This window comes from Saccostrea echinata, unplaced genomic scaffold, assembly GCF_033153115.1.
Source record: "Saccostrea echinata isolate AGI-Se365-2 ecotype Australia unplaced genomic scaffold, CSIRO_AGI_Sech_v1 ptg000054l, whole genome shotgun sequence".
NCBI lineage: Eukaryota > Metazoa > Mollusca > Bivalvia > Ostreida > Ostreidae > Saccostrea > Saccostrea echinata.
The window spans coordinates 38,964,916-39,088,744 of NW_026889803.1; the positions used below are offsets into that span (position 1 = coordinate 38,964,916).

General features: G+C 33.4%; 7 protein-coding genes and 1 non-coding gene across 10 annotated transcripts; 3 read left to right on the forward strand and 5 right to left on the reverse strand.

The window, feature by feature from the left end:
- Positions 1–1,480: 1,480 nt before the first annotated feature.
- Positions 1,481–2,352, reverse strand: LOC133204868 (uncharacterized). Its single transcript, XM_061340611.1, has 3 exons — positions 2,274–2,352; positions 2,092–2,145; positions 1,481–1,977 (listed from the first exon to the last, which is right to left on the reverse strand). Exons 1-3 carry the CDS (start codon positions 2,350–2,352, stop codon positions 1,595–1,597), a joined length of 516 nt encoding a protein of 171 aa, XP_061196595.1. The 3' UTR covers positions 1,481–1,594.
- Positions 2,353–6,008: 3,656 nt separating this feature from the next.
- On the forward strand, positions 6,009–45,731 carry LOC133206302 (stalled ribosome sensor GCN1-like). The gene is made up of 52 exons (XM_061342254.1): positions 6,009–6,059; positions 6,155–6,257; positions 7,456–7,654; positions 7,835–7,943; positions 8,445–8,543; positions 8,883–9,017; positions 9,257–9,325; positions 10,471–10,579; positions 10,675–10,749; positions 12,860–12,988; positions 14,550–14,702; positions 14,825–14,922; positions 15,037–15,112; positions 15,209–15,364; positions 17,407–17,499; positions 17,704–17,779; positions 17,929–18,088; positions 18,295–18,475; positions 18,785–18,909; positions 19,016–19,194; positions 20,408–20,504; positions 20,595–20,714; positions 22,521–22,713; positions 22,914–23,233; positions 23,586–23,813; positions 24,122–24,249; positions 24,602–24,794; positions 25,035–25,271; positions 25,672–25,866; positions 26,021–26,267; positions 27,059–27,180; positions 27,347–27,461; positions 27,736–27,915; positions 28,151–28,371; positions 28,966–29,173; positions 29,816–30,012; positions 30,310–30,499; positions 30,621–30,691; positions 30,808–31,023; positions 31,474–31,638; positions 31,875–32,036; positions 32,174–32,266; positions 34,273–34,416; positions 34,607–34,876; positions 37,674–37,787; positions 39,240–39,470; positions 42,250–42,443; positions 42,821–43,032; positions 43,393–43,544; positions 43,692–43,793; positions 44,092–44,307; positions 44,750–45,731. Exons 1-52 carry the CDS (start codon positions 6,036–6,038, stop codon positions 44,876–44,878), a joined length of 8,010 nt encoding a protein of 2,669 aa, XP_061198238.1. The 5' UTR covers positions 6,009–6,035; the 3' UTR covers positions 44,879–45,731.
- A 1,700-nt stretch (positions 45,732–47,431) lies between these two features.
- LOC133172531 (ribosomal protein S6 kinase beta-1-like) lies at positions 47,432–66,896 on the forward strand. The gene is made up of 16 exons (XM_061307439.1): positions 47,432–47,642; positions 52,431–52,456; positions 53,536–53,656; positions 55,315–55,383; positions 56,447–56,518; positions 56,832–56,965; positions 58,148–58,248; positions 58,885–58,975; positions 60,539–60,629; positions 60,744–60,785; positions 61,929–61,994; positions 62,103–62,165; positions 62,418–62,495; positions 62,769–62,876; positions 63,339–63,451; positions 63,769–66,896. The coding sequence occupies exons 1-16, from the start codon at positions 47,553–47,555 to the stop codon at positions 63,968–63,970; spliced, it is 1,467 nt and encodes a 488-aa protein (XP_061163423.1). The 5' UTR covers positions 47,432–47,552; the 3' UTR covers positions 63,971–66,896.
- A 1,800-nt stretch (positions 66,897–68,696) lies between these two features.
- LOC133172728 (U6atac minor spliceosomal RNA) lies at positions 68,697–68,817 on the reverse strand. Its single transcript, XR_009718964.1, has one exon. It is a non-coding gene; the product is annotated as a U6atac minor spliceosomal RNA (small nuclear RNA).
- Positions 68,818–70,735: 1,918 nt separating this feature from the next.
- Positions 70,736–75,526, reverse strand: LOC133205796 (RPA-interacting protein B-like). 2 transcript variants are annotated; one of them, XM_061341674.1, is made up of 8 exons: positions 75,441–75,526; positions 74,993–75,091; positions 74,117–74,284; positions 73,762–73,846; positions 73,531–73,651; positions 72,528–72,591; positions 71,235–71,372; positions 70,736–71,043 (listed from the first exon to the last, which is right to left on the reverse strand). In XM_061341674.1, the coding sequence occupies exons 2-8, from the start codon at positions 75,074–75,076 to the stop codon at positions 71,014–71,016; spliced, it is 690 nt and encodes a 229-aa protein (XP_061197658.1). In that variant the 5' UTR covers positions 75,077–75,091; positions 75,441–75,526; the 3' UTR covers positions 70,736–71,013. The 2 variants fall into 2 exon arrangements, with proteins under 2 accessions (XP_061197658.1, XP_061197659.1); XM_061341675.1 differs by having other exon boundaries at positions 74,993–75,085; positions 75,437–75,451.
- Positions 75,527–75,610: 84 nt separating this feature from the next.
- Positions 75,611–85,833, forward strand: LOC133205795 (inositol polyphosphate 5-phosphatase K-like). The gene is made up of 12 exons (XM_061341673.1): positions 75,611–75,810; positions 76,552–76,656; positions 78,748–78,841; positions 79,119–79,235; positions 80,018–80,125; positions 80,270–80,337; positions 81,163–81,274; positions 82,015–82,124; positions 82,205–82,367; positions 82,683–82,829; positions 83,333–83,518; positions 83,918–85,833. The coding sequence occupies exons 1-12, from the start codon at positions 75,785–75,787 to the stop codon at positions 83,927–83,929; spliced, it is 1,248 nt and encodes a 415-aa protein (XP_061197657.1). The 5' UTR covers positions 75,611–75,784; the 3' UTR covers positions 83,930–85,833.
- Positions 85,834–90,124: 4,291 nt separating this feature from the next.
- LOC133205529 (metabotropic glutamate receptor 6-like) lies at positions 90,125–96,541 on the reverse strand. The gene is made up of 5 exons (XM_061341360.1): positions 96,345–96,541; positions 92,864–94,309; positions 91,362–92,634; positions 91,053–91,268; positions 90,125–90,934 (listed from the first exon to the last, which is right to left on the reverse strand). Exons 2-5 carry the CDS (start codon positions 94,301–94,303, stop codon positions 90,900–90,902), a joined length of 2,964 nt encoding a protein of 987 aa, XP_061197344.1. The 5' UTR covers positions 94,304–94,309; positions 96,345–96,541; the 3' UTR covers positions 90,125–90,899.
- A 6,331-nt stretch (positions 96,542–102,872) lies between these two features.
- On the reverse strand, positions 102,873–117,692 carry LOC133172311 (uncharacterized). 2 transcript variants are annotated; one of them, XM_061307175.1, is made up of 15 exons: positions 117,497–117,638; positions 117,207–117,320; positions 116,807–116,929; positions 113,417–113,583; positions 111,974–112,882; positions 110,399–111,847; positions 109,103–110,267; positions 108,884–109,010; positions 108,496–108,649; positions 108,224–108,386; positions 106,618–107,915; positions 104,951–106,435; positions 103,711–104,776; positions 103,510–103,617; positions 102,873–103,421 (listed from the first exon to the last, which is right to left on the reverse strand). In XM_061307175.1, exons 1-15 carry the CDS (start codon positions 117,564–117,566, stop codon positions 103,411–103,413), a joined length of 8,409 nt encoding a protein of 2,802 aa, XP_061163159.1. In that variant the 5' UTR covers positions 117,567–117,638; the 3' UTR covers positions 102,873–103,410. The 2 variants fall into 2 exon arrangements, with proteins under 2 accessions (XP_061163159.1, XP_061163158.1); XM_061307174.1 differs by lacking the exon at positions 102,873–103,421 and having other exon boundaries at positions 103,502–103,617; positions 117,497–117,692.
- Between the last annotated feature and the right edge of the window lie 6,137 nt (positions 117,693–123,829).

The window sequence follows — 123,829 nt, forward strand, 5'->3', positions numbered from 1 at the left end:
ATATAGAGATATGTTTTTTAGTTAATTGTAGATTAAATAAAACTGTCAAAAGTAGATGTCGTCTTTTAATTTAACAATTATATGTATGTTGTTACATCAGTCTATGAAGTTGGAAAGTTGTTATTCTTCTCCCCAAAAGGAAATAGTAGCTTTCCATGAGAAAAAGATCCTTTATTGGGAGACAAAGAAATAGTGTTACAGTTTTGATGAGAATCTAAAGAAGATGTGGATTTAATATGAAACATTCCTTAAGGTGACATGTTCCTCAGTAATATGTATTTAATCCCAAGAATTTGTCATTGAAGCACTGATACTTTAACAAGTATCCTCACAAAATTGAGGCTCCTTACCAGGCATTTGTGCAAGATACCAGAGGATGGTGTTTCCTATATAATCCTATTAGATATCGCTTGAATTACCAATATCGCAATTTTTGGTGTACTTGTTTTCCAAGACATTTTGAAAATAGTTTATAATTCACAAGAGAATGACGATTATGAATAATTTTTCATACATTACAAATAGATACAAATTAGATATTTGAGGAACGTGTCGTCAGACCTAAAAGAAAGGTACTACTTGAAATGCATATCCTTGGCAACTTGACATGACTTTTAATAGATTAGCCTCGCAGCTTTTGGCAGAAGTCCACACTTTCTTACTGCCATTTGGTATCTGCTCAATCAGGTTTTGCTCTAACAGTTGAAGGAAAAAAAAATATTGCTAAAAACTAACAATTTATTAACACTTTGTATATACAGTATTTATATTCATCACAATTATCCAAACTCCAATACTACAATCAAAGAAATGGATATACTGTTCAAAACATTTAAAACACAATATGATAAAAAGAAAACAAAAAAGAAAAACTGGACACGCAGAGTAAATAAAAGCAGTACTAAGTATGTCCAGCATACTGATAGTGTACCCGTGGAAAAAGGACTCGCTTGCGAGTTGTGCGATTTTTGAATGGTGAAAATGTCATTTGAAATTCTTTATAAACCTGCCAATGAAATGAAAATCATAGCCCTAGGAACCAATATGCCCGAATGTTTTTGTAAACCTTATGTGGCAAACACTGAACATAAATAATTAACTTAAAATGTGTTAACACCCCCCCCCCCTTTTCGACCATCGAGCTTTGGTATTTCAATTACTGGCTTTCCTTTGTGCATTTATTATCCTTATCTAAACAATTTGGTATTGTGTCAACCCTCTCCCACAATTCTAGCTCTGCTCCTTCCAAGCTGAACATTGCCCCCCCCCCCCCCCCCTCCCCAAAAGGCTCGAGAATGGAAAATGTTGCTATTTACATACGTACAATACAATACAGTATGTTCAATATGAGAGAGAACGAGATGTATTTATTGTGTGTATCGGGTATATAAATGATATGTTATTTTCTTAATTTACACAGGGACGATGTTGAGTAAGATTTAATTGACAAATTTGCAATAAATATGAAACACCGAGAACATTAAAAATTGTCACTACAGTATGTATTGTACCACGCTCGCTTAAGCACCACTCAATAGCTAGCTGCTCGTTTGAAATGAAAGTTTTAATTTCAGTGGTTGATTGAATAACCAGGTTAAGTTTCGACGTTTTCTCCTTCTATTTCTTCGTCTCCTTCTATTTCTTGGCCCTCTAATTCTGGAGGATCGGCCACTTCCGGACCCTCCAGTTCAGGAGCGTCTGGAACATCCGGAGTATCTGGCGCATCCGGTGCCTCTGGAGGTTCATTTGCCGTTGCCATAGCCATTTGAATAGACGACAATGGAGTAAGCATTGGCCATCCCATTGGAAAGAAAGGACCGGGTCCAATAAAGGATGGACAGTAAACGCATCCACAACAGTTGCTGGAATAAATATGTGGGAGATTTGTATAGGGAGGGAGTCTCCGTGGGGAGGTATGATCAGGACAGCAGCGAATTTGGCAGGAACAGGCCCCCAAACTCCGCACAGTCTGCATACCTGTCAAAAAAATTATTATCAAGTTTTTTCAACGTCTGCTATACAAATAGGATACTGCAGGAAACAATTTACCGGGGTAAATGCAAAAATGAATTTAGTAAAGATGAAAAATACCTGTCGATGCTTGTCGGTTCATCTGTCCAGATGAAGTGTGAGGGAACTGCATTCCTGTTGGAAGAGAGAATCGTGATGATTTTTCGACAAATACATGTATAATACTTTTCTGGTATTTTACGGCTAGTCCTTACAAATAAATTTAATAATCTTTTATTACCCGAGAATAAGAGACGACATACCTGGTCTTTGGGAGTGCATCTGTCCCGTAACTGTATGCAGGAGAAGCACCAAACTTGATACGGCTACCAGACTAAACATTTCTCAGTTCGAAAAGACGAATGAAATTAAACCTGAAATCAAAGTTGTCAGTTTAGATCCAAGTTTACTAGAAACACCCTGGGTACCAAACATTAAATCGAGAAACGGAATACCTTTCTCTCTCTCTCTCTCTCTCTCTCTCTCTCTCTCAAATTCGTTCCTTTAGTATTTTTTTTTTATCAAAAAGGAAAAAATTAAACAAAAACTTTCAGTTTATTACAAATCGCATTTTACTTGTACACTTTAAAAAGGCCTATGATGATAAACAACTGACCTTTGTTTTTGGTCTGGAAATCCAGGAGCTATCTATCCAACCCTCTCATTTGTAAGTGTGGTGAAATAAGCCTCTCCGGACTTTTTACTTCACGGTTTCTGTTCTCCTTTGATGAATTGTTTGTACATAAATTCTTCAACAAGATTTTCATGATATATTTTTTAACACTTGTAGATGAATACAAGGAAATAGTGGGAGAAAGTGGGTTCTGTTGGGGGTTATAAGTTGAATTCAAAACTACAGAAAAGTTTGTTTAAAACACAAAATGAATCCGCAAATGTGAATACATTTTTTAAAAATAATTATATTTTCTCTTATTAGAAATGAGCAATTATTCCTGTGATATTGAAAAATTCAATTCCTATCCTGGACCCCCATTTCAGTTTCACACCGATACAGGTGTGATAAATAATTAGAAATTGACAGCAGGAAACACGTGTTTTATACTTCCACAACATCAACTCACAAGTTGAACCATGTTGCAATCTGACGAAATAACACGATACTAAAACTGTCTGTCACCAATGCAACGTGATTCACATGCAATGTTGGATGAAATTGCCCTAGACCCATTATTTCGTTTCTCTGTGTAAGTAAACTACAAATTAGCATTGGGAAAATGCGCAAATGTGTAATGTCCTGTAAAATCAAATGTGTACAGCAATAAACAAGCATCCCAAAAACATTGAAAATCGGTGCACTAAAACACAATGACATTGAAATTAGGTTAATTGGTTTATTGAACTCTACATTACAATTATTTGAAGTTTTGTGGTTCCAGTTTACCTTCTTTTTCACTATACTATCAACCACAGGTCAATACTTCAACCTGAAAAGAATATGTTTCAACTTCCTAGTTTGTTTTCTTTTAGCAGCTATAGTACTCATGTCCTTAAAGCTGGTGATGAATGTCCTTTTATCTTATAATTTTGAATTTTGTTTAGTATCTGTAAATACAAAGACATGAAAGGGTAGTCGGGGCAGTGTTATTCATTTTTTATTTCTTAAAAAAAAAATGAGCAGATAAATTTTACACCGCTACAATTTTGTAAACCGCATCTGTATATTTAATAAAAGAATATATTGATACCGACTTACTGAATGGATAGAGGAGGAGAGATCAGAAAGAAGAATATTTTACTGTCTTATCCTTGAATCAGAGCATCCACAAATATTCATATGGAGTCAATATCAGAAGCAAAAAAGATGCATTGGCTTATTCATGATATTCTTGGTTATGTTATCGAGTGACTGACATTTGCTCAACTTGTATATAGTAATTTTAAAATGAATGTAACATTTTTACAAAAAAATATGTATTTCATAATAGTGAACATCTCTCTGCAAAGGCATACGTAAAGTATGTGATTGGTACATATGAATTTCAAAACATTAGATTTATTTTAAAAATGTATTCTTTTTACGGTAAATATGAGAAAATACTGAAACACCCAGTACTTCTGGGGAAAAACTCTTATCCAAAGTAAGGGAGGATAATGGCTTTTCGATAGATATGACAATTTCCTAACAGATGATGGAAATAATATTGAAATTCAAACTACGGTAATTTATTACTAGCATCCCTTATAGTGTGGGGACGAAAGATCATTGAAGATGAAATAAAGGTAGCATAGTGATTTATCAATGTTTGAGTTATCTGTCTTAGCAAAGGGTCACTCCTCCTTAAACAAGATTGTACATGTAGATCACAACATTTTTTGCGACACCTTATTTTCGCGAGATTTTTTTTTTTAATTTATCAGGGAACCCCCCCCCCCCCCATAAATTTTGGTTACTGTTGTATATCATCTTTGATAATACAAATATACATTCGAAAATTAAATTTTCGCGAACAGATTGTCTCTCGTAATTATGCAAAAATAAAGGACTCGTGAATAAAACGTGAAATTAACATTATAATTAAATCATTATGCTTATAGGCCCTGAAATAATACAACTCAGTCATATCTATGTGTGCTGAGACATCGGAACAGACCCCCTCTTCCCCTCCCCTTCACATTATCAATAGATTGTGTTAGGTATCAAAATAAGATATAGGGATAATCAATAACTAAAGCAACATTAAAAATGCTCAAACCTGGTTGAAATTTGATGAGTAAATTAAAACGTATAACAATATAAACATGTTTGTTAGGGAAGTGAATGCTTACTAGACACATCATTCTGCTACATGTTTTCATCCAAGTCGGTCAAGTACTGTAGTGGTCAAAACTGATGAAGAATTCTTACCTTCAAATGTTCAAATATTGGACTATTCATCACAACCACCATCATGTTCCTTTATGATGATTATTATTGCATGTATTGTTGAGTTATTATTTTGCTAGTTATTATCAGTTTGATTTCTAATAACATATAAAAAATGATTCAGGCCCGTAGAACGTGGAAGGGGGGGGGGGACCGCCCACACATTTTTCTGAGTATAGTATTTTGCTATAGTAAATTTTCCTTAAGATACTTGCCCCCCCCCCTTTTTTTTGATGTTGTAAGGTTGAGCACTGGCAAATTCCAGGATCTGGATTTGGATTTTGCTTGTCAGAAAATTTTGGGAAGTCCCTCCCCCAATTTTGGTCAGTTTAGGGTTTTTTATTTATTTTTTTTATTTATTTTTTTTTTTATTGTTTCCTTGTCAGATTTTTTTGGGAAGTTGCCCCCCCCCCCCCAACCCCCACACCTTTGAATCCGCCTGTGATAATATCAAAATCACAAGCATATACGTATATCCCCGCTAAACAAGTCCTAATGCTCCCTTTAAAAAATTAATTGGACATTCAGAATATGAAGAGATGGAGATGAAGCAAGAAAATGCCGAACTTAAAACAAACACATCCCCCCCCCTTTCAAAGAAAAAAAGAAGAAAGAAATGGGGGAGATGTGAAGTAACAGAATGAGTGAAAGGAAAATACAACAGTTGTAAATGTTAGAGTGTCACAGTTATTATTTTCATCAATGCCATCGTTAAAAGTACTATCATTTGGGTCTAGAACCCTTCACAAGCCCATTGAATGGCTAATATTCAGCTTTCGAGAATATGAGCAAAAAATAATGTGCACTGAGAATATTTCATCAAATATTGTTTTCCCCAAGTTTATGAAAACATGGAAAACAAACTTTTAATCTGCATATTGTAATGTGATGGGATATTTTTTGGATCCGTGCCTGTTCAATATTCCCGAAGTATTCCGAAATGCTGTAAGTCGGGTATACGTGATGGTCTGATTTTCTAAATCGATAAAAATAGGTAGTACAAATAATATAGATATAAAGGTGTAAATCTTTATTTTCAAAATGGAGTTGGAAGATAAAAATACTAAATAACATATTTCTAGCACTTAAAGAATTTTTAGAACTTACATGAGTGCATCACGAAACACATTGCACAACCAGCATGGCGGAAAAAGAAGAAATTTCGGTATGGGCCATTTATTATTTTTGCTGTTTTGTGTACTTTGATAGATTTTGTCACATAAAATGCTTATTAAAATATATGTTAATGTTTATTCATAGAGCGCTGAGACTTTGAAGAGGTTTGCTCAGCGGGTTACGACATCAAGCACGAAAGAACGAATCAGTCTGCTTCAAAACGTGACAGTATGTGTTGGCAAACCCGGTGAGTGATGTCCCTTTACTAGATATGAACCGAAAATATTATTCTATTTGTCATATACAATAAAGTTATTGTTAAGGAACATATATGAAAGTTAAGTCTTTAATATTGAAAACGTGTCAAGAGATAGTGTGCGTTCGAATTCTCTCTGTTCATAATGTCAATGATCAAGATAACTCTTGAGAAAAGTGGACAGGCAAAACGTTCATCCACGTCCACTCTCAAACTTTTATGTTTTAATTCTAGAAAACATGAAAATACTGACCCTGTGGCAGTCTATACTCAAATTTGTCAAAATATACACAATACTAATAGACCTGTTGTTTCCCAATTTAACATTAATACATGCATCTGTCATGAGGAAATCAAAAAGTACTTTTACCATACCATACTAATGCATGGTATTTACTTTGCCAGTACAGCCAGGTGCTGCTATACGACCAAGGACATCCAAAAATAATAATTGGTTAATTCAGTGCTTAAATGTCGCAGAAGATGACTTGTCAGAATATTCTGACACCAATTAAATCACTATGACTTGATCTGACTTTAGTATCTGTTGTTTCTGTGGCCAATCTAAAGCTCAGAAAGTCCCCAAAAAATGGGATGGGCAACACTTTGTCCTCCATCCCAATTCTTCAGAGATATTCATATCTTCCTGGTACCAGTAATCCACCACATATTTTTCAGACTAGTGAGTTACAGGTGTGCAGATTCGATACTCTTGGTCAGTTAGACATGCCATAATGCTAAACGCTATGTATACCTGCTATATGATAGTCATATAAATTGGACTATCATATAAATCAGACTATCATATGATTTTTTTTGGGTCACTCTTTTCAAATTACTCTTTAAGAAATTAAAGTTCTTGTAATATTAATTAGAATACTCAGTATCCTTATAGGGACCTTTCAGTGAATTTAATTTCCAACATAAAGCACATAAAGAATATCTTAAATCATCATAAGTAATAAAGTAAGGTAATGCCTTTTATTTTTTTCAGAGTATGACTTGTTGCTTTAAAATATTACATTTACTTGCTCATGTTATCTGCTTAAAATTTGTACTGTGAAACATTTAAATTTCATTTTATCAACTACTGTTGTTGTAGTTAGTAATCTATCTGTTATTTGTTTTCAACTGAGGACTTTCTTTTGATATGAATATTTTATACATTATTCAATGACTCAATTATTAGATTTCCCAGAAAACGCTGTGAAAGGTGTATTCAAGTTCCTTTCTCTTGCCATTGGTCGTTATGAAGACAACAGGTCCAGGCAGGCTGTAAGAAACCTTGTGCGGGAACTAGCTAAAGTGCATCCTGTTGCCACCCTTAAGAATGTTTCATTGGCTCTTAATTCGGAATCTGAAGCACAGAAAAAAAGAGTTCATGCAAGGTACATGTATTTGATAGCAATAATTTATAAAACCTCACTTTGTAAAATTATGGTCTAGAAGGCAAAATACATATTTATCAATACATACGTGTAAATAGCTTTTGCGTAATTCAGCTTATCTTTAAGCTTGGCGAATTGATAGAGTAACATATTAATAATTGAGGAAAATGTGAATTATAGTCGCAGTTCATCAGGTGATGCTTTGTTTGCCCTAACCTGGACATGTATTGTACTGCAAGAAGTTTGGATGGCAAATGTCAAATGTGACAAAAATGACGTAAAAAGCTTGGTATGTCAGATTTTGTAATTCATCTTGCTTTATTGTCATATCACACAATAAAATTATTAATTGCCATTTATTTTCAAATTTTCAAAATGTTGATGCTGTTTGAAAATTTAAATGTTTCATTAACATGTACTTTGTTCTATACACTATTTCCATCGTACATGCTAAGTTATTATCATTAATTTTTCTATCAAGTTTCATTCAGAAGCATCATAACAAAATGAAAGAGTTTATTGTGCTAAAGTTACATGTACTGTAAACTAACTTTTGTTAGACTGTGAGAAATATCTGCATGTTTTGCCAACCTTCATTTATTCATGAATATTTCTTACCACAAATCATGCATTGAATTTCATATTTATGTATGATGTTTTCACATTTGCATAAATTAGTAGTCACAGATCGATTTCAAACAAAGAATACAAATAAAAGTTGTCGCAAAGAAATACTGGTTTACTATATTTCACATACATACCATACTACACTGTATTATGTGATTTGTAGGTCAGCGTCCAATGTGGACTGATATATGGAGCCCTAGCTGCTGGATGGAAATCAGTTTCAGAATCAACATTCAGGAAAATGTCGAGACTGTTCTCATTGGTAAACATGCTTGTAATGATTTTGAATTTTTAATTTCTTTAGAAAAAATACATGGACACCAGTGCATGCTCAGGAAAATGCTTGTTTTAGCTTCTAATAAAGATACATGTAAAATTCAGAATTTGTGAATTCAAAATGATTCCCTTTCTGAATTTCCTTTTGTTTTTAATAATTGCACACAACCATTGGCTTTCTGCTGAGTGTATTTAGTTTGACAGCTACTATTGTTTGTACAACAACAAATCATATAGACCTTACACATTAAGTTTAGATTACATGTATCTCTTACTTTCATTACTTCGTGCTGAGTGAAAAGAGGAGAATGTTCTTTTGTTTTAGAATAAGGAGAAGACAATTATGTATGCAGAACTTCTTCAAGAGGTAGAGCCATCAATGTTCAACTTAAGTGCTGTTTCCATGTTACTGAAACATCTAGCCAAAACCAAAGACCAAGATTTACTTTCAAAATTAAAGGTAAAGTTATATTTATTATTGATGTTTATGTAATAGGTTTATCACTTCAGAGAAATAAAGATTCAAAATAAAGATTACATGTTTATAATATTTGATGTGTATACTTGTATGTATAAATATAATAGGTATATCCACATATTTGATATGTACATGTATAAGATATATTGTTTTGATATACATTAAATATTGATATTTCAAGATGTTTTATTATAAGAAATGTATATTCATATAATTTTCAGGGTCCTTTTGTGGAGATGTATGTAAAACAGATTCTTGGTACTCGTAATAAACCATCCAAGATGTTATTGGTAAAGTTTTTTATTATGAAGATTTTTACAGCTTATTAGGAATAGCTGATCGAAATTGCATATTAGAGTAAGAATGTGGCAAAGAAATTTTGCCAAATTCAGTTAACTTGAGATTAATTTTTACTTGACATACGTTACAATAGATTCCTAAATATACGTGAGAAATTAATTATCAAATAATTTTATGAGAAGGACGAATCAAGGAATAAAATTCCTCGCTTTTATTGTTATGGTGCTTGAAATCCATGTGATATCTCTTGATCAACTGTCCACTCACAAATTATTGTTCTTGCGATTTGACATCTAAGGGCCATTTCAAGACTTGTTACTTGTTAGTGATGGAACAATTGTGGCCGACAATCGATTGTCGATCGTTAGGAGCTCTTCGATGCAACTAATCAATTAAGAAATAAATGTCGCCGTCATCGCTGACAAAAAATAAAATTGTCATACTTTAATTTTATTACCAAATCCAAGTGCAAAGAGTTTAAAAGTAGTGAAGAATGTTTAAAATATCGAAGGAATCCATGCAATGTTGATATTTTTACCGCCATGATTGAATGCAGGGTCAGACTAATAACAGAAAATGGACAATATTAGAAGGTTTTACTATACACAGGAAAACATTTTTAATACAGACAATCTGTAAACGTAATTATTATCAGGAATACAAGTCCAGTTTCTGGATAACTACTTTTAAAACTTGTAATTCCATGAAATAAATGTATGTAATGAAATATCAGTAATATACCCATTCAATATATTTAATGAGATATTTGTTAAAAATAAATTCCCATTCTAACTCAATATAGAACTTTTTTTAAAGTAAAGAAATATTATTTTCCATTTATTTTTGAATATTATATGTAATTGAATGATTTTTTTTTTGTAAAGGTCTGTCTGAAATGTGAATAAGTTTAACTTTTTTATATTTATTTCATTTAAATTAAAAATTTTGATTATAATCAATTATAAATCGATTATACCCAGCCGATTATTACCGATAATCGATTTTAATTTTTTTCCAATTTTCCATCACTAGTACTTGTGTAGAATAAGGTAGCTACAGTATGTTGAAGATTATTATCCAGATTTGTTTTTATAAAGTAGAAATACATGTGTATTAATGAATAAATTTGTTACAGGAGAGTTGTAATGAGCTGCTGCGACACCTGAATCATGCAGAATTCAAAGAAAATGTACTTCCAGCATTACAGAAAGCCATGTTAAGAAGTCCAGAAATCATTTTGGAGGGTAAATTCCTGTGTTCATTTTATCACTGAATAATTTTAATTGACAATTGTGTATGCACAGTACATATTGGTCTGATTTGATTTATGCAATTTCAGCTGTTGCAAGTCTCTTGCTTGGGGTGACCATTGATCTCGGACAGTATGTTCAAGACTTGTCTAAGCCTCTTGGAAGTAAGTGAACATTTATCTTTTAGAGGATAAGTTCTTTGGAGGAGTAGCATCAACATTAAAGAAAGTACATGTATAATACTCCTGCAATTGAAATATTGGGGGCAGGTAAAGGAATCCCCAGTTTTTGTCTGTTTGTCTGTGTACATGTAATTGTGTCCAGCCCATTAAAATGATACTTGAAACTGGACTATTGAACAAACTTATTGTAAATGTTTAGAAAATTACACAATGCTGATATTGTAGAGAAGCACATATTGTGAGAAAAGATCATGATCACCATGGTTTCCTATGACCTGATTGACCTAAGGGCTATTCCAGGAAAAAATGTATGGGGGGGTTGGAAGGCACTTTTATTTTTACCCCACCGCCCATACATTTTTAATTACCTTCTCCCCCACCCCCCATGAAATTAATAATGCTTTTGATACAACCACCCATCTATTTTTTTTTAAAAATTGTCTTATAGTCAAATATATATAAAATAAAATTTTATGTACTCTTTTCATATACTGTAAATTATCTGACTTTGGATGAGTTGTTGGCTTTTGGCCTCTATCCGAAGCAGGTTCCTGCTACAGCTTAATAAAATGTGCTCCTTTAGGTCTATGATGCACAACACTAAAAGCCTTAATTATAGTAATTTGTATATCTGTTTCTAGATGATGCATGACATTGTAATCTGTAAAGTTCAAGTAGCGGTAAAACTAATATACTAGACATGACATTCCTACAATTAATCAAAATATATATTGTGAATTATAACATATCATTGGTAGTTTTTCTTTCACCTTGTTCATGACAATTAACAAAATGATTCCGATTTCTTTTCTTTTTTTTTGTGGGGGGGGGGGGGTTGAAGGGATGAACTCATTACATTTGACACTTACAGGTTAAGGACTAGTATGTAACTAACATAATACTTTGTTTTAACACATATCTCATCTTCCTTTTACACTGCAGTTGGTGTACAGTAAACTATTTGACTTGCAAACTCCGTAGCCATGCTCTAAAATGTTCATTATCAGATACGGTTTTTTTTTCTACTTTCGGTTTAGAATAAAACGATCTTTCTGATTGTTTCAAATATCATTTAATTTACCAATTTAATCATGTTTGATTAAACTGGCGAAAATAAACTGAAGCATGGAGTCCAAAGCACAAGGAATCCGTATCCTAATCCTCCACTGTCAGTGCAGTCATACTGTCACATGCTTTATATTTATCTGCCTTTGTTTCCGGTTTGTTCGCTACTACTTTCACTTTCAATGTAAACACACTTTTTTACCACTGTTTAGGGCGAGTGTTTGATTAAAAAAAAATAATCGGTATTTACTGATTTATAAATACAAATGAAAAGGACAGAAGTACTTAACAGTTGATTATTTGTGAGAATAAATACAACCACCCATCGAAATATACATCGGATGAGGACAACCACCCATGCAAATTTAATTGCTATAGCCCCCACTACCAATAAAAAAAAATATATGAAGTGCCGTCCAACCCTCCCATACATTTTTTCCTGGAATAGCCCAAGGTCATTTCATCAGGTTTTAAGGTCATTTGTAAAAAAGATGTTTAATTGTAAACAGTAATTAAGTTTATTTTAACACAAAGATTTGTGTCATATAGGTCAATTTTACAAGTTCAAAATTGCTAGCATTGTGAAGTTTGATACAAAAAAAAATGTCAGCTTATAACATGATGCATAAATATTGCAATGTTGAAAATTTTCACAAGGAAACCATTGTCAATGGAGGTGCAGTCAAGTTTGACAATGGTTTTCAAAAGGGTGAAATTATGTTGACTGTTACTTTGTTCAGTGCAAGCTGAAAAAAGTTGTTGCATCATTTCATCATTCAGAGAGAAACAGTATTTATTATGATATGTTTCTTGATGAATCAGATTCAACTAATTCACATGAAAGTCTGATATATTGAAATATTGATTGAAATATAATTTATAACCTGTGAAAGTGTGATGAACCTGATCCAGGGTTATTTACATATGGTGAAGTCACTGGTACAGGGTTTGGGGTATGATTTTATGTGTTTGTTCTCAGTATCTGCATTGAATGGTTTCTAAATCAATGGTATATTTATTTCACTAGTACAACTTTGTTCCAAAGAAGATGTTTCTCGCCAGGAGGCAACTGTAGCATTTACCAATCTTGCTAAACAGTGTAGTGACTCGGGAGCTGTGGAAAAACTGGTCTCCCATTTGTTTGGAGTCCTGAATGGTTAGTACAATGGTTATATACATTATCACAATGTTATGAAGGTTAAATATGCCATTTTGATGCTTGAAGTTGATAAGAATAATGACTCTAGAAGTTACTGGAATTCAACAAAATACATGTACTAATACAGTAAAACACGCTTACAGCGAACATGCTTATAATGACTTTATGCTTATAGCAAAGTGATTTTCATTCCCCATAGTTTTAAAAAGTATTGTGAACATAACGAATGTAATGAATAACGTTTATAATGAAGCATAATTGTCCATCCCTGGCAATTAGCTCTAAGTGTGTTCAACTGTACCTATAAAAGTTATGGGACTTACTGGTATTCATATTTTACATGTATATGCCTGAATTAACATACATATACAAGGGCTGTTTGGAAATTCTTTAGACATTATGTATATTATTCTTTCTAATGAACGTTTTTTGGTGAAAATTTGCATATACATTTGACAAACACTAACAATTAATAAAAGCAAGAAATATTTTAAAAACATTTATTTCTTCTTTTCAATGGTATATTTATGTGTCAATGGTAGGGGTAGCTGGCGCAGTCACGAAATCAGATATTGAATATATGTAACACCCATCGTTAAAACTTCAGTGGACCCAAAGTAAGAGCGAAAATAATTCCAATTATGTATATAATTTTTCAATTTAATTTTGATATCATTTTGTGCAAGTTTGTTAGAATTTCGATCAGAAATACGGAGATCATTAAAAAATTTAAGCATGGTATAGCAATCTGATAACGACGAGAAAACGTATTTTGACATCAAGGCGGAGCAGCAAGCATACCTAAGATTTTGTTTAGCGATATTGAGAACTCTTGTCCAGACTAAATGACCTGCTAAAACAATAACAATGCAATAAAACATGTCTAAGGGTTTATTTTTCATTGGTATATTTTTTCTTACAAATAATTCAACCAGAGTAAAAACGACCATCAATTATTACGGACTAAATAACTTTGACTCGCGTTGCATAACTCGGTACTGCATGATACTTAGTCAACCTGTATATGACATTTCGTGTATATTTTACACTGGGGTAGCAACAGCACACGTTTTATTTTAATTATTTTAAAGAATCATTTAAGAGACAGTTTGAATTTTGGAATGCTATATGTAATGACAGAGAAAGTAGATTGAATGCTTCCCGATCATTTCACAATGAGAAAATATCAGCTGACGTGACGTGACATTAAAATGACGTAGCGATGCTGCTCCAGGTCAATAGACATATGCTTGTTTATAATTTCACCAGAACTTATTTAGTTATCCTATAAATTAGAAATGATGCACAATAGTTTTATTTGTTCTTTATAAAATGTTGACGAATTTTTATGAATTTATCTCTGTCCTTTGTGGAGTAAAAGTAATTGTCTCAATAATTTTCTAACAGCCCTCGTACATTTAGATGTATATTTAAATGGTTTTCCTTAAGTTGAATCCCTTTAACATTTACAAGTATATGCTTGGCCTGATACAGGTTAAGTGCTTATAGGTTTTACATGATATCCTTTATTGGTAAGATTATAATCTGTGTTTTGCAGGTTCTGAGGGGAAACTGACTATTGCTGACCAGAGAATCAGTGTCCTTCAGGCGATAGGAAGTGTCAGTCAGAATTCTGTCAGCGGCGCAAACACACTGGAAAGTCTAAGTACCACAGTGGCTGAGAAGTTCCTGCCCCTACTACAGAGTGAGAGTAAGGGAGACAACTCATAGCATCTGTATGATTGAATAGTATTTTCTACACTGAACAGATGTAAATTATACAAAAGTTATTATACATCAATAATTCATTGAATATTTTTTTTTGATTTTCAGTTCATGAAGCCACTCTTGTCACTGCATTGAACATGATGTCACTTTGGTGTGAGAAATTCTACATAAATGTTCCAGACAAAGTGATAGAGTGGTTCAAGGTGATGTAATGTTTTTTAAATAGATGTGCATATTTGCATTGTAAAGGAACAGAAAAAAGAGTATCTTATGTATATTGATAGTCTGACTAATTGCTATTGCGACTAAATTTACAGAAAGGAATAACTTTAAAAACGTCTACATCAGCTGTCAGGAATGCTTATCTTCAGTGTATGAATGCCTCCTTTCATGGTAGGTACACTGTGAGTTTTGATCTATTCATGTTTTTTGCCACTTTTCAGTACAGCTCAACACACGTAAAATGATTTTGAATTCTAAATATTTTAGGTGATACCTTGACACAGACCTCCAAAGTACTGGACATTCTGACACAAACTATCAATAAAGCAGTCAATCAGTCTAGCCAATCACAGCTGGTGACAGAAGCTCTCACTGCTTGTTGTTTGTTAGCTAAATTTTCAGTGGTGGATGATATCCAATCAGGTTGGTAAAAGGAGCTTGAAGTTCAACTGATCATAAACATTCATATGTAAGACCTATGTTTGCCTTGAGTTCTTTAGCAAAATATTGATAACCTACCCCTGCAGTTTTTGTCTAAATCAAATAAAAAAGAGAACATAAGTGTACCACCTTCAATTAAATGAGTATGTACATGTATTGATTCATAGATACATGTAGTGACCTGACAGGTAGTAGCAAAGAGTAAGGTTCACTTAGGGCCTTATTTGAAAAACTGTAAACATATTTCAGTATTTTGAATAAAGAACAACTTCTGATCCAGAAGTTACAAAAATATACTGGCAGTACTGTTACTAAAGTTTGTTATTGACATTTTATATTTTGGATTGAGGGATGTGCTCATTTTCAAATTCCTTGTTGTATGTACTCAAACTTTAAAAAGAAAAGAAAAGAAACTGTAATTTTATTATGCCCATTTTCCAATACTTGGTCTTACCGAAGGAACTTTTTTATGGATAATGAAAGTATGAAGTCTATGTTTAATATTAATGCATAAAGTGAACCTTTCTCTTTAAAGTTAATTTTTTTGTACATTTTTTTTTTTTGGCTGTAGTCACATTTATAAAAACTTTTGAATATTATTGATTCTTCATTTAGGGTGGTGGAATGTTGAAGATTGAAATCTATTAACACTGTTTACATTAGTCACAATATTAGAAGATGACTATCCTCACAACATCAGGGGGTCCTGAATCCACTCATGGCCATGGGACCCCCGACAAACTTCTTGTATTTTTTAGGTCAGACTGCAGTGATGTTCTTTTTGGGAAATTACAAATCCTGATTTTTTTTTCTCTCGACCAATTACATTAAGCTTTTCAATGACAAGCAACTTGTAACACATGCATTGAGGTGTTAATTGCTTCCCTTCAATTTACATTTTATGTCAATTCATGAAAGCCCCAGAAGTTTGTCTGGGGTACCACAGCCATGAGGACCCGAAGTTTTGAAGATGAAGGATGACTTGATCTGTCACAATTAAGGAACTCCCCCCCCCAAAAAAAAATAATAATAATAATAAATTTAAAAAAAACACATGCTTGCATTATCAGACATTTCTTTATGGAGTAGAAATTAGGTTTAGTCAATTTAACACCCCAAAACATGGCCATCCAGCAAGGCACACCAGTTTGTTTTTTTCAAAGTCATTATATAATAGATATTCTGGAACTAAATTAAAATGTTGCTACAAAACACTGAAATCACTATAAAATCAAGGGTTAAAATTACAGTCACCAGGGCTAGACAAATAGCATTGCCCGACGCCCGGGACAACCAATTTTGTTTGGCGGGCAAGTTATTTGATAAGTGGTACCTGCCCGCGGACAAGTGCTTCTCCAGTTAACAAAAAATCAAATGTTGTTTGTTTTATCACTGTTGAAATGTAATGAATCACAGTAGAGCACCTGTTTTTCGGTCGGAACTCCTCTAGAATTTACCCATTTATGTGTAGTTAAAATACACACAGGACGTAAAACATAGCAGCTATCGATTCCATGTCAAAAAAGTTGAAGAGGATTTTGGGATGTTAAAGTAATACAGAGAAAAGTTTAAATTATGCGCACTGCACAAGCTAAGAAATCTCCCTGGAACAAGACTTACCCCTAAATTTTTCCGTGCAAAAAATTAAGCTATTTTATTTCTAGTTTCGTCCCCATGTAGTGTACGTATCAGTTGAGAAATAATTTAATGTTTAACGATAATGCTTTAATTTTATGTTAATTAAGAAAAAAGTGGGACAAGCATATTTTTTGGTAGGACAAGTAATTTTACGATGGTAACCTGTCCGAGGGCAAGTACTGAAAAATTCTATTCGTCTACCCCTGAGTCACAATTTTTTATTAAATGTTTTTGTCATATCTTTTTCACCTTAGTGATTCATTTATTTTAGGAAGACATGAATTACATGTACTTCAAATATCATACACGTTTCTTGTCTGTCATTAATTAATTAAAGAGAACTCTTTTGCTCCATAGTTATAGAAATGAGCATTATTCAATTGCAGAATCCAAGATGGGACCATTTTGGTCCATCACCATGGAAAACAACAAGCAGTATTTCCTACAGGAAAAGTTTTTGTCTTCAGTTAGTGATGATGGTATGTTTCCTCTTAAAGAGTGTTCTTGAATTGTTATTGGCATCATGGAATAACTTTTAATTTGGCCTAAGCATTGACATTTTGAAGAAAGAAACTTTTGATGTCTGTTTTGAGAGCATGTTTGTACAACAAAACTGAGCTCATGTTTTTTTGTATTTTTTGGAAAAAATCATGTATTCATTCATTTCATTCATTTCTTTTCAGTCTTGAACAATGTTGTTTTCCTAGCAGAAAAAATGATTTTGGAATATCCCCAAAAAATGACTGAAAAAATATCAAAGTAAGTTATGTAGTTTAAAGACATTAAAATAGCCAGAGAAAAATGAAATACTTTGTATATCCAGATTTTAATTGTGTTATTTAGCAGTAAAACACAATGGCAGTATTACAAGCTAAGCCTTGACATGGCAGTTTTTGCTTCGTTTGTAGACCATATTACAAAGCCTTAGTTTTCTGTGTTACACACAAATCTCGAGCTGTGAGGAAACAAGCAATAGAAGTAGTGAAGCGATTAGTTTCCTTACTTGGTGGAACAGCCATCTGTCTAAGTCTTGTGAAAGAATACGAAGAAATGCTGGAATTGCAGAAGGTAAGTTTCATTTGTTTCTTGAAAAATTTCCGAGTAATTTTTTATTGAGTATGTTTTGTGGTAATGTGGAAAATGCACTTGTCAGAATTTCAAGTCATAGCACAAGTCTCCAGTGAAAAGCTTTAATTATTCAAAAGTCTTTGAGATGATTAGATATGCATTCTAAAAGTACTGAAGTAGGATTCCACAGAAAAGTTCCTTTACAGTTAATTGACCCAGAAACACTGGACAGTGAAAAAGAAAATTCCCCAGAGGTCACCAAGTACATTACTCCAGTCGTCTTAGTGAGAGGTCTCATAGCTGTAACCTCTGTAGACAAGGCTGACCCCAAGGACGCAGAGACCATTGCCATGGCAACTGTCAAATCAGCTCATCACCCCTGTATAGGTATGTCATTATATGTTTTCATAAAGATGAATACAATAGAATTGAGATTTTTCAATAAAAAAAAAAAAAACTTCTAAAAAAATACAGTCAGACCTTGTTATCTTGAACTTGACAGGACCAAGATAAAATGAGATATCCAAGGGTTCAAGATAATGATGTTAAAAAAGATAAAGAAAAGGGAGTTGGGACTGCCAAATCACTTTGACATACCCTAGATATTTGAGATATCAGTGTTCAGGATAACAAAGTACAACTGTATCAGCAGAAATTCAACTGATTGACTACAATGTTGTATTTTCTTGTTTTCAGTGTTTTATAATGCTTCAACCTGGACAGATATTCTGTATCAGTTAAAACTTGATGCTAGACAATTTTTAATGAAGAATGTAGACAAATGTTTAGGATTTGTGGAAACAGGCACAGCATTAGATGAGGTAAATAGATGTATATTCATTTAGTAGTATTGTGACATTGACATAAATTAATGTCCCTGAAGAAAATTCAAGAGAAGCATTAAAATAATCCTGCTTCATGTTTCAGTGCACACAGAATGCCCTGTCAACATTTGTGAGGATAGCACCTGACCTGGTCCTGCCCAAGGTGATAGCCTACAGTACAGAGTTACTTGGTAAGAGTGAACTGTTACTGGTGACACAGGCAGAGTATGGAACCTTCTGTTGTCCTGAGGGAGAACTGTATGACAAATCTCTACTGCAGCAGTAAGTCTGAGTAGTCATAGAATTACATGTATGATAAAGATTTTTATATTAATAAATTTAAGGGATAGGTAAAAAAAGGCCCCTGAATCAAGATGTGGGTTCCTTAAGTAATCACTAAGTCAATCCTTCTGCCTCTTTGCCTATCAAAGTTTTTATTTGACAGAATGTACTTCTAACCTACAGACTTTATATTATCTACTGTAAATCACTTATTTGTGAAAACTTTATTTTCATGTAATTACATATGATGGTATGCTCCCCAAAATTTCATTCTTGCGTATATATTTATTAGTATGGACTATATACACAACAATAACCAGAATTCGTAAAAAATTTTGCCTCACTTATACATGTATATACCAAATATCTTATTCCGCAAAAATTTGGTGATCTACAGTCTATAGGGTGAAAATGATTAGAAGAACATACAGTACCATCAAGTTTTTGTAGATGACACAAAGGTCAAGAGTCAAAATAGTCACCATTATCATAACACATCATTATGATGCATTATCTTGTGTATTTTTTATTTTACAGACTTCATTCTCACTGCTTATCTAGGCGAAAAATGTTTACAAAAGACACCTGCAGTTTTGGGGGTCACTTGGTCAAAGGTCATGGTCAGGGGTCAAGATTATTAACATTACGATTGTGATGCACTTGGACATTTTATAGAATACAGACTTCTTAATGTAGTGTTTAAGTGGGTAATCATAAGAGAAAAAGATCTAAAGAGCTTAGAATCAATTGGTCAAGTATCTTTCACTGACCATTGGGATCTTTTTACGTCGATATTTTATTTTGAAATAAAATCTTGAAGAAGTCTTATAAGTTAAAGTCAAGGCCAATGGTTCAAGACTTTTTATATGGTTATTACTTATTTAAGTGATGCATCACAGTAAATGTGCTATATTTTAAACTAGAAAGAAAATTTTCACTGAATAGGTAAAGAATGGTAAGAAGAATACTCCTAAACATTTTGGAGTCATTCATTCCAAAGTCAAGGTCAGAATCATTTCAACATGGTACTGAATTTCTGTATATTTCATCATGCAGACTTTTTATTTACTACAGAGTTAAAAGGGATCCCTATAGATTCTGAGGCCACTTGCTCAAAGGTCAAGGTCTTGTTTATGCGGAAGCATACTACTGAGTCCTAAATGACTTTATCGTTTTCTGGTTAATAAAAGATACATTTAATGAATGATTTTAGGTTTGAAAATTCAGGAGATGGGAAGGGAGCCAACATAAAAAGAGAGAACAAATTATACTCATATGAAGAACAAATGGCTGAAATAGAGCTCAAGAAGGTCAGGAAAATTCAGTTACCTTGAAATAATTTTCTTTAAAAAATAATCCAAAGATTTCAAGAAGTAAGCATTTTAGAAATGTTTTTGTAGGAGTTGGAAAAGAAGAAAGGGAAAAAAGTCAAGGAACCCGTAAAGCTAACTAAGAAACAAGAGGAGATGCTGCAGGCCCAGAAAGACAAGGAAACAGAGATCAGAAAGAGGCTAGCTAAGGTGGGGCTTCTTACGGGGTTTGTGTTGTTCTTAGTGCATATTTGAGACATGCATGTATACAGATATCATGATGTCAGATGTCTCTGTCTAGATGGCTTATAGCATTGTGTCTTTTTTTTTTTTTTTTTTTTTTTTTTTTACAAATGGTCAGAAGGATTCTAGCTCACCTGAGCCAAAGGCTCAAGTGAGCTTTTCTGATCAAAGAGTGTCTGGCATCTGTTAGTCAGGTTTTCAGTCATCTGTAAACTTTTCACCTTTTCACTTCTTCTCCAGAACAACTGGGCCAATTCCAACCAAACTTGCCACTAAGCATCCTTGGGTGAAGGGGATGCAAGTTTATTCAAAAGAAGGTCCATGTCCTTTTTTAAGGGGAAATAATGAAGAAATAGTGAAAATTTGAAAAGCTCATTTAAAAATCTCCTCCAAAACCACTGGACCCGAAAAGGTGAAACTTACTTGAAATCGATAGGGTGGGGCCACACTTTGGGATAAAGTTTTACATTGAAATATATTGGGAAACTGTTTTAAAATTTTCTCAATAACAGCAGGGGCATGATGAGTGATATTAATATGCAAACATCAGCAAGTACATGTAGTACACATTCAAGTTTATTTAAATCATGGCCCCAGGGATACAGTGGGGCACCAATAGAGGATCAAAGGCTTACAAGGGAATAAATAGGATTTTTTTTTTTTTTTTGAAAAGTCTTCTTCTCAAAAACAGCAGGGCTATGATTAGTGATATTACCTGTTATATGCAAAGTGTCTTTGGAAAGTGTAGACTCAGATTTGTTCAAATGATTATTCCAGGGATAGGGTGGGCAACATGAGGGGATCAGATTTTTATTTGTGTTTGCAATGGAAATAAAAAGAAAATCTTAAATTTTTAGAGTATCAAGGCCACACTAAATTACATTGTTATGTAGTTATTATAAGAATACAATTTTTTTTTTTTCAAATTATGGACAAAGCAGTTATGGTAGGTGAAAATCGAGTAAAAAATTATATACAATGCATGTATTAATTAATAAAATCTTTTCAAATTCTCTTCTCAAGAAAAGTTTGCAGCAAGGCCATTTACGTCATATTGATAATAAAGCATCCCCACACTGTGGATTCAAGTTCAGTTGAATTATAAACACTTGGGGCTAAGTTGGGGCCCAAATATGGGGTCTACATTTTTCATTGGAATGAAAAAAGGATTTTTTTTAAAATAAATTCTCCAGTCCACTAGGACTAAGATGACTCATGTAAGCAGTGAGGCCCATTGGCCTCTTGTTTTTGTTTTTTGTTCTTCTTTTTTTTTTTTAAGTTACGACTCTGGGGTTAGGGTTGGGCTGAAATCAGGGAACCAAATTTTACACAATGCATGTATACAGGGAAAAAATTTCTTCAAAACAGCAGGGCAGTGTTGATCATATTGATATTGAAGAATCCCAATGTTGTGTAGATTAAGCTTTAATTAAATCATAGCTTTCTTATTGCTAGATTTTGGTCCAAAAAATTGAAATTTTAAGGAACCAAACCAGCTTTGTCATTCATTTTATGAAAAGGGAAATACTTGACTTAGATTAAAACTATGAAATATCATATGTCAAACTCCATAATTAATTTGTCAAACTAATGCATGCAAAGGATATTAAACATGCATGAAGACAAACGTGCATACAACTACTTTCTGTATATTTTCCTTAGAACATTATAAGGATTTTTTAAAAAAATTCTTTATTATTCTTTACAAACATGCTCATGATATTAATTTAGAAATGAAGACGGCTGGATATATGTGTAGATGTTGTATTACAGATGAATGAATCCTTGTGCTGTGGCTGTCAGATCGTTCAGGCCTGTCTCCGTGGTAACAGTCAAGCTACCTGTGATTATATGAAGGCACTCTGTGGGTGTCTTGTACCACTACTGAAGTCTCCCCTTGGAGCCCCAGAAGCCAGCAAAGTGTACCTAAGCTTAGGTCAAGCAGTGTTTGAGGAAAGAATGCTGGGTTGGTATCGAATATATATTTTGGTACAATAGAGTGTGATGAATGAAGAGAGTAGATAAAGAAAATTACTAAACTGATGCATGTATCTTGTATTATGAAAAGTAAAAGACATTTTTCTTACAGAGCAGTATTTTTAATTGTCAGGATTCAAGGGCAAATAAGTTTCTTGTCAGCAGTTAAACCTTCTGTTTGTATTATAGGCGTGAAAGTCAGCAATACTGGTCTCCGGCTTTTAGAACCTGCTTGTCCCATGAGTGAAGAATGGACCCGGGTTTCAGTCAGAGAACAAGCCACACACATTGTACAGGTTCTGTGTGAGAGATCAGTGCCTGATGCATCTGATCCAGACAGAGAGACTGAATTGTTTGAAGCCTCCACTTTTGTGTTTATTTATTACCTTCTGGCTGTCATTTTACGTAATGGGGGAGAAATAGTGGGCAGTGATGAATTAACAATGTGTCAGAGCCTGAAGATGATTATTGCCCATGCTCAGATGAGAAAATCCAAGTCTGGAAATTTTGTTAGTGTTTGTTGTTAAAATACTTGTTCTTTAAAGTGTATATGAATGGTTTTAAGTTTTCTATCCTGATAATAATGAGCCACCATATGATATATACATGTAGATGAATATTATACCTAACTTAGCATGAAAAGAAAAGTCTTGAATACTAATGAAAATAAACAATGTAGATATTTGATTTTATTTTTTTTAAAAAAAACATGCATGTATCATACATAATTATAATTTATAGCAAATTTGTGTATAATTGCATATCTTATTTTCCAAGTTAAAAGTTGACAGATGATTCTAACAACTCTACAATACCATGTATTTGTCCATTTCATCTATACAAGTACTCTTCACTTTTCAGTCCAACCCTGAATTACTTCCTCACCATGATATCCTGAGAACCCTACTCCAAGTGATTGGAACAACCTCTTCCTCTAGGATTCAACAATTGGCCAGTACTGCCTTGGTGGAGGTGGCAGATTCCATTTCAGGAAAAGAGGGGTGTGCAAAAGCTGATGAGAAAGACATTGTGGTTCTGTTAGAAGCTCTGAAGTTACCATCTGCTACATCAAGAGATTCTGCTTTACAGGTGAAATCTTGTTGAATTCTGTCATATGTTTAAGATCATTAATCAGGTAATTGTATTATCAAAGTTAGTTGGTAAAGGTATATGTCATTTATTTGTCATGGATAGAGTGATACACACTACTGAAAAAAACTTTTTAATTTCCCGATGACAGTTCTTGTAGCAAACCTAGGCCTCTGATTATATATTCTTTTTTTTTTTTTTTTGAAACACTGATGGATGAATCTCAGAACATTTATAAGTTGAAGATAAAATTTATAATTTGCATATTTTGAACATTGATTTTATTTGCAATTATCTGGCCATCACAGGGACTGATAAGGCTGTCAGATGTCCTGCCGAATATTGATGATGACCTTGACCTTGGGCTACAAATAGCTCAGAGGGTGTGGGTTGTTAGTTATGATGATGATGACAACATTAAACAACTAGCTGAAATGTAAGTCTCACATTGAACTGAAGTTAAATCACCTCTTGTTGATGTTTCTAAAATGTAATCAGAATGAATACTTTGGAATCATTTTAATTTGCGGGGTCATTATTCATGGGCAATCAAAATTTTACTGATTGGTGATGACATACTTGTGATTTTGTGGGTAACTCATTTATAGAGAAGATTTATTGAAAGGATACATTTGCAAACTTATTGTTTTTGGGGATGAAAACTTGTGGGTGAGGGTGACCCATGGAATCTATGAACAAGAAACAAATATGATTCACAGTAATAAATAAACTCTGCACTTTAGTCTTGTTTGTATATATATCTTATAATTTGTAATGGTTCCTCATAGCTTACGGGAGAGACTCCAGCTTGATGAACCATATGAAGATCTGTGTCTTCCTTTGATTGATGACATCATACACCCAGAAGAAATTGTGAGGAAGGCTGCAGCCAAGGCCCTGGAAAAAACAATTAGTTGTCACCCTGAACTGATCACCACCACCATCCAACAACTCAAGGAAAAATACCAGGAGAAGCTCTATGTAAAGTTATTTGTTCACTTTATTTAACTGTTTTATTAAAAAGACAAGAATTTTAAAAAAATGTCAAGCAAACAGGTGATCTCTGTAGTTTAACATTATGCACTGTCTTTTATAGATTGTACATGTAAAGATGTTAGACTTGACTTCCTTCTTTATAGAATCTATGTTTTTCTATGTGTAACTTAATTCTGTTGTTACAAGTAGCAAGAGTTTAAAAAAAGTTTTCATCTCTGCATTCAGATGCCTCCCCCAGTTCTGGACTCATTTGGACGACAGATAGGGGAACCTCCATTGGATGAATGGGAGGGCCGCAGTGGGGTAGCCCTGGCATTAGAGAAGATTTCTCCACTTCTTCCTACAGACCAGATACAGGATCTATTCTCCTTTTATGTACCTCAAGCCCTGGGTGATAGGTCACCTGAGGTCAGGACGCATATGAGAGATGCTGCGTTAGCAACTGTTACTGCCCATGGAAAGGTGAGACTGAAGAATAAAGAGTGATTCTAAAAGAGTGATTCTAAGCTATAATACATTTAAATGTGGGCTGATGTTATTTAAACACATGTGCTGAGGCTATTGAAATTCTTGAGAAATAATACAGTATTGTATATTGTAAACAGGGATATTTACAACTGTTGTTAATTGTGTAAATATTTTTAAGAAAAACCATAGGTGTGTGGGTTATTTCTGCAATACCAGCATAATAAACTGTTAATGCTGAATAGAAAATAATTTCATAAAAGCATTAATCTATGAGGGAATATTTACATGAAAGTTAGTTTTTCCTTGCATTCATAGTGTAAATTAGCTCCAATGCTAAATACAATGTATTTCCACGTTTACAGCACTGAGTCATTTGACAATTTGCATTTTGTAGGAGAATGTAAACATCCTTCTGCCTGTGTTTGAGGACTGTTTGAGTAATGCGCCAGACACCGCCAGCTTTGATGCTGTACGACAAAGTATTGTCATCCTAATGGGATCTCTGGCCAAACATTTAGATAAAGACAATCCCAAAATTAAACCCATTGTGGCTCAGTTGATTGGAGCATTGTCCACTCCCTCTCAGGAGGTACCATATCTAACATTTATACATGCATATAATATGCTTATGTTAGTTGAAGATAAAAATGATACATGTGCATATGCAAGCCAGGTTTTTTTGTGATGAGTTAAGGTTCAGTGTTAGCTGGTTTTCAACATTATTTCTTATCTTTAATGTGTAGGTTCAAGAAGCTGTAGCTAACTGCTTACCTCCCTTGGTGCCAGGGATCAAGCAGAATGCCCCTGAATTAGTACAGAAGCTCCTCCATCTCCTCTTGGAGTCTGACAACTATGGAGAAAGGAGGGGTGCAGCCTATGGCCTGGCTGGCTTAGTGAGGGGCCTGGGAATCACCGCACTCAAACAGCTGGAGATCATGTCTACCCTGGAGGAGGCAGTCAAAGACAAGAAAAACCCACGCAGGAAAGAAGGTGATTTATGTAGGGATCTTACAATATTAACACAATATAAACAGTGAGAGATTTAAACACGGCAGTATTTCACAAGAGATCATGGTAGTTCAATAGCACAGAGATATTTCACCATTGCTTATGTTGACACTTAGAGGGGTACAATGTAATATGGAAATATAGGGGGACCTTGAAAAAATGCATATTTGGCGAGGTGCAAGTTGAGCCCAATATGCATTTTTTTAAGGACCCAATATATTCATGTGAAGCTTAAGAAATGAAGGAAAACGGCTCAACACCCACTCCCCCTATTGATCCGCTCCTGCTTAGTGTCTACATAACAAATTTATCCTGTCATTGATTTTCAACAAAGTTCATTTCTTCTAAGTGAAAAAATAAAATCATACAATAGTCCTTGTTTACATTGTATTATTGTCTGATGCTCATGTGACATCAGTTGTAAGGGTCCTTGCGATGTTAAGTGAAAACGGTATATGGAATTGATATCTGGTTAGTAGGTCATGTGGAGGGGAGATATGGATTTGATATCTGGTCAGTAAGTCATCTAGGGGAGGAATATGTAAACAATATCCTGTCAGTAGGCAGCATGATATGTTTTTATACAGTACTCTTTTCAACCAATGAAATTTTAGGATTTTTATCAGAGGCAAGATATTATGAAGAATGGTACATGAAAGCACTCTAAGATACACATAGACTCAAAATATTCTTGTATCATTTATCTACAGTATAATTTGCAATTTTTCTGTCCATTCTGTATATCTCATTATGTGTTCCTGTGATTGTAACAGGTGCTCTGTTTGCCTATGAGATGCTTTGTACGATGCTGGGTAAGCTGTTTGAGCCCTATGTTGTCCACATTCTCCCACATTTACTTCTATGTTTTGGAGACAACAGTCCTTATGTTAGACAGGTTGGTAAAATTTTAAAAATGTTTGCTTAAAATTGATATATATAGTTTTGAAATACTGCAAATAAACATTTTATTTTTTCAGTTTCTTTATTATCATAGAACATTAGTCACATTAACAGGTGAATCTTGAAATAAGTTATATACATGTACTTATATATATTTCCAGGCAGCAGATGATACAGCTAAAGCAGTGATGAGTATGCTTACTGCTCATGGAGTCAAACTTGTGTTGCCGTCATTGTTAAAAGGATTGGAAGAAGATTCATGGAGGACTAAAACAGGTCAGTTTTACCATTTTCACATGTTGAAATGAGTTTATTTCAAGCAATTTAAATTGAGTTTACTTCTGTAACGAGAAATAAGTTTTCATTTCGTACACTGTTGTTAGCAATAATGATGTGTTAACTGGATAAAATGAGACATAGATTGTAACAAAGCAATTTTGACTGCCCTAGGAGGGTTGGTATAACTTTATTATATTGTAGGGCTAGTTAATATTCATGATATTAATTTTAATGAAAGACTACCGGTAAGTGTATATCTCTTTATTACCAGGAGCTGTGGAATTGTTGGGAGCAATGGCATTCTGTGCCCCCAAACAGCTGTCAGCTTGTCTACCAAGTATTGTACCCAAGATCTCTGAAGTTCTCACTGACTCTCACGCCAAAGTACAGAAAGCTGGAGCACAGGCTCTCAAACAGATCGGGAAGGTCATAAAAAATCCGGAAATTCAAGGTAGGTCTGAATTTACTGTATGTATATGAATAAAGGCAATTTTGGAATCTGAGAATATTTAGTACATGTAATTGCAAAAAAGAGCTTATAATGTATGTGTATGTATTTAAAAATTGTCCTGCACATTGTTGTTAGTATGCAGAAACCGACCATCTTGTTGAAAACACAAGTACCAGACAATGAAAATTGTGTTAGTTGGCACTATAAAGTATAAATACTCTGTGATTTTTTTCAGCCATTGTACCAGTATTACTGGACGCTCTACAGGAACCAGCCAAGAAGACATTAGTCTGTCTACAGACTCTGCTGGAGACTAAGTTTGTCCACTTTATTGATGCCCCCTCCCTCGCCCTGATCATGCCTGTTGTGGAGAGGGCTTTTCAAGACAGAAATACAGAGACCAGAAAAATGGCAGCTCAGATTATAGGAAATATGTATTCTCTGACAGACCAAAAGGTAGCACTAGAATTTTTTATATAAACTGTGTGTAGTAGACTATGTAACTATATAAAAGCAAAAGATTTATAAATCTCTACACTGATCTGTGAGTGTTTATAAGAAGACAATATGTTGAAGCAGTGACATCACAACCAGCATTTCAAATAATGTTTTTATCAGTGGCATGGCACTCGAAGCCAGCTGTGCTTCTAATCAGGAAAAATGTTTTTCAATGTTTTCTAAAAATTACTTGAGGAAAAAGATGACATGCATCTGTATATACACTAAAATGGATGCTGCAAACTCACTGAAGAAAATTTTGATGCTTTGTATTTACTGCCCATGTCAATTTTGTTATTTCCCTTGTCAATACTAAAATTTTCTGATTAAACTAAACCATGTTTGATCCTGTATCTATTAAGTTGCCTTCTATATGTACTTTATATGCACATTTATTTACTCTTTGAAATGATGTTAGTAACATCTATTTAAAAACATGATCAATTGTACAAAGTTTTTTTTTTCAAATCTGTTGAAAATTGAATTCATTGAATGTGTAAGATACAGGATTATACATGCATATTTCCTCAAATGCATCAAAATCCATTACAGGACTTGGATCCTTACATAGAGAAGGTTATACCTGGCCTGAAGCAGTCCTTACTTGACCCTGTACCAGAGGTCAGGACAGTGTCGTCTCGTGCCCTCGGTGCTATGGTGAAGGGAATGGGCGGAGCTAAGTTTGATGAACTGCTGAATTGGCTGATGGAGACGTTGAAGTGTGAACAAAGTTCTGTGGATAGATCTGGAGCTGCCCAAGGTGACTTTATCTTAAAATTTGTACAATATGTGTAAATTGCAATGTGTAAATCACTGCGTTTCAGATCTTATATTCAGACACAATATTTTAAAAAAGCATGGAAATTTGTGACAGATTGATAAAACTTTGAAGAGAGTTTGAGAAAAAAAAATATTTTGGATTAATTTTAACATTTACTGCTGCACCTACTGTACATTTCAACTAAAACTGGGCCAAGTTTACAAATATAATATTAGTTTTAACAATATTTAGCTGCATCTTTAATAAATGATAAACTTTTTTTGTCACATGTCAAATTTTCATTCACATTTTCCATGCATGTGCAGTGTAAAAACTTTTCAAGATTTTCAGGAAGAGTGTGTTAGGGTTGAGGGGTCATTTCCATGTGATGATCTTTCAGAGAGTACAAATGTAAACAGCTTTTTCCATAAAAATTTTGTTTTTAGTTTGACTGAGTATTCATGCTTTAATGTTTTCCTGGGTTTTTCTCAGTGTTTGAGCCAATAAATTATTCTGTAAATTGAACACCATGAAATATCATTTGTATGTACTTTGAGGAATTTTTCAATTTTTCCTGAATTCAAAAGAAAAATATATGAAGTAATAAAGTTAAAGTAACAAAATGCTTTAATATCATTGAAGGATTAAGTGAGGTGATAGGAGGATTGGGTGTCCAGGAGCTCCATCGTCTGATGCCAGGAATTATCCAAACAGCCGAGAGAAATGACATTCCCTCCCACGTCAGGGACGGTTATATTATGCTGTATATTTATCTCCCAGCTGTGTTTGAGAAAGATTTCTTGGACTACATTGGACCTATTATTCCTTCAATTTTAAAGGTACATTTGTGATAATAAGTAAAAAAAAAGAAATTGTTTTTCAAATATGAATGAATATAGCTAGAGTATTTAAATATGTTGTCAATTTGGTCTATGTGTAGTTAATGGAAGTTGGTTTCATCTTCTGACTTTCACACTATCTTTCACTATTTGCAGCTTTTTCCAATATTTATATAAAACTTTTTATGTTAGTATGTCAGAACAAATATTTTATGCTTGTATTTTTTACCAGAAGTATCAAAGTTTTATGGCTATAACAGATTTAACTATGAAAGTCATGTAATATACAAATTTCAGGCTTTAGCTGATGAGTCTGAGTACGTAAGGGATACATCTCTCAGGGCAGGCCAGAGAATCATTAATCTGTATGCTGACACGGCCATTGAGTTACTGTTACCGGAATTAGAGAAAGGCTTGTTTGATGACAATTGGAGAATCAGATTTAGCTCTGTTCAGCTGCTGGGAGACCTCCTCTACAAAATTTCAGGTAGGCCTCAGATGAAGATTGATAGAGAACCTGCAAATCTAGGTTAATTGAATGTTTTTATGTCTGAGGATTTATGTGGATTATTCATTAATGGTGATGTGTTGATTATTTCTCCTGTCAGGTGTGTCGGGTAAGATGTCTACAGAGACAGCTCATGATGATGATAACTTTGGAACTGAAAACTCTCAGAAGGTTAGTATAGATAAACTAATCTGTTACAGCAAAAAATCTGTGTAGACTAATTTCTTGGGGATTTTTTCAATAATCTGTTATAGATAAGTCTTGAATACTTTTTTTTTAATGTGTAGGTCATCCTTAGAGCCTTGGGTCGTGAGAGACGTGACAGAGTATTGGCAGGGCTGTATATGGGACGTTCTGACACAGCCCTTCTGGTTCGTCAGTCTGCCCTTCACGTGTGGAAGATAATTGTGGCACACACTCCCATGACTCTCAAGGAGATCCTCCCCACACTCTTCTCTCTACTCCTTGGCTGTCTGGCCAGCACTAGTCATGACAAAAGACAGGTACAAGGGGTTAAGATTTATTTGAATTGATGTATAACATCTGGGCCATATTTTACTAAAGAAGTTATGACTAAGACCAATACTTACATTAGCAATTTATTTTATTCTTTACTGTGATTAAATTGTGATTAAATTTACTGATATATAGGACTTCAGTTATGCAATTTTACAAAAGTATAATCTTACAAAATTATAATTTAGAGAGGTTTTAGAGTTATGAATTTTTTTTTAATTAAGACAGTCATAAGTTCTTTTTTAAAACAGCCCTCTGGCAATGGAAAATTCTTGAATTAATCAAATACAGTGAAATATATATAGGAAATACAGAAAATGATTAGCATGTGAAATTTTTTTTTATAGATCTTGGAGTATACACAAATTAAAATCTGCAAAGGCAGAGTCAGATTTCTGTGTTTGTATCCTAATTTGGATAATTTATTTGCATATTAGGTGGCAGCCAGGACTCTAGGGGACCTGGTGAAGAAGTTAGGGGAGCGAGTTCTTCCAGAGATAATCCCGATCCTGGAGAAAGGTCTGGACTCGGACCGAGCTGACCAGAGACAGGGTGTGTGTATTGGACTGTCAGAAATCATGAAGGCCACCAGCAGAGAGCATGTACGTACAAATGCTAGTATAACCAAATGGTTAAACAATAAAATAATTGCTCATTCATGCATCTGAAATTAATGTCTTGCAAAGGACTGTAATAAGTAGATCATCATTCTGGAAAGATTTTACTAATTGGAAACGGATTTTAATTTAAAAAGGATTTTGTATTACAGTTGAAACTCTGGACTAGGAGACAGATAATGAATTATATTAATAACTAATTCTATTATTTATTATGATAGGTGTCAGTGTATGCTGATAGCCTGGTGCCAACAGTCAGGAGAGCATTGACTGATGATTTACCAGAAGTCAGGGAGGCAGCAGCAGAAACATTCGATAATCTCCACTCCAACATAGGCCAGAGGGCTTTGGATGAAATCCTACCTGTCCTTCTTAAACAGTTGGTATGTTGTTTTACTCCAATTTGATTTGTTCAGCATATGCTGGTGATAGCATCTTGTGTCAACTTTTATAGCACTGAAAAATAATCTTGTCTTTTAAACATGGACCAGAGAAATATTTGTAATGATTTTTTTTACAGGATGATGAAGAAAAGTCAGATTCAGCTTTAGATGGGTTGAAACAAGTGATGACTGTGAAGAGTAGAGTAGTCCTGCCATATCTTGTTCCACAGGTAATAGCCACAAGTTTAAACAAGATGTGTTTGTGAAACACTGATGCCCCCGTATGGCAGCTTATGTTGAAGGTTAAAGTTTCTCAAATGCAAGTCAAAATCCAGGCCAAAAGATAAAAAATGTTAAATTTGAAAGCCCTAGCTGCAACTGTTCAAAAGTTATGTTGAAGGTTAAAGGTTTTTTTAAAGTAAGTAAAACATCAAGGTCAAGGTCAAAGTTGTTGGTATCCAAAGGAAGGTCTTGTCACAAGGATTACATATGTAAAGTATGAAAGCCCTAGCACCAATCATTCAAAAGTTATGGCCAAGGTTGAAGTTTTTCGAAAGTAGGTCAAACTCCTATGTCAAGGTCAAAGGGTCAAAGTGGTTGGTATTCAAAGGAAGGTGATGTCACAAGGACTACATATGTGAAGTATGAAAGCCCTAGCATCAACCATTCAAAAGTTATGGCCAAGGTTAAAGTTTTTCAAAAGTAGGTCAAACTCCTAGGTCAAGGTCAAAGGGTCAAAGTGGTTGGTATCCAAAGGAAGGTCTTGTCACAAGGATTACAGATGTGCAGTATGAAAGCCCTAGCTCTAACCATTCAAAAGTTATGGCCAAGGTTAAAGTTTTTCAAAAGTAGGTCAAACTCCTAGGTTGATATCCAGAGGAAGGTCTTGTCACAAGGAATACAAATGTGAAGTTTGAAACCCCAAGCACCAACTGTTCAAAAGTTATGACCAAGGTTAAAGTTTTTCAAAAGTAGGTCAAACTCCTAGGTCAAGGTCAAAAGGTCAAAGTGGTTGATATCCAGAGAAGATCTTGTCACAAGGAATACACATGTGAAGTTTGAAACCCCAAGCACCAACTGTTCAAAAGTTATGGCCAAGGTTAAAGTTTTTCAAAAGTAGGTCAAACTCTAAGGTCAAGGTCAAAAGGTCAAAGTTGTTGGTATCCAAAGGAAGGCCTTGTCACAAAGAATACACATGTGAGGTTTGAAACCCCAAGCACCAACTGTTCAGAAGTTATGGCCAAGGTTAAAGTCTCATAAAATTTTGCAAAAGTGGGTCAAACTCCAAGGTCAAGGTCAAAAGGTCAAATATGATGGTACTCAAAGAAAGGTCTTGTCACAAGGAATACACATGTGAAATATGAAAGTCATAGCTCCAACCAATCAAAAGTTATGGGCAAGGTTAAAGTTGACAACAGACAGACAGACAAACAGATAAACAGACAAACAGACAGACAGGACAAAAACAATATACTCCCGTTATCTTTCGATCCATGGGCATAAAAATAGTAAGATAATACTATTTATTAGTAACGTGTAAGAAGTGTTAAAGGTATAGTAAATAAAAAGTTTGTGTGGAAATAGAGTAGTCTGAATTGAGTTATGGCCCATGCCACCTTGCTAATCATACTTATATAGCTGACCATGGGAATTTCCAATCCTCCACCAGACACTATAGCATCCACTTTAAAGTTTCTTATGCAGTGACTGGGAGGAACTTTTTCTGGTTTCCCCACCCCTCCTTTACGAGGGCCTCCTGCTAGGAGGTTGTATGGCCTTAGTCTCAGACCTTCCCCTGGGTGTTGATGAGTGAGAGAACCACTCTTGTATGTAACCCAGTAAGCAAGCATTACCACCACACATGATATCAGTAGAGCAGCATGCCAATTTATAGTGGGATTTGTAAAATCTCTTTGAAGGAACTGTTTTTATATACTTTTGCAGATAAAACTTTCATTTTTCAGCATACTAACAAAATAATAGCAGTACAAGTTTTCATCTCATAGAAATTTTTATCTTGATTTTGATTCAAATTAATTGCTACAAAATACACTTCAAATTGTGAACATCTTTTGTTAGTGTGAGGCATTTTAAAGAAAGACAACTCTAGCAAACATTTACTCACAAACAGCTTCTATCAGGATTATTTCCCTTTGAATGGTCACCCAGATCATGCATATCCAGGAAAAATCAACATACCAAGTCACTTTAAAAAAATATTTTCTATCCATTTCAGTTAACAGCCCCTCCAGTGAATACTCGAGCATTGTCGTTCTTGTCCTCTGTGGCTGGCGATGCCTTGACCAGACATCTGTCCAAAATCCTGCCAGCTCTTTTGTCAGCTCTTAGTGGTAAAATGGACACCCCAGAGGAGGCAGAGGTAATTAATGGTTTCTTCTTGAATATTTTGTTTCTCCAGAATGTGGTGTCAATATGTTTTATATGGATGCATGAAAATTCTTTCAAAATATATTACTTGATTTTTTGGACACATACATGTAATTAAGGTTACCATATTTAAATTTCCCTCAATTTGAGAAGGATATTTTTGATTTTAACTGTTTTTACAGGAAATAGGATACTGTCGTACCGTAGTACTATCTGTGACTGACGACGTGGGAGTAAGGACGGTAATGCAGGAACTGCTGAGTGCCTCCCAGTCCCCCACAAACAGTGAGTGCTGGAGTGCAGTAGTGATCCTCCATACGTTTTGTGAGAAGTCAAGTGCCGATTACTCGGATTATCTCCCTCAGTTGTTCCGCGGACTGATTGCTCTGTTTACAAGGTCCTCAGACAAAGTGTTACATGCTGCCTGGGATTGTCTTAATGCTGTCACTAAGGTAAGCATTATTATGTGACCCAGCATTATTATGCTCTTCTTTCATGAAAATTTCCTGGACTGAAAAAATAAAAGATTTTAACCTTCATACAGAGGAAAAGGAAATTCGAGTTGATAAATTTTTCAGTTCTGAATGATTTCTTTTCTTGCTGTTTGAGCTATTAGCATATTTATTTACATAATAAAAAAATCCTCTGTACAAAGTACATGTTTGCAAATAAAGAAATGTACTATTTTCAATATTTTAATTAAAAGATAAAATTTTTTTTTTAAAAAGTGAATGGTACTTACGAGTGTTGTTCGGAAAGTTCGTAGACTAGTGCCATAAAATTAAAATCACATCATCTTTTTTATTTATATGATAAACTATACATCATTACTTATATTTTTTAATAAGTTGTTAATGTTTTTGAAACCAATGGTATGTCCAGGCGGCGCAACCTCAAAGATTATGTTTTTTCTACCTAAGTGTAACTGAGAAAAACTCTTTTTTTTGATATGAGCATTTGTCATCCAAAAATGCCGTTAATTCACTTATGTGGTATGACATAATTGTACCATAAAATTTGCAATTTTTACCTCATTCTGTAAGTTCTTTAAAATTTTAAAGAATAAAGGGGATGTAATGACCCCCCCCCCCCCCTCGGAGAAACTGGCATAGACCTTTGAACTATTTAAATGTTCTACTGAAAAATAAAATGCTAAAATGCATTCAGAGTACTTGTTTTTAAATGCCAAAAAAGAATAGAGAGACGAGAGATGTAAAAGTTAATGTCGATTTGTAGTAAGGGTATTCAAAGTTTGTCACATCGAAAAGTTACGTTTATCATGTGTGATAGATGTTGACCTCTGACAAGCAAATATGCTGTTATAATCAAGTTAGGATCTTTCACTATGTATAGATCTATTAACAATATTATATGCATTTAAATCAGATGTTCATGACATTGTAAAATCATATAAACAAGGCAGGATTAAATCTTTACTTAACTCCAAGGAATCTTATCAAGATAAGTGTATGAGGTAGAGAATGCTGACATTGAGGAACAATGACGTCATGAAACTAAATGGTGGCAGCGCCGGTTGATCATATATTGTCTTTTTTATTTTATGATAATTTGGTAAATATTCAAGGTATCAAGCTAAAATTTTCAACATTTCCAGAGCTCCAGATAATATTTTGACCAAAAGTGTATTTACTCCCTGATTTTCAAATCAATGCAGATTTTGCTTTTCAGCAAAATGATTTAAGAGTACATGTATTTTGTTAATATATCAATGTTTTGATATCTATTGTGATTTTGAGCTTGTTATCGAAATAAAAGTATGTTAGAAGAAGAACAAAAAAAAAACTACAAAAGACAGTTCCTGCATTTATTCAAGGACCTATATACTTGTTAATGTATGGGTCCTAATTTATTTAAATAAAATTTTAAAAAATGCCAACAAGACTTTTTGCAAAAACTGCGAAACATTTTTTTTTGACAATGAACATCATACAGTGGCTAAATTTATCATAGGCACTTGAAACTTTTTCTCCATTTAAGATGATATCGTAGCAAGAGTAAACCGTAAAAAAATAACCTTTATTAATATGACAAGTTGAGAGAAATCAGAAATTGGCAGTGAACCCTTCATAAAAAAACTGAGAAACATTTTTTTTTGACAAGGAACATCATACAGTGGCTAAATTTATCATAGGCACTTGAAACTTTTTCTCCATTTAAGATGATATCGTAGCAAGAGTAAACCGTAAAAAAATAACCTTTATTAATATGACAAGTTGAGAGAAATCAGAAATTGGCAGTGAACCCTTCATAAAAACTTAATGTACAAACCGTGTGTAACCGTCCTACTAAACAGAGAACTCTACAGAATCTAAGAGAACTCTAATTGGTAAATTCAAATACGTTATGCTTAATGTCTCTCTTCAGCAATTTATTTATTTATTTGATCTTAAATTACACGGAGCTCGTTTGTTCGATATGGTTTTAATATGGTCTCCAATGATTTTTTTACCATCATCATTACTCTATGATAAATTGCAGTATTAACTTTTTTTCTCCAGCTTAGTCTTTTTTCTCCAAGTATCCATTGTTTTCTAGTACTTATGTATTACACTTGTTATAGTATCATCTTATATAGACAACACAAGCTTTTGAGTGCTTAAAAGTAACTATGCATAGACTTCCTATTTAAAGAAATCAATTTTAATCTAAATCTTTGGATTCTTTTTCCCGAACTGGAAATCGTCGTCGCCATTACTAGAATATTCCTGGTTATTAAAACACTTTTAAATCAATATTTCATTTTGAAAAAAATTAAACACTTGAGCTAACCTCAATTTATATCATTAGCTAAATCGTACTTGATTATTCAATCCATTATACGCAGTACTTTCATAGTGTAATGCTTATCTATGATTGCTATTGCGTAACTATATGCCCAATTTTAATTTTCAATGCGTATTTTTTAAAATTCAATGCGTATTTCTGCATATACGCACCTTATCTGGAGCTCTGATTTCTTTATCTTTTGTTGATTTATGTTCCTTAAAAATTTTGTGAGCATAAACTACATAGTATAATTAATTTTATTGCATCAGTCCATGAACTTTCCGAACAACCCTCATATTACTGATAGTTAGATTTCATAATTATTGTATAAATATTAAAGTAATAAAGTTAGAAAAAAAATTGTCAATATATTCTACTTTGTCTCTCAAAATATATTTTTGTCATTATTTGGCAAACTGATCTGATTTTTTTGTTTTGGTAATTATTCTATTTTCTTTCTAGAAAATTGATCCCACAGAAATGTTTCAACACATCGCAGATGTCAGACAAGCTGTAAGATATGCTATGTCAGACTACAAAGGAAAAGAATTACCTGGATTTAGCTTGCCAAAGAAGGTATTAGTGTAGTTAGAGTTATCCTTCTTTGCAATGAATTGTATTAGGATTGACGTTCTGTTGGAGGAGTATTCTCCCTTTGACGGAAAAAATATTGTTATGTTATTTATGTATTATTTTTTTCTTCAAATTTTCTTTTTTTCATGATAAATTTTATACTAGAATGTTTATTATGTGTTATAGTTTTCATATGTGCTAAATATTTTCTTCATTCTGGAAAATTTCTTAAGAAAATCTAATTATATTTATAAGTCACTATAACATTTTGTCAACTGGAAATTTTAAGTGTGAGAAGGCATGTTAAGCAGCTTATGACCTTGACAGCCCGAATTGACCTTGTTCGGGCAATTCTTTGCAGACCTGTAACAACCTTGGTTTACGCAGGTTTATTACTAAAACTTGAAAGTGGAAGAATTTATTTTAGATGGTTATGCATCAGGGTAATATGTAGATGTAGAGATATACTTAGCAGCTTCATAGTAGACACAATCAAAAAGTGTGAATAGGAATACATTTATCACGATGGGACCAGTACAGACAAGCAATATGCTGAATAAAAGTTTTCATTATACACCGCAGGAGCAGCCAATCCATTTGTGGTTGTGTTAGAAAGTACACATGGGGAAATGAGATGTTATTTTTTCATTGGTTCTGTAAAATAATTCATTAATGATAACAGGCTTAAGAATTATGAGTAAAATATTTTTTAAAACTTGTTTAAACTCTTAAATGTTGTTATTATGTTTCAGTTAAATTTTCATTTCTCATCAGATAATAATTAATGTTTACAATAAAATATGAATGGAAATTGTTATGATTTTCCTGATGATAATAGCAGTACTTGCTAAAAGTGATGAATAAAAATTGAAAAGTTTGTAAAACTAGTAAAAATTGTTTTGAATATGCTGCAGCTGTGAAGGATAATTTTTTCTACACTTTGCATTTATTGCGTTGTTCATCACTGTTCCCTGCAGCATTGTCTGCAGATATCAGCAGCATCAAGTGTCAAAGTTCATGGTATCAGCACGTGGTTCATCTGGAGATCTGAATGTCTTCATTTTGATGATAATATATTTTTATAATTTATTCATATCGATAAATCAATTTGATGAACAAATACACTGAAAGTATTATTTATCTTGCATTTTGTGCCCCCTCCCCTTTCTTTGGAAGACAGTTTGAAATAAAAAATGTTCACTCTTTCAGCCTTGAATATCTTGTGCTTTTCGTGAATGTTTACTTGGGAAAGTACTTTTTAAAATGCTTAATTTTGTTTGCGGCCACTTTGATGCTTTGCATCAGTTTTACTTGACTGTTAATTTTGTATTAATCATTTACTTGGTATATGAACATACTTCAGCAATTCTGAGCCAAAGTCTTATATTCTGACTTTACTTATAAGAAATTCTTATGCTGATTAGTGATTTCTTTAATTTAAATGATTTCTTTTAGGGAATTGCACCAGTGTTACCAATCTTTAGAGAGGGCATTTTAAATGGCTCTCAGGAAATGAAGGCCCAAGCAGCTGATGGATTAGGAGAATTGATAAATATCACCAGTGCAGAAGCACTTAAACCATCTGTTGTCAACATCACAGGTCCTCTCATCCGTATTCTTGGAGACAGGTTTACCTGGCAGGTCAAGGTTGCAGTTCTAGAAACTCTGACTCTACTCCTGGCTAAGGTTTGCGAATTTCCTTTTTAGCTAATTTACTTTATAAGCCATTAATCAGGTGACCTATTGCTATCTGTTTTTTGCCATCGTATCGTGTTGGTCATAAACTTTTGAACATTTTCAGCTTCTTGAACCGCTTAACCAATTTCAAACAATTTTAGCAGATAGCTTCAATGGGTGAAGGGTACAAAAATTGCGAGTTTCATGAACCTGTCCCCTGGGGCCTTAGGGGTAGGACTAAAATCATAAGAATTAGTGCTATCTTGAAAAATCTTCTTTACTCCTGGACATCATGCAATCAAACTGTTGGCATGATTGTAATAAGCATTGAGCCCTCTACAGTGTTTGAAATAACCGTGCGCCCGCCCGCCCGAGACGCACAAATTTTGCAGCGGACGAACAAATTTGCATGTATTGATGCCCGGCTGGACCTGTTAAAATTTTTGATAATTAAAATTCATATATTTGATAAATCTCTTTCATATCAACTTATAGTATCGGTAGCAAAGTGTAACAAGCCAAGAGGAAGAATTCATCAGTTTATAAATTCTGGTTTGAAGTTATGGTGACCTGGTTCCAGTCACATAATCATTAAAAACAAATTTATAAAAGACAATTATTTTCTCGGGTGAGTAGATCTTTGGCAGGGCTGACAACTTTTACTATGAACTTTTGCAATGAATTTCAAACACTGGCCCTCTACCAAAATAGTGAAATTCATGGCCCAAGGGTAGGGGGTTCTGGAGGTAGGGCAGGGCTCTAATGATCATAAAGTGAAAAATGCTTAAATTCCTTAAAAAGCTTCTTCTCTATCCCTGCATATTAAGCAGATAAACTAGGTACATGGTTATGATGATCAAGGGTGCCTCTTTCAAAATTGTGAAATTTGTGGCCCCAGGGTCAGGGGTTCTGATGTGTGTGTGTGTGTGGGGGGGGGGGGGGCTCTTCACTATATAGTAACGGTGCATTATTTCTTTGAAAATCTTCCTCTCTTTTCCTGGTTATTTAGCAAACAAATTAAGTGCTTAGTTATGATGAACAAGGGTGCATCTTCCAAAAATGTGAATTTTATGGTCCTGGGTCAGGGGTTTTGTTAGGGCAGAATTCTATATATAGTGGAAATGCTAATTTCTTTGACAATTTTCTTCTCTGCTCCAGGGTATTTAGAATCTAATTGCATAGTTATAATGAGTAATTATGTGAAAAATTGTGAATTTCATGACCTCTGGGACAGGGGTTCTGGTTTTAAGGTAGGGCTCTATAGATCAGATATTGAAAATGCATAAATTCTTTAAATTTCTTCTTCTCTGACCCTTGGTACTTCACAGACACACTAACTGCAAGGATGCCTTTTCCAAAATTATGAAATTCATAGGCCCTGGGTTAGGGGGTTTGGTGTTAGAGCAGGGCTCTGTTGAATATATCATGAAAATACATTTAAAAATCTTTTTCTATGTCCCTGGGTGTTTAGCAAACATACTTAGTGCATGATTATGATGAGCAAGGGTGCCTTTTCAAAAATTGTAAATTTCTCCACCCCTGGGTCTAGGGCCTCTGGTACTAGGGTGGGGCTCTATTGATTATACAGTGAAAATACATTCATACTTTGAAAATCTTCTTCTCTGTTTCTGGGTATTAATCAAACAAACGAAGTGCACAGTTATGATGAGCAAGTGTGCCTCTTCCAAAATTGTGAATTTAATGGCCCCTGGGTAAGTTCTGGTGTTAGTGAGGGGTTGTGTTGAATCTATAGTGAAAATGCATTATTCTTTTAAAATCTCCTTCTCTGCTCATGGGCATCAAGGACAAAAAGAGGACAAAGTTGTAGTAAGCAAGGGTATTTTTACCAGATTTGTGAAATTCTTGACCACTTGGTCAAGTATTCTGGTGCTGGGTAGGCCTCAATTAATTTGTAGTCTACGGAGAGAAGTTATCCCCCTTTGCTATTCTTCTATGATAATTAATCACTCTCTGCACAATAATGTAATTGAAAGGTCAATTGAATAAGAGAACCATACATAAAATTTTATAATATTTAATACAAAAAGCACTTTCATAGTTTTTAAGGTCAGATAAAGTGTAATTAATAGATAAACAAAGACAAAAAGACCTTATTTCTGTAAATTAAATGTTCAAAAAACAAGGGAGGCCATTGTGAGAGGGAATGAAATTGACTTTCTAATAGTGCTCAAGCGCTATTGTTTTGTTTAGTCAGAATGGTGATAGTGACAAATGGGGGCAAGTACAGGCAAGTAAATTAAGATTAACTTTAAGAATTGTTACTGATCACTAGATTAATTATTTTGCTGATCCCTGATAATCCTTTTTTCTAGTTTTTGGGCAACATAGCTTCATCTATCAGTTTATTCTGTTTTAGCTTATACTTCTATGAACCCTTTGTAATGTTGTATTATACTCAGGTGACCAATAAGGCTCTTGGGCCTCTTGTTTTATATATGGTAGAACACCATATTTTTGCAATACTTTTTCTGTGAGAAAACTGTTTGGTATTTATAAGTGGGACAAAATTTTCACAATTTTTTTTTTGGGGGGGGGGGTGTATACATGTATAGTTTTTATTAATAAATGTTGTTTGTGAGAATGAAATTTTCAAAAGAAGACGGTCTTGCATAATTACGCAAAAATAAAATTCTCATGAAAAGAAAGTGATTTACAAGTAGTTTTTTTTATTGTGAAAATTTACAGATGACATGAATTTTTATTAAATTTCTAAATATTTCATCAACAGACATATGTTTGTATACCTTCCAATGTTTGTGTTTTTTAGGTTGGAGTTCAGCTGAAGCCATTTTTACCACAGCTACAAACTACATTCTTAAAAGCACTGAATGACCCCCAGCGACAAGTGCGCCTCAAGTCAGCGTCTGCCTTGGGGAAGTTGACGGTTATTCATACGAGGGTGGACCCACTGTTTACAGAACTTCACTCAGCTGTAAAGAATGCTTCAGACCAGAGTGTCAAGTAAGTGGAAGTTTGTACTTACTATTATCTGTAATTTATAATGTCAGATAAGTGGTGACATATAATAATTTATGAATTTCACAACATAGATATTCGATAACTGTTATATGGAAACTGTCCAGCCCTCCTTAGAGACAGTGTTAGAAAATTTTAAATACAAATCACTTCTATTAAAAGTTTTGTTGAACAACACAGCATTAATCAGGTCTACAACAAAGTATTACAAAAAAATATACATCATCTAAATCATGCAATGTTGGATTCAGCAGATTTGACACATTTGAAATACCAGCGAATGAGAGAATTTCACTTGCAAGATTTTAAAGCAGATTGGAAAGATGCATTTCAGTGACTTCAGAGTTATTTTTATTTTCTAGGGACACCATGCTCCAGGCCCTGAGGTTTTGTATCTGTGGAGCAGGAGAGAAAATGTCTGATGCTTCCAGAAAGGGAATCATGGGAACTTTAGTTGGAATGCTGGGAGTACAGGAGGAATCCACTCGCACTGCAACCTCAGGCTGTGTGGGATCTATGTGCAAAATCTTGCCGGAGGAAGAATTGACTGAACTCATGATTCAACAGTTATTAGGTTAAACCCTTTACAAAATAAAAGATAAACTTTGATGTCTTGAACTCAGTGAGTCTGACAAAAACTTCCAGATACATGTATCTAATGATTATGGATAATACTTAATTTGTAGTTATAACCATGGACTTAATGTGACTTATCCTTGGTATTCAACATATTGGCAGTATGAAGTTCAAGTGTGAAGCATTGATAGAGCTTAAAATAAACCATGTAGTTCTGGTGTCTAAACCAGATTTACATTTCTTAATTTCTCAATAAGCAAAACTTTTCTTGACATTGTGGTTGAAGATATCATTATGAGAACCTGTTTTGAACATGATTTTGGCCTGTTATGATGAGTTGTATTTTTTCTTTTATTAGATACCGCGGAGAGTGGTGCCGACTGGACACTGAGACATGGGAGAAGTCAGGCATTAGCGGTGGCCCTCAAAGAAGCAGCACCAAAAATCTGGATCTCCTCCTTCCAATCCAACATTGTCAAGTGTCTTTCTGGACTTGTTGACTCAGACAAGGTCTCTTTTACTCATTTATAAACAGTACCTTTGTTCGTTTCAATTTTGAATACAAAGATAAGAGAGAAAAAAAGAAAGAAAGAAATTACATGGGGTTGGCCAGTCAGATTTGTTGATATGACTAGCTTACTGTACATTGTTTTGCAGGTGCCACTGTGTCAGAGTGGATTGAGAGGGTTGGGATATGCCTTGCTGTATCAAACCAAATCATCTGATGTTGACACTGAACTAGTCAGTCTACTCATCAAGGTAAACTTTTAGATATGCATTATGAAGCAGTGATTTTTATGGGCAAAAAGATATTTTTTGAAATGTATTCTGTATATATTGAGGTTCAGAGGAAACGTAATTGATGATGAAATATTTTGAAATACAACTGAAGTTATTACTAAACTTGAAGATTTTTAGAAATCAATTTATTTTAACTTGATGCTTTCAAGTTTTGATTTTAGTTTTACATGAACTGGTTTCATGGATTGAAAAGTCGAGTGTGGTATATGTTCTACAAATTAAACACCTCAAGTTTAAAACTTTGCTTTATTTGTAGGGATTAAAGAAAGACTCCAATGACATTAAACTGTTAGTGACTCAGGTATCCTCCCTGATAGCCAGCTGTGACAAACCCCTCACTATGTCAGCCATTAAAGTTCTTGTCCCCGCTCTTGTAATGGGCACTAAAGAGAAGAACACTATGGTCAAATCTAGCAGTGAATATGCCCTCATCTCAGTTCTGAAACTTAGAGAGGGGGATACCCTGCTGAATGTAAGCAAGTTTAGTTTAAGACTTTGGAATTAAATTTTGTTTTCTTTACATAGATGGAAGTCAGTTTTATTTCGAAGATATAATACAATTATAGTCACTCCTCAAAGCGCATCTTTTAATTGGTTATTATTGTTAAACAATTTTTTTTTTTTTAATTTTGGTTCACTCTCTGTGGTTGGCTCTTGTATATCACAGTGATAAGCACGAGAGATAGTGCATTTGTTTTAATTCATTTTAATTAAATGCCGGAGCTAATGTTTGTCCTTTAAGGTAGATATCTACTAACCAGACCTAGAACTATTATTTTAATTTGAAATAATCCTTGAAATATCATGTTTTTATTTGATGTCAAAAGTCTTGTCAAAAATATTGTTATTGATTCTGCAGCAAATTCCATTATTATTTTCTTTTTCGAATTCAACCTTTCTTGTACTTCTTGCAGCAAACACTTGCAGAACTGGATGTTGGAATGAGAGAGTCTCTAAGTGATGTTGTTACAAAATCTCTAAACAAACTCTGTAAACAACCTGAGCCACCATTGGATGAAATAGATGACACAATTCTGAAGTGAAATCACATGACTCAGAGCTTTCCAATCAAGTGTGTAGCTACTGTATGGCTGATGTCATTTTCATCTTTAAATTATCAGCTTGAAAACAATTCTGGAGTTACTTATTTTATGAATTCACTTTTTCACATACATACAATGCAGGACTGAGGAGTTTCATCATTTTGTTCATCCAAGTTTTTTTTTTAATTCCTATTTTGTCATGAGACACTAGGTTTAAATCATGCAAACACATTTGTCCTTTTTTTTGTGATTTTTGAAAGATTTTAAATTTATAGATATTAATTTCAAGACATTTAAAAAGCATTATCCCGAGATTTTACAGCATACAGGCCTAATGTAACTCTTGTGTGTTTTTGTTATTTTTACATGTATAGGACATTTCCAATTGCTTTGGTCTATATTTGTTTTAGATTTCTACAGTATAGTTACATTTGCTTGTATTAAAACACTACAGAATAAATCACTATGAAAAAGAATATAGTCTGATGACAAGGTATTTATTTAATTATAGACCTTTGAGGCCCTCTTTTTTGGTTTTTGTTGTTAAACAAATGCAGTAAAGAGACTTTGATTGATTTGTATATCTTGGATGTTTATGATATTTTTGATGTCAGAAGTACATGTAAATCCTGTCAACCAGTCTGAAAAAAAGAGAAAGATTTTAAAGTTTTGCTTTGTGTTGATTTTGTTTTCCCATTTTCAATTATATTTGTTTATTTTCAAAGTTGTTCTCCAGTATGTACATAGGGTACTCAAGAAAATGATGAACACAATGTGTGAAATGCATGTACAAAAAATGATAGTGCTATATGTGCATACCATGCTCATTATTGAAATAAATCTATTGATTCAATCACTTATCTACTTTCTTTTTAGCTCACCTCAACAAAGTTGGGGGAGCTATTGTAACACCCTCGGCGTTGGAGTTGGCGTCCCAGGTTAAAGTTTTTGGTGCAGTTTTCTTGTCAAGTACTTCTGTGCCCTATATTAATCAGAGATGCATGGTAGATGCTTCTAGTATGTTTCATTGTACCAGTCAAAGTTTCAGATGCTGCAATTTCAGCTGAAGAATGACCAGGTTAATGTTTTTGGAGCAGGTTAAAGTTTTTGGAGCAGGTCTCATTTCCAAATAACTATAGGCCCTATATTGACCAAACTTGTATGGATGATACATCGAAGGATGCACACTACCATGCTTGCTTCGGATGCTGGATCTGACCTACATTTTTCGGATTAGTGATCAGGTTAAAGTTTTTAGAGCAGGTTTCATTTCCAAGTAACTAAAAGCCCTATATTGACCAAACTTGCAAGGATGATACATCTAAGGATGCACACTACTGGACTTGCTTCGGATGCTGGATCTGACCTACATTTTTCGGATGAGTGACCAGGTTAAAGTTTTTGGAGCAGGTCTCATTTCCAAGTAACTAAATTTGGTCTAACACTTGCAATTAACTGGATAAAACGGATACATTTGTACTTTTAAATTATGAAAAGAAAATAAAAAAGAATATTACAACAAAATGGGCACAGAAGTAAATTTAATTAGATGAATTGATTGGACCTCAGAGACTCTGTTAGTTGTTCTTACAATTTTAAGATGGATTTTTAGTTCAGTGTGTTTTTTCACCAATCATGGGCCCTCATGTGTGGGGGATATACACTGTATAGTATTTACACTATGAATAGTTTTACATGGGCATTAGAATGGGAAGGCCATGATATGGGGATTAGTCCCACCCCATCCCCTTTATTCACAAAACATACATTAACAACTTGGCCCGAATCTCACTTTTTTCCCCACAAAAAGTACATCTATTAACAAAAAAAAATAATATTAACCATGCAGTTGCCTTCCACTTCTAATTTTGCATGTATGCAACTTTTTGTTTTCTTTCCCCCTCTCTCTCTCTCTGTTTTGTTTTGTTTTCTTTCATACTTTCTTTCTGTTTTCTTTTCTTTACATTCTGTGTCTTTTTGTTTTCTTTTTGTAGTTAAAGGGTATCAAAAAAAAAAACAACTAAATATTTTAATTATGTTTCTGGAATGGAATGTAGCACTTGTTTCGTATATGGGGTCACGTACCCTTCTTTTTCTTTCCTTTTTCTGATTGATATATTAACAAAATACGAGCTTTAAACGTGGGGGCCTGAAATTGAGTTAGGTACCTTGTTGAAAGAAAAAGAAGGGGGTGAACCCATATACGAAACAAGTGCCTGTGGAATGTACAGCCTATATAAAAAAGTTTTTGCTCGGTTTGAAAATGCCTAAATCTGAAAGCATCGATTATTTCAAATACACATGTAGAAAAAAATACTTTTTTCTCGGGGGCATATTGTTCTTTTTTATTATTTATATTTTTGAATCAGCTGTTAACTCTTTCGAATGAACCCGCTCTATCGTACTAGAAAATCCGAGAGATCCCGAATGATTTTATGAGCACGTGCATCTTAGCCAATGACGGCCTTAGACACAAATATTCCCCACTTCCGTTAGCTATAACAAACATTTTGATTGGACATTGGGTTAAAAATGGGCTTGTACATGTGACATTTTTGACGTCACAAGGAATCCCTCGGTTTTTCTTCGACTTCTTTCCAAGACCCCTATGCTACGTAAATTTTGGACATTTTTAACATAAAATACTATCATCGAAGCCGTCAAATGTAGTGATATGGCTGGAGTGTTTGACTTAGAATTACATGATACCCCAGAGGGTGATGAGGAAATTTCTGATGACGAATTTTTTGAGCCAGAACTTGAGGTATGTTGTTATACCGGTGTTTTCCATATTTCATCATCGTTCGTAACATATACGAGAATACAGTTTCACATTGTCCTCGCTAGTCACCGTTGATTGAAATTACAGTCGTCTAATAAGGATTACACGTACAATGTCATGGAGTTGGAAAATTTATGGAAGAACAAAGTTTCATATTAGGGTTTTAACCATTGTTGATGACCAAGCATTATTTTTAACATTGATCGATCTTAATGAGACCATATCTATATATAATATATTTAACTGACAATTTTTGACTAAACTAAAGAGTACCATGAGTATGTCTTACACATACTATTACATTTCACAGAGTTAGTTTGTTGATTTAAAGATACACTGTGAAACAAGTGAGGTATGCCGTGGTGCACTCATTAACCCTAAACAGCTGTTTATTACTGACATACATGCTTCTAGGAGTAGTCTTTTAAATCGATTTTGCATACTATGATATTTATGTTGTATTTGAGGTACAGTACCACTATGTTGAATCAGACTTCTTGCTATCAGACCACGCTTAATTTATTGTTATTCAATGTTGAGTCACACCATGATTTCTCAGACTTTTAAAACCATGACATCAGAGTTGATGTTGATGTTTGACCATGTTACCATGTCATGACTATTCAGTCCCAAATGTTCATTAAGGAATGAATTTAATAGCTACCCAAGTTATACTGTATAACCTGGGTTGGAACAGTTTACTGTTTACACTTTATAAACCTCAAAGCGGTTTATAAAAAGCATAACTAATCCAACCCAGGTTATACCAATATAACTATTCATTCCTTATGATTTAATTTTCCATCATTAAGTTTAGCAAATAAGAAAATTTCACTTTCAAAATTGCCTTCAAATTTTACATATTTTAAATGTAACGTCAATCAGATTGATACATTTTTGATGTAAGTCATTGTGAAGTAGTCAACACAGGTTATACGATATAAACTAATATTTTTATTCAATCAAATGATGTGTTACAACTAAAATTAAATTATTAAAAGACAAAATGAAAGTAGTTTTTGTTACTGTTTAAAATTATAATTCCAACAATAGCCCTGACAAAGACACTGGTGAAGCTACTCATCATAATACTTCATTGCATGAAACTCAAGACTTCTAAAAAAGTCTTCCTAGCCCACAAGTCTGAATTTTCAATACATTTAAAAAACAAAAAAAAAAAATGCATAGAAAAGGGGCAGCTCATATGATAGGCTGCAATTGTGTGGCTCATTAAGCATACTGGAAGCTGAACTTTCTTGAGGTCTGTCGCTGAATGGAACATTTGATGAAAGGCTCTGGCATATTCAAAGCAAGATGAACTGATAAACAAGTAATCTGTCAACTCAGATGGCACATTTTGGATATTATCAAATTTTACCATGGTTACATCTACTTATCAGAGACATGACTGTTACAGAATAATTACTACAAGGAGTATATTTGTAATTTGGCTTACTGCATGTACATATGGTAGTGACCTTACATCTGGTATTAAAGATAATGATAAATGAGAAATGCATTGAAATTTGAACAGAAAATTAATTAGTTGCTGATACATGTTTCAATTTTCAGCTAAAGGTCAATCAAACCTTTCTGGCAAAGTAAAAAAAAAGTCAATGTTCAAGTTGGTTCTATTGTTCAAAGATTTCCAGTGAGTGAAACATTTGCTGCTAGACTAGTTTTTCTGTCTCTTACTTGCCAAAGAGATTCTAACTGGCAAGAGGAAGCATGATGATTTGGGAGTCAGAGGCTCAAAGACTCCAAGTTATAGGATTGACATTGCTATGGGTACCTTGTTATGAGTATCATGGGACCAAACATGTCTGATTCAGAGAGCAAAAGAAACTTATTATTGTATTTTGAAGACTATTGGTCAAGGTTCTATTATTCATGTATGCTCGTAAAATTTACTTGTTGTTTGGGAATTGGATGTGACCTATTTATTTTTTCCTGAATTGACCTTATGTTGAACTTTATAAGAGTAAGTACAGACTGATAATGAAAATATGAAGAGTATGTCATTTGCATGGCAGATATACATACATGTATGGTACTTATAATAGTTTGGAGAATGATTGATATGTACTAGGTATCAAATATAACAAATGTACATAGTTTCAGAGTGTTTATAATGTTATCTCCCTCAAATGAATAAATAAGTAAGCCACCAAGAGAAATTAAGTCAATATAGATTTCTGTCTCTGAAATCTACTGCCCTGGGGTTAATTCATATGTACTTCCACCTTATTATATTGATATCACAAACTTCAATATAAGAATGTAGAAACATTTATGGCAATGAATTTGACATGTTTAAATGAAGCTTTCATTGTGAATTCTAGATCCATAGTTTTATCAGTAAGGTCAGGTCATGTGTTCAGAGGAAGCCTTGAGATATGGTGACAATGCATATAATCTGCATGTATCTGGGACATTGCTGATTTATTGTTCATTGATTTGTATATAGGTTTATTGTTTACATGTACATGAACATGATGAAAGTAGCATCAACATAGGGAGTTTTACATGCCACACAGTTTTATTTAGTTTTGGGGAATTTTGTGCAGTCAGCATAAACGGCACCACCTTGTTAATCAGTGTCAATTTGGGCATGTAGTAATTACGTTTAGTTTACTCTCTGTTAAATGATCTGATGTCAAATATTCAGGAGAAGGATGATCTAGGAACAAAGAATTTCTGGATTTCAGGGTGATGCTTTCATAATATAAATTAAAACAGACTTTTACAAATATAAGCTGTATTTTGGTGTCTTTTGAAATTTCACTCTCTACCATCATCTCATACATTCACCTCTGTCATTGGCTCACTAATATCACAACGATAGTGAGCTTGTTTTAATTTATTAAAGTTAGATATTTTTTTTAATTTTAGAAGGTATTAGGTAGACTTTTACTCACTGTATCTTGAACTATAACTTTAACTGAAATAGATCCTTAGAATAACATTTTTACTTTACATCAAAAATCTTAACAAGCCCATTGCAGAGGTGTAGCATGAGAGAGAAAGGAATGACAACTCTGCATGGGAGATTGTTGAAATACATGAAATTTTCTCATGGCATTGTTAATTTTTTTTTGTTGTTGTTAATTTTATTGAAAACCTTGCTTATTACTTAAAATGGACTGACTGAAGCGGGATGGAGAATGTTCGCTTAAGAGATAAAGGTTTACTTGAGCATATCGCACCTTTTGGGAAAATGTATAATTTGCGGTATATGCATATTTTTGCCCCCACAAAAGTCATATTTTGAAAATTTCTTGAAATGTGCTGAATTGTATATATTGTTTGAGAAATCTAAATTAACAAAAAATATCATAGTTTCAAAGTAGGTTATTGGCAATTTTTGTTTCTATGACGTCACAAACCATTCAAATTTTGTGTTATTTTCAGAAAGAGGAAAAAAATGGACAAAATTTGTTCAATTTTTACCATACAATTTATAGAGCGCAGGCCTGCTCCAGAACAATATTTACATATTTCATTGATATTATCATTCTACACATTATATCAAAATATTGAGTTGGAGCAGACCTGCGCTCGGTGACTTTTACTCAAAATATCGACGTAATATACACCTTTTTCTGTATAAATCATGGAAACTGAATTTACGTCATTTTCCTGGCGTCATATCTAACATATGGCGTCATGGCTTATGAAAATATTCAGTGATCTGAAGTCTGCATATATCCCCCTGTTTTAGAACACAAGTTTATATTACTCCATCAAAGTTTGATTTTGGGGGCAAATATTGGTCCTTACTGAATATAGTCCTTTTGAGCATTATTATGTAGCAATATTGAAGTTCTTAGAGGAAGAATACTAAATGAATGTATTCCAGAATGATACCACATAATGGATTTTCATGCAGTCAAATATTTTTTATAGAGGACTTGATTTCTGTGATGTAGATTGTGATTAAATTCAAATCAAAACAGCTTTGAAATTCATTATATAAAAAGTCATAGTCTCTGAAATCTGCACATGTAGATGATTTTTAGCTCTACTGGTCAGAGACCAGAAGAGCTTACGCATTAGTAAGATGTCCATCTTTCTGACTTTTCAAAACGTTGCCATAGATTTCGGTAAGAATTGGATCATAAGTAAACTATACTAAGATGCATAATTCTGTGTATTGGTTTTTGATTTTGACAGTGTTGCTATGGTTACTAAAAAAAATAATAGAAATTCTTTGAAATTCTTTCAAAACACTATTTCTCCAACATTTTTGGTCCAATTTCAATAAGACTTGGTCCACAAGTTATACTATACTAAGATGCGTACTTCTGTATATCAATATTTGAATTGACAGTGTTCCCATGGTTACTAAAAATACAATTTTTTTTTTTACTCTGCCTACAGGTTTGGTCCGATAAGACTTTTTACACAAGTATACTATACTTTCTTTATTGTAAGTTCACACCAGTAGAGCTAGAGCCTCGTCAGAGACTTCTGGTTACATTGTACTTTTATACATAAGTTACTATTTCATTTCATTGCATATTGTTGTATATAAATGTATAGAAGAATGAACTAAAAATTTAGTAGGTAGCTTCTTTTTTTCTCCATTGTAAGTGATCTTGTACTTTATATACATGTACATATCCCAAAGCCCATTTCAGAATGATGAAACTCATTAGCATTCATTCATTGTGTTGTGGTATGTACAGCTGTAAATTATGATTATTCCAGTAATTCATGTAAATTGCCCAGTGTACTTTTAAATAATCAGGACTTTCTTTTTCTTTACAGGTATCAGGGCGTGGTCAAAATGTCATGTAAGTCATCATCACAAATTCTCAGGACTATAAACACAAGGATATTAAAGCATGTTATCAAGAATATGATTAGAAAATGGCACTAAATTCCTTAATACTAGGACAAATTTTAAAGTTTTGATTTTTGATTTTTTTTTTTTTGAAGCACTAGTAAGATAGCTAATTTGTATCTTCTCAGAGTGATAATTTGGCAGGCAAATAAACCCATTAAAACCAGAAATCACTTTGGTCTCTTCAAAATCTGGATGTCAGTAGGAAGCATGTGACTGTACTTCTCATAACACAGGAAGAGAAAATTATAAATATACAGTACTATAGAAGGCCTTATGTTGGTAATATCACTTGGTAACAAGTGACACTATAGAAATTATTTATGACTTTTAAAAAAAAAATGGTGGCATATGTTTAGGAATTAAAATTATTCATTCAAAACATAATATCAATATGACTGATTTCTCTTTAAAATTTATTTGAAGTAGATTTAAGTTTACAACCTTATGAACTATAAATGATATGGAATAACATTAAACATGTTAAAGTCAGATGGCACTTAAGTGAAATTTGCCATATAAACTTTAAACAGTTTGTCAGTCTCTATGCATTTATTTAAAAGAAATCAACAACTTGAAAACAGATTTAGGAAGAAATGTACTTATTTTTTAACATTCAAGAAGATATGACATGATACTTTTCACCCATGCATATTTTTCAAGAAGTGCTTAAGGCTTCATGCAGTATGCTACAGTAAAAGGTATCAAGTCATACCTTTATGAACCTTCAAATCTGAAATCTGTAAAATTGCTGCAGATTTGAAATTATATTCAGCATGTTTGATTTGAAGTGAGAGAAAAAAAAATTTAATTTATCGTAAAGTGTACATGTGTAAAGCTCAAGCCATAGATAGGTTGTGATATTGCATTGGTATATATGACCATTTTAAACTGCATTTGGAAAAAAAAGAATATATATTACCATATAAATTTTATCAGAATGCAGAATGTAGTATTTCTATATAAAACAGTGTTGAAATGCATCTCTTTGCAAAGAGCATACTTATTATTAAGGAATGTTTATTTTAGGTGTGAAGATGGGATGGAGACAGTGGAAATAACAGAGAACACAGTAAATCCAGGGCAGTTAAAAGTTGGACCGCAAGACTTTGAGCTTCTCAAAGTTTTGGGCAAAGGAGGATATGGAAAGGTATTTGTGTCGGAACAAAGATTTGGAATTAGTCTGTTATGGGATGATGATCGATATATGCTGCAAAGGAAGCATCCATGATTTAACGAGTTAATTGATTTGTCTTGAAGCAAAACTGCAATCTGTAAATGAAATTATTTTACTTATACTAGAATTATTAGATTAAGAAGTATACAATAATAAATTATCTTGGGGGGTTGTTGACCTTCATTCTCAGCATGTTTATTGTTTATGACAGAGAGGTGAGTGGCCTATTGATTTTTTTTCACTTTTGGCTTTAAGCCATTCTTGCTGCTGAAGAACATGTAGGTAGGAGGCAAATTATGCTGTTCATTATGTACACTCCTTCAGATTATAGGATATTTAATGAAAAAAAGATAAATAATATCTCATGAAATCACAGTAATTATTCTGAAATGGTTACTTATACTTACTTTAAATAATATTTAAATGCAGTAGGAAAAAAGATATTTATCAGCACATAGTGCACCATAATGAAAATGTATGAATAGATAGCATTATACATTTATGAACTGGGTTCGAGGGCAACATGCATTTTGTTGGACCCAAGAACCAAACTGTTTGCATGAGGCTGTTAGGCAGTTTGGTTTGAGGGGTTTACAAAACCCAGTTGAACCCTGTCAATAAATGTTTTGTTACATACCTTTTACTTTTTATTTTAACATATCTTGTGCTGGCTTCCATGTTTGCGATAATTGATAAGATATAGCTGATTCCACCTACAGTGTGATGTAACAGGGCTCTCAATTCTCTATATTTGGGGCCGTTCAAAAGCCCCATTCCCAATTCCAAAAAGGCACCTTTTTTCCCAATTGAATGTGTTAATTTTCCCAATCTCACTTCCCCAAATGTTAAAGAACATTTAGTAAGATATATAGTTACTAAACTTGTAATTCATATTTCTCTGCATTACAAAACAGAAATTTAGTTGATAACAACCACCAGGAACTCAATATATCATAAATTTAATGTATATAATGTCTAGTTATGATTTTCCCAAAATTACCCAAAAGGTCGCTAATTTTCCAAATTTTTACGGCCCCAGTCCAAGTCCCAAAAAGTGGTGTGAGAGCCTTGTGTAAAAACATCATAGCAGTCCAATATCTCACTCATTGACAGGTCCAATATCTCAGTGCTCTTACATCGACTTTTTTTGACTTTTTTAGTATAGATTTTTAAAGGTATAACAATATTATATATTGTGGAAATGAAATCTTTAAACATTGATAATGTTAGTATACAGTTAAAGTATATCATTGAGGGAGTTAGCAAGATTCCAGTTTCCTGAGGCCAGGACTATTTCTTGAGGCAAAGCTGAGGGAAATATTCTTGGACAAGGGAAACTGGAATCTTGGTAACTCCCTCAATGATATACTTCTTAACTGTTTTATTATACCATACAAAAATAAAATATAGAGGATTTTTTGGATAACCAGGAATTTGGTTTGGAATCGGGGATTAGCTAAATTGACTAAGGCTTGGCAAAAACGGGGAATAGTCCATTTACAGTGATTTCTAGTGAATTATTCAAATCTAACAATCTAATTGTATATAGGGAAAAATCAGTAGAGATATAATATTTTTTAACAGCTTTAAATCTACTTGATCTGAAACTTCTTTTAATCTGTTTTTGTCAGGTGTTCCAAGTACGAAAGATCTCAGGTGCTGATAATGGCAAGATATTTGCCATGAAAGTGTTGAAAAAGGTGAGAATGTCATGAGCTACATAATAAAAAAGAAATGTATATATAGAGGGTATTCAATGTTTTGTAGTTGGATATGGAATTTATTTCACAAGTAGGACAGTGCCTTGCACTCATGAAAGGGAGCAAAAATTGTCTCCTGAGTAAAATAAACTCCAACTATAAAACTTTGAATTTTTTTTTAACATTTTCTCTAGTTTTCATTTTCCCATTTTAGCTGTCTCTTTATTGAAATTAAAAACAATATTGCATGGTGAATATATGTCCACAAGAATGATGGGCACCATATGAAACGTTAAAACTTTTCTAGGGAAATTATTGCCATAGATTCTAAACATGGATCCAACATCAAAAATTGGATTTTCTGTAAGAGATTGCTCCAATCAATTCAGTAGTTATGGTTGTTATTTCCACATTGTGTAAATATCCTTTTTGTTATTTTCATGGTGTTGAAATAACACCTGTGAAAATAACAGTTTGATTCAACTGATAAATCACAGTATTTTACTGTAGAAAATGTAATAGATATTGGTCCATGTACTTTTGCACATATTTTGAGCTTGACAAACTAAGTAAGTAATTCATTTCATATAGTACATTGTTTTATTATATAGTGTATTATACAGTGTATAGTTATTTATTATACTTTATGTTTATGAAGGGTATGATTTTGAAATGTTATATAATATCAATCAAACACTAAAGTTCAAAATATGCAGGAAGTTGAATATCCTGATTTCATTTATGATACAGTGGATAGAGAGAATTTTCCTATCTGCTTTTATATAACAGAGTAAGGGACAGAGAGTCGAGTTGCTTTTAAAACATCCCAGACATATGGATAGACATTCTCCAACTGGAATGAATAAAAAAAAAGTATATACCTGTATATGAGTCAGCTTTACAGATATAAACTGTACAGTTGACAGTTCATGCTTCTAAACTATTTGTTAAGATTACCCAAACAATCATACGTGTATATAAATGTAATTTAATTTCAAAAGAAGTATACAGAAGAGCAATGACCAAATAATTGTACCACAATACAACTGTATTATTTTTGTAGGCCACAATTGCCAGAAATGCCAAAGACACAGCTCACACAAAAGCAGAACGCAATATTCTGGAATGTGTAAAGGTACCTTAATACAAAAATCTTGTTAAACCAATACATGTAATTGTATCACATCAGTCACTTTCAGATAAAAAGCAAAAATTCTCTACAAAAATTGAAACAAGAGAGACAGAAGGAAATTAGAGAAATCATATTTAAGAAACAAAGTCTGTGGCAATTTATAATTTACTTTAATTCAAAATAGTTAAGAGAATTAAAACACAGTTTGATAGATTTTTTTGGAACTTACATTGTACATGTTTATGTATATTATGTGCTGCTTTTTTACTTTACTTCTTATTCACAGTATGTAAAACTATAAATTTCTATATTAAAGCATCCCTTCATTGTGGACCTGATCTATGCATTCCAAACAGGGGGTAAGCTTTATCTGATCCTGGAGTACCTGCCGGGAGGGGAACTGTTTATGCAGCTAGAGAGGGAGGGGATCTTCATGGAGGACACAGCCTGGTGAGAAAGAGGGGTGATAAAAGGGGGTACTTTATTGTTTCCTGTGTAGCATGACAGACATGGTCTCACCTTGTCTGGTGTCTGTGGTACAGATCATTCATGTCTGGGAAGAGTTTCACTTTCACAAAAAACAACCTAGAGATCTTTTATTGCAAATCACATCATTGAAATGATAATCTTGGTATTAAAGATACAAATATCACATGCAGCTTTAATGGTCATTTCATTCTCTTTTTGCCAAAAACTGTACTGTAATAACGTGTGATTTAGGTACCGATAACAACTTCTGATATCCTTGTAACTGGAAAAATCACAAAATGGACATCAAAGTAAATAGATTGAATTCTCTACAGCAACAGATTTAATTTATTCTTGGGTAAAGGTAGAGAAATTAATATAAATGTTCTCTGCTTCATCAGGATCATTCTTTAGAAAATGTTTTCATCTAATATAAGATGCAGGAAGAAATTTTATTTTTCTTGGTTACAGATATAACCATGCCATAATTACTAAAGTAAATTAATGTACAATGTAGGTATTGTTAGTGAAAATGTGAGCTTTGAGCAGGATATGTATGAATCATTAAATTGAGTGATTTTTAATGTAAACATACATATTGTTGATAGAGAGCAATCCATATGCTTAATAATAGAATTTCAAGGAAACTTTTTATCCACTTGTACATATAAATTAAAAAAAAAACATGTAAGCTGTTATACATTGTAGTGTATTGTTTCTGATGGGTTTTAGAGGGAATTTAAAATCATTAAAATTTCTGATATTTCTTTGAAGTACCTGCAGACAACCTATCTTCCTTTGATAAGTTTAGTTTAAATTTTAGTAGAATTTATACATCAAGGACCAATTTCTGGTAGAAACAAATTTACAGTGTAATTTAAATGTCAATTTTCAGTAGGTTTTAGTACTTTCAAAATGAAAAAAATTACCTTCTTAAAAACTGTGATTTATGATATTGATCAAAATATTAAAATATACTTTAGGAGAAAGTATTCTGGTGTTAAATAAGCAGTAAATTTTGGATTCATATATGCTTTAATCAGTCTAGCTTGTATGATGGAACATTGGTTTTAGTATGAGGAGTGTTTGAAATCTGTCAATCTACATGTATTACCCATATGTATTTAGAAAAGATATTCATGTCAAATCCATTTTCTCTTTCAGTTTCTACCTAGCAGAAATCACACTAGCAATAGAGCACTTACATTCTCAAGGCATTATTTACCGAGATCTGAAACCCGAAAACATTCTTCTGGACAATACAGGTAAAATGAAAATAATCATTTAAAACATCTGTTGACACATAGAAAATAAAAATATGTCTATGCCATGTTGAATTTATGTCATATTTTTCAAACAACATTTACATTTATATAACATTAGGCAAAATTAAATACCGTATAAGTGGAAATTTTAGCGAGACATAAATTCAGCGATTTATCCAAAAAAATGGTATATATTTTCAGTGAGAAGTAATTTTAGTGATTTTATAATATCAAGAGAGATAACAAACGATATGGAATAAATTGTTAATGATATTCAATTTTATCGATTTCAGAACCCTCGCTAATAATGAGAAAATTAAATCCTTGCTAAAAATTCTGCTTATACAGTATAAATGTTGTAAAACAAAATGTTAAAACAGAGGAAAAATGCTTGTAGTAGATATCTGATATAAAATGTAGCTGTTTAATTTTATCAGGACATGTAAAGCTGACAGATTTTGCTTTTTTTTTATCAGGACATGTAAAGCTGACAGATTTTGCTTTTTTTTTATCAGGACATGTAAAGCTGACAGATTTTGCTTTATTTTTATCAGGATATGTAAAGCTGACAGATTTTGCTTTTTTTTTTTTAATCAGGACATGTAAAGCTGACAGATTTTGCTTTATTTTTATCAGGACATGTAAAGCTGACAGATTTTGGATTATGTAAGGAGTCTATAAATGAGGGAGGTTTAACTCACACATTCTGTGGAACTATAGAGTACATGTAAGTATAAGTATAAAATATGTAAAGCTCTGTGTTTGCTTTTGAGTCAAATGACTGAATTTACACTTGTGTCTTATATAAATCTGGGTTTTAAATTACATGCAAGCCAAATTTAATCGAAAATCTCTTGTATTTTATGCTGAAAATAAAACTAGATTTACACAAATGGATTAGACCTTATATGAATTATATTTGTGCTCAGTAGCATTTCATTGATTTCAGGATAAAAGGTCCCAAGTGTAGTCAAACAGAACAATGAATATTGATTAAATCAGGCAGTATACATAGATTTTCATATGAAGAAATTAAAACAGATTCACTGAACACAAATATTCATCAAATTAAAAAAACAAACAAACCTTTCAGTCTTCTTAAAGAATCAGTGGTGCATCTATATTCATTGCAAACATTACACCAGGTTTAGATTCACAGAACCTATATTTTTTAACAGAACATCACTGAGATGTGTATAACTGGGGTGCGTTCAACAGCTCTTGAACGGAGAGCTAACGTAGGGAGGGCTAGCATAAATATTTAATGCTAAGTACTAGGGATGGGCGATTTTATCGGTATACCGGTATATCGCTATTTTTTATTGCGTGATATGTATCGTGATACGGATACTAAAATATCGGTTTTTGAAACATAACTGTTCTGGAAATTATTCATTTATCTGTTCAAACTATTGAATGACAATTACAGGAAGTGTAAAAAATGTTAAAAGTAGTTAAACAACAGTAGCCAAACATGCTTTATATTAAATAAATAAAAATTTAAACATTAAAGTTATGTTTTTATAAGATTTTTTAAAGAAATATCATGGAAATTCATTTGAAATAGTAGTAAAAATTGTGTGTAAAAATATCATGATTTATCATGATATTTTTGGGAAAAAATCGTGATATATCACGATACGAAATTTTTGCCAATACCCATCCCTTCTAAGTAACAAATCCAAGATGGCCTCCTTAGTTGAACCTTCACAGCACACTAGATTTTAATAAAACAGGATATTATTTTCTACATCTTAACGAATTAAATGTATATTTACATATATATTTCTGGTTGAAATAAACTTTTTTTGTTTCAAAATATAAGTTTTTACCGATATATTTTATCCCAAATCTTAGACTTTGCAGGTAGGCTAGCTGTCCGTTCAATAGAGATAGATATCTATCACCTAGCTGCTAGGTTAGCCGCTATGATCTTGAACCCAGCCCTGGTTTAAGAATTGTTACTTACTTTAAATAGTAAACCTGTTTTAACACACATATGATAGATATTTGTCACTTTACAGAGATTTTTCAAAAGTAAGACTTCAATTGTATCTGTATTATTTCAGAAGTCCACAAATTTCTCAGTAAATGGTTTTTATCTTGTGGTAACAGTTTTGGAAATAAAAAGATTGAAGTACACTGTATTTTTGTACAAGGCCAAAAACGCTTTTATTTTTTATTGAGCTTATAAAATTACAGTATAACATCAATTGATATTTATTTGATTTGAAAAGTTCTTTTCGTTCACAAAATTCCTTTATGTGATGTGTTTTGTGTCCCTGTGTAGGGCCCCTGAGATCCTAACAAGGAGTGGCCACGGTAAGGCTGTGGATTGGTGGAGTCTGGGTGCACTCATGTATGACATGTTGACTGGAGCTGTGAGTATGCTGATTGGGTTTTTTTTTCACCATTTTATGTTAAATGTGTTCTTGATTTTACAAGTTGTCTGTGTATGCAGTTTTATTTAGTGAAAGTTTTCTTTCCTTTTTTAGCCCCCATTCACTGCTGAAAACAGAAAGAAAACCATTGATAAGGTTAGTTGTTTTGTAGTGATATCTGAAATTGATACAAAGAATGGGTGGACTTAACGCCCTATTTTGAATCTTTTTGCGACTACTCTACCAAGCTGTAAATGAAGTGAATCCCAAATATATTACAAGCAATAGAAAGAGTTACGTATACATGGTTATATTAGGTAGAACATTTGTACAAAAGCAATGCCCTGTTGCCATGAATCAAAATTGAAGCAACGATACATTAACGTCGTCTTCCGGAATTTGGCATGTACCCGGAGTGGTTTTTAGGTCACGTAATCAATATTAATAGGAGGCGGGCCTATCGATCGGCGTCATTGTTGACATCTCTCTCTCTCTCTAGAAATTTGAATATGTGTATGGCATTTACAACGATGTCAATATGAAATAAAAAAAATGGGTTGACACGCAAAATTAAAACATTTAATTTGCTAAATTCTGAAAACGGCAACCAAACACGCTCAAAGACGTGATTTAGATCGAGGTCAGGTTGAAGAATACAAAGTAACTGTTTTCACGAGTACACTCGCAGATGGACATCACGTGATGAATTGTAATATTTAACAGGTCAATCGAAGTCAAATCAAGGTTAACTCAGTCATAACAATGGAAACGAGAAGTTTGTTTTGAACATGTTTTTTGCTAAATTGAGTTTGAGCGCACGTTTGTCGGCTCTTCTCCTTTTAATATGACATTATTTTGTTCAATATACAACTACAGTTTTCTTAAGAACAGCCGACAAACATGCGCTGACTATGTATTCAGACGATGAAAAACGCGTGACCCTGATTATCTATTGATATTCAAGAAATCTTTAGGCACCATGCCTTCGATATTTATTTAGCTTACCTCGAAAAGAGCGTTTTAAATTCACATCTGTACCATGAATACACGGTTAAGATATCGGGGATTTATATGATGGAAAGAAAGAAACATTTTATGAAACTTTCAATTACGGCATTTTTTCTGGCCAGTTAAGTCCACCCATTCTTTGATAATAGGAAATCAAAATGCAAATTACATTATACATGAAATTGTATTCATGAACTTTCCATAAACAAGAATGAATACTTACAATTTAATTTTACAGGTAAATGGTTTTTAATCAGCAGTATTTAAACAATTATTTATAACTTTTTACAGATCTTGAAAGCCAAGCTTAGTCTCCCTCCCTATCTCACGAATGAAGCCAGAGGTCTCATTAAAAGGGTATGTGCAGTTAAAATAGATAGCTTACAATTATGTGTCACCAAAATAATGCTCTTTGAATTTTATTACTTGCTACAATTTTACATTTTATTCAAATTTTTTTTTCAGTTGCTAAAGAAAAGTCCACAGGAGAGATTAGGCGGAGCAGCTGATGATTCCAAGCCAATCAAGGTATGGCAAACATTACACATAAACAATAGATATGTATTAGAGATGAGAATCATTCAGTCAATTGGGGTAAAATGAACACAGAATCATTTTGCTCTTTATAAAAATGTCCACTTGCTCCAATGTTACATAACCTCGTAAAAACTAAACAAAAATAAACAGTTGCTTCAGAAATAACAAATAACATCTGTGCTCATATGAAATTATACAATATGAAACCCAGCATTAAATCTGATATGTAATTTAATATTTCAGCAACATGCCTTCTTCCGACATATAGATTGGAATGATCTTCACCAGCACAAAGTTGAGCCTCCATTTAAACCTTGTGTGGTGAGTGGATCCAGTAAGCTATGAGAAAATATTGAAAATCTTTTCCAGAACTGTTCATATGGCAACATCTCAGTTTGGGACCAAATAATGATCCATATTTTATAGGATTCATATTTCAAGATAAGCAAGGCTCAGATTATGTGCTTTATCTGTAGAGTGCTACACATGCATAAGTGTTTAAATAAGATTTGTCTGGATACTTTCAGATTGATACAGCTGACAATAAATACTGTTTTGATGTATTGATGATACTCTGTTATTTTCTCTTAATAGACCAGTGAGGAGGATGTAAGTCAGTTTGACACCAAGTTTACCAGACAGACCCCTGTGGATTCTCCCGATGATTCTGTGCTCAGTGAAAGTGCCAATCAAGTATTCCTAGTAAGTGTGTCAACTCTTATCTTAAACGTTTGCATATGGTATCCACATTAAGGTGCCTCAAAACCAATTGACTTCTATTTTATTGGCTTCAGAACAGTATGGAATATTCACATAATTTCACTTGAAGTTTTACGGGCATCTATTCTTGTCTGATGACAACATCTCTGAAAAAAATTTTGTTACAGTGAAACCTCATTTTCTGGAACTCGAAGGGACTAAGATAAATCTATGAGATATTCGAGGATTTAAGATGAGGTTTAACAACATATCGATGTTCGAGATAATGAAGTTCAACTGTACTTATAACAGTTTATGTTGATTTCTCTTAAACCTTTAAAAATTCAGATAAACCTTGTTGGTGTATTAACATACATATACTGTAATTTTGGTGACTTCCATTTTTAGACATATTTCTTGTCTGGACTTGATAAATAGTAGTACATGTAGTTAAATATTTTTCAGGGTTTTACATACGTTGCTCCTTCAGTTCTAGAAGAACTAAACAAACCATGGATTTCTGAGAAAGAGCCCCGATCTCCACGTAAAGTGGGAACAAGTTTTAAAGCTTCCATGAGGTATTTGGTTTCATATTGAGACAACTAAGGGATATGTTGAGTTTAATATTTTGGTGCAGGATTAGAGACAACTCTTGAGTTAAAGTTTAAGTTGCATTATTTTTATGATTTTCTTGCTACATATTTATTAGAAAAGAGTTTCTGTCACTACTAATGTAGAAACTGAAACAGTCAAATATAATATCAGTGACTTATATACAAAAAACTTTTGTTATAAAAGGACTGTAAATTTAATTTTTGTCATAGTCTTAAATTGTATTGTGATACAGTTGGTCATTTTTTTGGTTATTTTAGACATTCTGTATTATACTTTTTAGTCCCCATCAAATAAATCTAGTGGAAGGGTTCAGGGTGGCTGGACATGTTAATGGAATGGACGACGTAGAGGTCATGGACACAACAACTACAACCATCCCCAAAAGATCCACCTCCCCAGCAATCGCCACCAAGAATACAGCCTACAAACAAGCTGCCTACCCCGGGAGCCAGAACCGCCCCCCTCACCTTAGGATGAATTGACTAGGGGCCTTTTTTAGGAAAAAATTAGGATTTAATAAATAATTTTCTTTATTTTATTTTTTAATTGCAGGTTTATTGAAAACTGCTCTAGACTTACAGTGTATATTTATTGAAACAGAATGGCTTGTGAAGTCAGGAATTTGGTTCTCAAGCTTCGTCATTGATGCTAAAATGTACCAATTTTTTTTTCATAGTGTGTTTTTGTTATAATAATATTTTTAAGATGCTTGATTAGTTACCTAGAAATGTAAAATTTGTAAATTATCAAATTTTCCTTGTGTTGTTTTTGTTTTAAGCATGTTTTAAAAGTACTTGTTTAGTTACCAAGAATTGTAAAATTTATAGACAACTAATTATTGACTGACCAAATTGCAATACAAATTTATGTATCAGGTATTACCAAGAACTTTTGTGGCCATGTAATTACATGTGCATTTGTATTGAAAGCCAAAAAAAAAGAACCTTGTAATTGACAACACTAAGCTAGATGTGTACAGTATTAAGATCACTTTAAATAGCACTCTTGTTTATGATAAATATCTGCTTATGACAGATTCATCTCAAAGAAATACATGTTCAAAGTATTGAAGCTGAATTGGAAATACACATGTAATTAAGAAAAGACTTTATTATTTTCTCCATGAATATTTGGTTTAACAAATTATACTGTATGCTATCGTGAATTTTTAAAAGAATTGCTTTTGAGAACATTTTAAATTTTTTCACGGTTTTGTGTAATGATTTACTGAAGGAAAAATATGCCTGTTCCAGAGAGTAATTTATCTAGACTTTCCATTATTTAAAAAAAAAATGCCAAATATTAACTAATGTGAATACTGTTTCCCTGTATCCATGATTTCCATTTAATATTTTAAAAAATGGCAACCAGATACTAAGTGTAGTTTATACTAAAAAGCTTCACTTGACAGCGATATTAAATATGATATTTTCCTATGTCTTTTCAGAGAAGCATTCACCGACACAAACGTGATTTAATACACCTTTAATATATGTCTTGAGTAATTTTGTTACTGTATATTCTAGAATTTGTCAATATGCAGTCCCACTTCCACAATATAGTAGGACAGTTTCATACATATGATGATTTTGTTGTATTAAGCTTGTATTTACAGATACCACAATTTCAGATCTTTACTTCTATATTTTGCCATTATATGGCTGTATAGATCATGTTTAAATTGCACTGGGTAAATGTTCATCTGTCATTTCATATCCAGAGCAGTGGTGTGATCTTAGGCTTACTGTGATAATTTGCTGCTGTTCAAAATTAGAAGAATGATTTGATTTGCACATTTTACGGATATAAATTGTTGGGAGGCAAGGTCTTGGATTTATTGGAAGAGGAATGTTTATTAATTTTAGGAATTGTTTCTGTATTCATTTAATTTTGTTTGCTTTATGACTTAGGAATACATTTTGTACAAAATCATAAATGACACACATTTTGATTGTCTTTCATAGATCTATTGTAATTTAATGCCTTTAATTTAATGAATACTTTCTAATATGATAAATTACAAAAGAACATAATGCATTAAAAAATCCTAGAGTAATAATTTTTTAAGAACAAATGCAATAATATTTTGATTTTGAAATGGTCAACATTTATGTATGACCACTAGAAAGATGCCCACTGCCAGTATACACTTGAAAAAATTCTTTTCTTTCCATATTTTGTTGAATGTGCAAACAATTTGTGTATTAGTACTTTTGGCTGTGCCAAATGGAGACAATTAATTACCAAGAAAGCTGAACACCTTCTTTGTTTGGTTGATTTTTATTTTATTTTTTTTTTTTTAATTTTTTTTTTTATCATTAATTTATGTTTGATGTGTAATAAATTGTTAGAACAGAATTTGGATGATGGAAAATGAAAGATAGGCCAGTTATATTGTGTTCATGTAATTTGTGTTATTTATAGCACAACTTCTTGTCGAAAATGTATAAGGTAGATTGGCCTTAGATGCATTGATACAAATATGAGTAGAAAGAGGGAAGAAAGTTTTTCTCAAGATGATTAGAGAAGCTGTAGCTTGTGTTGATTTTTTTGTTCTTATTTTTATTTTTGTCTGCACCCCTCAGCAATTCATCACCTGATATACCCAGGCAATCATAAGTAATATATTTTATTGTTATTTTATTTCCAAGTGTGCACCAGTGAAAGCTGGAGCTTTATTTTTGTACAAAGCTTCATCTTAATTGTTACTGCATAGTTTGTCATTTGTACAAAAAAAAATTCTATCAGGATATTCTTCCTGTTTTGTAAATATTTGAATCATGGTCTAATTGTTATAAATTTTGTCACAGATATTTTCTTGGTCTACATTTCATCATATAATTTTTTTCTTCAAATTTCCATTTCATCGACCTGGATGAAAGCTATTCTTGGAAATTTTCTTGTATCAATATGGCTATAAATCTCCAACAGTAATAATGTTTCAAATTAGAAAATTATGCCGTATTCATTTCTTAACAACAATCCCTTCAATAGTTTTATAGTGATATGAATTCTGTATTATAAGCATGGAATACATAAAAGTGCACAAGTACATGTACATACAGAATATAAAAAGAACACTACTGTGAATATCTCATTTTACATTTTAGCAATGTTTAATTCAAAGAATTCCCTTTATGATAGTTAATGCAACTTCAATCAAAAATACTATGAATTGCACCTGTCAATGGAGGATTTTTTTTGTTGCTAATGTAAACTGGTTTTATGCACTGCTGTTTAAAAGCATTCTTACTTTGTTGGATGAAAGAGGAGAAATCTAATTTATTGTATGAGAGTTTTAATTTTCTGATCATTTTATTTTCTGTAGCAGGTTATCCTCATTTTTAAAAAAATATCATTTTAAAAATTGATAATTAAAAGCAATGAAATAAATCATGTGGAAATGCATTTGGCCTTGTGTTTGTGAGAAATTGCATTTAATGTTTTTATTAGGGATGGCAATTTGTAATCGGTTAACTGATTACTTGGTCGGAACGATGGTAATTGGTTAGAAAATCTGTAGTTGGTTAGTCAAAAAAATGAAATATAGGTAAATTTGAACACAAATTTAGCATTTTCACTTTATCTATTTAAGCTGATTTGGAGGTAATTTTGACTCATCGGGTTGAGATCATGGGATAATTGGTCAGTTTGTGAAGATTCATTGTTTAAAACACCATGCCGTTACATTGACTGTCCTGTAATTATTTATATGATATTAAATGAATCACCATTGAGCACTGTGAATTGGTATGGGTATCTTTGCAGTTATCTATCAAATTATGTTTATACACAAACATGGTAAATTAAGTGATAGTTCATACTTAGTTTTGATTATGGTAACAATGCAGATTGAACTTGTGTGACATCTGATCTGGAAAATTAACAATGTCTGATTTCTCAGGCATGTTTCATGGTTTCTTAATTTCTTTTCTTGTGTACTGAAATAAAATATGTATTCATGTATAGTTTTCTGATCAAGATAGAAGTTTCTAACTTTAAACATCTTTTGTAGTCTTCTTGTGTATATGAATAGAACTACTTTGGGGGGGGGGGGGTACTGTTAAACATATGTCGAGAACATGTAAATATGTATTTTGATATGATTAATCGGTCAGAATGGGTTGTGGTTACAGATTAGCAAATATATATTCGATTGCCATTCCTAGTTTTTACCAATAAAATGAAATGAGCAACATCAACAAAATGAAGTTAAACATGTGAACAATCTGGTAGATTACTATGTAAGAATTTATACATGTTTTATTGAATACTGCAGTGGGAGAGGTCCTGGGCTGTGACATAATCATGGTTAGGCCCTAGGGGTTAGATACTGGACCATCATAAATGGACCCAACTGGAAAAATACATGTATATGTTATTTAACATTGAATAATTCCAATAGAAGGAGAAAACAACAAATAAGGTTGTGTAAAAATCAAGTGTCTTGAAAAGTGGGAACTAGCTAAGGTTCCAGCTAGTACCATAATATTGTTACTCAGCATTAGATATGTAAGCTAACATTCATTATGCAAGGGCTAGGCTAGCAAATCACTCAAGATAGCAGGGACCAAATATTAAGGCTATGGTGAAAAAGAAAACAAAAGTATTTTATCCCATTCTTATTTTCCCCTAAAATGTAAATTAAGCCCTTTCTATTGAAATTACTGTAAATGTACTTACTGTAAAATAACTTATTTTTGTGGGGTCGAATTTTCGTGGTTTGAGGTAAAAATATTGATTCAACGATTTGATTTTGTGGTTGAGAAAGAAACATCGTACTGGATTTAAAATTTTCATGGAGGGACAAGATTTTTTTTTTTATCTCTCCATAAAACCCACATGAAAATTTGTGATTTCACAGTAATTTAGCAGCAATGATTCTTTAGTGTCTTTGTGCTGCTGCAGTGTCTCTCTGTTATTTCAAAACAAAAACTTTAAAAAAAAACTTTGCTCCAAATGAGCTAATTTATGATTATGCTTATCAGTTGATAAGGAAATCTGTGGTAAAATAGTGCATTATTTTGCATTAAAGTTTTATTTATTTTGCATTAAAGTTTTTTTTAATTGTACACTGTGTATGTTAGTTAGAATAATCTAACTGTGTCTCGGGACAAGCCCTCACCTTAAACCGGGTCCGTAGGACAATATCATTTTAACGATAGAACGTTCTATGTGTATGTATGTGCATGTATTATTATTTTACAGGAAAAAATAAGGTCGCCTTCGAAGTAGGAAGACGAGTGCCTTACATGTGTTGTATAGACCATAAAGGTCCCTTCCGTCCTTATCTAGGGGAGTGCTAACCTTCTCTCCTTTCTTACAACACGCCTCACAATGCGACTTGAATTAGCATTATATGCTCAGATTTAAATTATATTAAGAAAATAGTGTAAGAAAAATAGATAAGCATTTTCAAAATAAATAAGGAATAAATATTCAATATACTTCTTTTTGATAATTAAAAATAAAGTTTAAAAAATCTCGTTTATTCATTGTTTAAAATTCTGAAAAGAATATATTGTTTGAAATTATTTATTTTTTTAAAGAAATATTTAATAAGGGACGCTACTCTGTAAAATACCGGAAGTTAGAAACTGAAAGTAGACAATGTTTTGAAAAACAACAAATTACTCCTGGTCAGACATCTGATGAATTAGATAATATAGTAATTTACGATAAGTTTCAGGATTTCAACAAGTTAATCCGATCGAACAAACACATTCTCAACGCTGCACAGCAACCGATGCAGGTGGAATTGAGAGGTTTTTTTTATCAGTTAATTTGTAGTAGATCAAACTCGACTTGGAAATACTTATCCCAGTAAGGAGGAAAAAATTATCCTTATCCAGCCACCTGGATTCAAAGGTTATAAATGCCTGTAAAAAGTTTATAATCACCAAATTGTATTCATACATCTAAGATCGTATGGAAAACCACAGGATGGTTTAACCCCACCCCCAACACACATTTTTTTTTAGACACGATATCAAAAATACATTAATTCCTAACATACCTTGCGTACATTATGATATTATTTCCCATTCCCATCACTTAACAGGAGGAGGAAGTTTTAGAGTTTGTGATTATATAATTTTATCATCAATTTCAGTTTTATCACGGATATAAATACTTGGGTGTGGGGAAAACTGCATAATTTTTAAAGATTCAGAAGATGAGTATCTCAATACTCATCACCTTTATAAAGGTCTGACCAATACATTAATGGAACTGTTTATGGAATTAAGCTCAAACCATGCAATCTTCAATTATATGAGATCTAGTGCACTTGACTTCTCATTTCTTATGGTAATATAAAGATGATTTTATTACAATTAACATAATAAATATTAAAGCCTTGATGACTAGTTACTTTAAGTTCATTACAGTGTAGTGGTTTTGGTTCTATGAACCATGGATGTACAGTGTAGCCCTTGATAGCTCAGTGCTCTGAAGATCTGCTTACTAAAAATGCAGGAGTCCCATGTCCCCTGGAGTAGCAGGTGAACTTAGTCAAGCCAGGGGTTAAGGAATCTGGGTCGTGTTTCTTCAAGGGTGAAGACAATATAAGGATGGAAGAATGTGGTTTGATCTATATGGACCGAGGTTATCAGCCTTCATAGCTCAGTGATTAGAAGCACCTGACTATTAATGCAGAGGTTCACGGTTTGATTCACGGTCCAGCCATAATTTTTCTACTTTCTTAATTGTTACATTTAGTGCCATTGACCATGTTCCCTGGACTTGCAAGTGAAAATCTGCGAAGGGCTAAAGAGCCTGTGTTGTGTGTCTTCAAGAGCAAAGAAGGTTTAAGGAGGGAAGAATGTAGTGGTTTGCTGTAAAATTATTGACATCGTTTTCATTTTTCCTTTGAGATCCGAGGTTTTACAAAACACAAAAGCCTTGTCAACCAGCAAGTCTTACCTATACATCAAAACGATGTCATTTAAGGACATTCGAGGTCTCTTTGAAAATCTATCTATTCACAAAATCATTACTAACATATTGGCATCAAAAGTAGCATTGATTTTTTGAGAAAGTAAATTTTTTTAAGCAACCTGAACCAAATTTTTACTTATAATGTATTTTCAATATAATATAATATAAACTTATAACATATCACTTTCAAAAAAATTTCTCTAACTGCATCATTTCAGAGCAATGTTTTAAACTGAATCATTTATTATGAGTATATACAAAAACATGTACATGGTATTAAATTTTCATGATCAACAAGAACAAAGAACTGAAAAAGACAGATTTATTATGAACAATTGTATAAAAAGAAAAAAAAATCTGTATTACATCACAACTGTCACAAATCACAGCGGCATGCACCGGCTGCAATCATCACTTGCGACACTTCCACTTTGTACTTGTACTAGAAATTACATTGTATTCTACATAATGTCATAATGTACAAGTCATTCAATCGATCTCTTCACACTGTACAACCATGTTCTAGCCACCGCATGGTATCTGAAGCTAGCTGCATTTTTACTCTACCTTGGTCATTTGTGGAAACTTAGATGATTATGGACATCCAATCACAAGACTAAAATGAAAAAAATAATATGACTTAAAAAAAAATAATTTAGATATATAAGTCTTTCATAAACACAACAAGCTTTTAATTATGACAATTTTCTATATGAATTATGCAAAGGTACTTTGAACTTTGTGATAATGACAAGAAACCCCTCTAAAAGAAGCTTTAAATGTGATCACAGAAAAATAATTCATTACCTTGCATGACATCAGGAGATTCTGTGGTCCCAGGTCTGATACGACAGAAAAGGTAGGTGGGGTGTCACATGTATTTTCATGAAGTTTCACTCCCTCCTCTAGCAGCTTCTTAACATTTACAAGGGTTAAACAATCTTGCTACAAATTAAACACAGTTTTAAATTTATGAAAAGTCAAAAATATTTATTTTTCTTTACATCAATGTTTAAAAAACATACACTTGAGATATGTGGCATAAATGCCTCCACTGATATTCTTAATATTTGAAAGAATAAGGATATGAGAATACAAAAGGGTGGAAATGAGACAAAAAAGACTAATGCAGTTTTTGTTTTCTTGAATTGCTCGTAGTTCTCAATACCACAACATACTTTAGCTGCATGAAAATGGTGATCATTACAAACACATTAAATAAAGGTCCAAAAAATGCTGAATAAACAAAAATTTCAAAATCTAAGGGCAACAACTTTTGGGAGAATGGGTCAATTAACATGAAACTTGAACTTATAATCTACAAGCTCAGCAAAAAAAAAAGGGGGGGGGGTGAAAATTAGATATTATCAAAGTTTAAGGAATTCACTTTCATTAAAACTGGTTCAATCAATATGAAACTTGAACTTGATCTGAAAGTCATCAATATGAAGACATACCAAAAATCAGCTCTTTTTCTAAAAGCACAGCAAAAAAAAAAAAAAAAAAAAAATGGAAGTAAGAAATTTTTAAGGTCTAAAGGTAATAACTTTAGGAAAAATAGATCAATCAATGTGAAACTGTAATTTGATCTGTAAGTCATAATTATATACATGTAAAGACACATATATATGTGCCAAAAATCAGCTCATTATCTATACTTGCACAGCAAAAAAGAAAAAAAATCAGGAAAAGTAATTATGATGGATGGAAAGGGGTTACACTATATGCCCCAACCACTTTATGGTGGGGACATAAAAATCCAATCAATTTATTAAAAAAAATCAATCACAATGGCATAGAAGAATTAGGGTATAATTGGGTCATCATTTTGTAAGGAAGTTGAAGCCAAAGGATGATGTATGATTAATTCAATGAATGTCTAGCACCATTTAATATGTTCTTTTCAGTTTTGTATATTTATATGAGCTTAATTCCATGTTTATTTAAAACATTCAAACATATTACCATAGCTTAGTATAGTAATTCAGCAGGCAAAATATACCCAGTTAATTTTTGAATTACACATATTTTTTTAAATAATAACTGTGCGATAATATGTATACCGGTACTTATTACTGACAAGTATTATTTTCTACTTACTTCAGTATCAACTCTGACTCCACATTTACAAAATATCACAGATTTGTTTTGCAACATGCAATTCCTTAAAAAGAAAATAATTGGAATGAGAATAATATCTACATTTTTCTAAATCATTTTGGTAGTAAATGAGTGGTATTTGATTTTTTTTTTTATAAAAAATATGCCATTTTATTGATATCCAAATGAAAAACCAAACATTGAAAATAACATGGAATCTAATTTCAAGAGTACATGTATCTATCTATCTATCTATCTATCTATCTATCTATCTATCTATCTATATATATATATATATACAGGGTTCGACACTAACTTTTTAAGGCTTTAGTCCAGCCGGACTAGTGCTTCATTACTTTTACTAGTCCGCACGCGATTTTATTAGTCCGTCAAAAAAAAAAAAGAAGCATCAATGTTTTTTAACATTAATTTAACATGACAATTAATATACGTATTATTTTTTGAAATAAACAAAGTATTTACGTGAAATATATTATTCCACAGATTCATGAAATCTCGCAATCAGCAAGTACGATCGTATTCCTGATCTCGTTTTTTTTTTATCTTTACATTACATCCAAAACGTCCAACATCTTTCTTAAAAGTGTCATACTAAATCATGATCGCTAAAACCTTATACTTCATATTGATCAGTCGAAAAATTAAGCGTTGAATTGACCCGGTATTGCGTAACTCCCGCCAAAAGCTAGAAATCTAAAAATACACGCGGGATTTCTTAGTAAAAGTTGTCGAGAATCGGACATCGGTAATTTATTCATATTCTTTTTCAATTTTTTATTGGTCCGTTCGGACTAATTAGCCACATATTTTATTAGTCCGAATGAAAATGTATTAGTCTGAGACTAACGGACTAACGTTAGTGCTGAACCCTGTATATATATATATATATATATATATATATATATATATATATATATATATATATATATATATATATATATATATATATATATATATATATATTGGTAAGAGTAATAATTACTTTTGACACACAGGACAAATGACATCTTCTGCTGACAAACTCTCAATGGCTGAACACAGTGCGTCCTCTTCCTGGCGTAAGCTGACCTCATACTTCTCAAACTCTGACAACATCTTCAGTTCTAAGACATAAATAATTTTTTAAGTGGAAATACTCAATCAAGGTTGACAGAATTTTAGAGGACAAGGATTCACCTATCAGGTTTTTAATATTAACGTAAGCATGCCATACCCTCTTGACGGAGTTCCTCCTGAATATCTTCAAAGAGATTCAGTACACTTTCAATATCAAAATCAGCAGCAGAAAAATCATCCATCTATGAGCAAAGATTTTCAAAAATCATATATCAATCTCATATAATTCAGAATAAACTTAAAATGAAACAAATTACAGTGATTCAAATCACTGGATGAAGTAATATTTCCCGCCTTTTTCTGCAGAAAAAGTTTTTAATAAGAATACAAATTACTTAATACTTCCATAGATAACATACATTCAAAATATTTTCTTCTATCATTGGACTGAAATAAAGTAGTCAATACAGTGTATCAGGTGAGAGAATACAATTCCAAGCATCATATTGTACCTCCACATCAAGTTTCTCCTCCCCTGAACACAAATTCTTCTGCATTGTCTGAAGCTCCTCCCTCATCAGATCAGTTATAAATTCATCCTTTTCATTCGTGGTTGTGTTGATGTTACGGAACTTCTCCTGGAGTTTTCCTCTGCTTTCTCTCAGTCTGGCCATGCATCTCTGTATTCAAAAAAAATATATGAATTTGAACCCTTATGTGCATTACCGGTACATCATAATTATTCTCTTTCATTTTGATCTAGCTCTATATCAGAACTAAAATTAAAATAACTTTCAGGAGTTTCTTTCCATTCAAAGTTCAAGAATCAAAGAATAAATACACCACCTCATATACATATGGCCTTAATTGTTTACCTAATTGTTCAATAATTATTTAAGCTTTATATGGCGTATCTGAGCTAAAAAAATAAAAATACAAATTTGAGTGTATATGAACATGATATGTCATTGAAATTTAAAATTTTCAATGATTTTGAACTTGAATAACCTCATGTTTCCATAGTTAAAATGACCTTAAACTATGTCTGTTATTTAAATGCGGAGTTGGTAAATAAATCATTTATTGTTTTAAATTTCTAATATCTTTGAAGCATGATTGATTTAAATTGTGTAATTTACAGGAAAGACCTATCTTTATATAAAGTAATAAAACAAATAGAAAGATCTTTTTAATTTTAATTAGTCTGAACTTGTAAAAAATATGCCATATTTGACTTTAATATAAAGGCTTATAATAATAAAACTTTATTGATTTTTTTTAACGTTTTCAACAATTAACAATTTTAATGGTTTAAATAATCATATGGTTAGTGTATAGTATATGATAATTTTTTAGTTAGGCTTCTATACTCATACACATGCAAGTACCTTTCTGTAGGTTTCTTTCCATGGGGGAGTTCTAGCTTTGTACAGAGCCCTGTGATCTTTCCTTGTTTTGTCACTTACTGACATACTCTAGCTCTCTTTCTACAAAACAAACTGTTGGGTAATCTCAAACTCATGGTCATATATTACACATGCAGTTTATGTACAATTAATTAAGGTAAATTTCTGACAGATTAATTAATAAAAATGATCATATTTGCTCCTGGAGTAAGACACTTTCTGATATCTGAAATTAACTACAATTTTAAAATCAGTTTTTTCATACATACATGTTATATTTATTCACATTTCTATATTATATTGACACAACTGTGTCTCCATACAATAATTTGGCTCCAAATGATAAAGTGCAGAGATTATTTATGTCTCTGGTTCAATGAATAAAAATGATAGGCCTATCAACGATATGAAAATTTGTAAGGTTACTCACGGTGTAGAATGAGTCCGCGATCTAACCACAAAAAATGTTTTTTTTTAAGTAGCTCAACTGTTCAGTCAACTTTCTGTCTTCAATGTTTCATATATTGGATTTATTCCCCTTTGAACACTAAAACTGATGACGTTTTGCGCAACAGAAAGCGAAAACAGACGACTGAGACGCCTTAGTTGTAAATGTTTATGTTATAACAGTTTTTATTTTGAAGCGATCGACAGAGGCTGATCAAAATCCGTGATTATGTAATACAACTCTAGTAACATCCTAAATTTGTTTTGATTTGGTGTTTATTTTGGAGAAACTGATTTGCAGAACTGTCAAACTCAGGGGGAGTGAAAATGTCTGGTGAAACGAAAACATTCAGGTATGTCTTTTGTAAAACTGCATTATATTTTACTTGCGTCACTCAGATATCTGTTCAATCCGTCCTGTTGTCCATAAACTTAGAATATATTCAGCCTTTTCCCTGAAATGACTGAGTCAATTAGGCAATTTACGTGTAATTCTTGGAGACTAGCTTCATGAATATGATAATGAACAATTAAAGACAACCCTCACAAATTGTAAAATTCATGTCACATGAGCCAAGAGTTTTTGGGGGATGGGAGAGATTTTAAGGCATATCATACTAGACTTCAACATGGGAGAGGGGACTTCACTCAGAGTTGCTGAAAATGAAATTGAACATATTTTTTCTATTGTACATTCATATATTCAACATTGTGTTAGACTCAATTGATTATTGATTATTCTTGTGTTAAGTTAATGTGTATCAGCAGTATATTCATGTTTAGCATTGATTTTGATATTTCTTTTGTACAAGCTGTGGGACACATGAAGTTTAATTAATTTTCGTGAAATTTCAGGTACAGAGCTGTCAAATTAAGTTTAAATAACTTGTGCCCATGCAATACCATTGTATATACATTTGTATTTATAACAATTAAATATGTTCAAATTATAATCATGATAATTGTTTGATATTCAGTTGACCATAAGGCCCAATAAGTAGAATTATGTCTTCTTGCTCTTGAATTTTACATACAATTATAGTCTGTATGAAAAGGTAATATAGTTTTACAGTTTATAAAATATTTCATTGAAGTTTGAAATTAGTGACCTGGAATGTAGGAGATGAAGAGCCTCTGGCAGATTTTACAGAATTGTTGGATCTAAAGGCAGATTCTCTACCTGATATTTATGGCATAGGGTAAGCATTTATCATCAACATTTTATAATGATAAGTTGGACAAATTCCAATTTCCCAGGGTGAGAAAATAAAAATTCATGGTCACTTGTCCCAAAGTACAATGACAAAATGCTGCCATGTTATTTTTTGCCATGCTAAATACATGTAATGAAGGTTTAAATAGATAATAAGGTAATATTAATTTTAAAAAAAAAGATGCAATGCATATTCTTCATATTATTATTAAACAATGAACTGAGGTATTATTTAGTTACTTGAATAAACCTCAGAGCATTAGTGTGACAAAATTTTACCCATCACCAGGGGACAAGATGCTGAAGCGAAGTTGAAATCAAGAACAAACTGTCCCTCCATTTCTCTGCAGCTACATTATGATGACTTCCAGTTTATTTGCGTTAGTTGTTCCCTTCAGTTCTATACTGGTCATGTGACCTGAAGGGTATATAAGCTAAGACAGGAAAGTTAAAGTAACACTGATCAGAACAGAAGAGCCAGACTTGGTAGGTACTATGAGTGATACCTGAATAACCCATGCTTCAGTCCTTCCTGTACGAAATGTTCCACCTGGAAAATAGGGGGAATAGAGGTGTACTTTGAGAAGGATTCCGGGCGTCAGTTTGTCTCACTACATATATGGTGATATACAGGTTCTGGGCATAAACCAAGAAGAAACCAAGCGGAATTGTGCAGAAATTTGAGGCGAAAAATGCAAATGAGCTACGCCCGGAAAAATAAATGATGCCTGGAAACTAAAATGATGCCTGAAGCAGAATTACGCCTGGAAAGTCCTTATTATTATGTAATAATATGTGACTTAAAAGCCTATTTAGCCAAGAAATGCAAACTTATGATTTAGTCATTTACAATGTTAAAGTTGAAAATTTAGCCATTTGAACTGTAAGAAAACATAATGACAAGTCATTAACATCTAAAATTGTATGAAAATATATGAAAGCTGTTTTATGTCTTTGCATAAGGGACACTGAGACATCATCAGGAGTGTAAAATAATGCCTATAGGAATTTGATAAACTTTTTGAAATTCTTTTATCACTCCAGTGATGACAATGAATCAAACAAAATACTTACTTGTAATACAGTTCATAAAATAATATTTTACTCAGTACTTTACAGTTTTAGTGCCTCTATGTCATCTCCGAATGTGTTCAAGGAAACTCGAATAATCTAAAGAGTCAATAATAATCATTGTACATTCAAATTTACCTAAATAGGTACCAGATATTAATTATCACACCTACCAGCAGATGCTGTGTCATCCAGAACAAGTGTAAAAGCCTTAACATTGATATATCTGTATTTCCTATTTCACTCACACTAAACTCCCTCCTTCCTGATGTAATTCAAACTTAACCTCCTATCTGAAATGACCCTTAATTGATAATTAAATGGACCAATCAGAGGCTTTTACTCCTCGAGAAAGTTCAAGGAGTAATGTTTGTTTCAGTTTTCCTGCTATTTTACGCCAGGGAAAATCTGAAGTTGCAAATTGACGCCCGGAAAGTAGAAATGACGCCTGGAAGACGCCTCTTCTACTCAGGCGTAACTTTTCAAAAGTCTGTCTCCGTCTCAAGAATGCCCAGAATTAGCCAATTTCTGCTATATTCCACCCATATTCTAGGTGGAATCCGCCTTTAAATTTCATACAGGTTGGAAGGTGCATGCACTCCAGAGAAATGGCAGGGATATTGTAAATACACATGTATTGCTAATTTAAATATGTGATTGAGATCTCTAAATTTTACCTGATTAAATTATTAGAAAACTTATGCAGAAAACCAGGTACATGTATAAGAGTATCCCAAAGCTCAAACAGAGGGGGAATCTTTCCCGCAACAATAGCTGTTGACGGTCAGATTTATAACAGTCAAATGCCATAAACAACCTGGAAACCATACAGTGCAATGATGTCTGCTCATGCTTGACAATTAACTTCTAATATGTTCAAAGATTAGATTTTTTTTTTACATATTATATTCCCAATTAATGCATCAAGAAATTTATTGTAAATAATTTTGGTCTAATACCGTATTGATCAATTCACATTTTCAAATATCAAACTATTGAATTGTAGATTGCAGGAACTGGTATCAGGAGAGTTTGCTGCATACAAAAATTCATGGACAACTCTCTTTACAGATATTCTAGGCCCCAAGGGATTTTGTCTGGTAAAGTTTTCTATATTTCAGTATAAAAGAAAAAATCAAAGAATTCAGTAATTCAAAATTTTGTGCTAATAAATAAAAAATTGGATACTCAAACAACTGCAGTTACCAGTAAAACATACATGTATTGCAAAAAAAAGAGGTGGCTTAAATTTTCAGTTTAAAAAAAGAGAAGGAGAAGTCAGAGAGAGAGAGAGAAAAAAAAATATAATTGACAGGTATTCTTGAAGTACCTATTGTATATTACTTGGTACTACTCAGTAATAAATTTTTATTTCAGATAAAAGCAGTGAAAATGCAAGGCCTTCTCCTTATAGTGTTTATTAAGAGAGAGTACCTTCTCTGTGTAACACACATAGAGTCTGAGACTTCAAAGGCGGGGATGGCAGGATGGTGGGTGAGTGTTACCAATAGCTGTCAGTGGGGATGGGTAGAAAGGCGGTGCAAGTAAAGTATATACATTAAATTACATAAATAAATCTCAAGAATACGATTATTATGGCTAACTGGTGGTTTTTATATATTTTAGTATATTATGGTGATTTTATAGTATTGGTAGAAATCAATGTAAGAAATTAATTAACAATGAAATTTTAAAAAAAATTCAGTTTTAGCTCACGGAGCCATATAGACTCAAATAAGACTTTCCGATCATCTGATTCTCTCTTTCTGAATCTGTGCACATCAAGGAAGACTTTTTTTTACATTTATATATCATTTTGTCAAGAACAAGTATGCCAGTTTCAACTAAACTTAGTGAAAAATATTTTTGAGTGTAGAGGATTCAAAATACTTGTTCTATTAATATTACTGACCATGCAGTTTAATTTCAATGTTTTGATTTTGTTTTCTCAGTTTATAACTTTTAAACTTAACAAATCTTTACCCGTACATCATTAATTAACAGAAACATAACTTTAAATTCAAGCATATAATCAGGAAAGAGAAATTTCAAATATAGTCTGCAGTATGTCTGCCACATTTAATATTATTTACATTTAGTTATTAGATGTTGGAGTTCTATATATCTCTGCTATCTTTGTTTCTGGGTTGGGGTCATTGTGGGAATTCTCTGAAAGAACAGTGACTCAAGTGAGCGTTATACACCAAGAACTTTTTTATTAGAATAAAAATGTAGAATACTGTGAAGAAGATTTATCTTGGTCTTTGATGTTTTAGGGAAACAAAGGAGGAGTCAGCATTCGATTTGATCTCAATGGAGTAAATCTTATCATTGTTAATTGTCATCTGGCAGCTCACATGAACAACTCAGCTGAAAGGATCGAGGTATTGAAGTGATTAAAGAAGTCAGTTCAAAAACTGCTTTGGTAATATTTCTTAATTCTCTGACTGGAAACCTTTGTGAAAACAAGATTTTTTTTTTTTTTGCTGCAAAAATCTTAATATTTTAGATTGAATTTTTTTTCACAGGATTTTTTCACTGTTCTGGATACTCAGAAATTCAGAGATAAAGATGTAGATCATATATTAGATCATGAGTAAGTACGATTATTAGAAAGAAAATAAAAGGATATCAGCAGTACATACTGTACACTTTGTGTAGATTTTTAAACTGTTGGTGTTTTACTGTATATATTTTTAACAGGCTTCCTATCTACCAGCCAAGGCATTTACCCTCCTTGTCTGATCACCAGTGTATTGACATGTTTGTTATCTGCTTGATAATTTTTAGCTCAACTGAGCCAAAGGCTTAAGTAAGCTTTTCTGATTAAATTTGTCAGTTGACATCATAAACTTTTCACATTTTCATCTTCTTCTCTAGAACCACTGAGCCAATTTCAACCAAACTTGGCACGGAGTATCCTTGGGTAAAGGGAATTCAAATTCTTCATATGAAGGACCAGGCCCTCTTCCAAGGGGAAAATTTTAAAAAAAGTGAAAATTGGGTGGGGTAATTTAAAATCCTCTTCTCAAAACCACTGGGCCAGAAAAGATGAAATTTATGTGAAAGCTTTCTTGGGTAGGGCCACTTTGGGCGATCAAAGTTTTACAAAGGAATACTTAGGAAAAAAATAAAATTTTTCTTTTCATGAAAGCAAGGTCATGATTAGTCATATTTATATGAAAGCATCCTCAGTTAGTGTAGATCCAGGTTTGTTAAAATCATGACCCCCAGAGGTAGGATAGGGCCACGATGGCCAATCAAAGTTTTACATAAGAATATGTAGGAAAAATCTATTAGTCTTCTTCAAAACAGCAAAGCCATGATTAATCATATATGTATGGAAGCATCCTCATTAATTTCCCATGAATATTAATTCATTTTTTTTAGTAACTACAGAGTAAAAAAATTCTTTTATTAGTTTTGTGTTTTGGATGGGAGATCTCAACTTCAGGATTGACAATTTCACAAGAGAAGAAGTAGAGAAATATATTGAGAAGAAGGATTTTGAAACTCTTTTCAAAAAAGATCAGGTTAACTTTTTTATTTTTGTTATATTGTTACATTTCGTCTACTGATTTTATCCAGAATATGGTATGTGTACTCAATTTTAGCAGCATTAAAATTTAGTGCCTTACATGTACTTGTTTACATTCTGCTTAAATTGTACAAATATATGATCAACACTGAAAATATTGACATTTTTAGAATGAATTTAAACACAGACACATACATGTACAGTTGAACTTTAGTATCTCAAACACCGATATCTGGAATACTATGAATATATTGAAGTCATTTGGGAGTCCCAACCACATGTTCTTTAAGTATTTTAACCTCAATATCTCAAATCCACAGATATCTTGAAGCTTTTTCTTGGTCCAATCAAATTTGAGATAACGAGGTTTGACTGTATTTTATGATTATGCTAATTTAGGACTTGAACTACATGTACAGATTCACTAACAGTAAAACATGGTTACAATGAACTCACTTATCATGAATTCACACTTAAAGCAAATTGCTTTTCATTCCTTATAGTTTTAAAACACATTATGAAACAAATTACATAATTTTATAACAAATTAAAACTGGCCATCCCTGGCACTTTGCTCCAAGCTTGTTTTACTTGTAATTTTGAATTCATTGAGATAAGTATACACACACAGAGTAAAAATCTGGTTGTGTACCAATAAAAGTAGATGTTTTATACTTACTTTCCTTTGTTTTAACTTGTCATATAAATTATATCTTCATTTTCTATCTGTTACAGTTAGTTAAATGCAGGGAAGAAGGCCTCATCTTTTGTGATTTTGAAGAGGGGAAAATTGATTTTCCTCCCACCTACAAATTTGATAAAGGAACAGATAATTATGATAGCAGGTAAACCAGTTATTATGTTGTGTTATAAATTGATTAAAATGGATCTTTCATCTAAGCAATGGCAATCTTTTTTAACACAGTTCAAAGAAACGAGTACCAGCATGGTGTGACAGAATTCTCTGGCAGGTCCATCATGATTCTTTTGAGAAGATAACATTAGCAGCTGATCTTCTAGAGTACAGATCTGTACCTTTCTATGTCATGAGTGATCACAAACCAGTGGTCGCAACCTTTAAGATTAAAGTAAGTTTCCATCACAGAAGTAAAACAACTAAAAATTAACAGATTAAAGTTTAAATTCAAAGGATATGATGTCAAATTATAATTCAAAATCAACTGGATTGTATAATTCTCTTATAGATATTGACAAAATTGATAAACATCCAAAATGCACCACCCTTACAATTTTGGTCTATTAAGAAGGGATCTTGGGGAGAGGGTGGGAGAATTTTAGTTACTTGAGAATGATGAGTTATTTTCATTTTAAATTGTTGTTGGTACTCTATTTCATTGTGTGTTTTGATAATCATATTAATATTGAATAATATCATTTTGCAGGTATTCTCATGCCAGCGATTTCCGGCACCAGTAACCTTTGATGTAGAGAAATGCTGGAAAGCTGGTCAAAGTGCCACAGTTAAATACAAAATGAGAAAAGACTCAGAACTAATGTCCTCTAGTCGAGACTGGATAGGATTGTATAAGGTTTATTAATTAAATTTGTATCTGTACAGCTCATGAACAATATGTCAGTGGTTATAATTGCAAACTACTACTATTGAAATAACAATAAGCATACCAGATACATATTTATTTATACTGTAAAACTCAGTTATAGCTAAGTCCTGGGGACTTGTGAATTTACTTTGTTATATCAATAATTCATTCTCTATATAAATGAATTTGTTAAAGTATATAATTATATAGTGAATTTGCAATATATATCTTTTCTTTCAAGTACGGTTATCAAATATGTTAAGAGAATCAGTATGTAATAATGCAAAACTTAACTTGGATTACTATTGTTTTCTAATGAACTGAATTTCAAATGTTAAGAATTTTGTTGAGGATCCCAAAAAACTTATATATAGTACTGTATATCTGTAAATCCCATATATCATGTTCATACTAAATTAGTTTTACTGTATGTTGTCAAAGTGTAAAGTATATTTTATGAATAAATCTTACGATTATTTCTTGAATTCTAGAGTGATTTCAAACATCTACATGACTATGTAACTTATGTTTGGGCCAAAGAATATGCAGAGAATAGTCCTGAAGGGGTAGAGGTGACATTTTCAGGACGGTACCTTTCTTTGTCCCCGGGGACCTACAGGGTGGCCTACATCAGTAACTACAAGGACACACTGTTAGGGATGAGTGAGGAGTTTAAGGTAAAGGATGAAGTAAGCTTTTATTCAGTTTGAGTTTGGATAATTGAAAATTTCGTTTTGAAAATTAGGGTATGTAATTGGATTATACAGGACTGGAAGCTTGGTTTTTAAAATACTTTATCCTCTATGTCATATATATTTATATGAATATGGAGTTTTACACCATTTAGACTTTCATGTTTACATGTAAATCCAAGACAAATATGGTCTGTCTTTGAGAAAAGCAATCAGTTTTACCTCATCTGTTAATTAAATAAGTTTTTGTGAATGAATGTAGCAATGCCATTAAAAACTTAAATACATGCATTTTGGCACATGTTGTCAAATATAAAGTCAACAAATAGTACAAAGCCCTCCACTATAGACTTTTTTTTAATGCTTTGTCATTAATATTTTCAGATTGTATCTTGAGGTGCTTCTATAGAGAAAACATTTTCCAGTTTGGGCAGCATCCTGATCTTTACTTGCCGAAAAGAACAAAGAAATCCATAGAAAGTGATATCAATTTACATACTTATTTTATATATTTTTTACCTCATGTGTTTGAACAACTTTAAAAAAAATGAGTATTTTTGCTATGTAGCTCAGCTCTTTAGTATGGAAATTTTGACCAGAGAATTCATATAAACACAAAAAGTGCAATTTTTCTGTTCTAGGTTATTGAGTTGTCAATATTTTTAAACTGCAACATAAACATTGAAATGCCTTTATGCTCATATTAAACATATTTTGTACTACTGCTGGGTGTACTATGACAAAACTTATCCTGCATTTACCTTTAATAGCTTTGTCATCTCTGATATTAAGACCAAAAAAAATTTAACCTGTTTGCAAAGTATTTGGGATGGAAAGGTCCAGACACAGGCTAGTAAGAAATTAAACCAGAATGAGAAAAATATTATTTTATAATTATTTTATTTGAGATTAAAACTTTATACCAACATTTCTTTGCTTTAACACACTTTAAATATCCAACATTTAGTCAAAGCAATTGCCAATGCAGCTTATTTGCAAAATTGATACATTTTCTTTAGACATATTAAGAAATGTCAGCATACCTGGTTGTTAGTACATATACTAATTTCATAAACTTAAAAAAAAAAAAAAAAGAAAAACTTGCAAAGTTTTATTGCATGAGGATTTACATGTAAATAAAAAGTTGGGGGGAATAGGGTTGCAGATATATTTTACCAGTATTAAAGGATTAGTATATTGCATGTTTTGTCATTAAGATAGTTTTACATGTAGCTGGTCATGGAATGTTTAAAATGGCATCTACTTTTTAATGACTGTATGTTCACATTATTGCCAAAGAACACAAAAAAAATTTGTTTGAATGCAGACCTGCGCTGGGTGACTTTTACTCAAAAGTCGATGTAATATACACATTTTTCTCTATAAATCATGGAAATTTTGAATTTATGTCCTTTTCCTGACATCATGCATATCTAATATATGGTGTCATAGCTGATGAAAATATTTTTAAAATGATTTGAAGTCTGCAGATATCCACCTGGTTTAAAACATATTTATAGATTTTTCTGTCAAAGTTTGATTTTGGGGGCAAATATTGGTCATTACTGAATATAGTCCTTTGTATGAACTACTCAGTTATGAGTTAAATAGATTAAGTTTGATATACCTATCCAAATATCTATGTTTTGTATGTAATTGTAATTCATATGGTGTATTTCATGTACGAGTGCCAGGTATTACACTAGCTACATTTAGTAGTGAAAAATACAGTTCAGTTTATCAGTTTTGCACATCTTTCAAGTTTGATGGAGAACTCTAATGGATATGTGTTATTGCATTTTTTTCATGATTGAAATACATTTATTTCTATTGTTATATTTTTATAATCTTTTTTTTAGTAATTTCAATTTTATGGTACAAAAGCTTGGTTTTCTATTAGAGCTATCTTGTTTATGTGATTTTTTTTTACTAAAACAATTAAGAATTTGTGTATCTTTTATCAATTTATTGGAATGCTCTTGGAAAGAGATTGTATGGGGATTGAAAATATACTTCAATTTCTTTAAGAAGGAATACTTCCAAATTTTAAATGAATAATAGCATGTTGCATAATATGAAAGACCCTTATTGCAAGGACTAACAAATCTTTCACAAAACTCTCTGTGCATGCACATACACATACATGTATTATTATTTGGTTTGATTTTAAAAAAAACTATTTAAGTGTTTAAGAAAGCATATAAAACTAAAACTATTTATGTATATTTATTTTATAATACATGTATAAAAACAAAAAAGGTTATGATAATCAAATTGATAAAAATGTTTAGACATTTATTAAGTGGAATGTGAAAATTAACTTGAATTTTTTTGAAATTCACATTTTTTCTAGTTTTGATATAAAGACTAGAGAAAAATTTAAAACTGTTTAATCTTATCTATAGTGTGAAATATAACTCTTGAGAACTGAATAAATATATGACTGCATACAATGAAGTGTAGATTGATCTTGATTATGGTTCTTGATGATGAAAAGGATTGTGTGTATACATTGGTATAATATCAGGAAATAATACAGATTATTTCTGTGATTTTTAATTTTATATTTTGTTATTTTTACATGGAATATGGTGCATTATATATCACAGAAGGCTGTGAGTTTTAAAGAATAAGCTCTTTCAAGGAATAAAGATGACATTGTACTTTTTGCTCAAATATAGGAAATAAATGTTTGTTATTAAATTTTGATGTTTGGACTATATTATATTAGAAGTAAAAATGATGTATACATTTTTCATGAACAATATACAATATTTATGTCACCCTGGACAAAGTCTGGGTGACATAATGCTCCATCTAGAATTTTGTTCACGAATTTTCTTGCAGATGGCCTGGGCAGTCTTGATGAAACTTCACAATATTTATATTCACCAAGTGTAGTTGTGCATTCAACATTTAAAAAAATCGAAATGGCCACCGTTGCCATGGAAACAGAGGAAATATGAAAATTTTCAATTTTATTTTTCTCAATAACTGTCTTCCCAATTCTTTTTGAAATTAAAGGATTTTTCTTGCAACAAGTCAAACTGTAATCTCGCTATTTCGTCGAAACGTGCACTGGTGTTCGTAGGAATGCCAGTACTAATTTTTTAGTCCCAAGGAATCTTTCTGAGATTAGTCGAAGTGATTTCTGAATAAAAGGAATCGATTGGACAATTCTTTACTGTTGCCATAAAAACAAAAAAGGAGAATCTTCTTTACAGTTTGATTTTTCCTCAAACTGCATAATATTGATATGTAGTAAGTAATTCTTCAAGTTTCCGTGATTTCATATTTTAATTTTTAACTATTTCCCGTCGCTATGGAAATAAAAAGAGGGTATTTTCAGAATTTTTAAAATAGTTGTAATGATAATAATTTGGTTAATACATAGGTACATATATATGATACCAAGTATAGCCCTTGAAAGCTTATTTCCTTTATTGCGGATGTTGGCGCGAGGGGGTCATTTCCATGGCCGTAGGAACCGGGGGGGGGGGGGGGAGTGCCCTCCCCCCCCAATAATTTTGCCGATATATAGTTACTATAGTAAACATAGATACTATATGCTTGTGCCCGGGCCCTCAATAAAAACGTCTGATGACCTAGCTTTTTTTTTTTTTTTTTGCTTGTCAGGAAATTTTTGGTAGTGCCCCCTCAACTGTCAACTGAAAATGCATGGTTGTGCCCCCCTCCCAACCGAATTTGCTTCCTACGGGCCAGTGATTTCTGTGCATGGGAATCGGAGTACCCAGAGAAACTCCATGCGTTGAGCGGGTGACAGACCACTTTACCCTCTCACATACAACCACTGCCAGGGATCAGAGGATCCCTTTACAGGGATCAAAGTCCGGTTGCGTCGGTGAGAAGCGAGAACATGCGCTACCCAGACACCCTTAGTTGCTTACTACATACATGTATCTACAACCAATCTTTCTCGCAGAGTTGTCGTTCGTTTCTCTCTCAGACACCCTTAATTGAAAGTATTCAGCCGATGGTAGAGAGTGATCTACAACATGGACAATTAGGAAAATGTCCAACAACTTGGACAATTAGCATCGATTTTTCGAAGTAGGGGGAGGGGGGTTATACAAATAAAAAAGGAGTCAAAGTCTAAAACCTTGTGTATGTTGGGGGGGGGGGGGGGGCTCGATCACACTGCAACAATAACTCGAGGGGATTGGGCCGAGCGGTCTTTGAATGAAAATTTGTATACTTACTAATAGCAAAAAGATTATTCAAAATAAAAAACTACGCCACCCCGCGCATAACAGCCCTGCAACTCCAATATTTCCCCATTGGGGTCAGTTCGGGGTGACCCGTGTTACTGTGTATAGTAGCAAAGTTTTGTAGTTTAATTTTGGATGTAGTAAGGGATTTAATTAAACTAAACGCGAGATTCGGGGGGGGGGGGGGTCCTTGGGCAATTTTCCGGAAAATTCTTTTATCCAAGACACTGTACAAAAGAATATTTTGCAAGTTCAAATTAATGAGCTAAATGAATATGAGTATGTAGGTCAAGATCATTTAGAACAAGGCCACAAAATTTCCCTCACCAATGGATTGGTTTTCTTACCAACATGCTACTATAGTAATTCAAAGGTTGTTCTGACTTATAGTGCGTCGAGAGTACATATCTGCACACTTAAGGGGATACCAACGATGTCATCCTAGAAAACACACTTTTATTCTTAATCTTTGGTTATAAAAATTAAAAATTACAATAAATTTGGCTATACCTGTACTTGATTTTTAACTTGTTAACAAAATTAATTAAAGTCTAAAAATGCAAGTTTTCAACATTATGTTGAAATACAGTATGGGAATCTATCAATAAATTCAGGCTGAATATTGCATGTAAAGCATTACTGATAATTGTTTGATTAAAAGTATGTAGCCCCCCCCCCCCCCGCCCTTGCATGAATTTGTGGGCGGGGTTGATAGAACTTGTGTTATCAGAATGGGCGACAAAATGTGCTTTACACAACGACAAAAATTGTCGTCGGCGATAATAAGTTCTGCAAATACCAGCTAGACATTTTGTATTGTTTTGAAGAATGGTTTACTGGGGTCGTAGAGAGTGAGGGGGTTATTTCATTTTTATATAAATTTATATTTATTATGTATTTGTACCATTCTCCCATTTCACAGTGTAGAATACAGGGGCTTGTTTTACAAAATAACTTAACGACTAAGACCAAAACTTCAGTTGATTGTAAAATCTTGCAAAATTAATTATTCTGTTAAAGATTGTAAGCATGAAGACATCTTTCTAAATTCATTTCAAAACGGTTTAAACCATTTCAAATTAATGTAAAATGGAAAGTTATGTGAAAACTATATTTTGGTCTTGGTCGTAAGTTGTTTTGTAAAACGGGGGCCCAGGACTTAATTACAACCGCTCCTTTGCACTTCAAAACGACAATTGCGCAAACAAAAAAACCATTCATTTATCATTTAGTGAACATGCAATCTCATGAAAACTAAAGATAAATACTATTCAAAACTTCTAATCCGTCACTTCTACATGTACCAGTGTAGTCTTGCAATATGCGATGTTATCGATCATATCTTTAGATTGTTCAAAAACAATTCATGTACTTTTATTATTATTACTTAATTATCTCATTCATTAATTGATATTGAATTACTGATGAAATCTATACTGCGAGTGCGCGTGTGACCACCATTTCATTTGCATGAATGCTTTCTCAAATGAGAAATCGTGTAGAGAAATGCTAGTAAGCCTGCTTCCCAATCAAAATCACTTTTTGCGAATAAATTTTAAAAAATGAGAGAAAAAAAATTATGTAACGATTATCACGAACACTTGTTACCCGACGTCTTGACTGTGGACAAAGATCTTCCGGTATAATGCATTGACACTTTAATGTGGAGAGATAATGCAACTGCCTAACACCCTGAATTTGTGTATTAGTGTAAATTTATACTCGAATTACCCAGAATCAAAACTAAATATGAAATAGCGATAAAAGCAGAGAGTATTGCAAAAGTGACATCTTTTATGCTGTTTCCTCTGCGAACATGAGATTTTTTTATTTATTTATTTATTTTTTTATTTTTTTATTTTTTTTGCAAAGGAATTGTTGAAAGAAACTGAAAACAAAAATCAAAGACGAAAAAAAATATTGTTACAATACACGAGTACGATTTTTCCTTTCACGATAAAATCGTCAAGCTTCAACCCCCCCCCCCCCCCCCCCACACACACACACCAGCGATTTCGATATTCTTGGTGTTAAAGGACTGATTTTTACTAACAAAAACTTTGTAGAAATTTTGGTATCGTACCGTCGTTTAGGAGAGAAGCTATTGTAATAAATAAAGTGGAGGGTTAGAAGTTTTGATTAGCATAGCTTTCCATATCGTCATGATCTTCCATATTACTTTTAATATGCTTTTGATCCCTCCCCCATTGTAAACCTTTTAATATCAAACTCGGGCCAAGGCAAAAGCGAATCTGTCCTGATGTAGATGTCCATCCCTCATCTGAATTATCGACAATTTTTGTTTGCTTGTCTTGTATTTATTTTCTGTTTTGACGTATTTTTTTAAATTAAAGACAAAAGCTTTTTCTTTTGTACAAAATAGATTTTATTACATATAAATATATATTTCACCTAGAATGTTTTGACGTACAAATCTGATAAGCAAAAACACACTATCAAAATAAACAATCACATACGAACTTTTCATAGGTACTTACATGTACACCTTTACGCACATCATGCATGCATCTTGCAGAAGCACTATTATCACACAGATCAGAGTACATTGTACATGTAATTACATATATAATGTTATGTACAAAAAAATGTATATATAGATGTCTTCCCAATGAAAAAAAGAATATTAATTAAGAAGTAAATGTCTTATACATGTAGAATTCCATATAAGAAAATGAGATTCATCAACAGAGACGAATGTACTATACCGTTAAATTGTATTATGCAATATTTTAATCAAAATGATTAAAATCAGCTGTTCTGATACGTCCATAAGCGCAACTTATCAAAACAGCTGATTGTAATCAGATTGTCTTTTAATCTATAAAGAAAAATATATCAAAAAGCTATGGTGAAAAACAGAAAAAGTAAAGGTGAAAATAGGTACACATTTTGTAATATAGTTGAGCCAATACCTCTTGGCTATCACATTGGCAAGTAATTCCGTACTACAATCGAATACAACCAGCACGCGTGTTCGATTGCTAACAGGCATTTCTTTACTTTTAGGTACTTGTCCATAATGCCTATCTTCATAGGTTGATTGGCTGTTTACTTTTATAATTGGTTTTACAAGAGTTATCAAAGTCTTGAATTATTTTTTTATTACTTCATTTCATTCAAAGAGCACCGAGTTCACGTTGTGACCGGGCTTCTGCAAAACAGAAAAAAAAGAAAATTCATGATTAGAAAAAAAGATGGAAAATGACTGACTTCTAATTTTCAACTAAGAAAAAAAAGCTAAATATTTGTAATCTGGTAGGGATACTCACTTCTGAGTGTTCCTCCGCTTTCTGATCTTGTTTTCCTGTAGGAACCGGCGTATCCGGTATATCCTATTTCTGATACGGGGCGTTTGCGCTCTGTAGGGTGTTTTCCTGTCAAATCTCCAGTAACCCTTAGAACACGACTGCTTCCCATATCGTTCCGTTTGGTGTACACGGGGGCGCTGTGCCCGCTGTACATACTGCCCGGGTGTTTAAGGTGGTCTGCAAATGCAGAAAAATTAAGTGTAAATGTCGTTTCGACTTACTTACTTTCAAATGTAAACGATGTCAATAAATTTCTAAATTGCAACTTACTTGGATCTCCGTTGCCAATGACAACCGGGTTGGAGTATTCTGCGGAGTTAACATACACCATTGAGCTTGGCCTGCTCTTGTAGCTAGGTGGGGCCATGACCACCGAACCTGCGTAGTAGGTATCGCGGTCATCCTCCAGATAAATTCCCTCTACACCCATATTCACAAGTTGTCTAACTTTGGGTAAAAATAAAGAAAAGAGACAAAGAGTTGCGGTGGTAAAAAGTCCGAAGGCAATACAGGCATCGCCGTATTCGTGGCCATAGGCATCGTCGCGGTTCAGTCCTCCGACCAGACCCCATGCAATCCAAACAGGAATAGAAAATCCAGCTGCAATCCCAATAAAGACACTTTCTCTGTGATTTGTAATAATACCATGGGCTTTCATTGCAACAATGGTTGTCATGAGAATTAAGAACATAATGTACAAAAGGGAGAGAAGATGGTTTTCAAATGGTGTCCTTACAAAATCTTGCATATCACTCCATCCTTTGTTAGCTTGCCATGTGAAATGGTTGCAAATCCATTCCTCTCCGCCATAATTTGCCGTGACTTTCACAGCATATGGTGGAACCTGGATAAGCCACTGTACGTTGATAACAACTTGGACTCCAACAGCAAACATGAACATTAGGAACTGATAGATACCCTTGAGGTAGTTTGGGGATTCCATATCAGCAAATATGGATTCAGAGGATTTCGATGTTAAAAGAACCATGAGTTTTACTAACAGAACAGCAAAAATAATGGCATAACAAAAACCTACCCCAAATCTTGTTATACCACATGTAGCATCGGTAGGTATAAAGATAAAAGCAAACAAAGTCAAGTAGGACAAGAGTATTCCTAGCAATAACAACTGACCAAGCCACATAGTACGCCATTGTCGACCAATACTTGTACCAATCAACTTATAGAGAATATACACTTCAAAGACAAGAACGGCTAGAATTCCTAAACCTGCTAAAACACCTAGAGCAATAATCCACTTCTGACCAATTTTAAATCTGGTGCCGTAGAGATCTCTATCACCACTTGGCGCGTATATCCCCGTCATTTCCTCGTCGTAAGGGTATCTTAGCATTGCATATTTTCCTCCCTCTGTCGGGTCTGTTGTTGTGGAAACCATGACTTGTGAGGTCGGACTAGCAGTTGAAGTTGTGGTTGACAAGGTTTCGTTGCATTCTAGGCAAGGCGTGTTTGGGCAACTCGATGAAAAAGTCGTCAGTGTTGCCAATAAATTTAGTCCTGATGCAGGGTTGTAGTCGGCAACCTAAAAATAAAAATAAATAAATAAAAATAACCATATTGTAATAATTCAATCAATTTAAGCTTTCTTCTAAGTGTGTTTATTGAAATAATATTATATACGTATTAAGGTTTATATATATAATTTGACCTCCAAAGGTGAAAAAAGTTTTCAGCGTGTCCTCTCTCTTTTTTTAAAATTAGTCATAAATGAATTACCGGTCTTTGTTTATTAAGTTTCTCTTGGTACTTACATGAGTAACCTGAACTGCCCGTCCAGCTTGAGCCTCATAAAGGTTAATTCTTAAATTACTAAAAGAATTAGAAGCATCCCCTTTCATTTGTCCACTGGCTTGGAAATAATGCATGGCTCCGTCAGTTGTGTTAATTATCCCTGTATATATCTGCTGACCACGATTGTTGGTGTTGAGATAGTTGGAGCAAAGATCACCAGTGCTACAAGCCTTTGTTGCACCGTTCTTGATTCCCTGAATGACAGCTTTTACGGCGGCGAGAGTATAAGGTACATAGGGACTTCTCGAATATTTGTTTTCAAGAGTTTCATCTTCGTTGCAGGTTCTAGTTGCACAATTTAGTTTTGCGTTCCAGTATTCCGTAAACCATTCTTTGTTTCGAGTGTTAATTTTGGGTTTGAGCGCATTCAGGTATCGATAGAACTCTGCCACGTCAGAGTCTAATGGAGTGGGGCTTTGTAGACTGGTAGCATAGGAGCTCACGTCAAGACCGTCTACGACACTGGAGTCCCAGGTACCAAAGAACATCATTCTCGAAAATAATGCGGGGTCTTTGGTTTTAAAATTATCTTTTAATTTCTCAAGGACAGATCTTGCCAGACCTTTGGGCGCTAGAAGAACCACATGTCTGACTGACCTCCTGTCATATACAGCATTAGCCAGGGTAGACAAGTCGGCAGCGGAAGGTTCTGCAGGAATACTAGCCGGATGAACGATACAGACTTTCTGTGTTTGCTTTTCAATGTCCTCTTTGAAAGTTTTGAATTGTGCATGTCCGAATTCGTTATCTATATAAAGTACTTGCACATACTTTGCATTTAGCTGAGTAGCGATTAGCATACTCAGGGCTTTTAAGTGTATGGCGTCACTGGGGACTGTCCGAAGAAAGAAATCGTAGGTCTCTCCTTTGTCAGACAACAAACTGGACGAGGCTGCGTAGCTAACCTGTGTTTTATTCATATCCTTTAGAAGTCGCGCAGATGACATAGCATCATAGTTATCACCTGGTCCTATGTAAGCCAAAAGATTTCGTGGGGAAGGCGGGTTAAGGTCATTCAGTTGAACCTTGCACGTCTCAAAACTCAGAATATCTTCCAAAGTTCGTTGGTAACGGGAGCAAGTATCGAATGCCACTCCACCAATCGACACCGTGGGATGAATGGTCTTATATTTTTCAATGGCCCATAGGAATGCCTCCAAATTGATAATTTCTTCTTCCCGGATGGGGGCGCTTGCACATGCATAAGCATCGTTGACTCTCTCATGAACTCCAAAAAGACCGCCTATATAGTAATGAAGGTTTGGGGCACTGCCTGAAACTGGTAAAATTGCTCTTTTGGTGTAGAGACAAGGCCCACTTGAAGCAGCGGGACAGGTGCTTTGCGCATGGGCACATCGAAGAACAGCAGCTAGAAACAGCAGAGTATGTAAACTTCTCATCCTTGGCTGAAATTTAAAACGCAAAATTTGTATTCAAAAGTGTTAGATAATATTTATTTGAAAGGGGGGGGGTCACTTCAGATCTCACGTTTAGTCACATCTTCCATATTTACCAATTAAAGACCATCAAGAGGCCATATTTTTAAATAAATCAAATGCATAGAGGGTTTTTCAATTTTTGTCTGTTTCTTAACGAACATTTAAAACTTGTAATTTTTTTTTTCAATTTTATTAATTGATACCAATACCATTTGTCACCAAGGAATTTTCATATCACAAAAAATAATACACTTTGAAGGACTCTAAAGATTAATTGTTTTGGATGAATATAAAAAGAAAAGATTCCATCAGGGAAGGGGGGATAATATATTTTATTTTCCATATTAAACTCTTTACGGAAGAGAGACAAATGCTTGAGACTAGTGCTTCATTCAATTTGTATTATCTATATCAGATGCAAGGAATCGATTAAAATTTGTTAATATTTGTTGTTGTTTTAAACGAAGAAAAGATACATTTTTGTATTTTTGAAATGAGAATTATTGAATCGTCATTCATTAAAATGTGATCATTCTCCCAAAAGCAAAGATGAAAAAAGGAGGTATCGTGTTATATCGGGCGCATATGACTTTAAATCAATTTGAAATAAATTTTTAATGATACCTTCGAAGAATATTCCCTATATATAAGGAAGTGTGTAAGAAAAAAATCTGTCAAACAGCTGCAAATCAAAACAAACTTATCGAAAACTCCGAACTTTACTGAACCTATTGTAAAGGAACTAAGTAGTGCTGCAGCACATTTTAATATTTGAAATCCAGATACTTCATAGGAACATCGAATTATAGATGGTGTGTTTACTTTTTTTGGTATATACATAAAAAACCTTAACAAACCTTAAACAGTATCAAATGAAACGTTAATGTAGATGAAGTGTTGTACCACAAAACGTCACTGAGAAACCGTATGAATGCTGTACTTTTGATGAACTGGGAAAAGTCTCAACGTAATATGCACAAAAATATACTTAATTTGTAAATGATTCTTGTATCTTGTGAGAAGACCAAAGTAATTTATAAGATGGAAATATAAAAGAGAGAGAAAAGAAACGATTCTTTACAATAGAGGTATATTTTAGAGTGGCAATTCTTCCTCTGTCTACTATTTAAAATATCAAGAACAATTAACTCTTTTTTCTCTTCTAAAGATTACAGTTGGGAATAACAGGATCTTTTAGGCAACTTTCAGAATAAATCTTTTTATGATACAGTAAGAGCTCAAGTTGGGTGGGGTGGGTAGGGGAAAGCAGGTATGGGTGGAGGTTATACAGTCATCATTGGGTATCCAAAAAAGAAAAAAATGAATTCAACCATTGTCTTAGTAACAACCTATTTGCCTTTTCTTCATTTTATAGGATTTGTATGTGGGATTACACCCAAAACCAGTTTTGCCAATGATTTCCATCACACTGCAATATTTTATGTACTTGCATTTGCTAATTGTCAATTAAGTGATCGAGGTTAGGCTACCCTACTGCTAAACGTTTGTTTTGTGGAATACTGCGATACTGTAATATATCCTGCAGCTTTCTTTACTTTTATTATTTACATGTACACACCTCGACACATCCATTCATTAATTCTCCATTTATTTTTTCCGCGGTTTTAATTTTGTTACCATTGACTTAAATATGTATTTTATTTTTATTTTCAAGAACCTTTACAGTACCACATTATTTTTTTGAAGACAGAGGGTGGTGTCCTACGTGCATTGTTTACAATGTTCCAGTCATAACATACTCTTATTCCATTATAATGAAATCAAGATCTTAAATCTTGGTTTGAATGTTGGAGATGGTGTTTTAAAATTAAGATATCTGGCATATCTGAAAAAAAAAAGATTTTTTTTTCATTCTCGCTCACAATAATACATTGGTTTGTTGATGGAATTTCATTCACTGATACACATGTTTCAGGGTTTGGTCTTGTGTTTGGAATTGGCAAAATTCATGAATATGGATTTTTATGCTAGATGAGCTTACCTTTATTTTGGGGGGTTTGTCCTATCCCCTTCCCGTGTCACTCTCTCCGAAATCCTGGAATATCCCCGTTTACCTCTTTCTTGGAGGCAACAAGATTTAACCCAACCCAGACCGGCGTTCTAAAAATACACACCCAATAAGTCTTTAGAAAACCAAACTTGTGTATTGTATTGAATACCTGTATACAGGTAAACTAATGTTGCGAGGCCTCGGACTCTTTCATGCTTGGACAGCAATAAACCCCGAGGATGATTCTTGTACCTTAAAATATCATGCTCAGTGGCGCGCGACTCGAAAAACCTGTCCGACCAGTTTTACGCGAAGAGTGGATAAAAATAGACTGGGTTTGCGTTCGTTGACAATATCGATTTAGATTTGCATGGATGTTCATAAAAGTCAATAAATGAATACTTAATATTGAAACGGGCATTTAACCTGTTAAATGTAAAGGGATAACAAATTTTACCTAAAAGGGAAAAAAGCCACATTTTTCTATATTTAAAATTATGAAAATGAAGATTAAATTAAGACCGCCTACAATATTAAATTCCATACAACAGATTTGAATTTACTCGTGGAAATCAATTTATGTACTCCTTCGATTACTAACTTACGACTGCCATTAATAATTTGAGATGCTTTGATGTACACTGTTTAATTCTAGTAACATTTTTCACTTTCTAAATTTTTAGAATACTTTAATTAATCCTTGTAAAAAATATCCGAATTTAAAGTGCGTTTAGGCCAAATAATGTTTTCATTTTTTTCTTCTCCTGTGAATTTGCTTAAATGGCGTTTTTTGCTCTTTAGAAAAAAAGTAATAAAATGAATCATGTTGACTTCTTAGGACAGAAAAGAATTTATCAGTCAAATATAACAATTAATATATCGATTATGGAAATTTTATATTCTGTAAGTGAACAAAGATTACACATTGTTTGATTTTTGTAACAATTACTATAGTATACTAAATTCTAAAGCACGGCAATGAAAGCAGTGATGATGTAGCACACACACACACACCCTCCCACCATCAAGGAGAAAACGCACCATTACTACGAGATAAATTGAGTATTTACAGAGTGTGTTAGCAGTCATGTTACAACGCACTTTGAAAAATTACGCACTTTGAAAAAAAATTTCAAAGTGCGTTAATTTTGGGACCACGTTAACGCACTTTGAAAAACAATTGTTTCTTTTCAAAGTGCATTAATGTCGACCAAGTTAACGCACTTTGAAAAAAAAATGTACACGGCTTGGTCAATATTCTTGCAAATTTTAGATATGATAATTAATTATTTGAACCTGGTTGGATAACTCTTCGGTGATGACGTCAGGATCTGAGATATAGACGTTTCAAAGATTTTTAAAGATCGCATTTTTCTTAGGGAAAAGGGAGCAATTATGATTTTTCCATACCATGAAAATTCTCTCTCTCTCTCTCTCTCTCTCTCTCTCTCTCTCTATTTTGTCATATTCATCTATCTATTTATTGTGAACATATATGAAACAATGGTTGACTCATTTATTTGATAGTAAGAAAATAAACCTTAGCCACATTACTCACTCGACTGAAATTTTTACCTCGTTCACCAATAACTTTTTCTCAAAAAAGTTATGCAGTCAGATTACTTCTAAATCTGTAATTTGATATCATAAAAACGCTAGACATGTCAAATAGCATGTTTTAATTACCATGTAAATGTATTTTTTCTGAGGAATCATTGTGGATACATTTTGAATAAAGTTTATGCGATTCTCTTCTTTAATATAATAGGGTCAATTGTTTTTTTTTTGTTTTTGCTTTTTGTTTTTGTTTTGTTTTTTTTTTTTCAGGAAAGCTTATCTCAATTTTTTCATCTATTTTACGTTAACTCAAATTTATTGAGAGAAATAATATCAATGTCATACCAGTTATGTAAATACATATATTTGTGTAGGAAAGATAGAAAGTTGGGCTGAGGGACCTTCTACCTGTCTACTCCTCGTTCTCGATGAGGGTAGATCAATTCATTAGTTTTTCGGAAGAAAAATAACAAATTAATGCTGTCTATTATCAAAATCTAAGTCCAGAATTTTTAATTTTTGTTTTATACGTATTTTTTCAAAGTGCGTTAAGTGTCCCAATGGTAAAAAATTTTGATGTACACTCTTAACGCACTTTGAAAATTTTTTCAAAGTGTGTTGCCACAAGTCATGTCAGCCTGAAGTACGTATACTTCTGAGTCTTAATTGTAGTGCGCCCTATCCTGGTACAAAAACTCTAAACAATTCTTCAAGTCACACCCTTCTAAAATATAATGAATTCTGTAACAGATATTATAAAAATATTGCAGTCAGTCAAGCACAGGCCCGAAGAGCGCGGAAGGCCACCCCCACCACTTTTTTTTTTTATTAAAGTGATTTGCTATAGAAAAAAAATATTAAAATGCTGCCCCCCCCTTCCCTTTTGTTGCTGTAAGGTCGAGCTCTTGCAAACTCGACGATTTGAAAAAAAAATGTACCAAAGGATTGGACTCAAAGCGGCCTGACTGCGGATCGCAGCCCCCCCCCCCACCCCCACCCCCACCACGAAATAGGATTTTCGAGTTTAACGTGTTTTTTTGTTTTGTTTTGGTTGTTTTTTTGTTTTTGTTTGTTTGTTTTTTTTTATATTAAGATTTTTTTTGGAGGGTTGCCCCCCTTTTTAAAACCCGCGTTGCTCTTTGCTACAGGCCTGAAATATACAGAATGCCATAGAGTGATAAACAATGTAAATATATATGTATATAACTTTATACAGGGTGATTATTATTTTAAATTACCATTTCTTTGATTAATCCTTATAAAAACAATTAATAATATCCTTTCCTATTTACCCCTTAAAAAGGGTAAATTGCCACAAAGAAAATTTTAATTTTAATCTTTAAAAACAGGACATAGCATCATGGAAATGAATATTTTGATATACGAAATTATTTATCCTTATTTACTCTGAATTTATACCTAGTCAAACAATACATTTATATTTTTATGACATAGAAAGATTTTACAGCAAAAAAAATAAAGCATTGTAATCAAAGCTCTATGAAAACGATGAACAGAATAATCTATTTTTATGTAAGACTGTATTTGCATTATATTACATACAAATCACTGAAAGAAATGGAGGTGTAATATAAATGTTTTAATAATCGTGTGTAATTTCATTTCCTGTTAAAACGGTCATATATTGAAAAAAAAAAAAGCAAACAAGTTTTCTCATAGACAGTAATACCAGCATGTAAATGGTTTCCTCTCAATGTACTCTCCTTCGTACCTGGGTAACAAGTGAGGAAGCCAAAATTCTATAATTTACATAGATATGCACATATTAAACATAGCATAGAATGTGATTGTTTTTTGTTTGTTTTTTATTGTTCAGGTGAGCATGTAGCCCATGGGCCTCTTATATGATAAAATCATTATCAGTCTGAAATTCGACTATTTATATTACATGACCACGTGACAACCCTCAAATCGAATACCCTCCAAGAATAATAATAAATCTAGAACACCACCAATCATATTCCAAAAGATGATTTGACTACCGTGTGAAATATAGGAGTTTTAGGAACCTGTTTTACAAAAGAACTTACGAATAAGACCGACAATTTTACCTGTTTCTAACATCTTGTGTATCCAATATTTGAGATAAAAATTACTCTCTAAAAATAGATTTCCAAATTCTTAAGAAAATCAGAGTATATGCATTTTTTAAATTAATGTTAAGGAGACATTAATTCTCAAAAGCATATTTTGGACTTAGTCGTAAGTTATTTTGTATAACGGGACCTAGGTTTTTGTCAAATTGTTCCTTTCCGAAAAATAAATTGACAACTGTGTAAAATGTAATAGGAGTGTAAGGAAAAAAAGTAATGTCAAAGATGGACAGACCTGGATAACAACAATATATCCGAACTTTCTTTTTGGTATAATGAACAATTTCTTTTTATACCAACACTTTCTAAAAAAGTTCTGGTGTATTGTTTTTATCCCGGCCCATCTGTCTGTCACAATATCTTCTTTCTCAACCCCTCTTTTGTATTTATCAGTAACCAGATTGATTGGTGGTGTCCTGTAGATGTGCAATAGTTTTTGATTTTCATATTCATCCGGGCCAATTCATTTTGGGGGGGGGGGGGGGCTTTAAAAACACACACACACACACACAAACACACACAATGAGATATCGGGACCCTTCCTTGTAACACTACTTCCTTTTTGGAAAACTGCTCATGATCTTGTGCTACCCCCAAGGAACCTAAGAACTCCTCTTACATTTTACACAATAAGCAAATAATTTCTTGGAATATATTTGGTGATGTCCTGTAGAAGTGCAATAAGGAATTTTAATTTTAAACCAGGAAGCTATTTGAGGCCGAATTTATTGCTTTTTTTTTAACAGACAAGTAAAGATTTTATTATATGAATTAAGGACATATGCAACGTATATATACACTTTCTTTACAACGTGCATACCTACTGATAATTTTTCAAGATATTCTTAATTTAAAATCACAGTACAAATACAAGTTCGTAGACAAAAAAAAAATCAGCAAACATTACCAGGGGTTTTGAAGGGATCTCAAATGATAACAATCCTTGTGTTTTTCGAAGAAAAATTTACAAAAATATAACTGTATGTGATTTTTTTCTTTACAATTTAATTCAAAGGTGGTGTACAGCATTATTAGGAATATCAGTTGCATAAAAGTCTATCAATTATTGAAATTTTTTTTACAGAGGAAAAGAGTAATAAAGCTCAAAATTACGTTGCGTGTGTCCTTAAAAAACAAAAGCCCATGGCCCATATGCTCAACTGAGCATTTTACCCTCAATTTTATAATGTACATGTATATTCATGTAAAATATATAATTATTGTGGCTTCTTCACTAGTCGCCCAGCTGACCTAGGTACAAAGGAGAGTGCTTTAGAGACAAACACTTACGTATGGGTATTACTGTCCCATGACAGCATCTAGCATTTATTTGTTTTTGTGTTGTATTGAATGAAATTCTGCGCATCTTTTTCAATTTTACATTCTACTCTTATACAGGAAATATTAGTATGCCTATAAAATGTTTAAGTGCATTGTATTTAATATATTTTGGAATATACTGGCTATAAACTGGATTTGGTCTGGTCATGAAACCAAAGTTCTCCTAAACTGTCCGATTATTGAGCTGCGTCGTAGTTTTTTTTGTTGGTGGTGGTGTTGGGGGGAGGGAGGGGGGTGGCCACAAGTCCAAAAAAGGAGGTGGTGTTACAAGGAAGAACCCCAATATCTCATTGACATAATACGCATAATGAAGCTATACTCGTCCAAATTCTGTCCTGTTAAGTTGAAACAAGAATATTTATTTATACATCTGTATATACGTTAAAAAACTTAATACTGTAATGTCATATAGAATAATAAAAACTAGTTATATATAGATCCTTTTTTAAAGCCGTCTGGTACTTCAAATATGGAAGTGATGAAGGTTAACCATCTCATGGTGTTTCTCTGTATTGCATACGGATTCGATGATACAATATTTACGTTCTTTGACTAAAAAGGATAAAAACATAACCGATAACACGTGACTACTCAATATTCGTGATCTCCTCATCATGACCATGCCTTAATACATCATAAAATTCTGTAATTTTTGTAAGAACCCTCTGTACACTGCACAGTAAAAAGTTCTAATGTGGGATTTTATGCAGTTACAGTGATCTGCCCATAGATCTCAATGATGTTGAAATCAACAGTGTTTGACTGAATCTGTAATCAATTCAAGCATTCTAAGGAATTTATCATGTCAAGAAAAAATAATTGAGCACTTGATTTGCATGTATTTTCACCATTTTAAGCAGGCTCTAAACACTAACGAAGAAAGGTTTGTGGATTTTGAGAAAATCGTATCATATAAAGGTGTACATATTTAGTTTATCTAATTCATATACAAAATACAGTTAGGTATACCTGTATACCAATAAAAAAAGTATTAAAAAAGTATTGAACAGAAATCGCTATTGTTTACTTATACTTCGGAAATACATGCAAATCTTGATCGAATGTTGCTAATACTTCAGTAGATTTCAAGTTGTTTCATTTACTGTAGATTTACATGAAGTTTATCTTACAAAAAAGGGCAGACATCTCTAACTGCATAAAACTACCATGGAATTAAAACTCTAGAGCTTCCTTAATAAGCAATAGGGATTTTTGTTCATCAGTAAATTGTCTTTCAACATTTTTCCTAAATGAAGGTAATTGGCTGGTATCGAATGTTGAAAATGAATATATGCTAAATATTTTATTTACATCCTTAAACGATGTAAATTTCTATATGTTCAAAAAACATTTACACTAGTGTATAGTGGATCATTAGGAACCACGGTATATTATGTGAACAGATTATTGAAACAGAGACAACTTAATTGGTATTCTTTGCGATAAATATCTATTCCCCACCCCATCCCAAAACAAGAATCAACATTAAAAAATAACAACACAATGGTATTATAAAAAATACAAAATGCTATATATGTAAAACTTCATTACATCATAAACAATATACAAAATCATATACATAAATATATTTCAGACAACTTTCATTCGTGACATAGTGATGTAAAGGTTCTATACTTCAATGTGTTAAATGTTTCTCATCTAATATCTCACTTCATATCACACTCATTCACTCCATAGCTATAGCTAAATGTTCTCAGCGGAATAATTCTCATTTTAGCACTAGGAGATTCGGGGACAAATAATATTCGGTTTATCATAATCAACTTAACAAGAGATGTATAGAAGCTAGAACTTTTAATTAATATTTATCACAGCAAGTTCTCCCTGTTCTAGTAAACAGAAGCAAGCCTTGAATTTCGGAGTGCATATAGCACCGAAGATATATAAAGTCTACCGAAGACATTTGGCAAGACACCAGTAAAAATGCCATCTGGTCATTCCATTGGAACAGTTTACTGCATATTCCATTTTCAAGCGTTTGCAGAATCTTTTCTTAATTCAAAGTTCCTCTATAAAACGCATCCTTAATATGGTACTGGAAAAAAGAAAAAGAATTCAAACGAAGATTCCAACAGGTCTAGAAAAATGAAATCCTACTACTAATGAAGTTATTGTTTACTTACAATTTTTCTCAGGATAATACATTTGTTCTTGTACATTCATACTGCCCCGCATTGAGTTAGTGTCGTGAAGCATACCCACATTGTCATACTGTCGTCCGTACATAGAGTCTGAAATGATAAAAAATGTTTTATTATCTATCATTTACTAATCCATGCACGACTCACAATATGTCTGCATTACTTTGGAGTTGATATATTTACCTCTGACGCTTCTATGTTCCTCTTCCTCTTGCTCGAGTTTGGCGTCAAAGTTATTGAGAAGGTACACTCTGCGCAGCGGACCTAGCACAAACATGATGGTGGCATTCATCAGAAGACTTATGGCTATGGCAGGGTCTCGCATTTTGTATTCTCCTAGCGTAGCAATAACACAAGAGACTACCCACACTGGAATTCCCAAAGCAAAAATACCCAGGATCCATCTGACTTCCCTGTGATTCTTGGTTGATTTCCATGAAAACAAACCAAGAATAACACTTAAACAAATAATAACCATGATGTAAACAAGAGACAGCACTAGACCTTCATCGTAGAAATCGTCTGGCATACAACGAGGCCACAACATATTGTTGTATATAACACGTTCCATCGTGGGACTTTCTAAGATCAACCATTCTGTGTTTATCAGACACTGAATGAGGACAAGAAGACAGGCCACAAAGAAAAGACCCAGTGGTTTCCCGAGCTTTTTATAATGCGACACATACTCAACTTCTTTCTCCTTATTTCTCCAGCAGTCAATCACCTTTAAGAACAACGCTGAATAACAGATCACATAGACAAGACCAAGGCAGAACCTTCGAAGACCACAAACTTCTTCCGTGGCGTGAACGATAAAAGCAAACACCATGGCATACATTAAAACAATACCAAACGATAACATAAATCCTAAAACCGTTGTTCCACTTTTGAATGGGTAGTTGACCAATAGGTAGATGAACACACAAAGAGAAGCAAACACTCCAATACCAGCTAAGGTTGCAACAATAATGCCCCAAATATCCCGGAAACGATCATCAATTTCAGGAGCATTTTCAACTTGAATTACTTGTCCTGTTTGTGCATTGACGTAACTTCCATCATCTAATTTGTAATATGAGACTCCTGGGGTTCCCTCGTGCTCTTGGTAGTATGTGGTGCCATTGGCATACTCACACAGGCAGCGCCCTCCAATTGGACAAATAGACGATGGAAGTGCTCGTGCAACGAAGCTTGAACCCTGGTAGAGGCTTTTCTCGACATTTAGTTCTTGTTGGTATGTACCAATCTGCAAGAAAGAAGTAACTTATTGAATAATATAATTTATGAATAAAAATAAGATATTTCTAAAGGTAATGATTCTATTCTCAACAGGTACAACTATAAAAGTTACACTGCAAATCTTCTGAAAAGCATGGATGAAGATGTAAAATATTATGACCAAATATTGCAAATGACCTACCTGCTTATATTCGTATTGTCCAGTTGCAGAATCTCTTCTAAAATTAAGAATGTTGTATCCAATGTCACCGTAACCACCATCTGTAAATCTGAAATTGAACGATTTATCGCCCAAGTCATTTGGCAAAACACGATACTGTGCCCCAGAAATACCGTTGTAAATAAGATCTAGTTTATTTTCTTGAAGGGATAGGCAAGAGTAGATTCCCAAATTAGATGATTTGCAAGCATCAATTCGGTTTAAACCCTGTGCGATCATGAAAACAGATATAATAGTATGTAGTACATATGGATCTTGGGGTATCATGGCGTCTGTGACCTGCTCATTTCCTGCACAAATCTGTGTGTAGGTTTTTCTGACTGAGCTTGTTAGAATCCTACATTGGTGTAATGTTTGATAAATGTCTTCAAACCAATCATCGGGGAGGCCATGACGATTTTGGAAAGAAAGAGTTTTCAAAAACGCTTTGAAGTTGTTGATGATCTCAGATTTAATTTGGATAGTCAAAGCTCCTAAAGCAACGTCTTCGTAACCTTTTACTACAGACATATCATTTGACCAAGTATCACTTCCAAACCAGATGAATCGCTGATTCAGACCTGCTTCTGAAGTTGCTTGTAGTAAAAGTCTTGCATGATGAGCTGTAACAAACAGGACAACAACACGAGCGCCAACTCTCTGGTTAAGACTATCAATGACACTCCTGGCATTTACAATCGTAGCATCAGTTTTCATGGACGATGTCAGAGTAGTACAAGTTTTCTTGTTCATGGCTGTATTCTCTAAGAAGGTTTTAATTGCAGATTTGCCATATGCGTTCTCCGTGTAGACGGCAGATATGTAATCCCATCCAAATGCTGTGATGACTTCAGCCATGACAATTGCCTGGATATTGTCAGGAGGAACCGTTCTGAGGAAGTAATTGTGAATGGTTTTATCACTAAGTTCCACAGAGGTTGCACTCTGACTCATGCTGGTTATTTTCAATGGAGATAGGATACTACTCGTAGCAATGGCATTTTCCGAATTTTTAGCCAAGTGAACAACAATGGTTGATGGGTCTATCACCTGTCCAACACCTTCGTCTCCGCAAATTCCCTCTCCGCTGAGTAAACTGTACAAATCTTGTCCTATCCTACCTGTTGTGGAGCAGGTATCTAAAGCTATACCTCCAAGTTTCAGTGTGGCAGGAAAGTTAACATACTGATTAACCAAGTTTAATGCGTAAAAGAAAGCCATCAGATTCTGGAAGTTTGAAGCAGTGTCAATCTTTCCACAAGCATAAGGGTTATATGGATCTGATTCATGAATGTCAGACAGATACACGACGTTAAGTTGGTTTCTGGATGCATTTAACATATACCTAGAAGGCTGGTATTCGGGAAAAGGACAGTTGCAAGAAGCAACCCCATCGCATGGTGCGTACCAGTTTGGGTCGTATCTAGCATCTATCTTCAGATAATGCGTATCATTGTAGCTTCCAACCTGTGAATGTAAAAGAAGCATATATTTATTCTTTTAAATGTGTCAAATTAGAAAATCTTAATAATTCAAATATGTGCAACAGTTTTTGTTATGTCCCATCATTTGGAATTTTTCTGCATTTATTATGATCGTCTTAGTTTGTTGTGAGAACTCAATAGAAATAGGGTAACAAAAATACGCACGTCTTCAAGATAATAATTGTCTGGTTGGCCTGGGACCTGGAGGGACTCCCAGATATGATAACCACGATCACTTTGTCCGTCTGCCGTAAAGAAAAAAGGTTGTTGTGTGGCATCCTCGAAGCGAGCCTGTTTGGCACCATTTAATATTTCTTGGCGCCTCTCTCCGCTGGTACGGAACAGATTGCACAGGCCTTGAGTATCGGGTGGACAGAGTTTCTCAATAGCTTTCTGTGTCCCAATAGCTGCAGAAAGAACGGCATTGACGACATAAAGAACATATCGGTCCTGGATATAGCCCTTGGCTCTTGGAATTCCATACTTTCTTGTAGGGCAAGGTACTTTACTTCCACTAGATAGGGAACAATTGTAGACGAGCTCATAATACTCATTAAACCAGGGGTTAAATGTGTAGGTATCTGGAGTCTTATCCTCTAGATATTTGTCAAAGAGTGGTAGGTCAGCGGTCTCAATGTCAAATGTCACCGCAGTTCTGTTTCGCTTTATATTTTCAAGTCCATTCCAGATATCTGGATCTTCACCCCATTTGTCTGTTCCAATGAATCTAAAAGCACTTCTAAGAGAGTAATCTTTCTCAATTTCCTCTAAAAATGGCATCGGGTCATCAACAAAAAGAATGACTACTTTAGCATCTGCTTTGTTGTAAAGTTGAGCCAAGGCAGATCTAGCTTCTGTTGCTTGAACTGGCCCGCTTCGTCCCACAGTTATGTTCTGAGCAATACATATTCTGTTAAGAAAAGCCAGTCGTGAAAATTCTTCTCGACCAAATTCTCCAACACTGTCAAAGGAATGGATGACTTGAACATGGTAGAGCTTAAATCTTTTCAAAAATGAAACAATTGCTCGAGCTTGTTTGTCATCTGCTGGAACAGTTCTTATGAAATAGCGGTATTTCATCTGGTCCATTAACTTCAGCGTCGTCGCTCCGTAACTTATCTGGGGTATACCAAGAGAATTCAAGACATCTGCAACTCGGATGGAGGACTCGCTTTCAATTGTTCCAATATATGCATCAAACCTAGCAGGATCCAAGATATTTTCATTATTCTTAAGTTCCAAATTCTTGCTGTGTATGTTGGCCACAAGATTTCCTGCGCGTTCGGGACTTTCACAAACGTCAAGAGCTATACCGCCAAGGGTTACTCTTGGTAGAATATCACTTCGACTGTTTACGTACTCAATGGCGTAATGGAAGGCCTCTACTAGCTGTACGCCATGCTTGTGATTTATCTCTCCACATGTATAAGGCGTTGGACCTTTCTTATGTACGTCGAATAAACCTGAAATTAATAATTAATCTTTTATTAAATGCTACAAGATGTTTTAGGCAGAAATCGTAACCGAAATATATAAGGAATTTACTTTTCTTTATCAATTACATTGTACTATTACAATATGAGACCTTAAATTCCTTCTTAGGAGAATGGGCGTCAAAAGTCAATAGCATATTTTTAAGTTTTCTTAACGACAATCTATTCCTTAAGAATGTACATTTCCATAATAAATCGACATTTCTTAGAAAAGCCGGAAAATTAATGTCGATTAATATCAATGAAACCGTAGGTGAGACGTATTGGAAATACCATACCTATCAACATGATGTCTGCGGGGAAATATGTGAATTTCTCAGTGCCAACACCTTTCTCATAGCACACAGCGCAGTCACCAACACATTTGGCAGGAATGTTTGCATAATTCTGGGTAGGGAAAGTTGCATCCAGCGTAACTTTGAGATGGTCAAATGTTCCTTGCTGTGCAAATAAGAATATGCGTAATAAGGAAAATTAAACATCTCATTTTCCCTCAAAATTGCATCACAATGCTTTCCTAAAAATATTTAGAATTGAACAATATAGTTACCTCAGTTGGTGAGTAATTATTCATTACAAAAACTTTCATGCCCTTTTCAACTTCTCTTTCTTCAAATCGGAATGCTTCATTTAGAATATCGGTATACGTCATGTTATCCATGAATTCATTGATCATTTGTTGGGTATTTATATCCGTCAGATATCTACAGAGTAAAGTCCCTTTATTAAGTAGGGTACTTTTTGAAAAATTCACCAGCTTCTCATTATTGAATAAAACTTTTTATTTCATTTGATATTGCAACAGGCTTTAGCATGACATACTATTTTTTTTTTCTTTCCTAGGTGCAGCCTTGGACGTTGTCCATTAAATGGATGCCTTTACAATATTTAACAAGATAAAATCATATAGTATACAAAATGGTCATATTCACACATACTTTGAGCAAACATGTGTATATCCGACTCCACATTTCATCTCGAGAGTTTTATGGACACCGTGAGCAATGGCTTCCACAGCATGGATGGTTGGCAGCACTGTGTAATCTTCCACAAACACTCCTGAAGCTAAATAGGAAAAAAAATCATTGTCATGCTTCATGCATTATTCAATTTTATTTACAATGAATACATTTTCAGAACCGTCTTTGTATACCTACATGATGTTATGGGTCTGCCGTCTGGATTAACGCACTGGGATGGATATTTCCAGTTTTCACCAAGGTTACACTTATAGAAGTCCTGATAATAATCATAGAACCAGAGGTTTTCCTTATAAGTGTTTGGATATTTGTTGCTAAGGTAGTTTCGGAATTCTGAAATAGGGACCTGAGGCATACCAAACATCAAGGATCTCTCGGCAAAAGCTAATAGATTTGATGGAACGTTGGAAATCATTGGATTTGACCACACCCTGTTGGCCATAAAGATGATATTTGCCGCAGCATTATTAATGGATTTTGCTCTCAGTAGGTCTTCAATATAGCGATCTGGATCGGCAAATACAGCTACAACTCGACTGGTGGACTTTACAATGTAATCAATAAGCTGATTCATCGTACCATCAGATACAAACTCGTAAGAGGCTCCAATACATATCCCTTCAGCTTTTGCATACTCCCGAAATTTTTCGAGTGATTCTCTGGCACCTTCTTCTGGTGCGTTCAGTGAAATTATGTATTCAAAACCCAACGTTTTCGCTGTCTGAGCCATGGCCTTGGCTATCATACTATCTGACGGAATAGTTCGGAAGAAGTTTTTAAATTCTGTTTTATCATCCAGAATTGGACTTGTCGCACCTGGTGTGACGACACCCATTTGTTGACCTGCTGTGTCAATGGTAAAGTCATTGCTGTAAGTCAGCCAGTAAGTAAACTTCTGCAAAGGAATTGTAAATCGGCCGTTATCTAAGGGAAATACTCCGGCATATAAGGCTGATACTAATGTCGAAGCTCTGTTTTTGTCCATGCAACCATCAAAACCGATTCCACCCAATTTTACGCCAGGGTTAAGTTTGACAGACGCATTTCTAGAGTTGATTCTTTCAATTGCAAACTTGAAAGCCTCGGTATTTTGGAAGCCGTTTTTTGATCGAAAGTCTCCACATAGATATGGGAGTCGTCCTGGATAATGAACATCAAACATAGCAGGAATAATGACGTCACCTGGAATATCCAGGTAGTTCTGATTGCTAAACATGTACAGGCAGGTAGCGCAGAATTCTGTGCAGTGAGGAGTAATAGTAGTTGCTAGGGCATCGCCATATAATCTAACCTGTCCAGTCTGAATCGACAAGTCATTTGTCTCAAAGTTATAGCTTCCGACCTGAAATATAAAAATGCAAGTTAAAATTAAAATTCAATTTTTACTGAATGTTAAGATATAACCATTCAAAAAATTGAGAAATTATGAAATATTTTTAATATGAATATTTGATTGAAAAAACACATATTTACCCGTATAAATGCACCATTTCTGAAGTTCTGGTAGTTAATAATAAAGTTGGCACTTTTATCCTTCATTCTGAATATTTTGCCAGCCTCTACTTCAAATGCTAATTCATCAATCTTCTGCAGTAAAACGTTGCCTTTATTAGCTGCTGTTAGAAAATTACTGCAAATTCCACTGTAGGATGTCCCACAGTAATGTTTGAGAGTCTCATTTAATGCGTACGCTGCAGCATACACACCAGCCACGACTGGAGAGGCAGCAATGTCAACATCAGATTTGCTGATTTTATTTGTAATTGGATTTAGAGATGAGTCGGCACAAACTGTTTTATATGATCTCATATTTGAGGCATCCAGTGAACAGTTGTAAGTTTCTTCATACCATTCTTTGAACCAGGGGTTGTCCGAATATGTGTTGGGTTGAAGTCTGGAAAGATGATCATAAAAGCCTTGCATGTTCAGGGGATCGACATGGACGTTCCATAAACCATCTGCCATGTCTTCTACGCCTTGCAAATATCGAGCTTCCATTCCATGTGTAAAATAATGAAACATGCCACCAGCATTGTTTACTCTGACAGTGGTTAAGAATGTCTGTGTATCGGTATCAGAAGCAAGTAGGAAGACAGGCCTTACATTCATTTCATGCTTTAGCATGTTAAGAACCTTTGATGTATTTCCATCCCTTCCAAAAACAAAATGAGATACAACGCATATTCCTTCTTCAGCCGCCAACATTTTAAAATTCATAAACGCTACATCATAGTATTCAAAATTACTCTGCACAGCTTGTACATAGTTCCATCCAAGTCGTTTTAACATCAGAACTATAGCCTTCAGTGTATAATAATTGGAAGGGAAAATATATCTGTAAAATGGATAAGACTGAAGTCGCATGCTTGAAGAATAGTACCCCAGTAGTGGTCTTTTCAAATCATTCATTAATGATGCCAAAGGAATAGTGGGTTTGTACAATAACGATCCCATATACACATCGATGGTGTTTGGGTTAAGGGCATTGTTAGAAGAATCCATGATGGTTCGTGAATGCTGATGAACTTCCGACACAAGAAGCTTTCCAAGAACTGGATTCAAACAATCATCAAAACCAAGCCCACCCAATTTAACATTTTTGAGAATACCCCTGTTATTTACTTCTTTGATAGCATAAATCATAGCTTCTACCATCTTTGCTCCTGGTCTAAGTCCTTTCCTGAAAGCCCCGCATCGTAAAGGTTCAATTCCAGATAAATGAACAGTGAAAATTCCATTTATGATGACGTCTCCAGGCTGATACATGTACGGGTAAGTGTTAGTAGTTCCTATGCAAGGAATACAACCCGTGCTGGGACAGAGTGAGGACGGTAGAGGATTCAACAGGGTGTCTCTGCTGTTATCGTACATTCGAATTCTGTTACTGAAGATTTCCAGACGTCCATTTATATGTGATCCCAGCTATAAAAAGATTACCATATTTAAATTTACAAAGATGAGGTACTCCTGCAATACAATAAAGCTTTGAAAAAACAAGAGAACTACATGTAATTATTGAAAGAAAGACTGGATAATATAATTACTTACTCTCTTGAACTTAAAAGGCTGACTTCCTGGATAGTCATTAAAATTGTAAATATCGTATGTTGGGTTTATGATGTCTCCATTTGCATCAAATTTGACTTTTGCTGGTGCATTATAAGGTTCAAGTCCAACGGATGCCAAACTTTCAACTCTCTCTTCCTTTGTGTATGTAAAGTCAACAGCTCGTAGATAATTTTCGTAGAATTCCTTGGTCGTCATGGCAGACAAAGCTGTACAGAGCCCAGGGATTCCATTACATTTGTCTTGGTGAGCCTTCCTCAATGCGTAAGCATATCCAAACACAGCGTGAACAGAGGGTTCCACAAACTGATCTTGGACAAACGAGTTACGTCTCTCAGCCTCCGAAAGCGTTGGACATGCAGGTTTGTTGTTGAATTTCGGATTAGTATTACTGGGCAGACGACAGTCATTTTCTGTCATGTACCAATCTTTGTACCAAGGGTTCTCTGCTGATGGGTTGTTGACGTCTATCCTAACCCAGTGATCTTCAAATTCTATAATTTTACGAGATCCTGATAGGACGGAAATAATACCTCTAGGATATTTTTGGTTGGGAAAATTTTCAGAGAGAGAAATGCTGTCAGTAAATATCCACTGAAGTTTCCCTGCAGCAGGTTTAACTTCGCCTCTCTTTAATAAAGCACGGGCCACTGTTCTACTTCCAAGATAAATGATTCCGGTTGCTTCTGTTGACAGCGCTTTAGACAATAGTCTGTCTATTGTAGAATCGCTGTCGTCGTCGGATGGGGTGGATATTGCCATGGTCAGACATTTGTCGGCCGCTACCAGTCGAGGTTTGATCTCCACCAATGCTGCTTCTCCATAAGTATCCTCCGTGTAAATGACGACAACATACTTCCAGTTTACCTCGTTCATGAATGCAACAATTGCCTACAATTAGACCTGGCAACGTAGAGTATATGTCCTTTTTTTAATTAAAAAATGTATATTTACTCCCCTCTCCTTTCATTAAAGAAAAAATTAAATCAACTGAAAATGGATAAGTTGTTTATTATTTTGTACACTTTTAAAATCGTTTCGTGAAAAAAATAATTCTATACAAATGTTTCAACTTTCAAAAAAAAAGAGGATATTAATGTATAAAATTTTAAAAAGTACTCAGAATATTTTGTTAGGTCAAAAAAATAAATAAATAAATAAAATAAAATACAGAGAATGCGACGATTGTCGTAAACTGTCCAAACTCGAAAATCCTATTTCATGTGTGTGTGTGTGTGTGTGGGGGGGGGGGGGGGATCTCTAACTTTTCGCTACATTTTTTTCGAAAATGGAATTTTGTCAAGAATTAAGAATGGCATAAATGAGACTTAACAATTTCGTTGCAATACCGTTCAACATTAAGCTGAAACACTTTATTTTGAAACATCACAGAAAAATATATGTGAATAGTACTTAAGTACTTACATCCATTAAGGGACCATCAGTGGGGACCGTCCTCATGAAATAGGGGAATTTTTCTGTGTTACTTAAATCAGTAGCTGTAGACGTTGGAGACACCAGTGGGATGCTGTTCATTGTGGCAAAGCTGTTCAGCTCTACGGTCACTGAACTAGAACTTGCTCCAACCAAACCTATTGTAGAAACATGTATGTTATTAATATTGTATAGGAATTTATGTTGGCCGTTGTTAAATTTAGCTTATTTTTCCCGAGGCACGCAATCTTTGTTGCTTTAATTCGTGCAAATATGTATTTCACTGTTTTCTGAATTTGAGATTTTTAGGTTTACAAGTTTAAATTTATCAATACGCTGAAAGAACTAGTGGTACCGCGGTGATCAGGACACTTTACATTCTGGACAATATTTTGAAAACAATTCTTTTCCCATCTTAGTCTGTTTCTATTAATCGAGAAATTCGCGTTCCACATCCGGATGGTCGATTTCTACGATAAATTTGTACTATTTCATTGTAAATTGCAGATGCTACAAACATACTTTTTTCCAAAAAATCATGAAAATAACAACTAAATCTATGTATGTAAAAGTGATACGATTAAGTTTAGCCACATTAATTTCATTTTTTAATCAAATTATCTCAATGTTGTCCTGTAAAGTGATAAAAAAAATTATATTAAGAATTTATAAGGGTGATGGCACAAAGAAAGAAATTTGAACATAAACGACGTCTACAATTTTTAATAAATTGTATTCTAGAGATTTGATATGAGCATCATTTACAACCCAAATAAGCCCAAAAATCATCTATGCCGTAAATTGTTTTTGTTTATAATATTGTAAGTTCTTAATCCAGACAGTTGCTTTCACGCCTTCTGTTTGAAGGGCTAGGCGGATACTTATGATTAATTAATTGCCTTTATAATTGACGCATCTCTCATAAAGGTCATTATCTTTTTAAAGTTATTCAAGCTTTTTTGAACGAATGTAATAGATTGTCTGAAAAAAATATTAGTTTTTAAAATAATTCTGTTTTGCTTATTGATAAGTTTTGGTTTTTGACGCTACTTTTGTATTCCTAGTCCAAATAATTGTTCCTGTATTATGGTAATTTTATTAAAGTTTGTTTAAGGAGAAGACTATCTAAGTTATGGAGTTTGTGTCTTACCCTTTTGACTTTGTCAATATGTTCATTTCAATTCAAAGGTCAAAGAATTTTATCCTAAACCGTGCATTAATTAAATGAGAACTTGTTCACATTACATACGGTTCATAAATTCATGAGAATTTTGACATTTGGAAAACTAAAGTGTCGATTTCGAAGTGTTGCTAATTTGTAATTTAACAAGATACTGTTCGACCAAATAATTTTCCATTTATGAAAACGTCCATCTACATGTACGTACGAAACTGCTTTAAACTTGAATACAGTTTTAAAAAGGTTAACAAACAAAATATATTAAATATACAATAAAATATATGTTTGCTTTTTTACGAGCTGTAGACATAGAGGCACATGCACATAACGATTTTCTTGATTTGTAGCAAGTTATTTAAAATTAAATATTTAAGCTTGAAATCAGTAAAATAAATTATTAATTATTATGAAATGGACTTGTGTTTGTGCTGAGTGTTGACAATTTTTGCACTGATTCATACGTGAGTCTGAGTTTGCTTGGAATTGTGTTCAGGTATTGTGATTATAGCTGAACACAATTCCAAGCATAATTTAATAACATTTAATGATGATTCTGAACAGTACTGTAATGTCACTTTAGCTTGGATAATTATAGAATATAGCATAAAAACAGCAGTCGATCGCACTTTGGTCAATTCATGCAGCCACCTGCCAAGATGTCTACACCACAAGCAAAGAGAAGGCGTGTTGAAGTTCCTGCCAGTGTTGAGAAAAAGATATGTGAGCGTAAGACTGATAGTCCACATTTTCCATACCAAGAGGGGGAACAGGCCGAGCCTATTTCAACTGCCCAAGTCTTGGAAAGCGTCAAGACATTAATCAGATACTTTAAACACCGTGCAACTACATCAGAGGATGCAGAAATCAACACGAGATGCCTAAAGCAACTGTGGGTTTTGAAGAGAATGCTTTCTGAAAGACTCGCCCGTGAATCCCGAGGTTATATGAAGATTACAGGTTTCTTTATGGATGCAACAATCAAGAAAAAATGTCTTGAGCAACTGGGGATAATGGAGAGAATCATTTCTGAAAGATTCTGTGAATCCCGCGGTCAGATGAAGATAACCGATTTCTTTAGGAAATAACTCACTGTGATTTGTGATAAATATGCATTTCCAAGTTTGCTTTGTGAAGGATACTTTAAGTGAAATATTAGTGCTTCCCGGTGTTATATGTTTATTCATAAAATACTAACATTTAGTGCATTTGGTAAATAAGTGTTTGATATTGTGCTATTTTGTTTCATAATCTAAAGAAGATGGGTGAACAAGGCGGGCGAAGTGCCTATAGTGCGACAAACATGAATTGAAAAATAAAATCTCAATTATATAAAAATTTTCTTTGATATTTTATCTAACATTAAAGTATATTTTATGCTGAATCTGTACAATTTACAAAAATCTCACAAAGACTGAAATTATTTGCCTACGAAATAGCTTAAACACACTAAAGAGGACAAAAAGGATCATTTTGTCACACTTTAACAAAATTTTTCGATATGAGTGGGTCTTCGCTCCATTTTTTTGAAAGTTGATCCTAAAAGTTTGCATAAAGATATACATTTTTTGGTTTACAAAAACATGGAGCAAAGACCCACTATACCTTAAAAGTACACTTTTATGACAAAGCATTCGCATCTTTCCGAGAAATACTTGAAGTCCATTAAGTCAAGGGTCATATCACAAACATGATTTAAATGCCGCTATTTGTCAGGAGATGCGTGGCGTAGTGGTTAGCGTGTTGGTCTCAATACAATATGAAACTCCGGATTTTTATTTTCAGGGGGTTCGAATCCCACGAATACCATTTTATTTTTTAAATAAAAGAATAATTTTTTCCGAGATCTTTTTTCTCAGAATAGTTTTGTTGATCATAATTTGATAAATTTCAATAATGAGAACTTTATTTTAAAGACTTAATTCATAAATTGAATATGATTTTATTAATATCGGAATCTATAGGCATTCTGCACGCCTTGTTCACCCATCTTCTTACTTATTTATAAAACTTGCAAAATAAAGCAAAAAAAAAAAAAAAAAAAAAAATTAAACTGTTAGTTTTCTGATAACTATCTTTGTACATGCATCCAGATGTCTAGATGGAAGCAATTTACTTATTCGTACGCTTGATTTATGCGAGCGATTTCATTCTGGAGAAATTACTTTACTGTAATATATAATAAAAATACTCAATATACGTACCCAGCATGAGTTGTGAGTCGTTTTTAACACAGTCCCTGGATTCAGCACTAAACTGAGGGTACAATCCCTGCGCACTACCCAGGGCTATGGATTTCTGACCACAATAATCGAAGACCTTCATACCTAATAATTGAACATAGAATAAATTTACGATATACTTATTGGTCCAACTAACATGTGGCCAAAGTCCTTCTTTCAGATCATAAAATTGTATGCCTTTTAATTTAGTCTTGTTTATTTTAGTGAAGTGTGTCAACGACAAGATATTGTATATACATATATGTATGTATTTAGAACTTGACTGAATAAAAAAAAAAGAACTTTATAAGCAAGCTACATGCGCAGGAATAATACTATTAACTAAATTGTAAATAATGCACCGTAGAAACAATAGCTATACCCAATTTCACTCCAGGAATGTAACTGTCGTTCAAAAATTGTCCATTCAGGATGATATTCTTTTTGTTAAGTCTGTCTAGAGCCCATCTAATAGCCTCATAGGACTGCATCATCGCTGCGGGAGAGATAATCAAGATTAAAAAGAAAAGAAATACAAAATTCAAAATTACATTTAAATATAATACGATAAGCAAGTTGATTTACTTTCTATGTAGTCTCGACTTTTTTGGACTATTGCTGAAAAATTTCCATTTACTATTGAAATGTAACAAAATGAGTAGGGTGTTATACCTGTATCGATATCGCCACACCCAAATCCCGCAGTCCCGGGACCTCTAAGACTGAAGATCCCCCCGATCATCGCTTGTGCACCCTGTTGTATGATTGCACTCTGACCCTCCACGGGGCACGTGCTTTCTCTCAAAACTGTCGTCTGCGCCAATGTAGAGACGAATGTAAAGCAAAAGACCAGCCACACACGCAACATCTGTTTGAAGAAAATATCGTAATCTTCACAGCTTCAGAAGAATTTGGTGTGTTAACTTTTTAATTTCCATTTAAAAATTTGTAAATAAGAAAATACTATAGTTTCCCTTAAGGGGTAAGGTAAGAACTTTATCATTTCTTTTTGCTCATGATAAGAAAACAAATATCCGAACACAAGCACCTGGCAAATGTAATTTTTTTTCTTATAATAAAAATTTATACCCCTACCTAACAAATCACAGGGAGGGATTATATTTTATGACAAAAATAAATAACGTCAGGTACCTGTGCGTCAAAATAATGATTATCAAAACAAAAAACAAAAACACACACACAAAACGTAATTTCAATGTATTATGTAAGCCCCTTTCGTCCATGTTTGATTTGAAATTGTATTCGAAATCGGAAAAGATACTCGGTTGAATCAATTTTAAAAATGACAGTTTAAAATTCGTCTAATTAATTGAAAAAGTTGATTCCTTTTTTTTTTTGGGGGGGGGGGGGATGCATACTGTTCAGGTATTCACGAGTTACTGTGGTGTAACAGAAAAGTGATAATTTTCCTAATAAGTGTATGTAATCTGTGGATTATGAGGATAGTCATAAAATCAACACACTTAATAATATTGTATATTTTGATCTTTTTATACATAATGAGATTCTTCCCATTCATTAAGGAGAAGATAACTCTAAATTGTTTATCGCTATAATTTGTTACACTTATTTAAATTTTATAAATAAAAAGCACACAATGCTTTTTTGTGTACATATCGACTTTTTATTATTTATAAAGCATTTCTACATCTTTAAATTGACATATTAATTTTCTCTTTGATGAAATTTCATTTCAAAGCAATTTAAGGTGCATTGATCACTGCATGTTTTCTTATAACTGTATTTATAAACTATAATACGACCTCATGCAGGGGACGTAATTTATTGTTGATGTCCCGTTCATGTTAAAGAATATTTATACTACGAAGGAAATAGAATATTTCAAAAATAAATTGATAGTGTAATTAAATTAATAATTTAAATCTTAATTGTGCATAAATTTTGTCCTTCTTACGAGGAGTTGAAAGATTAATGGTTTGCAGGATTTGCCTCCATTCTTGTTGTATTATTTAAACATCTTCATTAACATTTCTTTACGATATATGTAATAAAATAAATCTATGGTAATCTTTGTTTTCAATCATCTACTTGCACATCACACCCTTCATCTGTCCGTTTTTTACAATAACAAACCGGCTCAACACTGAGTATAAAATATAAATGTGTTTTCATTGACCAGAAATTCTTACCTTTTTAGTATACGGAATCCCTCTCATTAATGAAATATTAATTCCTCTCCCCTACTCAGGGGGATGCTGTTCAAATTCAACAGTAGCCAGCGATACCCCTTCCCCTCCTCGCGTGTTTTGGGTGTTTCGCGATTTATTTTTAGATTTTAGATCGATACACTACCTGTACATTTCTATTCATTGAAACCTGTCGGACAAGTTTTCCATAGAGTTATTTTTAACTATGGTAGGCGGGGCCAACAGGTATTAATGAAGTTGTCACACCTGAATGGTTTCGTGTAAACCGGATTCGCAATTTTAAATTTCAACTATTGGTAAATAAACAGACAAAATGAATTTTTGAATGAATTTATATATACTGAACAGAAACCTCTTGTTCCTGAATACAGTTGCAGTAAATACTAGTAAAGTGGAAAGGTTTCATTATACATGTAGTAATTTCTTCGGAGCAATATAAAAATATTACAAGGGGGGGGGGGGGGGTAAACTATTGATGGGCATTTTTTAATAATAATGTGTATAAATAACTACATGTATGTATGACAACAATATTTACGAAAGTTAATGACATTTTCCTCAAAAAACAAAAACAAACAGACAAAAATAAAATTAAATCTAATAGGCGTTTTCCTTGTGACAAACAGATCGAGTCTGATTGTAAATGAATAAATAAATATGACAGCTTTAATCAGGATACGTGTATCAAATATAAACAGCTTAGTTCAGATTATAAAAGTGAAGAGATGTGCATCGTATAGACAAAATTAATTTACGCATAGATGAAAATACAATGTACATATATATTAATTGTACAATTGCCAAAATAATGTATATTACGTGTTGCATATAATAATTTAAATAGTTTATGACTTTTGTTTGTTTGTTGGTTTTTTTTTTGTTTTTTTTTTTTTAATGTTCTTATTGCATTAGCTAGGTACAAAAAATCCCTAATACACAAATATATAATATATAAGGCGTTATAAGGCATAATAATGGTTTTTCAGAAGGCATAATAACGCCTTTTTGTAAAGGCGTAGTTATTATGCCTTATAACGCCTTTTGAAATTTTTTCTCTCCATAGATTGATCCTAATAGGAGGCTATCGTAGGTTTGTACGTTTGTTAAGGTTTAAAATGTATTTTTATTATACCGTATATATATGGTCAATTTTCAAAGATAAAACTGACGGAGAAATCACATATTTGCTAGAAATAAAGACTCCTTACATTTTATTAGTTTTTGGGGTTGGGGGTTGGGATGTTCCACGCTTCAGGTGCCTGTGCCCTAAACCATTGTACTTTAACGCCATAATCTATGCTTTACATGTGTAAACTATACTTAACACTGAAAACAATTATTTGCGATTATAAAACATAGTTTATCTGATAAATAGATGCGGTTTCACGATTTGTAAACTATAGTTTACAACTCTAATCAATAGTTACCGAATGTTAATTATAGTTTGCGGTTGTAAACTATAGTTTACAGATACTTATGGCACCGAATGCGAAAAATAGTGATAAACACAGTTTTACATTTGAAAAACACAATTTAATAGTAGAATCTCTTATATTTTGTTTTAGTTTAACATTGCGAATTATTAAATGCGTATAAACCAATCAGATTTTAGTATTTAACATGAAAGTATGATAAATTCCAATGAAAAAAGAAAACATGAAGAACAGTTATCGATCTCATAAGGCTTTAAACAATACCTTGTTAACAATAAAACAGGGCCAAAAAAAAATAAAAAAAATACCTGAAACATCGAAGGCCTAAGAGAGGAGTAGGAATCCCTTATCGACTGGTCACATTCGCCTTGAGCTCTCTGTGTTGATCACGTAAACGGAATAATCCGTAGTGAAAATAAGTATGAAAACAATGACACATGAAACAGGACAGTCAAAAGATGATTTGGCCACTACATGTACCTTAAATATAAGGAGTTCTGAGAACTAGGCTTCTGTAGAAAATCATCGTTTTCGATCCCAATTTGGTCCCCAGGTGAAAAATGAAAACTTCCAAATCTTCTTGCACATCTACAGGACTCCACAAATCATATTCCAAATAATATGGTCACTGTGTAAACCATATAAGGAGGAGTTTGAGGAAGAAGATAGCGAGAAAAACGCGCAGGTGTGTTAAGGAAGCACTAAGATAATCTGACTTGACTAAATCAGTGATACAATATGACGTCATAATAGGCGAGATGACGTCAAGTTTAGAACACAAGTTTTCCTAATATTGCTATTTAGAGATATAATTTGACTCCTCAAAATGAATAGAAATTTGCAAATATTAACAAAAATAAAATGTTTTTATTTTGTTATGCTGTATCTGTCACTTGAATTATAATCTCCGACCAATGACGTCATAACTGTTCAACATGTAACTTGAGAATCGATCATGTTGTGTAACGAGAATTTGGCCAAAACGGCATGTAAAAAGATACGTAAAAGGAGGTTTAGAAGCAAATACCGTGAATATTGTGTGTTATTCATGTGAAGTTAAAGTATGTTAAACAGGTATGTTGATTTATTTTCATCGATTATATCTTCTATTGAAGACAGTCAGCTATTTACGTATCCCGGTTGGCCTTTCCTCTGTCATTCGTGACAACAATAATGCAAAAGAACAACACTAAGCTGGATACTTAAAAACATAAGATTTGTACATATCGAAAGCTCGTGTTCTATAATACTTGGAAAGTGCTGCTAGAATCGTGAGGTAAACGTGGTTTGTAGAAATATCTCAGGTTTTATGCATAAAATGCAAAACATCGGGTAAGGTTTCGTACATATATGTGGAATAATTATTTTCCCGATCGGGCAGTGGGATTCTAGCAGCAGTTTTTCGGCATAAGAGATGTTTTTCAACTATGTTATTTACTCAAAGAAATTATTTAACCCCGGGGTAGTGTTGTTCTCTGAAGTTTTTCATTAAGGAATATTTTGTTATTAATAGCGGTCACGTGATGACGTCGAGGTGGTGCACTACTTGGCCTCGGACACTCCGTGTCTTTATGTAATAGTTAATAATAGTTTATGTTTTATCGGAGACTTTGATGAATTATTAATCTTAATTTTCTTAAAAAAGTCTAAATTTCCCGAGAAATGATTTGTATGCTTCCTTAACATACCCGCGCGGACGGCCAGACCAGGATAACAATATATCCAAACTTTCCCAAGATTTTTTTCCCCATTCAGCTACTGCTTTCACGCGAAAGGAGTTCTGGGAACCAAATTTCAACAGAAAAACGTCGTTTTTACACTTAGAGTTTGCCCCCTCCCATACTGCACATCTATAGGACTCCACAAATCATTTATCAAAAGATGAATTGGCTACTATCTAAACTGGAAGAGGAGTTTAAAGAAGACGGTGACGTGAAAAATAGATGGACAGACATGGATAACACTATATCCATTATTTTTTTTTTTTAGATTTGTTGTTTTTGATATAACTACTGCTTAATTAAAACGTAAGAAGAATTCTGAGAATATGTCTTTTATAGAAAAAATGTCGTTTTGTGCCCCCCAGTTGGTACCACAGATGAAAATTTCAAAACCTTACTGCACATCTATAGAACACCACCAATCACACCCAAAAGATGATTTGGCTATTGTGTACATGCAAAACCAGGTTTACATGTATGTGAAAAACGTCGACTTTTGCCCCCCCCCCCCCCCCCCCACTTTCCAGGATGAAAATGATAATTTCACAACCTTAAAGCATATCTACAGAACACCTCCAAACATATTCCAAAAGATGATTTGGCAATTACATCAAAAGTAAGAGTTAGGGGAACCTGGTTTTTGTAGAAATATGTCGTTTTTCGATCCTAATTTGCCCCCGGGACGAAAATAAAAATTCAAAAACCTCATTGCATATCAACAGGACACCACCAGTCATATTCCAAAAAGATAATATGGCTACTGCTAAAATGTTATAAGAGTTTGAGTAGATACAGAGTAGTGACAGACAGACGGACAGAGTAGGATAACAATATATCCGAATTTTCTTAAGAAACAGCAGGTATAATTATGTTATGGCCCACCAATGTTACAACGCTCAGAAACTGGATTAGAAAAGAAGAAGTCAAAATGTTAAACGTCTTTATTTTTCAGCTCAATTTTCAAACATTTATTTTGGGTGTGACATAAAAAAAAGTCTATAAACAAAGAAAATTTGATTACATCATATTATGTTTATATGTATCAAATAAGAAGCACAAAAATGTGCACAAAGACTGAATACAAAAAGATTAACAAATTGTGCATAGTTAACAAATGAATAACAATCAACATGCTACAAGAGCAAAATAATTTACAATTGTTAACATACTTAACATACTTAGATACATAACTATATTTATAAATGTATACATATACACACTCAAAAATTTCTAAATTTTATCCTCTAAATCGAAAAGAAACTAATAAACTTTTTGGACTAATATACATGTAGTTGAACTTCATTATCTCGAACATGGATCCCTTAAATACCAAGGATATGGCGAAGTGAGTTGGCAGTCCTAATTGCCTTCTATTTATGATTTTTACCCTTGTTATCTTGAATCCTCCGATATGGTGAAGTTTAATCTCGGTTTTGTCATGTTTGAGATAACGAGGTTTGACTGTACTTTTAAATATACTGCTCTCACATACAAAATTGATATCTCTTCAATATAACTGAAAGAACAAATGTTTAGGAAATATGTTGTAATATAATTCTGTCTACACCCACAAACATTACCAGAATAAAAGAAAAATAAAGAAAAAGAAAAAAACACCATTTACATTAGACTACATCTTATGAAATGAGAACATGATTTTGT

What these genes read in the sequence shown, in the direction of transcription:
- LOC133204868 (XM_061340611.1), bottom strand. Translation starts at nt 2,352, where the DNA reads ATGTTTAGTCTGGTAGCCGTATCAAGTTTGGTGCTTCTCCTGCATACA. An exon ending in GATGCACTCCCAAAGACCAG is followed by an intron (nt 2,146 to 2,273) that starts GTATGTCGTCTC and finishes CTCTTCCAACAG; the next exon opens with GAATGCAGTTCCCTCACACT. An exon ending in GAACCGACAAGCATCGACAG is followed by an intron (nt 1,978 to 2,091) that starts GTATTTTTCATC and finishes TTTTTTTGACAG; the next exon opens with GTATGCAGACTGTGCGGAGT.
- LOC133172531 (XM_061307439.1), top strand. Translation starts at nt 47,553, where the DNA reads ATGGCTGGAGTGTTTGACTTAGAATTACATGATACCCCAGAGGGTGAT. An exon ending in CCATGAAAGTGTTGAAAAAG is followed by an intron (nt 55,384 to 56,446) that starts GTGAGAATGTCA and finishes TTATTTTTGTAG; the next exon opens with GCCACAATTGCCAGAAATGC. An exon ending in TTCATGGAGGACACAGCCTG is followed by an intron (nt 56,966 to 58,147) that starts GTGAGAAAGAGG and finishes TTTCTCTTTCAG; the next exon opens with TTTCTACCTAGCAGAAATCA.
- LOC133205795 (XM_061341673.1), top strand. Translation starts at nt 75,785, where the DNA reads ATGTCTGGTGAAACGAAAACATTCAG. An exon ending in CGGGGATGGCAGGATGGTGG is followed by an intron (nt 79,236 to 80,017) that starts GTGAGTGTTACC and finishes TTGATGTTTTAG; the next exon opens with GGAAACAAAGGAGGAGTCAG. An exon ending in ACTGGATAGGATTGTATAAG is followed by an intron (nt 82,830 to 83,332) that starts GTTTATTAATTA and finishes CTTGAATTCTAG; the next exon opens with AGTGATTTCAAACATCTACA.
- LOC133205529 (XM_061341360.1), bottom strand. Translation starts at nt 94,303, where the DNA reads ATGAGAAGTTTACATACTCTGCTGTTTCTAGCTGCTGTTCTTCGATGT. An exon ending in GGGCAGTTCAGGTTACTCAT is followed by an intron (nt 92,635 to 92,863) that starts GTAAGTACCAAG and finishes TTTTATTTTTAG; the next exon opens with GTTGCCGACTACAACCCTGC. An exon ending in AAGCGGAGGAACACTCAGAA is followed by an intron (nt 90,935 to 91,052) that starts GTGAGTATCCCT and finishes TCTGTTTTGCAG; the next exon opens with AAGCCCGGTCACAACGTGAA.
- LOC133206302 (XM_061342254.1), top strand. Translation starts at nt 6,036, where the DNA reads ATGGCGGAAAAAGAAGAAATTTCG. An exon ending in CTGAAATAGAGCTCAAGAAG is followed by an intron (nt 20,505 to 20,594) that starts GTCAGGAAAATT and finishes ATGTTTTTGTAG; the next exon opens with GAGTTGGAAAAGAAGAAAGG. An exon ending in AAAAAATCCGGAAATTCAAG is followed by an intron (nt 27,916 to 28,150) that starts GTAGGTCTGAAT and finishes GATTTTTTTCAG; the next exon opens with CCATTGTACCAGTATTACTG.
- LOC133205796 (XM_061341674.1), bottom strand. Translation starts at nt 75,076, where the DNA reads ATGTCAGTAAGTGACAAAACAAGGAAAGATCACAGGGCTCTGTACAAA. An exon ending in AGGAGAAACTTGATGTGGAG is followed by an intron (nt 73,847 to 74,116) that starts GTACAATATGAT and finishes CTTTGCTCATAG; the next exon opens with ATGGATGATTTTTCTGCTGC. An exon ending in ATCTCCTGATGTCATGCAAG is followed by an intron (nt 71,044 to 71,234) that starts GTAATGAATTAT and finishes TTTTCATTTTAG; the next exon opens with TCTTGTGATTGGATGTCCAT.
- LOC133172311 (XM_061307174.1), bottom strand. Translation starts at nt 117,692, where the DNA reads ATGTTGCGTGTGTGGCTGGTCTTTTGCTTTACATTCGTCTCTACATTG. An exon ending in CGACTCACAACTCATGCTGG is followed by an intron (nt 113,584 to 116,806) that starts GTACGTATATTG and finishes TTTCTACAATAG; the next exon opens with GTTTGGTTGGAGCAAGTTCT. An exon ending in CGGCAGACCCATAACATCAT is followed by an intron (nt 109,011 to 109,102) that starts GTAGGTATACAA and finishes TTTCCTATTTAG; the next exon opens with CTTCAGGAGTGTTTGTGGAA.